General features: G+C 48.5%; 2 protein-coding genes across 2 annotated transcripts in view; one reads left to right on the top strand and one right to left on the bottom strand.

Annotated features, from left to right (window-relative positions):
* The window catches only part of RPS6KL1 (ribosomal protein S6 kinase like 1), a 152,991-nt gene extending 119,437 nt beyond the window's left edge, over positions 1 to 33,554 (bottom strand). The window contains exons 1-3 of the mRNA XM_029598423.1: positions 33,488 to 33,554; positions 12,807 to 13,009; positions 6,659 to 6,986 (exon numbers count right to left, since the gene is read on the bottom strand). Of these exons, the coding sequence (XP_029454283.1) occupies positions 6,659 to 6,917 (259 nt within the window). The 5' untranslated portion in view covers positions 6,918 to 6,986; positions 12,807 to 13,009; positions 33,488 to 33,554. The remainder of the gene's footprint in view (positions 1 to 6,658; positions 6,987 to 12,806; positions 13,010 to 33,487) is intronic.
* Positions 33,555 to 63,489: 29,935 nt separating this feature from the next.
* Positions 63,490 to 141,266, top strand: EIF2B2 (eukaryotic translation initiation factor 2B subunit beta). The gene is made up of 8 exons (XM_029598420.1): positions 63,490 to 63,757; positions 99,625 to 99,745; positions 99,846 to 99,994; positions 100,255 to 100,418; positions 102,582 to 102,677; positions 126,503 to 126,640; positions 127,398 to 127,464; positions 140,800 to 141,266. The coding sequence occupies exons 1-8, from the start codon at positions 63,595 to 63,597 to the stop codon at positions 140,955 to 140,957; spliced, it is 1,056 nt and encodes a 351-aa protein (XP_029454280.1). The 5' UTR covers positions 63,490 to 63,594; the 3' UTR covers positions 140,958 to 141,266.
* Positions 141,267 to 144,179: the final 2,913 nt, after the last annotated feature.

The raw sequence follows: 144,179 nt of genomic DNA, 5'->3' as shown, positions 1-144,179 counted from the left end.
GAGGTTTTAATGTGCCGGCTCACGATTTAACGATTTTTCACGATATTTTACCCCCCCAAACGGCAACAATACAATTCCCTCCCCCTCCCAGCCGAAATCGATCGTTAAGACGATCGAGGACACGATTCACATCTCTAATATGCATCACCTTGCACATATCCACATTAAATTTCATCTACCATTTGGATGCCCAATCCTCCAGTCTCACAAGGTCCTCCTGCAATTTATCACAATCTGCTTGTGATTTAACTACTCTGAACAATTTTGTGTCATCTGTAAATTTGATTATCGCACTCGTTGTATTTCTTTCCAGATCATTTATAAATATATTGAAAAGTAAGGGTCCCAATACAGATCCCTGAGGCACTCCACTGTCCACTCCCTTCCACTGAGAAAATTGCCCATTTAATCCTACTCTCTGTTTCCTGTCTTTAGCCAGTTTGTAATCCACGAAAGGACATCGCCACCTATCCCATGACTTTTTACTTTTCCTAGAAGCCTCTCATGAGGAACTTTGTCAAACGCCTTCTGAAAATCCAAGTATACTACATCTACTGTTTCACCTTTATCCACATGTTTATTAACTCCTTCAAAAAAGTGAAGCAGATTTGTGAGGCAAGACTTGCCCTGGGTAAAGCCATGCTGACTTTGTTCCATTAAACCATGTCTTTCTATATGTTCATGTTTTGATGTTTAGAACACTTTCCACTATTTTTCCTGGCACTGAAGTCAGGCTAACCAGTCTGTAGTTTCCCGGATCGCCCCTGGAGCCCTTTTTAAATATCGGGGTTACATTTGCTATCCTCCAGTCTTCAGGTACAATGGATGATTTTAATGATAAGTTACAAATTTTTACTAATAGGTCTGAAATTTCATATTTTCTAGTTCCTTCAGAACTCTGGGGTGTATACCATCCAGTCCAGGTGATTTCCTACTCTTCAGTTTGTCAATCAGTCCTACCACATCTTCTAGGTTCACCGTGATTTGATTCAGTCCATCTGAATCATTACCCATGAAAACCTTCTCCATTACGGGTACCTCCCCAACATCCTCTTCAGTAAACACCGAAGCAAAGAAATCATTTAATCTTTCTGCGATGGCCTTATCTTCTCTAAGTGCCCCTTTAACCCCTCGATCATCTAACGGTCCAACTGATTCCCTCACAGGCTTTCTGCTTCGGATATATTTTAAAAAGGTGTTACTGTGAGTTTTTGCCTCTACAGCCAACTTCTTTTCAAATTCTCTCTTAGCCTGTCTTATCAATATCTTACATTTAACTTGCCAACGTTTATGCATTATCCTATTTTCTTCTGTTGGATCCTTCTTCCAATTTTTGAATGAAGATCTTTTGGCTAAAATAACTTCTTTCACCTCCCCTTTTAACCATGCCGGTAACCGTTTTGCCTTCTTTCCACTTTTCTTAATGACCACGCCTCTTGGACATTTTTTACTTTTGTAGCTGCTCCTTTCAGTTTTTTTTCTAACAATTTTTCTCATTTATCAAAGTTTCCCTTTTGAAAGTTTAGCATGAGAGCCTTGGATTTGCACACTGTTCCTCTTCCAGTCATTAAATCAAATTTGATCATATTATGATCACTGTTACCTCTCTCACCAAGTCCTGTGCTCCACTGAGAATTAGATCTAAAATTGCTCCCTCTCTTGTTGGTTCCTGAACCAATTGCTCCATAAAGTTATCATTTATTCCATCCAGGAACGTTATCTCTCTAGCGTGTCCCGATGATACATTTACCCAGTCAATATTGGGGTAATTGAAGTCTCCCATTATTACTGCACTACCAATTTGGTTAGCTTCCCTAATTTCTCTTAGCATTTCTCTGTCCGTCTCATCATCTTGGCCAGGTGGACGGTAGTATACCCCTATCACTATAGTCATCCCTTTCCTATAGGGGGGAAGCCCAGACCAATATGGTGCCACTCAGCAAGGAAAGAATGTAGGTTACCTTGATTCAGTCTGTCGAAAATAATAATGCCTGCAGTTTGAATTGCATCTGACACTGGTTAAGAAAGCCTCTACAGCTTCTGGGATCTCTATCGTACCTCAAAGGAGGAGGCAAGTGGAGCATGGAAGTAATAGGCTGGATCAGAGAGGTTGGAGCTGGAATCACTGGAAGCAGAGGGGCAACCATGCCCTGCAGGACACTGGTGATCTGGTCCAATTGACCTTGCTGCTGCAACTGGTGGTCTATCCTGGCTATGACAGCAGCCAAGGCTGAGTTCACCAAGCACATATCCTCAGCAATCTGTAATAGATGGTGGGGATGTGAGTCCTTGGTGCTCAGCGTAGTTGGTTCTTACCTGCTAATTTTCGTTTCTGTAGTACCATGGATCAGTCCAGACTGTGGCAAACGTTTCTTCGTTTCATGGTCCTGGGAATGCATTTCCAATTCTGCGCTCTACCCCCCCACACGCTCACCAAGGTCATGGTGGTAGTAGCAGCGGCCCTGCGGAGACAAGGCCTCCTCATTCATCCCTATTTGGACGACTGGCTCATCAGGATCAAGTCGAGGGATCACTGTGTAGAAGCTATTAACAAGGTGGTCAGTTTCCTGGAATTGCTGGGCTGGGTGATCAATCAGGCCAAAAGCAATTTTGTCTCTTCTCAGATGATGGACTTCCTGGGAGCCTGGTTTGATACCAGTGTCGGGAATGTTTTTCTTCTGCCGGACCGAATGACCAAATTGATGGAGCAGGTTCCTCACTTGTTGTCGCTCCCACTGCCCAAAGCCTGGGACTACCTTCAGGTCCTCTGCTCCATGGATCTACTCTGGAGGTGGTTCCCTGGGCCTTTGCTCATATGAGACCATTACAACAAGCGCTGCTTTCCCAGTGGGCTCCCAAGTCGGAGGAGTTCCAGTTCCCTCTATCACTCACCGATAACACCAGGTCCAGTCTTGGGTGGTGGCGTTGCCCACACAACTTATCTCAAGGGGTGGATCTGGAAGTTCCGAGCTGGATAGTGGTGACCACGGATGCCAGTCTCTCCAGCTGGGGAGCTGTCTGCCAGTCTCATTCAGTTCAGGGCAGCTGATCCCCAGAGGAATCCAGCTGGTCGATCAATCGTCTGGAAAACAAAGCAGTTCGACTGGCTTTGCAACACTTTCTCCCATGCCTACGCAATCAGGCGGTCTGCGTTCTGTCCGACAATGCGACAATGGTGGCCTACATCAACCATCAAGGAGGCACCAGAAGTCAAGCCGTAGCTGACGAGGCGAAGCAGTTCATGGCTTAGGTGGAAGAAAATCTTGCACTGCTAGCGGCATCTCATATCGCCGGGAAGGACAACATACAAGTGGACTTCCTAAGTCGGAAGCGCATAGATCCAGGAGAGTGGGAGCTTTCCGACCAAGCAATGGATCTAATTTCCTGCAGATGGGGGGACTCCCCACATGGACTTCATGGTGACGCGGGACAATGCCGACCAAGCAATGGATCTAATTTCCCGCAGATGGGGGGACTCCCCACACGGACTTGATGGTGACGCGGGACAATGCCAAGGCTCCTCGCTTCTTCAGTTGCAGAAGAGATCCGGCGCAGAGGGGGTCGATGCGCTAATACTTCCCTGGCCAACCTCAGTTCTCCTGTACTTGTTCCCTCCTTGGCCGCTGGTGGGCAGAGTTCTTCGCAAGATAGAAGTTCACCCAGGGAGCATGGTTCCAGAATGGCCCCAGCATCCGTGGTTCGCGGATCTAGTCAATCTGGCGGTGGACGGGCCTTTACGTCTCGGAAATCTTCCACATCTTCTTCGTGAAGGTCCTATATTTTTCGACTAGGCAGATCGCTTTTGTCTAGCGGCCTGGCTTTTCAAAGGAGGAGATTGAGGAAGAAAGGGTATTCGGAGGAGGTTATTACTACATTGCTGCAAGCCAGAAAAAAGTCTACCTCTCTCTCATTTGTCAGGTTGTGGAGAGTTTTTTTGAGACATGGTGTCGTGAATGAGAGATTCTTCCCAGACACGCTTCTATTGCTTAGATGTTAAGTTTTTTGCAAAATGGCTTAGCCAAGGGCTAAGAAAGAATGCTACAGGTTGCTTTCCATGTTATGCGTTTATTATTGCAGTTCTGTTATTGCTTGATTCGTTGCTATTACAGTTAACTATTATTCTGCTTGGTTAATCTATATACTGAAGGGTTGCAGAGCACACCAGGTTAAGTGAGGGTGCCCTTCAAGTTTTTCTCTGTCTCCATCTGCTGGAAGGGAGGCATAACTCTTCAAAAACTTGGCAGAACTCATGCAAGAAGTGTGCCAGATCCCCCAGAAGTGGATCATCCCTTTCCTATAGGGGGAAGCCTTGAGAGTGAATCCCTAAGGCCTATACCGGTAGCTACAAACAGATCTGATAACAAGCCAAACTGGAGCTTCACCTATACCAGCTACCTCCCCCTTGTGTTCTGGCGGCCGGCAGGACTTAGGCAAGGACTTAGGCAAGTCAGAGTAGGTGGCAAACTTTAACAGAGTCCGAGACGGACTGAGGTCGGAGCAGGTAGTGAGCAAGAGTAGTCAGTTCCAGGCTAGAGGTCAGATCTGGCTGACAGGCAATAGTAGTCAGGTGGTCAAGATTTGGAGCAGCAATCCAAGGAAGAACAAGGAAGGCAGGCTAGACAGGCTAGGCTAGAGGTCAAGGCTGGACAAGACTGGGCTGGAAGCTGAGATGAGGCTGGGCTGGAAGACGAAGCAAGGCAGGGCTGGACAAGGATGGGCTGGAAGATGAGGCAAGGCAAGGCAAGGCTGGATGTGGCTGGACTGAAAGATAAGATAAGGCAAGGCTGGACAAGGCACAGACCTGTTGGTGAGGTGAGGGAGTTCAGAGAGCTCTTATATAGGGTTAAGACCACTGATGTCATCCATGGGCACCTCAGCCTTTTAAAGGAGATGATGTTGGGTGTGTGCGCACCTATGGGGCTCAGCCAGAGGCAGCTGTTATGGTGGCATTCTGCTGTGAGAGTGAGGCCCAGCTGCTGCGGTGTCGAGGGTGAGTGCAGCAAACTAGAGGATGTCCCGCAGGCTGCCAAATGTAACAGATACCTCCCCCTCTTATGCACCTCTTCCTCCAGCTGATGCCCTGTGTATGCACCCTCCCTCCCTCTGTGAATGCCCTGTATACCCACTATCTGCCATGGATATCCTGTATAGGCACCTCAAGCAAGGGTTGCTTTGGGTATCCCCTTCCATTCCAGGGTTGCAAACTCACAGAAGGGGTGTAGCATCCCTCCAGCTTGGCACTCAAGGCAGTTGTAATTCTTGTCCATAAATGAGCCATTGAGCCCAGCATCCTGTCTCTGACAGTGGCCAGTCCCTAAAAGCAGATCCAGTTCCTAAGGTTCTTGGAGAACAACCAAGGATAACTCTGAAGAAATATATGACAGAGATATTAAAGATTGCACCTGAAAATATACCAATATTTAATAAAGTATATTTTCTTCCTCATGCAAGAGTAAGAGAAGTAGTGACATCTATGATTGATATGGCAAATTTAACTGCCTTTCTAGAGACTGCTACGTCTGAAATTATAGAGAGGGCAACCCTCCTAGTGCCTTTTATATACTCACAGGATCTTAGTTTAATTATGAGAAATTATTTTCAAAATATGAGAGAGTGGAGTTTCTGGGTAAGGTAGTACAAGTGTTCCCCGATCTGGCCAAGGTAACCCAGGAGAGGGTTCCTTGCCATGCGGCAAGAGGCTCGCTCCATGGGCGCTGTATTTATTCTAAGATACCCGTGCCGCTGTATTTTAAAAATGGATAATATCACCTATGTGTTTTTTGTTCCCGAGCAATTGAAGGCACTGTTGGAAAATAAGAAAAAAGTGTTACCTAGCCCCAATATCCAGAGTGTCAATGAGTCATAGAGATAAATAAAGAAATAGCCTAACCGCTAAGCTTATACTTTATCATAAATATTTGCTCCTGTTTAATCTCCTCATAATCCAGGCATAAGCCCCCTCCCAGTTTATATTTGAGGTCAATGCAAGTGAAATCTTTTTGTTAAATGGTATTTTACTGTGTATTAATATATGTTTTGTTTCTTTGTTTCTGTGCAAGGAGGATATTCTTTGTATAATTTGAAATGATTAAAAAAAAAAAAAAAAAATTGATCCAGTTTCTTGGTGCTCACTCCCGATGAGAAGCGGTGGGTCTCCGAGTCACCTGGCTAATAACTGTTTATGGATTTTTCTTCCGGGAACTTGTCCACACCCTTTTTAAACTTAGCTGTGCTAGATGTCCTCATCACATCCTCTGTCAATGAATTCCAAAGCTTCTTTGTGCATTGAGTGAAAAAAAGACTTTCTCTAATTTGTTTTACATCTCTTACCTGCTGGTTTCATGGTCCTTGTGTTACTTGAAAGGCTAAATAACCGTTCTGTTTGCTTATTTCACCCAAGCTGAAGAGCCCTTAGCTGCTTAGCTTTTCCTCATAGGGGAGCTGTTCCAATCCCTTTACCATTTTTATTGCTGCTCTCTGTCCTTTCCTAACTCTGCTACACCCTTTTTGAGATGGGGTGACCAGAATTGCACACCCTTGCAATGGCCCTGTACACGCCATCCTTCCATGCAGTATACACCTCCCCTCCATGAATACCTGTACAGGGGCCTCCTGCCCCCGGGGATTCTCTGTGTCTGTCCCCTCTCCCCCTGGATACCTTGTATGCCACTCAGCAGCAGGTCCACGCCGTTCTTGTAGAAGTTGAAGGCCTCCTCATAATCCTCACTGACATCTCGTTCCAGAGCCAGCCGGATCTGCTTAGCTGCATCCAGCAGGTAATCCCACTTGTGGGCTTCAGAGATACTGACCGCCACCCGGCTGCGGATCTGTTCCAGATAGACCCGTGCTTGCGAGAGGGCTCTGGAGCAAGGCTCCGCTTCCGTGCCCTGGCAATGCTCCCTCGGGCCCCAGCTCATGGCTTCTGCAGCTCTGTCAGGACAATGCGCCCTCTTCAGCCACCTGAGCTGGGCTGGATGGAGTCAGCCCTGAGACACGGAAAAAGAGAGGCAGAGAGAGAAATGGTCAGAATGGTGAATCCAAGTAATTATGCAGGCATCTGTCTTCACAGTAACATTATTAAATGTTCTGTAGTGTTCTCAACACAAAAGTACAACAACTCCTAAGGAAGTGAGACTGGGCTCCTCCCCACACCCTCTACCACTGACCCCCTCTTTATCCTACGGACAAAAGCACCACCTGGGGGGCATTATCTGCATGCTTTATTGACTGGACAAAAGCTTTTGATTCCGTCTCGCATCCTGGCCTCAAACTTAAACTACTGCAATGTAGAAATGGGAGAAAACCTTTTGATATAATTAAATCTAAACAGTCATCCGTCAGCTGTAAGGTAAGGAGTGAGGAGTGAGAGAGATGTAACCTGAGCCCCGCCCTCATCAACATCTACATCAAAAGGACTGAATCGAAATACCATTTTGGCCTGAAGATATGACCAGGAAGCCACTGAGCTGCTGGTGGGGAAGAAATGTGTTCAGCTTGGGAGCCACATTGTTTTTGGTTGAAGAGCCCAGGCAGGGAGGTGCACTATGTCAGCAAGTTTACAAGCTGTGAGCCTGGTGGGAAGCCACATGGCTGTGGGCCAGGAGCTTGGCAAAGAGTCACAGTCTTTGAGTCATAAGCCCAGCAAAGAGCTTCAAGTCTGGAAGGGAGCCATAAGCCTTCGTCTGGCAGGGAGACAATGCAGCCCTGTAAGCTGGCAGATCTTAACCAGCTGTACAGATGGAAACTCACTTAGGACCAATTCTCCAGCTCTCCCTTTGAACCAGCTCACTATAGGACCAGCTTTTCCACTTGGCTGCATTCTAAGATGAGGAAGGTTTTTGGAAAGGCAAACTTAAAAAACAAATCCTTGTGTGCCTATGGAAACTGAAAAATCAATCAAATGCTAGCTATATTTCTTTCAACCAGTACAAGGACTAGGGTGGAATCCATGAAGTTAGCAAGTAGCACATTTAAAACAAATCAGAGAACATTCTTTTTCACTCCAAGCACAATTAAGCTCTGGAATTCATTGCCAGAGGATGTGGTTAAGGCAGTTATTTATTTATTTATTTATTTTTAATTTTTTTTTTATATACCGATGTTCCTGTATACAATATATATCGCACCAGTTTACATGGAACTGAACTGTCGCCTCTAGGGCGGAATACATTGGAACAAGTTGAAAAGAACTTACAGGGAGACAAATGGACTACTTAGCTGGGTTTTAAAAAGTTAGCTTAGCTGGGTTTTAAAAAGTTTGGATAAGTTCCTGGAGGAGAAGTCCATAAAAGGAAAATTGTTTCTTACCTGCTAATTTCCGTTCCTATAGTACCACGGAGCAGTCCAGACTCCTGGGTTTATGCATTCCTGCCAGCAGATGGAGACAGAGAAAGTTTCACTGATACTGCTTCATAAATCCCAGTGCCACCTGCAGTTCCTCAGTATTGATCAGTACCCAAGCCAAAAGAAGAAAATTCAATTGTAAAACCAACGCAACAAACAACTAGAACCAATAAACTGTGGCAATCCAAGACTGTATCTATAATAAACACTTCAGCTAAGTGGGCAACTCCCCGACTCTCCCAAACCTGGTGGGTTCTGGACTGATCTGTGGTACTACAGGAATGGAAATTAGCAGGTAAGAACTAATTTTCCTTTCCCTGTATGTATCCTGATAAGTCCAGACTCCTGGGATATACCAGAGCCCCCTACGCTGGGTGGGACCTGGAGAGTCCCGCTCGCAGAACACTTTTGTCAAAGGAAGAGGAGCCTGAATCTCCTATATCCAAACAATAGTGTCTCGCAAAGGTATGTAGCAACTTCCAAGTCGCCGCTTTGCAAAACTCCTGGGGATAAATCAGTTGAGCCTCTGCCCAGGAGGCTGCCTGAGAATGAACAGAATGAGCTCTCAAGCCTTCAGGGATTGCATGACCGCAGTAATGTACGTAGAGCCAATTGCCTCTTTCAACCTTTGCGAGATTGTAGCTTTAGAGGCTTTGAAACCTCATTTCTCGCCGCTCCACAACAAAAAAAGGTGGACGGATCTCCTGAAATCATTCATGACCTCCAGATAGCATAAGAGAGCCCGTCGTACATCTAACCGCTTGAGCTCTTTCTCTTGAGGTTCGGATACATCAACCATAGGGAAGGCTGGAAGTTCCCCCATCTGGTTCACATGGAATGCCGAAACCACCTTCGGCAGGAAAGAAGGAACCGTCCGCAACGATACCGATGCAAGTTCTTAGTGCCTCTAAGGAACCGAATAACATCCGGATGCGCTGAAATAGTGGAACCGTCAATCTTGCCACAGAGCAACCCAAGGCTGCCACCTGAACTTTAAGCGAACTAGGAGATAAACCTTTAGCAAAGCCTTCGTGTAGAAAGGACAAAATGTCCGTAACAGAGGACAGAAGATAGCGGTGGTGCGCCCTGTGAATCGGGATATGCAGGTAAGCTTCCGTTATATCCAAGGATGCGAGGAATTCCCCTGGGTGGATCGCCGCCAGCACTGAGCGTAGAGTTTCCATACGGAAACGTGGGACCCGGAGGTACTGGTTGACAGTCTTGAGGTCCAGGATGGGCCGAAAATTGCCCTTTTTCTTGGGCACCACAAAATAAATGGAATAATGACCCCGACCCAGTTCGGCAGCAGATACTGGGGTAATTGCCCCCAAAGAGAGAAGACAGTCGAGAGTTTGCCGGACTGCTTGTCTCTTGAGAAAAGAGCCGCAGGGGGAGAAAAGAAACCTGTCTCTGGGCGGGCGGACAAAATCCAAGGCGTAGCCGTGTCTTAAGATATCCAGGACCCACTGATCCGACGTGATTCGGGCCCATTCCCCGTAGAAGCGGGCAATGCGACCCCCCAGTCTGGGAATCGGATCGCAGGTCAGCCGGGCCTGCGGCCCCGAAAGGACCGGTTCCAGGTCTGCGAACGAAAAGGAGAAGTCCGAGACTGTTGATGCTGCTGTTGCTGCTGACTGGGAGGACGGTATCGTCGTTGAGTACGGGAGCGATACCTGGTGGAGCTGAAGGACCTAGATGTCCGCAGCCTGTCCTCCGGAAGCTTGTAAATCGCATTCTCGTTGAGGGACTTGATGATCTGGTCCAAGTCCTCTCCAAAGAGAAACTTACCTTTAAAAGGAAGCGAGCCTAAGCGTGTTTTGGAAGAGGCATCCGCTGACCAGTTTCGCAACCACAGAAGCCGACGGGCCGAGACCGCAGTGACCATCGATCGGGCCTGGACCCAAAGGAGGTCATAGAAGGCATCTGCTCCATAGGCAAGCACGGATTCTAAACGATCCGCCTGCTGAGCTTCAGCATCCGGAAGAACCTGGGAGGTAAGCAATTGTTGAACCCATCGGAGTCCCGCTCTTTGTGCAAGAGAACTGCAGATGGTCGCTCGGAGGCCCAATGCTGAAACCTCAAAGATTCTTTTGAGATAAACTTCCAACTTCCTGGCCTGGAGATCCTTGAGCGCTGTACCGCCCGTGACCGGGATGGTAGTGCTCTTAGTTACAGCCGAAACTGCGGAATCCACAGCAGGAACTTTGAGGAGCTCCAAAAAATCTTCTGGCAGAGGATAAAGTTTGTTCATTGCTCTACTGACCTTGAGAGAGGCCTCCGGTGAATCCCATTCTCTAGATATCAGTTGCAAAAAGGTGGGATGAGTTGAAAACGCCTTCGACAGAGGACGAAGGCCTGCCAGCAAAGGGTCCCCCTTTCTGTCCTGACAAGAGGCTGCTACTGGTTCTGGGGGAGCATCAATATCCATTTCCTGGAGAATATGAGGAATTAGATCATCCAGCTCATCATACTGAAAAATTCGTAGGACCCTTGGGTCATCCCCTTCCACCTGAGAAGTGAACATGGGGTCATCCTCTGCATCCGGGAACGGGTCCCCTGTCGGGGAGTTGCTGGGGCCACCCACTGGGGCCTGCGGGACCGGGGAGGATCCTGGGTCTCCTGCGTGAGGTAACGCCCTATCCTGGGAAGAAGACCCCTCCAGGGACAATCCCAGACACGCCCGTTTGGGAGGAGGGAGTCCCTCAGGAGTCTCCAAGGGCTGAGACTTGCACTGTAAGAAAGCCCGGTGCATAAGAAGCACGAACTTGGGCGAAAACTCCAGAGGTCCCTGAGGAAAACTATCCTGGTGCTCCCCTCCATGACCGCCAGGTTCCGGGCCAGGGAGTGGCGCAGAGCCAGAGGGCAAAACCGGAGTCGGGCCTTCAGTATCTTCCTCCCCTTCCGAAAACAAAATGGCTGCCATTCCCGCGCTCAGAGGGAACGGGGCCTGCCGCTTTCGAGACGCGCGGTCCTCACAGCGAGGACCCGCGGACTCATCCTCCTGTCCTTCGGTGACTTCACCCTCAAAAATGCAGGAGTCACAGAGGCTCTCCCGTGAGAGCCGACCAGCCTGCCTGCCGCAGGCAGAACACTCAGAGGAGCGTGGCATGGTCTGTTCGGCTTTTTTTTTTTTTTTTAAAGGACTGACAGGAAAAAGAGCGCGCGATTCGCACTGCAGAAACGACGCGGGCACACAGACCACCCCTCCGCCACCGACCCAGAGAGAGCGCCGAAGGACTAAACCTCCCGGGGTCCGACGGTCCCGGGAGAAGGATTCGCGAACTGTGGGTCGGTAGCGGCTGAAACTAATTTAAAATAACGGGGGAGGGAGGGGGAGTGACTAGCACCACTAGTATGCACCCCGGGTCCGGCCCGAATACTGAGAGTACAACAAGAAAGCCTGAGGAAAAAATTTCTTTTTTTTTTTTTAACACAAGAAAATTCCCCAACACTCCCCCAATACCCAAAGCAAGGTGCCCTGAAAAAACGGAGGGAGGGGGGGGAATGAAAGAAACGAGGTACAGACCTGGCAGCAAGCACCTCACGACTCAAAAGGCAGAAACCTGCTGAGTCACCTCAGAAAACTAAATTGTTTCAAAATTATACCTTATACTTATTTACTTGATCCCTTTATGAGAAAAAGGCAAAAGAAAACAGAAAACCTAATCTCCTGCACTGGGGAGCGCAGAGTCCCCTGCTCACATCTGCTGGAGTCAGAAGAATACTGAAGACTGAGGAAAGGGGAGGGGCTTATATAGTGCCCCCTCTCGAGTTTTTATTCTGACTCCATCTGCTGGACGGGGAACATAACCCCACCGTCTGGACTGATCCTGGTACGTACAGGGAACAATCAGATAAGTAAAATGGTAAAAGTAAACTTAACCATAAGCTAAATTAGATAAAAAGGTCTTGTAATTTATCACCTCACTTGTTCTTCCTATTTCCAGGTCATTTATAAAGATATTAGAAAGCATCAGTGCCAGAACAGATCCCTGGGACACTCCACTATTCACCTTTCTCCATTGGGAACATTTACCATTCAGCCTACTCTCTGTTTCCTGTCTTTTAACCGGTTGGCGATCCACAGTAGGACGCTGCCCCCATCCCATGATTTTCTGATTTTCCCAAGAGTCTGTCATGAGGAAGTTTGAGGAAATCCAGATACAGGCCCATACCCCGCATACGCACAACCACTTCTCACCCACACAACGTCCACCCACAAACCCCACACTCCCTTCAGCTGCACTTCCTACAAAAAAATCCCCCAAAAGTTCAGCCCCACAACTTCCATAGACACATACAACTCCTGCACAATACCCCTCCCGCCTCTCTCCCCACCCTCAGGGCTGGGTTCCAGGTTTCGGAGAGTGGGAGGGGGAGACTGGAGAGCCTTGGGCCACCCCCAGAGATCAGGGGTGGGGGGTCACAGTCTCACCGCAGCCCCGGGTGCCCGGGGCAGTTACCTGTGTGTAAATGTGAGCGGGGCCCAGCCACAAATCCATCTCAGAAAGCAGTCCTGGCCCCATACCTTTCCCGGCCTCCTATTCTGCTCCGCACAGCCGACTCTCGCTGGGCCTGACGGACACGGCTCCATTTCTTCCCCCACCACTCATCCTGGAGCCAGTCATCGAGTCCGCTGGTCTCTCCGAACTCCCCTCAGACCAAACTATTAAAAAGAAAAAAACGTCACTGGCAGGCCAGGCCCTGGATCACTTACTCCCTGCTGCCAGAAGTGGGAAGGACTCGGTGGCCCAGATGAGAGGCAGGATGGGGGGAGAGCAGCAGGGTCAGGGAAGGAAGGGGGGTGTTCATCTCTCCTCCTCCCCACTTAGTGCCCAGCCTGAATACCAGCACCTTCTGTCTGGAAAAAAGACTCACGGCGCATAATTTCTATTTATCTGTGGCCATTTATAACCCAACAATTAAAAGAAATCAGCTCTGCCTGGGTGTGTAGATTTCAAGAAGTAAATCTACACACCCAGGCAGAGCGAGTAATAAACTCTGCCATCTTGAGCTGAACTGGAAAATGATAGCTTACAGTGCAAGGACTACTTAACTTCGCCCTGCTAAATATTTTGAATAATCAAGGCCAGGAATTAAATGCAATAATAATATTCATGTTACCGGAAAAGCAAGTTTGCTTACCGTAAACGATGTTTTCCGTACATAGCAGATGAATTAGCCATGCTGTCTGGGTAAGTCCTCCGTGCCACTAGGTGGCGGAGCTCTCTAAGATAACCAAAGTCTTTCAGTGAGGCGCTCCCTCTTACATTTTCCCGCATTCGCCTGAGGCTCCTCAGTCCATATCAAAGCAAATTAGAATGCCATGTCCTGGGGAGGCAGGTGGGTCAGCATGATTAATTCATCTGCTATCTACGGAAAACACTGTTTACAGTAAGCAAACTTGCTCTTTTCCCATAGATAAGCAGCTGAATTAGCCATGCTGTCTGGGAGTCCCCAGCTGTTGTATTGAGCTCATGGTTATGAGTATAATTTTTTTTTTTTTGCTCAATACCGAGAAGTAGAGGCGGACAGTTTTATGAAGGTGTTTTATTTGTTGAATTAGTGCTTTTTTGCAGTATAGTCCGCCCCATGCATGCATAATCTACAGCCTGTTTGTCCAAACAGTAATGGGATGTGAAGATATATAGTGATGACCAAGTGGCTGCTTTACAGATGTCTATGAGAGGCAACTGAAGCAGCCATTGCACGAACTTGATGGGCTTTTGGTGTCGCAGATAGTTGCTCCGAATGCTTTTGATAGCAAAATTGTATACAGTTGGATATCCAGGAGGATAATGTTCTTTTTGATACTGGACATCTTGGTGCATTTGGGTTGAAGGAGAGGAAGAGTTGTCAGGCTCTGTTGGGCGAATGGGTGCGTTTTTTGTAATAGGCAAGTGCACGTTTACAATCCAGGGTGTGAAGTTTTCGCACATTGTCATTGGTGTGAGGTTTTGGATGAAAAGTGGGTAAAGTAATGGTTTGGTTAATGTGAAAAACCGAAACCACCTTCGGCAGAAAATTGGGGTGTATGCATAGTGTTACTTTGTCATGGTAAAATTGTAGATAAGGAGGGTAGTGAACCAAAGCTTGTAGCTCACTAACCTGCCTTGCTGATGTGAGAGCAGTTAAGAAGAGTACTTTCCAAGAAAGGTATCATAGATGACAAGTGTCCAATGGTTCGAAAAGCGGTAGCATGAGTTGCTCGAGGACTATATTGATATCCCACAGCACTGGCGGCTTCCTTGTTGGGGGACGTAAGCGCAAGACTCCCTTCATGAATCTGGAAATGAGAGAATGACATGATATGGGTTCTCCATTTAGGGGATTATGGTAAGCTGCTATAGCACTTAAATGTACTCGGAGTGAGGCAGTAGCTAGACCTTCGCTGTAGAGTAGATGGAGGTAGGTGAGAAAGCGTTCTGGTGGGCAGGTGAGTGGATCCATACCCGCAGCTGAGCACCAGGAAGCGTAGCACGACCACTTTTGTTGGTAGTTGAGTCTAGTTGATGGTTTTCTGGAGGAGACTAGTATGTCCTGAAGAGGAGGAGCGATGTTCAAGTTTTGGAAAATGAGCCTTTCAATCTCCATGCCGTGAGATGTTGAATTGAATGAAGTGGATGAAGTAATGATCTGTTCTCCTGGGTAAGCAACTGAGGGTTGTTGCCTAGGGGATTGTGTATTGACAGTTGTATCAGGTAACTGTACCTTGGTTGTCTTAGCCATACTGGCGCGATGAGAATCAAATCTGCTTGGTCCTTGATGCATCTTTGGACTGTGCGAAAGATGAGTGGTATCGAAGGGAATGCATACAGAAGACCCAGGGACCAGTTTATGAGGAACGCATCTTGAGACAGTGCTGGGGAGGAGCCGGCTGTCATGATACATGTGGGCATCAATGACATAGGAAAATGTGGGAGAGAGGTTCTGGAAACCAAATTTAGGATTTTAGGTATGAAGCTGAAATCCAGAACCTCCAGGGTGGCATTCTCTGAAATGCTTCCTGTTCCACGTGCAGATTCCCAGAGGCAGGCAGAGCTCCAGAGTTTCAATGTGTGGATGAGAAAATGGTGCAGGGAAGAGGGATTCAGCTTTGTAAGGAACTGGGGAAACTTTTGGGGAAAGGGGAGACTTTTCCGAAAGGATGGACTCCACCTTAACCAGAGTGGAACCAAGCTGCTGGCACTAACTTTCAAAAAGGAGATAGAGCAGCTTTTAAACTAGAACAAGGGAGAAAGCCGACAGTCATTCAGCAGTGCATGGTTCGGAGAAATGTATCCTTGAAGGATACTAATGAAACAGGAGAATTAGGGCATCCCAACAGAGAGGTTCCATTAAAAGCAAACATGGTCCATATGCCTATATGTAAAAAATCACTGAAGCTAATGATAACCGAATTATCCCAAACAACTGAAAAGCAGGTTGTTAATACAAACAAAAAACACACTTTGAAATGTCTGTATGCCAATGCCAGAAGTCTAAGAAATAAGATGGGAAAGTTAGAGTGTATAGCAGCAAATGATGAGATTGACATAATTGGCATCACAGAGAGTTGGTGGAAGGAGGATAACCAATGGGACAGTGCTATATCAGGGTACAAATTATATCGCAATGATAGGGAGGATCAACTTGGTGGGGGTGTGGCACTTTATGTCTGGGAGGGTATAGAGTCCAACAGGATAAAGATCATACAATAGACTAAATGCTCAGTAGAATCTATATGGGTAGAAATCCCATGTGTGTTGGGTAAGAGTATAGTGATAGGAGTATACTACCGTCCACCTGGACAAAATGGTCAGACAGATGAAATGCTAAGAGAAATCAGGGAAGCAAACCAATTTGGCAGTACAATAATAATGGGAGATTTCAATTACCCCATAGTTAGAAAAAATAGTTAGAAAAAACTGAAAGGTGCAGCTGCAAAGGTTAAAAGTGTTCAACAGGCTTGGACATTGTTTAAAAATACAATATTAGAGGCGCAGTCCATATGTATTCCACATATTAAGAAAGGTGGAAAGAAGGTAAAACGATTACCGTCATGGTTAAAAGGTGAAGTGAAAGAGGCTATTTTAGTCAAAAAACATCCTTCAAAAATTGGAAGAAGGATCCATCCAAGTTCACAGTCCTCGTTTTAATGTAACTTTGTTTTTTCCTTTATCTAGTTATTTTACCCCTGTTCGATGTAAACCGTCCTGATATGGTATTTTAACCATGAAGGTCGGTATAGAAAAATGTTAAATAAATAAATAAATAAATAAATAAATCTGAAGAAAATAGGATAAAACATAAGCATTGTCAAGTTAAGTGTAAAACATTGATAAGACAGGTGAAGAGAGAATTTGAAATGAAGTTGGCCATAGAGGCAAAAACTCATAATAAACACTTTTTTAAATATATCCGAAGCAAGAAACCTGTGAGGGAGTCGGTTGGACCATTAGATGACGGAGGGGTTAAAGGGGCTCTTAGGGAAGATAAAGCCATTGCAGAAAGACTAAATTAATTCTTTGCTTCCGTGTTTACTAATGAGGATGTTGGGGAGATACCAGTTCCAGAATGGTTTTCAGGGCTGATAAGTCAGACGAACTGAACGAAATCACTGTGAACCTGGAAGATGTAGTAGGCCAGATTGACAAACTAAAGCGTAGCAAATCACCTGGACCGGATGGTATGCATCCTAGGGTACTGAAGGAACTAAAAAATGAAATTTCTGATTTATTAGTTAAAATTTGTAACCCATCATTAAAATCATCCATTGTACCTGAAGACTGGAGGGTGGCCAATGTAACCCCAATATTTAAAAAAGGCTCCAGGGGCGATCCGGGTAACTATAGATCAGTGAGCCTGACTTCAGTGCCGGGAAAAGTAGTGGAAACTATTCTCAAGATCAAAATCGTAGAGCATATAGAAAGACGTGGTTTAATGGAACACAGTCAACATGGATTTACCAAGGGAAGTCTTGCCTAACAAATCTGCTTCATTTCTTGAAGGGGTTAATAAACATGTGGATAAAGGTGAACCGGTAGATGTAGTGTATTTGGATTTTCAGAAGCTGTTTGACAAAGTCCCTCATGAGAGGCTTCTAGGAAAACTAAAAAGTCATGGATAGGAGGTGATGTCCTTTCGTGGATTACAAACTGGTTAAAAGACAGGAAACAGAGAGTAGGATTAAATGGTCAATTTTCTCAGTGGGAAAGGGTAAACAATGGAGTGCCTCAGGGATCTGTACTTGGACCAGTGCTTTTCAACATATATATAAATGATCTGGAAAGGAATACGATGAGTGAGGTTATCAAATTTGCGGATGATACATTACAGGAGGACCTTGCAAGACTGGAAGATAGGGCATCCAAATGGCAGATGAAATTTAATGTGGACAAGTGCAAGGTGTTGCATATAGGGAAAAATAACCCTTGCTGTAGTTACACGATGTTAGGTTACGTATTAGGAGCTACCACCCAGGAAAAAGATCAAGGCTTCATAGTGGATAATACTTTAAAATCGTCGGCTCAGTGTGCTGCAGCTGTCAAAAAAGCAAACAGAATGTTAGGAATTATTAGGAAGGGAATGGTTAATAAAACGGAAAATGTAATAATACCTCTATATCACTCCATGGTGAGACCGCACCTTGAATACTGTGTACAATTCTGGATGCTGCATCTCAAAAAAGATATAATTGTGATGGAGAAGGTACAGGGAAGGGCAACCAAAATGATAAAGGGGATGGAACAGCTTCCCTATGAGGAAAGGCTGAAGAGGTTAGGGCTGTTCAGCTTGGAGAAGAGACGGCTGAGGGGGGATATGATAGAGGTCTTTAAGATCATGAGAGGTCTTGAATGAGTAGATGTGAATCGGTTATTTACACTTTCGAATAATAGAAGGACTAGGGGGCATTCCATGAAGTTAGCAAGTAGCACATTTAAGACTAATCGGAGAAAATTCTTTTTCACTCAACACACAATAAAGCTCTGGAATTTGTTGCCAGAGGATGTGGTTAGCGCAGTTAGTGTAGCTGGGTTCAAACAAGGTTTGGATTAGTTCTTGGAGAAGTCCATTAACAGCTATTAATCAAGTTTACTTACGGAATAGCCACTGCTATTAATTGCATCAGTAGCATGGGATCTTCTTAGTGTTTGGGTAATTGCCAGGTTCTTGTGGCCTGGATTGGCCTCTGTTGGAAACAGGATGCTGGGCTTGATGCACCCTTGGTCTGACCCAGCATGGCAATTTCTTATGTTCTTATGTTCTCATGAGCTAGCCGGTGTGGGCTTGGATACACTGAGCAAAACTTCCTCACTTTCCTGTTGCGCTCTGTCATGAATAGATCGATGCAAGGAAGGCCCCAAGTGGAGAAAATGCAATGCGTTACCTCCTGATGTAGTTCCCATTTGTGGGGGTGAAATATTCTGCTCAGTTTGTCTGCTCTGGAATTGCTGATTCTGGGTAAGTAAGTCGCTTGTAGGGAGAAAGACCTGTTGTGAGCCCATTCCAGGATCTGGACTGTTTCCCTGCAGAGGTTCCAGGAACCTGATCTTCTTCCTTGTTTATGTAAAACATTATCACTTGGTTGTCTGTGTGAATCATCACCATTTTCCCTTGCAGGGATTCTTCGAAGGCTCGAAGGGTGTTCCGTACAGCTCGAAGTTCCAGAAGGTTTATGTGTTGATTGGTTCCGTAGTGGACCATAGCCCCTGAGTTTAAAGGTTGGCTAGGCGAGCCCCCCATCCTTTGGGAGAGGCATCTGTGGTGAATATTATTTGATGTTGAGGGGGTCGCAGAGATGATCCCGTCGTTAATGTTGATTGGAGTAGCCACCACTGCAGATCTGTTTTCATGCTGATGGTTAGGGTGATGGGAGTCGACAGTGGATAAAGGAACTGGTTCCATTGATTCTTCAGACCCCACTGTAAGCGATGCATGTGTAGTCGTGTGTGTGGGACTATATAGATAGATGCTGCCATGTGTCCTAGAATAGTTAGGATCTGGTGAGCCGGAACAGTTTTACTGTGTAGTAGAACTGAAGAGAGCTAGTGCTCGCAGGCGTGGCAGGAATGCCTTGCCTTGAATGGTATTGATATAGGCCCCAATGAACTGTAAGGTTTGTGTTGGCTGTAGATTTGACTTCCTCGTAGTTGATTAATAGACCCAGTTTGTCTAGGCAAGAAATCGTGTGACTTAGGTTGCCCGTAGGAGAGATTGGTTGAGTGCTACTAGAAGCCAGTCGTCCAGATAGGGAAATATTTGAACCCCCTGTCGATGGAGGTGTGCCACCGCTACTGCTAGACATTTGGTGAAGACTCTGGGGGCAGAGGAGGACCAAATGGAAGAACTTTGTACTGGAAGTGTTGGCTGTCCATCTGGAAACAGAGATAACACCAGGAGTTGGGATGCATTGGTATGTGGGCATATGCATCCTTCAAGTCCAGTGAATACATCCAATCGTTGGGTCGAAGGAAAGGCAGAATTGTTGCGGTTCCGACCGCCTCCACCCCTGTCGGGCTCGGGGCCTCTTACCTTCCTGAGGACCGCGGAGGGGGACACCCTGCTTCCAGACTACCGGAGCGCATGGCTCCTGTGTTTCCCCGTGAGGACTCCCCGCGCGCCTCTGGCCTCGCTCCACTCAAGCCTGGGCTCTCCTGCCTCCTTCCTGTCCACGGAGAAGGACGCCATGGCCCGCTCGGGTCCAGCCACATGGCTCCGGCCTTGCCTCACGAAAACGCCGCCGAAGCCTCTCCAGACTCCGCCCACCTCGATGGCCTCGCGCGAGGGCTGGGTACTTCAGCCCCAGTACCCGGAAGTGCTGCTCCGCCCCCAAGGTGAGGTCACTCATCAGCTAGAGTATATAAGCATACGCCAGACTTCCTCACTTTGCCTTGCAACGAGGTTCACACAGTTCCTCTGTGCCTTGAGTTGCTGCTTGTACTCCAGTCTCGCTCTTGATCCCTGGTTCTTGACTCCGGCTTGTTCCAGACGCTCCTGCTTGCTGCCTGCCCCGACCTCGGTTTGGCTACCGACTTTGGACTCCAGTTCTGCTGCGGACTCTTGGCTTTGACCCCGGCTTGTTCCAGACGCTCCTGCTTGCCGCCTGCCCCGACCTCGGTTTGGCTACCGACTTTGGACTCCAGTTTTGTCACTGACTCTTGCCCTTTTGACTCCAGCTTTTTCCTGACGCTCCTGGTTTCTGCCTGCTTCGACCCCAGTCTGTCTTCTGACCTTGGACTCCTGTCTTGCTGCTGACCCCTGGGGTTCGACCTCGATTGCTCTTGATTCTCCTGCTGGCCTTCGGCCCCTACCCTGGCCCTGCTTGGACCTTGACCGCTAGGCTTGGCACGCCTACCTATCTCTGTTGCCAGCCATGGCCCGACTCTCCATCCGGCCTCTTACCCTTCCCAGGGATTATCATAGACTCTGAACTCCTGTTGCTGGTTCTCCTTTGCTCTTGTTCCAGTTTATACCAGCTACCTCCGAACGTCTCTCGCCTGAGTCCCCGCGGTCGGTCCCTACGGGCGCCTCCTGGGGGTACCGCACCGCGCGGGTGAAGACTTCTGCTATTCCGCACCAACTCCGCCTACCAGCCTTCCTTATACCAACCTCCGGGCCGGCCCAAGGGTCCACGCTCCGCCTGAGCGTAACAAGAATGGACTTGAGAGAAGTCATTTTGAATTTCTCTTTGTGAAGGTACTTGTTGAGTGAGCGTAGGTCCAAGATTGGACGTAGCCCTCCTGACTTCTTGGGAATAATAAAGGAAGTATTGTGACTAGAACCCTTGATGAAGTTGTAGAGAAGTTAGTTCCTGAATGCACTTGTGTTGGAGGAGTATTTTGATTTCCCGAAGGAGAGGTTCTCGATGTGCAGTTTTGTGATTTTGAGGAACTAAGTGTGGGATGTCGGAAAGAATTTGAAATTATTATACTTGAACTTGGTTTGTGGGCCCTTGGGTAATGGAGAGAGCTGACTCCACCCAAAGGGAGGAGCCCTGTGGGGACTCTCCACAACAGGCGGGGTCTCAGCAGTGATGGACACAGGAGTCAGAGATATATTTATTATACAGCAAAGAGAAACCAGAGGAGTGGGTTTGTAAACTCAGTCCTTGAGTAGGAAGACTTGAGATGGATTCTCCGGTAGTGGTCCGCAGCGCAGAGTAGGCAAGAGATAGATGTTGGCAGCAGGCACAAGACAGCGTGCATCCGGTAGTGGTCCACAGAATTGGGTAACCCGATGATCCACACAGCAAGAGAGAAGCAGAGTTGCAGTAGAGATATCGTGGTAACAGCAGCGGAGACCCGGAGCAGGAACACAGAAGGGTCATCTGTAGAAGTAGCAAGAGGTACTCACTAAGCTGGTGAAGATGAGACTCGCAGAGAAGGCTCTCCGAGGAGTGGATAGCCCTGAGTACAGCAAGGCCCCCGAGGAGCGGGTACCTGAGTCACTCAGTCTGGAACGCAGGAACAGCGAGGCGAAGCGTCTCAGAGAAAAGGAATTGAGCAAGATGGAATCCTTGCTAACTCGTTGGTAGGAAGGTCCGGTAGGCTAAAGTACATGTAGGCAGTGACGTCATGCGGAGGGGGATGCCCCCGAGGTTCCCGCCATGTCATGGATAAGACGAGGCAGGCGCGCGCACGCGTGCCCTAAATTACACCAGATTCAAGATGGCGACTGGGATTGCCCACGCCATCCCAGGAACGCCAGGGAGGTTGGCGTGCAGAGGCAGTGGTGGCCATCTTAGCCAGAATCAGAGCTATAGGGCAAAATGAGGTGAGCAGCAAAGGTCACAGCTGTGTGCGACTGACGGGCACAACAGAAATTGAGGGAGTAACCTTCCTTTATTATAGTAAGGACCTGGTCTGATGTAATGTTGTCCCAGGCTGGGAGGAACCTGGACAACCTGCCCCCTACCAAAGATGCCTGAGCTGATAGCGAGAGTACTTCTAAAAACCCTGCTGGGTCTTTGAGGGTTGAGGTTCAGTTTGTTGACGGGACTGGCAAGGGGTTCTGGGGCGCTGTTGTGGTCCCTGTGGTTGGTAAGGCTGTTGTCTGGTAGGTTATGTTGGAGGCCTGTATAATGAGTAAGGCTTGTACGTTCTGTAGCTGGTTTTTCTGTAAGAAGAATATTGTCGCCTAGATGACGAAGGCTGGTGAGGAGATGTCAGTGATAGCACTGCTGTCTTTTGTTCTTTAAGCTTTGTTACCGTTTTGGTGAACTTATCCCCAAACAAATTTTCAGGACGGCATGGAAGATTGGCTAACTTGTCATGCACGTCGTCCCTAATGGCACTGGATCGGAGCCATGCAAGCCTCCTTGCTGCTATAGCGTTCGCCAAAGTTTTTGAGGAAATCTCAAATAACTCATAAACTGAACGCAGGAGGTGTCTGAGACCTTCTTCCATATTATGATATTCTGCAGGTAAATTGGTCTCTGAGGATCCCTGTTGCAAATAAGGCTTTAGAGCTTGTAGATTTTTTCAAATAGATATTGTGCTATGAAAAATTGATGGTTTTGAGTCTTAGCATTTAGCTTGCTGGATTGAAACACTTTCTTTGCAAAGTCATTCAGAGATCTTGTATCTCGAGCTGGTGGTGTGTCTGAGTGTAGCCATGACTTCCTTGCTTTCTGCATTGCAGAGTCATCTACTATAGAGTTATGTGGGAGTTGAACTGCTGAGTAAAAGGGGGAGTCCCTCATGCGATATTTGAGGTATAGTTTTCTTGATGTCAGTGGAGTAGAGAGAGGGGTATCCCATGTTTTTTCCATCACTGCATTTAGCACCAAGTGTTGTGGAAGTGCTATCGGCTCAATGGGATTGTCAAAAATGTTAAGGATCCCTAACATTTCTTGACGAGGGTCTGGTATTTTCCTTGTTTCTATATTTAGCATTAAGCCTACCTTTTCCAAGAATTGGGAATAGGTAAGGTCTTCTGGTGGAGAGGCGGGTTCAGGCGGGACCTCAGCTGGGTCTGACGGATAGCCTGTTGATGAGTTTGTTGAGGAAGCTGTGTCTAGGAGACCTTCCACTGGCGATGAAGGCCTTTGTGGTTGGTCCTTTGGAGCTGGACCCGGGATAGAGGGGTCTTCTGGAACCGCTGGTGTTATGGCTGGAATATGCCGTGGTGGCTGGTTTTGTGTGCTCCGCTGATTGTAAGAATTGAGATAATATTGTGGTGATTTGGGAAATAGCTTGTGAAGCTAACCCCGAAGTAGAAGGAGTAAGCGTTGGGGCTTCTACGGGCGGTAGGGTTGCCATGAGTATATTTGTATTTGGGCCTCTGGGACGCGTTACCATTTCTGGAGGTTGGATGACATTTCTTATGTTGGATAACATTTCTTATGTTCCGAGTAAGAGGGTTTTGGAGACCAGAGTCTGTACGGTGCAGAGACTGTAGAAAGTCTGGAAAGCATGTCTGAGGAAGATGACGTGCTGCCTGAGAACCTTGGCGGAGAGATATCCTGGTCAGAATCTACTATTAGTAGAAGTGATGGATCTCTAGGCCTCTTATGACCAGTTGTATGTTTTTTAGGCTTCGGCTGCGTCGGCAGTGTTGGTAGAGCCGGTAGCATCTGGGCAATAAGACTTGCACCGATGCAAGTCAATGGCGTCGGTGGTGCGTTGGCAGGATGTGGATGCAACGCACTTTTTTCTTTGCTTCGGTGCGCCAATGCTCCGTCTCTCTGGAGGTGTGTCGATGCTTCGGATGCGAGTCGGAACGATGGGCCTCGGTGCGCCGGTGGCATCAACGCAGCATGCAGGCGCGGTGCTACCAACGCATCCCCAGCACCCTGCTTGGATTTTTGTCAGGGCATCGGTGGTGGGTGTTTTGCCCTGGAGGGGGTCAACAGAAGAAGTCCGTCTATGAGAGGGGGACTTCTTTCTTCTCTTCGGGCCTGGAGAGGATCTTGTTGAGGCCTCAGAAGGGGAATAAGAGCCTGATGGTCCTGCTTTTAACTGCTGAATCCTGGCAGCTCGCTGACATTGCACTCTAGGGGACATACGGCCGCAGTCCTCACAGTTTGCCTGGTCATTATCCAGACCTAGGCAGAGATAACAAGATTTGTGGCCATCAGTGACCGACATAATCTTGCCACAGGCACAGAATTTAAATCCTGTGGTATATGTTTTACCTCACAACTAAAAATTCTCTCAGGAGAGGAGAGCTCCGCGTGCGATCAGTTGTGCGGAAAAAAACGGACTGAGGAGCCTCAGGCGAATGCAGGAAGATACAAGAGGGAGGGAGCGCCTCACTGAAAGACTTTGGTTATTTTAGAGAGCTCTGCCAGCTAGTGGCACGGAGGACATACCCAGAAGCATGGCTAATTCAGCTGCTTATCTACATGAAAAAAATTCATATAGAAAATGTGAACGTGATGTGATGAGCCGGGGAAGAGGGGAATTCCTAGGCTCCGGGTGTCTGAACTCCATCACCGCGAATCCCAACCGCTACTGTGGCCCACATTCATCAAAACTCAGCACAAGTAAGTGCATATGTCAATCGTCCGCTTTATGCGAAAGACACCCTCCCCGATGGCAGCAAGAAGTGGAAAAAAAGAGAGAGAAAAAGCTCGCATCCCCGAACCCAAAATGGCCGCCGCTAGTGATAACGCCGGAAACCCGCTGCGGCAGGGCTCACACTCCCCGCGATTGAGCAAGTTATACGAAATGCCCTGGACGAGAAATTAGCGGGGTTAGTAGCACAAATAGGGGAAGTGCAAACAGCCCTCACAGAATTAGCGCCACGAATAGATCAAGCTGAGGGCCGGATATTCGTTTTAGAAGATGATGCCCTGCGTGCAGAAACCAAAGCAGTGGCCCAGGAGAAAACGATTGTGCAGCTTGTTAAAAAAATAGATGATCTTGAAAACCGGAAGTGCCAGGCAAATCTTCGTTTCCTGGGGTTTCCAGAGTCCGTGGAGGAGCGGGGCCTAAGCATGCGGCTAGAAAGTTGGCTACCGGAGGTATTGGGATTACCGGGCCTGAAGGGGACTTTAAAAATTGAACGCGCACACAGGCTGGGAGCCAAAAAAGATGGAACCACTAGGCCACGTCCGGTGATAGCGAAACTGCTTAACTTCGCTCATAAAACTGAAATTTGGCAAGCATATCGGAGCAAACAGGGGATCTGCTATGACAATCATACAATCCGCATATTTCAGGATTACTCGGCTCGGGTGTCAGAACTGCGCAGGGGGTTCTCCCCAGTGTGCTCCCAGATTTACCAAAAGCACATACAATACCCAGCCAAGCTCTGTGTATGGCACAAAGATAAACACCGGAGAAAGCCACTGACTACCTAAATACCACTGTCGAGGACTGACGCATAGGCACAGGTTATATAGGCAGTGACGGATGTCCTTCCATGCACTCGACGGGCCTCTTTCTTTTATCACACCATCTGTAGTGCACCCAAGTGTCCATACGAGATAGACGCTACTAGTATTAAATGATGCAAGGCACACAGCTCACAACTACTCTGACCCCTACAGTATAAATCATATGGTCTTTACCCTGTCAATATGAGTAATGTTCACATCATTTAGGTGGAAGTTCCACAGCAAGCCCCATCTGAGGGGTGAGCAGTGCATCCTAATGTAATGGCCCGCCCGTACCCCACTGGCGAGTTACCACCACCTTTGTTTCAACGGATCCACGACCTAATAGGCACTATTGAAATTGCACAATGAGTAATAATACCTCATGGGAGATACCCGCTAAAGCCACGGAAACCCCAGAAGCCCTACAGCTGGGCCAGGAAGTCTGAACATGGAGGTACAGCACTCGTTCACACCAAATATGACCTCGCAGCCTCAGACAAGGAGGCTTATTCAGAACTGGATTAATGGGAATGGGAGAACACAGGGGGGAAGGGATTTTTTTCTACATCGCACACTACTAAGTGTAATAAACTGTGGGGGAGATTTTATAAATTTGCGCGAGGGTGTACGTTTGTTCGCACGCCAGGCGTGAACAAACGTAGGCTGGATTTTATAAGATACACGCGTAGCCGCGCGTATCTTATAAAATCCGGGGTCGGCGCGCGTAAGGGGGTGCACATTTATGCAACCTGCGCGCGCCAAGCCCAGCGCGCACTGCCTGTTCCCTCCAAGGCCGCTCCGAAATCGGAGCGGCCTTGGAGGGAACTTTCCTTCGCCCTCCCCCCACCTTCCCCTCCCTTCCCCTACCTAACCCACCTCCCCGGCCCTATCTAAAACCCCCCCTACCTTTGTTGCCAGATTTACGCAGCAGGCGTAAATCTGCGCACGCCATCACCCAACCTGGGGGCTGGTCCGGAGGCCTCGACCACGCCCCCGGTCCCGCCCCGAACCGCCCCCGACCCCCGTTCCTGCCCCAGACATGCCCCCTCCCCTTTTACGAAGCCACGGGACTTGCGCGCGCCGGCGGCCTATGCAAAATAGGCACGCGAGGGCCCTGCGCGCGTAAATCCAGCCGGATTTACGCGCGCAGGGCATTTAAAATCCGGCCCTGTATGTAGTATTATGCACTGACTTTCTGAGGCACCTCTTTCTGCTGTATTCCTGAATACTAGTTTTAGACAAAGAAAGCAGAGGACCCTGACTACGTGCTGGAATGCAATGAGCCAACACCCCAGACCCATTAGCTGATTAGTCTAATACATACTCAAATCAAATGTACCTCACTTATCTAAAAACAACACTCTGAATACGCTCTGATTGGTCAGTATGAAGGGTATATAACGCTATGCACACTGCTGTAAAAGTTGAGTGACTGGGTGTTATTACAATTGTATAGATCTGTGTTACTTCCCGGAACAAATTATTTCCTCATGCTTTGTTCCGGTCCCTGTCCCTTTGTCTCTGTCTTTCTCTAATAAAGTTCGGTTTCAGATTGCACACTGCTGCAGTAGTTTCTCTAGAATCAACATTTTGGTAGCCGAGGATGGGTTTTCGTCTGCAGCTGTAATTTGAATCTCCCTGACTGAACAGACCAGACTATAGAACACTTCACGGCTCTTCAGCTTGGAGAAGAGACGGCTGAGGGAGGATATGATAGAGGTGTTTAAAATCATGAGAGGTCTAGAACGGGTAGATGTGAATCGGTTATTTACTCTTTCGGATAATAGAAGGACTAGGGGGCACTCCATGAAGTTAGCGTGGTCAGCTGCCACAGTGTCCAAGGATCCACCCAAACACCAATAACCATAACACCTATCTACAGGAGAAACCCAGAACTTACACATCCTGCCAGGCAACAAGGGCAAGAAACAACAATCCAGGGCAGAGATCACTGAGACCCAGCAAAAAGACTGTGCCAAGGAGAAGACAATCCGTGACTCAATCAGAGAGCAGGGACCCTATCTACAGGGAGAAACCCAGAACTTACACACCCTGCCAGCCATCAAGGGCAAGAAACAACAATCCAGGGCAGAGATCACTGAGACCCAGCAAAAAGACTGTGCCAAGGAGAAGACAATCCGTGACTCAATCAGAGAGCAGGGACCCTATCTACAGGGAGAAACCCAGAACTTACACACCCTGCCAGCCATCAAGGGCAGGAAACAACAATCCAGGGCAGAGATCACTGAGACCCAGCAAAAAGACTGTGCCAAGGAGAAGACAATCCGTGACTCAATCAGAGAGCAGGGACCCTATCTACAGAGAGAAACCCAGAACTTACACACCCTGCCAGCCAACAAGGGCAAGAAACAACAATCCAGGGCAGAGATCACTGAGACCCAGCAAAAAGACTGTGCCAAGGAGAAGACAATCCGTGACTCAATCAGAGAGCAGGGACCCTATCTACAGGGAGAAACCCAGAACTTACACACCCTGCCAGCCAACAAGGGCAGGAAACAACAATCCAGGGCAGAGATCACTGAGACCCAGCAAAAAGACTGTGCCAAGGAGAAGACAATCCGTGACTCAATCAGAGAGCAGGGACCCTATCTACAGGGAGAAACCCAGAACTTACACACCCTGCCAGCCATCAAGGGCAAGAAACAACAATCCAGGGCAGAGATCACTGAGACCCAGCAAAAAGACTGTGCCAAGGAGAAGACAATCCGTGACTCAGAGAGCAGGGACCCTATCTACAGAGAGAAACCCAGAACTTACACACCCTGCCAGCCAACAAGGGCAAGAAACAACAATCCAGGGCAGAGATCACTGAGACCCAGCAAAAAGACTGTGCCAAGGAGAAGACAATCCGTGACTCAATCAGAGAGCAGGGACCCTATCTACAGGGAGAAACCCAGAACTTACACACCCTGCCAGCCATCAAGGGCAAGAAACAACAATCCAGGGCAGAGATCACCTGAGAATCCAATCTCAGAGTGCACAAACAGAGAAAGAGCAAAGCAAGTTGTACTAAATCCCAGATTCAACACTAAATACATTATCATCCATCCAGGAACAAATTATTTAAACCAACCAGAGCTATGCTTCAAAGCAATGAAAGATCTGGTGTCCTTTAGAAACTGATCCGGGTACGTACAGGGAACAGATTCCCATCAGCCAAACTAATGCTCTGCGTCCTGTTACCAGGAAGAGCAGCGTCATTCACACATCAACGCTCAACTGCTAAAGCATGCTCAGACACCCAAGTCTACATCGTCCATCTCCAGCAGATCAAAGGCCGTGACCGCTCCATCACCAAGAGCACATAGGAGGGACCTTCAGTTTTATTTTACTTTCCCTGGGAATTTCAATGCTGTAACAAAGAAAGTCAGTGGAAAAATGACTTTGTTATATCACAGGAGAAAGAGCAGTGGAAAAATCATTTCTAACATTGAAATTACCTGGAAAAATACAATGAAACCTGAAAACGAAGGTCCCTAAATATTTGTCAAATCCCTCAAAGCTACAACTCTAGATTGCAATCCTTCCGCTATTCATACAGGAGGAGGGAAGGAGGAATGAAAACAGCAGCAGAGTCTCCCCTAATACAGCTCAGAGCCTGCACTATCACAAGAGCACGGAAACACTTCCCCATACACCAGGAGAACTTCCAGTGAAACACCAAATACAGGAAAAGGGAGCACAGAGAAAAAAATAGAAATAATACAGCTCAGAGCCTGCACTACCACAAGAGCAGGGAAACACTTCCCCATATACCAGGAGAACCTCCAGTGAAACACCAAATACAGGAAAAGGGAGCACAGAGAAAAAAATAGAAATAATACAGCTCAGAGCCTGCACTACCACAAGAGCACGGAAACACTTCCCCGTACACCAGGAGAACCTGCAGTGAAACACCAAATACAGGAAAAGGGAGCACAGAGAAAAAATAGAAATAATACAGCTCAGAGCCTGCACTACCACAAGAGCACAGAAACACTTCCCCGTACACCAGGAGAACCTCCAGTGAAACACCAAATACAGGAAAAGGGCGCACAGAGAAAAAATAGAAATAATACAGCTCAGAGCCTGCACTACCACAAGAGCAGGGAAACACTTCCCCATACACCAGGAGAACCTGCAGTGAAACACCAAATACAGGAAAAGGGAGCACAGAGAAAAAAATAGAAATAATACAGCTCAGAGCCTGCACTACCACAAGAGCAGGGAAACACTTCCCCATACACCAGGAGAACCTCCAGTGAAACACCAAATACAGGAAAAGGGAGCACAGAGAAAAAATAGAAATAATACAGCTCAGAGCCTGCACTACCACAAGAGCATGGAAACACTTCCCCATACACCAGAACCTCCAGTGAAACACCAAATACAGGAAAAGGGAGCACAGAGAAAAAAATAGAAATAATACAGCTCAGAGCCTGCACTACCACAAGAGCAGGGAAACACTTCCCCATACACCAGGAGAACCTCCAGTGAAACACCAAATACAGGAAAAGGGAGCACAGAGAAAAAAATAGAAATAATACAGCTCAGAGCCTGCACTACCACAAGAGCAGGGAAACACTTCCCCATACACCAGGAGAACCTGCAGTGAAACACCAAATACAGGAAAAGGGAGCACAGAGAAAAAAATAGAAATAATACAGCTCAGAGCCTGCACTACCAGAAGAGCAGGGAAACACTTCCCCATACACCAGGAGAACCTCCAGTGAAACACCAAATACAGGAAAAGGGAGCACAGAGAAAAAAATAGAAATAATACAGCTCAGAGCCTGCACTACCACAAGAGCAGGGAAACACTTCCCCATACACCAGGAGAACCTGCAGTGAAACACCAAATACAGGAAAAGGGAGCACAGAGAAAAAAATAGAAATAATACAGCTCAGAGCCTGCACTACCAGAAGAGCAGGGAAACACTTCCCCATACACCAGGAGAACCTCCAGTGAAACACCAAATACAGGAAAAGGGAGCACAGAGAAAAAATAGAAATAATACAGCTCAGAGCCTGCACTATCACAAGAGCACGGAAACACTTCCCCATACACCAGGAGAACCTGCAGTGAAACACCAAATACAGGAAAAGGGAGCACAGAGAAAAAAATAGAAATAATACAGCTCAGAGCCTGCACTACCACAAGAGCAGGGAAACACTTCCCCATACACCAGGAGAACCTCCAGTGAAACACCAAATACAGGAAAAGGGAGCACAGAGAAAAAAATAGAAATAATACAGCTCAGAGCCTGCACTACCACAAGAGCACGGAAACACTTCCCCGTACACCAGGAGAACCTGCAGTGAAACACCAAATACAGGAAAAGGGAGCACAGAGAAAAAAATAGAAAGCTGCAGCCAAAAATGAAACCCGAAACCTCAAAAAGCCAGACTCTGCATGCGCTGCAACACTGGATGGATAGAAAGAATCGCACTCCCTCCTGTGCTGTGCAAAACACAAAGAGCTCTGAGCTGCTCAGATCCCAAAGCTGAGAGGGAAAATCCACGCAAAACCTCGGGATAAGCCCAGGGAAAGAGGAGCCGCAGCGGCGAGAACAGCAGAAGCTGTGGGATTCTGCCAGCAGGCCTGGGCATGGACAGCACGGACCAGCAGCAGAACCTGGGCCCGGTCCCAGATGCTGTACTTCCTGTACTGTGTAATACATCAGTCAGTATGCAACACATGGGAAACTGTCCTGCTAATGAGGGGGTGGGAATCTGATGTTCTGGTGGTGAGGGGGGGGGGGCTCTTCCCCCTCCCTCATGCACAGGTGCAGGCAGCACGCTCTGGTGGTGGTGGTGGGGGGGGAGTCCTCTTCCCCCTCCCTCATGCACAGTTACAGGCAGCACGCTCAGGTGGTGGGTCCTCTTCCCCCTCCCTCATGCACAGTTGCAGGCAGCGCGCTCTGGTGGTGGGGGGTCCTCTTCCCCCTCCCTCATGCACAGTTGCAGGCAGCACGCTCTGGTGGTGGGGGGGTCCTCTTCCCCCTCCCTCATGCACAGTTGCAGGCAGCACACTCTGGTGGGGGGGGGTCCTCTTCCCCCTCCCTCATGCACAGTTGCAGGCAGCACGCTCTGGTGGGGGGGTCCTCTTCCCCCTCCCTCATGCACAGTTGCAGGCAGCACGCTCTGGTGGTGGTGGTGGGGGGGGTCCTCTTCCCCCCTCCCTCATGCACAGTTGCAGGCAGCGCGCTCTGGTGGTGGGTGGGGGGTCCTCTTCCCCCTCCCTCATGCACAGTTGCAGGCAGCGCGCTCTGGTGGTGGGTGGGGGGTCCTCTTCCCCCTCCCTCATGCACAGTTGCAGGCAGCACGCTCTGGTGGTGGGGGGGGTCCTCTTCCCCCTCCCTCATGCACAGTTGCAGGCAGCGCGCTCTGGTGGTGGGGGGGTCCTCTTCCCCCTCCCTCATGCACCGTTGCAGGCAGCACGCTCTGGTGGGGGGGGGGTCCTTTTCCCCCTCCCTCATGCACAGTTGCAGGCAGCACGCTCTGGTGGTGGGTGGGGGGTCCTCTTCCACCTCCCTCATGCACAGTTGCAGGCAGCACGCTCTGGTAGTGGGGGGGGGGTCCTCTTCCCCCTCCCTCATGCACAGTTGCAGGCAGCACGCTCTGGTGGTGGGTGGGGGGTCCTCTTCCCCCTCCCTCATGCACAGTTGCAGGCAGCACGCTCTGGTGGTGGGTGGGGGGTCCTTTTCCCCCTCCCTCATGCACAGTTGCAGGCAGCACGCTCTGGTGGGGGGGGTCCTCTTCCCCCTCCCTCATGCACAGTTGCAGGCAGCACGCTCTGGTGGTGGTGGGGGGGTCCTCTTCCCCCTCCCTCATGCACAGGTGCAGGCAGCACGCTCTGGTGGTGGTGGGGGGTCCTCTTCCCCCTCCCTCATGCACAGTTGCAGGCAGCACGCTCTGGTGGTGGTGGGGGGTCCTTTTCCCCCTCCCTCATGCACAGTTGCAGGCAGCACGCTCGGGGGGGGTCCTCTTCCCCCTCCCTCATGCACAGTTGCAGGCAGCGCGCTCTGGTGGTGGGGGGGGTCCTTTTCCCCCTCCCTCATGCACAGGTGCAGGCAGCACGCTCTGGTGGTGGTGGGGGGTCCTCTTCCCCCTCCCTCATGCACAGTTGCAGGCAGCACGCTCTGGTGGTGGTGGGGGGTCCTTTTCCCCCTCCCTCATGCACAGTTGCTGGCAGCACACTCTGGTGGGGGGGGGTCCTTTTCCCCCTCCCTCATGCACAGTTGCAGGCAGCACGCTCGGGGGGGGGTCCTCTTCCCCCTCCCTCATGCACAGTTGCAGGCAGCGCGCTCTGGTGGTGGTGGTGGTGGGGGGGGGGTCCTTTTCCCCCTCCCTCATGCACAGTTGCAGGCAGCACGCTCTGGTGGTGGGGGGGGGTCCTTTTCCCCCTCCCTCATGCACAGTTGCAGGCAGCACACTCGGGGGGGGGTCCTCTTCCCCCTCCCTCATGCACAGTTGCAGGCAGCACGCTCTGGTGGTGGTGGGGGGGTCCTTTTCCCCCTCCCTCATGCACAGGTGCAGGCAGCACACTCGGGGGGGGGTCCTCTTCCCCCTCCCTCATGCACAGTTGCAGGCAGCACGCTCTGGTGGTGGGGGGGGTCCTCTCCCCCCTCCCTCATGCACAGGTGCAGGCAGCACACTCTGGTGGGGGGGTCCTCTTCCCCCTCCCTCATGCACAGCTGGTGGGGGGGGTCCTTTCCCCCTCCCTCATGCACAGTTGCAGGCAGCACGCTCTGGTGGTGGTGGGGGGGTCCTTTTCCCCCTCCCTCATGCACAGGTGCAGGCAGCGCGCTCTGAGGGGCTGGAAGGATGCGAAAGTACCTGAGAGCTGCTGATGCCGCGGCTTCTCCTCAGGTGCACTTCCTCTGCCTGGCTACCAATGATATCCTCATCCTGTCCTGACAGGGCTGGCTCACAGCACCGCCTTCTTAAGGGGCCAGCTGCACCGCGGAGCCGGATTCAGCCCTGGCACAGTCGCTCGGCTCTTCTTCTTTGCATGGCCGTGCATCCCTGCTCTCCTTCTCGCTGCTTTCATGTGCACAGCGCTGGGCTGGGACCTCCTGGGACCCCTGGCGAGAAAAGAAGCCTCTTGTCTGATCATGATGATCTTTGAAGGAAAGAGTCCCTATCCCGTGGAGCTTACTCCTTATCCTTCAAGCCCCTGGAGCAAAGGTTATTCCATGGGCATTACGGCCCTCGATGAGCCTCATCGCACCCCTCCTCTCTCAAATCTTCCTAACCTGTCCTGACGCTGGACGAGGACCTGAAATCCCGCAGAGAGAGGAAGGAAAGGAAATCTCCATGATTGCAGCGTCTCCCCCGATACACAGACAGAGACTGCAGGAAGAAGCTCAGAACAGGGCCAGAGATAGAGAGAGACACACTGCAGCCATGAGCTCTGCAGAGAGTCAAAGACAGGGAGAGACAGCCAGACACACTGCAGCCATAAGCTCTGCAGAGAGTCAAAGACAGGGAGAGACAGCCAGACACACTGCAGCCATGAGCTCTGCAGAGAGTCAAAGACAGGGAGAGATAGCCAGACACACTGCAGCAATGAGCTCAGTGCACAGCCAGAGACAGCCAGACACAATGCAGCAATGAGCTCTGCAGAGAGTCAAAGATAGGGAGAGACACCCAGACACACTGCAGCAATGAGCTCAGCGCACAGTCAGAGACAGGGAGAGACAGCCAGACACACTGCAGCAATGAACTCAGTGCACAGCCAGAGAGAGACAGCCAGATACACTGCAGCAATGAGCTCTGCAGAGAGTCAAAGACAGGGGGAGACAGCCAGACACACTGCAGCAATGAGCTCTGCAGAGAGTCAAAGACAGGGGGAGACAGCCAGACACACTGCAGCAATGAGCTCTGCAGAGAGTCAAAGACAGGGAGAGACAGCCAGACACACTGCAGCAATGAGCTCAGTGCACAGCCAGAGACAGAAATACCCAGACACACTGCAGCAATGAACACAGTGCACAGCCAGAGACACCCAGACACACTGCAGCGATGAGTTCAGCGCACAGCCAGAGACAGGGTGAGAAAGACAGATACACTGCAGCAATGACTTCAGCAGAGTGCCAAAGAGAGGGAGAGACAGCCAGACACACTGCAGCAATAACCTCAGCAGAGAGCCAAATACAGGAAGAGACAGCTAGACACACTGCAGCAATGAGTTCAGTGCACAGCAAGAGAGAGAGACACCCAGACACACTGCAGCAATGAGTTCAGCGCACAGACAGAGACAGGTGAGAAAGACAGATACACTGCAGCAATGAGCTCTGCAGAGAACCAAAGACAGGGAGAGACGTCCAGACACACTGCAGCAATGAGCTCTGCAGAGAGCCAAAGACAGGGAGAGACATCCATACACACGGCAGCAATGAGCTCAGTGCACAGCCAGAGACAGGAAGAGACAGCAAGACACACTGCAGCAATTATCTCAGCGTACAGCCAGAGACAGGGAGAGACAGCCAGATACTATGCAGCAATGAGCTATGCAGAGAGCCAAAGACAGGGAGAGACACCCAGCACACTGCAGCAGTGAGCTCAGTGCACAGCCAGATACAGGGAGAGACAGCCAGACACACTGCAGCAATGAGCTCTGCAGAGAACCAAAGACAGGGAGAGACATCCAGACACACTGCAGCAATGAGCTCTGCAGAGAGCCAAAGACAGGGAGAGACATCCATACACATGGCAGCAATGAGCTCAGTGCACAGCCAGAGACAGGGAGAGACAGCAAGACACACTGCAGCAATTATCTCAACGTACAGCCAGAGACAGGGAGAGACAGATAGACACTATGCAGCAATGAGCTATGCAGAGAGCCAGAGACAGGGAGAGACAGCCAGACACACTGCAACAATGAGCTCAGCGCACAGCCAGATACAGGGAGAGACAGCCAGACACACTGCAGCAATGAGCTCTTCAGAGAGCCAAAGACAGGGAGAGACATCCAGACACACTGCAGGAATGAGCTCTTCAGAGAGCCAAAGACAGGGAGAGACATCCAGACACACTGCAGCAATGAGCTGTGCAAAGAGCCAAAGACAGGAAGAGACATCCAGACACACTACAGTAATGAGCTCTGCAGAGAGCCAGAGACAGGGAGAGAAAGCCAGACGCACTGCAGTAATGAGCTCAGCAGAGAGCCAAAGAGAGCGAGAGACAGCCAGACACACTGCAGCAATGAGCTCTGCAGAGAGCCAAAGACAGGGACAGACATCCATACACACTGCAGCAATGAGCTCAACGCACAGCCAGAGACAGGGAGAGACAGCAAGACACAATGCAGAAATGATCTCTGCAGAGAGTGAAAGACAGGGAGAGACACCCAGACACACTGCAACAATGAGCTCAGCGCACAGCCAGAGACAGGGATAGACAGCCAGACACACTGCAGCAATGAGCTTTGCAGAGAGCCAAAGACTGATAGAGACAGCCAGACGCACTGCAGCAATGAGCTCTTCAGAGAGCCAAAGACAGGGAGAGACATCCAGACACACTGTAGCAATGAGCTATGCAGAGAGCCAAAGACAGGAGGAGACATCCAGACACACTGCAGTAATGAGCTCTGCAGAGAGCCAGAGACAGGGAGAGACAGCCAGACACACTGTAGTAACGAGCTCAGCAGAGAGCCAAAGAGAGGGAGAGACAGCCAGACACACTGCAGCAATGAGCTCTGCAGAGAACCAAAGACAGGGAGAGACATGCAGACACACTGCAGCAATGAGCTCTGCAGCAAGCCAGACAGGGAGAGACATCCAGACACACTGCAAAATTGAGCTCTGCAGAGATCCAAAGACAGGGAGAGACATCCATACACACTGCAGCAATGAGCTCTGCAGAGAGCCAAAGACTGAGAGACACCCAGACACACTGCAGCAATGAGCTCAGCGCACAGCCAGAGACAGGGAGAGACATCCAGATACACTGGAGCAATAACCTCAGTAGAGAGCCAAAGACAGAGAGAGACAGCCAGACACACTGCATCAATGAGCTCAGTGCACAGCCAGAGACAGGGAGAGACAGCCAGACACACTACAGCAATGAGCTCAGCAGAGAGTCAAAGACAGGGAGAGACAGCCAGACACACTGCAGCAATGAACTTAACGCACAGCCAGAGACAGGGAGAGAACGCCAGACACACTGAAGTAATGAGCTCAGCAGAGAGCCAAAGTGAGGGAGAGACACCCAGACACACTGCAGTAATGAGCTCTCCAGAGAGTCAAAGACAGGGAGAGACACCCAGACACACTGCAGCAATAAACTCAGCAGAGAGCCAAATACAGGGAGAGACAGCCAGACACACTGCAGCAATGAGCTCAGTGCACAGCCAGAGACAGAGACACCCAGACACACTGCAGCAATAACCTCAGTAGAGAGCTAAATACTGGGAGAGACATCCAGACACACTGCAGCAATGAGTTCAGCGCAAAGCCAGAGACAGGGAGAGACACCCAGACACACTGCAGCAATGAGCTCAGCGCACAGCCAGAGACAGGGCGAGAAAGCTAGACACACTGCAGCAATGAGCTCTCCAGAGAGTCAAAGACAGGGAGAGACAGCCAGACATGCTGCAGCAATAAACTCAGCAGAGAGCCAAATACAGGGAGAGACAGCCAGAAATACTGCAGCAATGAGCTCAGCGCACAGCCAGAGACAGGGCGAGAAAGCTAGACACACTGCAGCAATGAGCTCAGCAGAGAACCAAAGAGAGGGAGAGACAGCCACACACTGCAGTAATGAGCTCTCCAGAGAGTCAAAGACAGGGAGAGACAGCCAGATACACTGCAGCAATAACCTCAGCAGAGAGCCAAATACAGAGAGAGACAGCCACACTGCATCAATGAGCTCAGTGCACATCCAGAGACAGAGAGACACCCAGACACACTGCAGCAATGAGCTCAGCAGAGAGCCAAAGACAGGGAGAAACACCCAGACACACTGCAGCAATGAGCTCAGCACACAGCCAGAGACAAGGAGAGACAGCCAGACATACTGCAGCATTGAGCTCAGTAGGGAGCCAAAGACAGGGGGAGACAGCCAGACACACTGCAGCAATGAGCTCTGCAGAGAGCCAAAGACAGGGAGAGACACCAAGATACACTGCAGCAATGAGCTCAGCACACAGCCAGAGACAGGGAGAGACAGCTAGACACACTGTAGCAATGAGCTCAGCAGAGAGCCAGAGAAAGTGTTATGGTTTTGATGAATTTCTGAACCCCAGGACGGATGAGGAGAGAGATGACTCCGCCCACAGGGAGGAGCCCCGTGGGGTAGGATACAGCTGTGAGAGAGACTTTATTAAAGAGAAATACCTGAGGAGCGGGAAATGTAATAAACACAGTCCTTGAGCAAATACAGTAGTCAAGATGATGATGTAGATACAAGAGTCCGGTAGTGGTCCACAGTGCGGGGTACACCTGGGAATTCATGCAGGCTGATGTAAATACCTCTGAGTGCAGATCCGCTAGTGGACCACAGCACGGGGTATGCCGAGGAAGCTGTACGATAGATGCCAAGGAGTCAGTGGTCGGTGATACAGGAACCAGGCCGTAGACCTTGTAAAGGTGGTGTAATATCCTGAGGCACAGATAGAGTAGCATAGACAGATTGAAGAACGGTAGTGGCCCGAGGAATGGGGTACGCCGTGGAATCTTCAGTAAAGTTGATAGAATTTGGAGAATGTACTCACACAAGGAAGTCCCAGCAGATATACCCGAGGAGCAGGTCAGAAAGTCCCAGGCAGGAGGGCCCTCTGAGGAGCGAATAGCCAAGACGCGGAAGAGCCCCCGAGGAGTGGGTACTTAGAGCATCCGAATGCCAGGAGAGTCTGGAACAGAAGATCCAAGTTAGAGATGATTTAACAAGCGAGGGAACTCCTTGCTAACTCGTCTTAGCAATGGGCCAGTCAGTATAAGTACACTAGCGGTGTTGATGTCATCGGGAGGGGACGCCCCCGAGGGTCCCGCCATGATGTATTCATAAAGAGGCCCTGTGCACGCGCCTAGGTGATGCCAGAAGTAAGATGGCAGTTGGCAGTGCCCTCGCTGTTCTGGGGACGCCGGGGAAGTTGGCGTTGGTTGGTGGAGGCCGCCATTCTCCCAATGATTGACGGTGCAGGGAAAAAAGAGGTGAGCATGAGAGGTTGCAGGCTTCTGCGACCGACGGGCACAACAGTACTCCCCTTCTTAGGGCTCCTCCCTAGGGGTTTCGGCTTCCTGGGGTGAGCCAGATGGAATTGCCTGATTAGTTCTTTGTCCAGAATATTACTTGCGGGTTCCCAGCTGTTTTCCTCTGGTCTGAAACCTTCCCAGGAAATTACATATTCTCATTGTTTCTCATGACTCCGCACATCTAAGATGTCATCTACGTGGTAGGTTATGTCTTCCTCCGCAGAGTGGGGCTGCGGCTTAGGTGTCTTCTTAGAAAACTTGAACAAGATGAGTCGTTTCAGCAGGGAGATGTGGAAGGCATTGTGGATCTTTAGTGATGATGGTAACTGCAAGCTGTATGTGACTGGACCCAGGCGACGTAGTATAGGAAATGATCCTAAATACCGAGGTGCAAATCAAACTGAAGGCAATTTGAGACGAATGAAACGGATACTTAACCATACCTTATCTCCGGGCTGAAGTTGTGGAGCTGCTCTGTGTTGGGCATCATAAAACTTCTTCGCTTGTTGCCCAGCCTTTTGAAGCAGAGCTTTTGTGTTTTCCCACAAGCTGATGTAGCTCCTGTGCTGAAGCTTGAGCGGCCGGAGAGGTCACCGATAAAGGTATCGGTAATAGAAGTAAGGGCTGGTGACCATAGACTAGTTGAAAGGGCGAAGAGCCTGTGGAAGCTGAAGGATGTGAATTCAGCACAAATTCTGCCCAGGGGAGCAGCTCAGCCCAATCGTTCTGTCTTGAGTTGATTTAGGCCTGGAGGAACTGCTTTAAAGTGCGGTACATCCTTTCGGTTTGTCTGTTGGCTTGCGGGTGATAACCGGAAGTCACATCCAGAGGAATATCAAATTTCTTACTAAGAGATATCCAGAACTTGGCTGTGAATTGTACTCCTTGGTCTGAGAGTATATGTTTTGGCATGCCATGTAAACGGAACATGTTTGTGGCATTGTGGACCCTTGGTCGCAATGGAGATGGCGCCGCCCATGGGGAGGGGCCCCGTGGGGAAACACTGCGATAGGCTGAACTCAGATAACAGACACAGGCTTTATTGTACTGCTGTAGATAGATGGTGATAACAGGAAGGTAAGGCACTGATACAAGAAATGCCAGTATGTTCAACAGGCTCAGATATGAAGTCTCACCCAGATGTTACGATAGGCGGAAGCCCGCAGTGCGGGTAACGTCACGCCTGGTGGGTGGAGCTGGAGTACCGGATCGTAGAGGTACTTACAGGAATGATGGCATCTTGCTGATGGTGGAAAGTTGGGACCGAAGGTCCGTGGTGCAGGATATAATGGCTGGTAGGCCCTCGAGGAGCGAGTACCCGATGGTCCGATATCCTGAAATGTAGAAGAGAGAGAAAGACCCCCGAGGAGCGGTTGTCTTAGTTAAAGAGGACCCCGAAGGGTAGTTGGAAGCGAGAGACCCTCGAGTAGCGGGTATCTGGAGCTTCTACAGGAGCGAGGCCCTTGGAGTGGAAGCAGTGTCTAAGCGTGCAGCTTAGAGCGGTCAGAGTAGCTAAAGCTGAAGTCCTTGCTAACTCAAGGTGGTAGCGGAGGCTAGATATACCTGGAGGTACTGATGTCATGCGGTGGGGCTGCCCCTGAGGTTCCCGCCATGACGTGTATTTGAGCGTAGGAGATGTGCGCGCTCGCACCCTAGGAGGCCACGGGAGTGAACATGGCGGATGGGGACGCCCATGCTGGTTTGGAAATGCCGAGACCCACCGGAGGCAGCCATCTCGCCCAAAGAAAGTGAAAGAGGAGAAAAAGAGGTAAGGCAGAGCGGTCACAGGCATCTGCGACCGACAGGCGCAACAGTACCCCCCCTTCAAAAGGCCCCTTCCAAGACCTCTTCCAGGTGGTCTGGGCTTGCGTGGGTGTGCCAGGTGGAATTGACATACCATCTCCTTGTCTGTAATATTGGCCAGTGGTTCCCAGGAGTTTTCCTCTGGGCCGTAGTTCTCCCATGAGATGAGATACTCCCATGTCTTATTTATTTATTTATTTATAGTTTTTATATACCAGGAGTTCCTGTATACAATACATATCACTCCGGTTCACAATTAACAGAAGAACTACTGCCGGGGGGCAGTTTACATGGAACAGTAAACTGCCTCTTTTACGTATATCAAGGATGTCGTCTACGGCATATTCAATGTCCTCTTCTGTATCCAGGCTGGTAGGCTCTGGGTCTTTCCTGGAGAACTCGGAGAGTATCACTGGCTTTAGTAGGGATACATGAAATGCATTGTGTATCTTCATTGATGGAGGCAGTTTTAAACTGTATGTTAGATTTCCTAATCGAAGAATGGGGAAAGGTCCCTCAAAGCGAGGTGCAAATCTTGCAGAAGGAAGCTTAAGTCGAAGGTACTTGGTGCTTAACCAAACCTTGTCTCCAGGCTTAAACTGGGGTGCCTTTTGATGATCAGTATCATAGGTTCTCTTTGCCTTTTGTCCTGCTTTGAGGAGAAGCTCCTTCGTCTGTCTCCAAAGTTGGGATAATTCTGCTGTGGTAGCCTGGGCAGCAGCAGAGGCTACAGACAATGGAATTGGCAGCGGAGGTAATGGTTGTCTCCTGTAGACAAGCTGGATAAAGGAAGACCCCGTTGAAGAAGCAGGATATGAATTGATGGCAAATTCTGCCCAAGGCAGTAATTCAGTCCAGTCATTCTGTCTGGAGTTGACATAAGATTGCAGAAATTGTTTCAGCGTCCTATACATCCTCGCAGTCTGACCATTAGACTGAGGATGGTAGGCAGAGGTTAAATCCAAGGCAATGTCAAATTTTTGACATAATGCTCTCCAAAACTTTGCAGTAAATTGCACTCCCCTGTTGGAAAGGATATGTTTAGGCATCCCATGAAGACGGAAGATGTGTGTTTAATGAAGAGGTTTGCTAACTCAGTAGCAGAGGGCAATCCTGGTAATGCTACAAAGTGTTGCACAACAAAGTGTGAAACACTAAAGAGAGGAAAATAGTTTCTTAACTATTTACCACCATCACATATTCAAAAAACTAGACTAGAGACAATATCATAGGCAATTGCTCACGGTGAATTTTCGATCTGCTGTCTCTCGCCCGCAATGGGCCGCAGGCAATGGGCCGCAGGCAGTGATCCGCAGGCAGTGATCAATCAAATATCTAGAATACTTAAGTATTCTAGATATTTGATTGACCACTTTTGTAGCTGTGCATTTCCAGGTGGACAAATATATGGGTTACTAGCCGGTTGAAAGTTACACAATTAGTTTTAAAGAATTTTGCACTTTAATGGTTGAGTTAGTAATTTATTTAAAATAAAAAATGCTTTTTGGAGTGAGTGGTGGGGAGACATGAGACAATAAATGATTAAAAAATTTGTTTGAGCTCACAGGCTGATCACTGCCTGCGGCCCATTACGGGCGAGAGACAGCAGATCGAAAATTCACAGTGAGCAATTGCCTATGATATTGTCTCTAGTCTAGTTTTTTGAATATGTGATGGTGGTAAATAGTTAAGAAACTATTTTCCTCTCTTTAGTGTTTCACACTTTGTTGTGCAAGATATTAATTGAGAGGTGTTGCTTCTGTTTAGTGATTATACATCAATGCTACAAAGTGTGCCATTTTAGAGGAACGGTCGACTGTAACCCATATGGTATTATTGCCGTTGGATGATCGCAGATTCACTATGAAATCGGTAGCGATATGGGTCCATGGTTCATCCGGTGATGGTAGAGACTGTAATAGGCCCCAAGGATGCCCGGGTGGTGGCTTTTGCTTGGCACAGACAGCGCAGGAACCCACGTACGCTTGTACGTCCTTCTTCATGGTTGGCCACCAATAATATCTTTGCAACATAGCTAGAGTACGACTCTGTCCTGGATGGCCTGCCAGATGGGAATCGTGTGCCCATCTCAACAGTTTCTTTCTTAAACATCTGGCCACCACCGTCTTCCCGGTAGGTACTGTGTGGGTGGCTGCGAGGGCCACTCTTTCGGGATCGATGATATGACTGGGTTCATCCGGCACATCCTGAGGTGAGAAGGATCATGATAGGGCATCAGCCCGAGTGTTCTTCTCTCCCAGTCGGTACTTCAGAAGGAAGTCAAATCTGTTGAAAAACAGAGGCCATTTTGCTTGATGGTGGTTGAGTCGTTGAGCATGTCAAAGGTACTCTAGATTCTTATGATCGGTGTATACTACTAATTGGTGTTATGCACCTTCTAGCCAGGGATGCCGCTCTTCAAAAGCTAGCTTGATGGCGAGGAGCTGTTAGAATCTGCTCCTCCAGAGGGGAGGAGTTAGCAATCTGTTGTGATCTGCTCCTCCAGAGGGGAGGAGTTAGTAATCTGTTAGAGAACTGCTATGCTGATAGGAGTAGCAATCTGTAGTGAGTCACCGTGCGGTGTTAGCAATCAGTTAGGGACTGGCTCCCATAGAAGGAGGAGTTTAGCAATCTGATATGCTCTGTTGGTGGAACTAGCAATCTTGTTATGATATAGACTGCTGAGTTGGCAATCTGTACCAGCAGAATGCTAGAAGGGGTACTCAGCTGGAAAGGAATGTAAATAGGTGAATCCTTGGGCCAATGGCAGATGACAGAGCCCCCAGGAGGATATCCTGAGAGGGACCACCGGCTAGGCTTGGGTATGGAGACAGACACAGATAGTTCTTTTATTAGACAGGTTAGTAGAACCACCAGAGGTGGCAGTAGTGAGCTGATATGCCCGGCAGGGCTGAAGTCCCTCAGATACTGGAACTGCGATCCCAGGGTTGCTGAGCTGTAGAGAGACTATAGATAGTGAGTAGGCAGGGTATACTGTATACATAGCCAGTAGTAGATGACAATCTCAGATAGATTCTTAAGGAGGCTCAGTAGCTGGAAAGAGTTAGGCCCTAGAGGAGCAAGTACCTGGTTCCAGGGAAAGCTCTGAGAGAGTGGTGGTAACTCACGAATGTCTGTATCAACTATAGCTTCCAGGCAGTAGAGAATCTTCAGAGTATTCAGGAACATGGGCCCTCGAGGAGCGAGTACCTGTTCCTATATGCCATTTGAAATAGTAACTCACAAATGTCTGTACCTGCGATAGATTCTAGACAGTAGAGAATCTTCAGAGTGTTTAGGAACATGGGTCCTCGAGGAGCGAGTACCGGTTCCTTATCTGTAATCTGAAATAGTAACTCAAACAATGTCGGTATCTGCGATCGCTTCCAGGCAATAGAGAATCTTCAGAGGGTTTAGGAACACGGGCCCTCGAGGAGCGAGTACCGGTTCCTATCTGCAATCTGAAATAGAGAAAAAAGAGCGAGGCCCCCGAGGAGCGGGTACCCCTGGTAAGTCCGAGGAGGCAGAGTAGCTTGGACGAATCCGTAGCGAGTCCAAATCAAAGTCCGAATTCATGTCCTGATTTGTAATCCTTGTCCGAATCTTTGCTAACTCAACTGTTAGTGAAAGTGAAGACCTTTTATGTTGGAAGTGGATGACGTCAATACAGGGGGATGCCCCTGAGGTTCGCGCCCTTGCTGGTACATACTTCGGAGCGTGCGCATGCCCTACGTCATCAGGAACATGGCGGATCCGCAGCATCGAGCCGGCACAGGGACACTGGGGAGAAGCGGCATGGAGACGCTGCGGCAGCAAGCCATCCATCAGGCCCGGAGGGAGTCGCCACAGAGATAGAGAGGGTGGAGCGAGAGCGAAGAGCAGCCACGAACTCAACAGGAGCTCCTTGTCTCCTATCCCATAATTTCTCTCAGCAGGCGAGAATCGCCTAGAAAAGAAGGAGCAAGGATGGAGCATATTGGATTCGCTGTACTGACTTAGAACCGCCCCCATGCCAACGTCGGATGCGTCGATCTCCACGATGAAAGGATGGTGTGGGTCAGGGTGGCAGAGACATGGCTTCTGAAGACCAATTGGCAGGGTTGGCTCCCTTCTTGGTCATAGCAGTTAGAGGGACTGTCAATGATGAGTAGCTTTTAATAAAGGATCGGTAGTAATTAGTGAATCCCAAGAAGCGACGCAATGCCTTCAGGCCTGTGGGTTGAGGCCAGTCCCAGATACTCTCAAGTTTCTTGGGGTCCATTTGAAAACCATTCTCAGAAACAATGTATCCCAGGAAGGGTACAGCCTCTTTGTGGAATTCACACTTCTCAAGCTTTGCGTAAAGATGGTACTTGTTGCGACCGTCGCTGCCCGACGTCTCCACTCCGCCCACCTTACCTCTTTGGTGACTCCCTCTTTGGTCGATGGAAGTTTGGCTGCCGTGGTGTCATTTTGCGGCGTCCCCGGACCGGCTAGACGCTGCCTTCCGCCATGTTCTCTTGAGGCCTAAGGGCATGCGCGCGGCGCAGCCCCAACTCAAGTACCAGCTGTGGCGTGAACCTCAGGGGCGTCCCCCCTGAGATGACATCATCACTGCCAGATATTTAAGGTCTCTTGTTAAGAACATAAGAAAATGCCATACTGGGTCAGACCAAGGGTCCATCAAGCCCAGCATCCTGTTTCCAACAGTGGCCAATCCAGGCCATAAGAACCTGGCAAGTACCCAAAAACTAAGTCTATTCCATGAAACCATTGCTAATGGCAGTGGCTATTCTCTAAGTGAACTTAATAGCAGGTGATGGACTTCTCCTCCAAGAACTTATCCAATCCTTTTTTAAACACAGCTATACTAACTGCACTAACCACAGAGTTTAATTGTGCGTTGAGTAAAAAAGAACTTTCTCCGATTAGTTTTAAATGTGCCCCATGCTAACTTCATGGAGTGCCCCCTAGTCTTTCTACTATCCGAAAGAGTAAATAACCGATTCACATCTACCTGTTCTAGACCTCTCATGATTTTAAACACCTCTATCATATCCCCCCTCAGTCGTCTTTTCTCCAAGCTGAAAAGTCCTAACCTCTTTAGTCTTTCCTCATAGGGGAGTTGTTCCATTCCCCTTATCATTTTGGTAGCCCTTCTCTGTACCTTCTCCATCACAATTATATCTTTTTTGAGATGCGGCGACCAGAATTGTACACAGTATTCAAGGTGCGGTCTCACCATGGAGCGATACAGAGGCATTATGACATTTTCCGTTTTATTCACCATTCCCTTTCTAATAATTCCCAACATTCTGTTTGCTTTTTTGACTGCCGCAGCACACTGTACCGACGATTTCAATGTGTTATCCACTATGACACCTAGATCTCTTTCTTGGGTTGTAGCACCTAATATGGAACCCAACATTGTGTAATTATAGCATGGGTTATTTTTCCCTATATGCATCACCTTGCACTTATCCACATTAAATTTCATCTGCCATTTGGATGCCCAATTTTCCAGTTTCACAAGGTCTTCCTGTAATTTATCACAATCTGCTTGTGATTTAACTACTCTGAACAATTTTGTGTCATCTGCAAATTTGATTATCTCACTCGTCGTATTTCTTTCCAGATCATTTATAAATATATTGAAAAGTAAGGGTCCCATTACAGATCCCTGAGGCACTCCACTGTCCACTTCCTTCCACTGAGAAAATTGCCCATTTAATCCTACTCTCTGTTTCCTGTCTTTTAGCCAGTTTGCAATCCACGAAAGGACATTGCCACCTATCCCATGACTTTTTACTTTTCCTAGAAGCCTCTCATGAGGAACTTTGTCAAATGCCTTCTGAAAATCCAAGTATACTATATCTACCAGTTCACCTTTATCCACATGTTTATTAACTCCTTCAAAAAAGTGAAGCAGATATGTGAGGCAAGACTTGCCCTGGGTAAAGTCATGCTGACTTTGTTCCATTAAACCATGTCTTTCTATATGTTCTGTGATTTTGATGTTTAGAACACTTTCCACTATTTTTCCTGGCATTGAAGTCAGGCTAACCGGTCTGTAGTTTCCCGGATCGCCCCTGGAGCCCTTTTTAAATATTGGGGTTACATTTGCTATCCTCCAGTCTTCAGGTACAATGGATGATTTTAATGATAAGTTACAAATTTTTACTAATAGGTCTGAAATTTCATTTTTTAGTTCCTTCAGAACTCTGGAGTGTATACCATTCGGTCCAGGTGATTTACTACTTTTCAGTTTGTCAATCAGGCCTACCACATCTTCTAGGTTCACCGTGATTTGATTCAGTCCATCTGAATCATTACCCATGAAAACCTTCTCCATTACGGGTACCTCCCCAACATCCTCTTCAGTAAACACGGAAGCAAAGAAATCATTTAATCTTTCCGCGATGGCCTTATCTTCTCTAAGTGCCCCTTTAACCCCTCGATCATCTAACAGTCCAACTGACTCCCTCACAGGCTTTCTGCTTCGGATATATTTTAAAAAGTTTTTACTGTGAGTTTTTGCCTCTACAGCCAACTTCTTTTCAAATTCTCTCTTAGACTGTCTTATCAATGTCTTACATTTAACTTGCCAATGTTTATGCTTTATCCTATTTTCTTCTGTTGGATCCTTCTTCCAATTTTTTAATGAAGATCTTTTGGCTAAAATAGCTTCTTTCACCTCCCCTTTTAACCATGCCGGTAATCGTTTTGCCTTCTTTCCACCTTTCTTAATGTGTGGAATACATCTGGACTGTGCTTCTAGAATGGTATTTTTTAACAATGACCACGCCTCTTGGATAGTTTTTACTTTTGTAGCTGCTCCTTTCAGTTTTTTTCTAACAATTTTTCTCATTTTATCAAAGTTTCCCTTTTGAAAGTTTAGCACGAGAGCCTTGGATTTGCACACTGTTCCTTTTCCAGTCATTAAATCAAATTTGATCATATTATGATCACTATTGCCAAACGGCCCCACCACCGTTACCCTCTCTCACCAAGTCCTGTGCTCCACTGAGAATTAGATCTAAAATTGCTCCCTCTCTCGTCAGTTCCTGAACCAATTGCTCCATAAAGCTATCATTTATTCCATCCGGGAACGTTATCTCTCTAGCGTGACCCGATGATACATTTACCCAGTCAATATTGGGGTAATTGAAGTCTCCCATTATTACTGCACTACCAATTTGGTTAGCTTCCCTAATTTCTCTTAGCATTTCACTGTCCGTCTCACCATCTTGACCAGGTGGACGGTAGTATACCCCTATCACTATACTCTTCCCTGACACACAAGGGATTTCTACCCATAAAGATTCAATTTTGTATTTAGTCTCATGCAGGATGTTTATCCTGTTGGACTCTATGCCACCCGGACATAAAGTGCCACACCTCCTCTCGAGTGCTCCTCTCTGTCATTGCGATATAATTTGTACCCCGGTATAGCACTGTCCCATTGGTTATCCTCTTTCCACCATGTCTCTGAGATGCCAATTAACGGCTCGATACAGTAAGGCCGCGGTAAAAACAGTGCGGCAGTGTCAGGCGCACCCTTCCTCCCCGCACGCACAGTTCTCCTGACCTAACGCCTGATTCTGTCTTCTAATCGCATGCAAATGCATGCCGCAGCTGTGAAGCGTTAGGGAAGGGTTATGCCCGCGCAACCCATTTTACTGTATAGGCGCTGTAACAGCGCCTATACAGTAACCTGGGTGCGCTGGTACCTGTCATTTCAAATGACATTTGAAATGACAGGCACCAGGAAGTGTAAAAAGTGTAAAAAACAAAAAACCTGTGTGTTATATAAAAAAATAAAAAAATTTTAAATACCCGTCGGAGGGCCGTGGGTCCAGGCGGCCGGTGAGCGGCGGGCAGCCATCAGCGGCATCCGGTAGTCCCTTCTCCCGATTTTGCACGGGCATTCATCCAGGCAGAGGGAGCCGACGGCGAACGACCTCCGGCTCCCCCTGCCTGGATGAGCGCCAAAATCGCACGGGCGGGTCGGCAGCGGGGGGGGGGGGGGGGGCGGCAGCGGCAGCGGGGGGCGGCAGCAGGATCCGGGAGCGGCGGGTAGGCAGCAGCGGGGTCCGGGGGGCAGCGGCAGCAGGATCCAGGGGCGGCAGTGGCAGCGAGATCCGGGGGGCGAGTAGCGGCAGCTTGTTCGATCGGGCAGGTAGGTGGGAAAAAAAGATGGCCGCCTGCACGGGGGAAAGCTGCAATTGGCCGCTGAAGACGTGACGTCACACCCCGTGACGCCAAATGTCGTGACGTCACGTCTTCAGCGGCCAATTGCAGCTTTCCCCCGTGCAGGCGGCCATCTTTTTTTCCCACCTACCTGCCTGCCCGATCGAACACGCTGCCGCTACTCGCTCCCCGGATCTCGCTGCCGCCCCTGGATCCTGCTGCCGCTGCCCCCCTGGATCCTGCTGCCGCTGCCCCCCCGGACCCCGCTGCCGCTGCCCCCCCCAGACCCCGCTGCTGCCTACCCACCGCTCCCGGATCCTGCTGCCGCCCCCCCCGCTGCCGACCCGCCCGTGCGATTTTGGCGCTCATCCAGGCAGGGGAGGGAGGGAGGAAGGGAGAAGGGACTACCGGATGCCGCTGATGGCTGCCCGCCGCCCACCGGCCGCCTGGACTCACGGCCCTCCGACAGGTATTTAAAATTGTTTTATTTTTTTATATAACACACAGGTTTTTTGTTTTTTACACTTTTTACACTTTTTACACTTACCATAGCAGGCCCGAGCCTTGCTACTTTTTCGTTTGTTTTTTTTTTGCTTCGGGAGGAGGGGACCGGACGGGGCTGCAGGAGACCGGATGGGACCAGGGCGGGTAAGCAATGTTTTTCCCTACACTACACTACACTAACTCCTACTAGGGGGAGGCGGTAAACTAGCAGGTTAAGGCCGCGGCAGAACAGCGGGTTACGGAGGAGATAATATCAGCGCCCGTTACAGTATCGCAGGGGAATAGCTAATTCCTTCATTATACAGCTTTTTCGTTCATTTACATGCTGGGTGCGGAAAGGGTTTAGGAAAGGGATTAGGAAGCGCTAAGGACGCGTGAAACTGGAGACTGTATCGCTGGATGGCCTTACTCGTCTGTATTGTGCGCTCCCAGCACGTTACAGACCGGGAATCTTTAACTCAACGTTACTGTATCAACCTGTAAGTCTATGTCATCATTCACTGCTATAGATTCTAATTCTCCCATCTTACTTCTTAGACTTCTGGCATTAGCATACAAACATTTCAAAGTTTGTTTTTTGTTTGTATTTTCATTCTGCTTTTTAATTGATAGGGATAAGTTAGAATTTTTTAGCTCAGGTGAGTTTTTAGTTACAGGCACTTGGAGTACTTTTCTAATTATTGGAACCTCACTGTCAGGATGCCCTAATTCTAATGCATCATTAGTATCCTTTAAAGATACCTCTCTCCCAACCATGCGCTGCTGAGCGACTGTCGGCTTTCCCCTTTGTTCTAGTTTAAAAGCTGCTCTCTCTCCTTTTTAAAGGTTAGAGCCAGCAGTCTGGTTCCACCCTGGTTAAGGTGGAGCCCATCCCTTCGGAAGAGACTCCCCCTTGTTTCGCTAGCTATTCGAGTTAGCAAAGGGTTTCCTACCAAGGTGCCTCCAGGTATCGCTGCAGATGGGATTCGCTCTCCACTTACCTTGCTACTCTGCCTCCTCGGACTTTACCAGGGGTACCCACTCCTTGGGGGCCTCGCTCTCTCTTTTGCTTTTCAGGTCACAGTCTGGAACCGGTACTCGTTCCTCGAGGGCCCACGTTCCCGGACCTGCTACCGCTGCCTACAACACCAATGAGTTACCATCTCTCTCTCAGAGCTTTCCCTGGAACCAGGTACTCACTCCTCGAGGGCCTACTTCATTCCAGCTCCTGGGCTGTTCCAAGCGACTATTGTGAGTGTTACCATCAAGGTTCTGTTCCTATACTCTGCCTTCTCACTATCTCAGTTTCTCTACAGCTCAGCCATCCTGGGATCGCTGTTCCAGTGCCTGAGGGACTACAGCCCAGCTCGGCTCTTCCAGCTCACTACTGCCACCTCTGGTGGTTCTCCAAAACAGTTTAATAAAAGAACTAGTGTGTGTCTGTCTCCCAACTCTGAGCCTGACCGGTGGTCCCTCTCGGGATCTTTCCCCGTGGGCGTGGTCATCTGCCACCGGCCCAAGGATCCACCCACAATTATCAAAAATAATAACAGTACTCACGCAGGCATCTTAGGACTTTCTTAACATCCTCCTGATGACTTTGCAGATCCTGGGAAAAGATCAGTATATCATCGAGATATACTACTTCGCATTGATACAGTAAGTCCTATAAGATGTCGTTCATCATATTTTGAAAGACTGTGGGTGCGTTACTTAAACCGAAGGGCATGACAAGATATTCAAAGTGTCCTTCACAAGTGTTACAAGCAGTCTTCCATTTGTCTCCTTCTCGAATACGCACCAAGTTGTAAGCTCCTTTTAGATCTAATTTAGAGAATATTTTGGCCCCTTGGAGACTATCAAACAGTTCAGATATTAAGGGCAGGGGGTACCTGTCCTTGATGGTAATCTCATTCAGACCCCTGTAGTCGATGCAGGGGTGTAAGGTGCCATCCTTTTTCCCCATGAAAAAGAAGCCTGCACCAGCAGGTGATTTGGAAGGTCTGATAAATCCCTTCTACAGATTTCCTTGTATGTACGTAGACATAGCTTTAGTCTCAGCTACTGAAAGAGGGTAAACTCTTCCTTTGGGTGGTTCTCAGTTTGGCTTCAGATTTAAGGCACAATCGAACTCTGTGTGGCGGAAGAACATCAGCAGCTTGCATGCAGATGAGCAGTGAAACTTCCACAAGACACCGACCATGACAGTCTGCTCCCCACCGGGACAGTTTCAAGGTAGCCCAATTAAATTGTGACGTATAAGAGCATAAGAGCATAAGAAATTGCCATGCTGGGTCAGACCAAGGGTCCATCAAGCCCAGCATCCTGTTTCCAACAGAGGCCAAACCAGGCCACAAGAACCTGGCAAGTACCCAAAAACTAAGAAGATCTCATGCTACTGATGCAATTAATACAGTTCTGCTATACACTTCTTTTTGTATTTGTGCTCCTCATTGTAATCATTTACATGAGGAAATTTAACTTGCATGTTTTCCTTAGCACTTGTCGACTATGACGCATATAAATTTTCAAATTTGATTACATGTGCATGTGAAGGAAATTCCCAGTTTCATCAAGGAATCCACCACTTTGTCTGGTCTATCTCTGGGTCATCAAGACCACCCTGGTTCTTTAGCCTAAATTCCCCTCAGTTTAACCAGACCCCTCACCCAGTCATTATTTGGCTGTAAAGAATTCTATTCTGATTTACACCAGATAATTAGCAGAGGTAAATATATGCAACTAATAGCCATAAGCATGTTACCTTATATGTGTAAATGTTGGTCCTGCTCTGGAATGCCCCTGGCCTGCCCTTAGCCCATTCCTTTTTAATATGAACAAATTTATTCATGTACCATTACTTGTGTGCATGTTTTTTGGTTTATAAAACAGCATTTACATAGAATATGTGCTATTTGTGCACACATGTCCTCACAAGTTATCCACCTAACTCCATGTTATCCAAGTTATACATCTAAGCCCAATTTATCCATCTAACTGCAAATTATCCATCTACTTCAAAGTTAGTCATTTAAATATTTAGTTTTGAATATCAACCTCAAAGAGTTTAAAAAATACTGCATATTTCTGCTCTGTAATTATGTATATGTGTGTCAATAGGCACATATATTTCCAATGCATAAAATGCATACTTACTCTAACCATTTTATAAACATATATACATATATATTATTTGCAAAATAATTGTGACACTGCATAAATAAATACCCAGAACTAAACGAGGAAGTGGGTATTTTATAAAATATGTATGTATTGTATACTGTTTTCAGAATACTTGTGCTAGTACTTAGAATCACCAGCTCGCCAATACCTCCATTCAGCTAGTCCTTGAAGCCACGGCAGCCCCAATACCACCGGATGCATGGCTTTTTCCAGCACTAGAAAAGAAATTGATTCTGAGTGTAGAGCTCCAGTGTGCAGGCCGATGGCCTGGGTGGTCAATAAAACTTCTCCAGGATGTGGTTCTCCATGGATAGATGACAATAGCAGATGCTTAGCTATTGGTGTGGTAGGAATCCGTAGATGTTCAACCAAGCGCTTCAGAATAAAATTACCTCCGGCACTGGAGTCAATGAGAGCGAGAGTCTGAAATTCGAGGCCTCCGCAAAGCAGAGATACGGGTAATGGTAATGGAGGAGTAGGAGAGGTGAGGCACAGGAGAAGTCCTCCTGCAGATCACAGGCCCATCAGTTTCCCGGACAAATGGGACAAGTTTGGACTGCATGGCCCGATTGGCTACAGTACATGCACAACCCCATGCTCTTGCGATAATGTCTCTCCTTAGAGGTCAAATGGCTTCGGCCTAGTTGCATAGACTCTTCCTCCTCTAGGGGTACAGGCGGTAAGCTGGAAGTAATAGGCACAAGTTTAGGATGGTTAGCCACCACTGTAGACTTTCGTGGACTTCTAGCCTCCTGAGTACGATCGCGGATTCGGCAGTCAATTCTCCCTGCTAGTTCCATCAGGGACTCAAGGGTATCAGGCAAGTGACAAGCCACTAATTCATCTTTTACGCGAGAGTTGAGACCCTCCATGAATATGGCACATAAGCATCCAGTGTCCCAATGTAGTTCGGATGCTAGAGTCTTAAATTCAATAGCAAAGTCTGTAAGAGGCTTGTTACCTTGCTGAAGGTTGAGCAAGGCGGATCCAGCGATGGTCTGGCGAGTTGGGTCATCAAACACAGACTTAAAAAGTTTTAGAAATCCTGGTAGGTCATTCAGGATAGGATCTTCACATTCCCACAACGGTGAAGCCCAGGCCAGGGTTTGTCCTTCAAGGAACGACAGGATGTAGGTGGTCTTTGAAGCTTCAGTGGGAAAGAGGGTAGGCTGTAATGAAAAATGCAAGCTGCATTGATTAACAAGCCCTCTGCACATCTTGGCTTCACCCGTAAAGTGGGTAGGTGTGGATAAAGGTACAGTGGTCTTAAGGGTTACTACTGGTGACAGCAATTCCTTCACAAGAGGAGCTCAAGAGTTCAGTTGAGCGTGTAACTGATTGAAGGCAGTAGCTAGGCTCTCCAAAGACTTTTGTTGTTCTGTGATCCACTGGGCTAGACCAGGGCTGCGAGCTGAGCCGAGTCCATGGAGTTAGCAAACTGTTGTGTTTGTGGCATTGTGGACCCTTGGTCACAATGGAGATGGCTCCGCCCACAGGGAGGGGCCCCATGGGGAATCACTGCAATAGGCTGAACTCAGATAGCAGACACAGTATGGATAGAAGCTTTATTGTACTGCTGTAGATAGATGGTGATATCAGGAAGGTAAGGCATTGATCGAAGAAGTGCCAGTACGTTCAACAGGCTCAGATGTGAACTCTCACCCAGATGTTATGATAGGCGGAAGCCCGCAGTGCGGGTAACGTCGCGGCTGGTGGGTGGAGCTGGAGCACCGGATCATAGAGGTACTCACAGGAATAATGGCGTCTTCCTGATGGTGGAAAATTGGCTGGTAGGCCCTTGAGGAGCGAGTACCCGATGGTCCGATATCCTGAAATGTAGAAGAGAGAGAGAGAGACTCCCGAGGAAGAAGGCTCCATCAGAAGATTGATAAGACAGGCTAAGAGAGAATTTGAAAAGAAGTTGGCTGTAGAGGCAAAAAACTCACAGTAAAAACTTGTGTGTCTAGGTGGTCTAGATGAGCGCCCCAACCCTTGTGTGAAGCGTCTGTTGTCAGTACCGCATTGTGAGGAGGTTTGGTGAACAATGCTCCCTTGATGTGGGTACTCTTTTGAAGTCACTATTCCAAATCCTTCTTCATTTCCTGTGTTAAGTATAGGAGATGGGATAGAGGTTGGCGATGCTGCGACCATTGGGATTTCAGCCCCCACTGAAGTCTGCGCATAAGGAGGCGGGTATTGGAAACCGTATGAATGGCAGCCGCCATGTGTCCCAGAATTGTGAGCACTAAACGAGCTGACGGTTGTGGTGTAGAATGAAGTCTGAGTAGAAACGTTCAAAAAAGAAGTTTTCTTTCCTGTGGAAGGAAAGCTCTGGTCTTTGTTGTAACCAGTTGTGCTCCTATAAATTGAAGAGTTTGAGAGGGACTGAATTTGGATTTTTCGTAATTTACTGCGAGGCCCAGTTGTTGAAGGCATTCGAGTGTTTGTTGGAGATGAAGTCAAAGTGTCTGTGGGTTTGAGGCGACGATGAGCCAGTCGTCCAGATAAGGAAATAATTTGATTCCACTTTTTCTTAAATGGGCCACCATCACTGCCATGCATTTTGTGAAGACCCTGGGGGCTGACGAGAGTCCGAACGGCAGGACTGTGTATTGGTAGTGTTTGCCATTGCATTGGAAGCAGAGGTATCACCAGGATTCTGGATGCATCGGGATATGAGTTTAAGCATCTTTCAAGTCTAGGGAGCACAGCCAGTCGCTGCGCTGCAGAAGTGGAAGAAGCGATTTAAGAGATACCATCTTGAACTTTTCCTTTACCAGGTGTTTGTTTAAGCTTCTGAGATCTAGTATGGGTCGTAATCCCCCCGATATCTTGGGAATGAGGAAATAAGGGGAGTAGAAACCCAGATTGCGCTGGGATGAAGGTATGGATGTTATTGCCCTCTGGGCACGAAGGTGTGATAGTTCTGCTTTCAGTTGTGACTGGTTGCTTTGATTTCCTCTGAGATGGTACAGTTGAGGGAGAGATGGCTTGGTATAGAAATTCAGTTGATATCCTTCCCTGATGATTTTCAACACCCATAGATATGTAGTGATCTCCGAACAAGCTGGTAGAAAGCTGGTTAATCTGCCTCCAATGAAAGTAGGGGGCGGTGGTGGCCCAATCGCCTTTAAAAAGACAATGCAGGTTTTGGGATATTGTTTTGTGATTGCGTTTGAGGACGCTGGTTCCTAGGACGACCTCTACGTTGTTGGATTTGTTGACCTTGAGGTCACTGAACTGGTGGATATGTAGATTTCCTGTAAGATTGATATGGTTTGAATGGATGTCTCTGAAATGTGGGTTGTCTATATTGAGGTAGATAGCGGCGAGAGAACAAGGTGTATGGTGTAGGGTTGGTTAAGGACTGCACTGCTACCAATTGTTCTTTGAGCTGCGTTACAGTCTCTTGTAGCCGGTCTCCGAAGAAGTTGTCCCCTGTACAAGGGAGGTTTGCCAACTTTTCGTGTACGTCTTCATGAATAGTAGCCAATGCCCAACTTCAGACTGGCAGCCCTGGTGCTGCCTTGGAGGAAGAAGGTCTCATGATTGGACAGCATCAACCTGATGCAGCAGGAAGGGATCCTGTAGCAAGGACCTGCTCTCCAGGTGATGCATTGTCCTTTCACACCGAAGATATCTCCCCAAGGCCTACTGCCCAGTAGGGAAAGGTTAGTTCGGCTGTCATAGTTGGTGATTTGATTATTAGTAATGTAGACAGCTGGGTGGCGGGTGGACATGAGGATCGCCTGGAAACATGCCTACCTGGTGCGAAGGTGGCGGACCTCATGCGTCACCTAGATAGGATTTTAGACAGTGCTGGGGAGGAGCCGGTTGTCATGGTACATGTGGGCACCAACGACATAGGAAAATGTGGGAGGGAGGTTCTGGAAGCCAAATTTAGACTCTTAGGTAGAAAGCTTAAATCCAGAACCTCCAGGGTAGCATTCTCTGAAATGCTCCCTGTTCCACGCGCAGGTCACCAGAGGCAGGCAGAGCTCCGGAGTCTCAATGCGTGGATGAGACGATGGTACAAAGAAGAGGGATTCAGTTTTGTTAGGAATTGGAGAACCTTTTGGGGAAGGGAGAGTCTCTTCCGAAGGGATGGGCTCCACCCGGAGATAGAGCAGCTTTTAAACTAGAACAAAGGGGAAAGCCGACAGTCGTTCAGCAGCGCATGGTTCGGAGAGAGGTATCTTCAAAGGCTACTAATGATGCATTAGAATTAGGGCATCCTGACAGTGAGGTTCCAATTATAAGAAAAGTAGTCCAAGTGCCTGTAACTAAAAACTCAGCTGAGCTAAAAAATTCTAACTTATCCCTATCAATTAAAAAGCAGAATGAAAATACAAACAAAAAACAAACTTTGAAATGTTTGTCTTACAGAGGGGTTTTTCGTGTGCCCTTGGGCCTCGGCCCGACCCCAGACAGATCCAGGACCGAACCGAGGGTTGGCGGCGTGTCCCAGCCTGGCGAAGACACGGACTTACCCCCTGCCAGGCCTGCAAGCTCCCAGGGACAACAAGATGACTATTCCAAGCCCTTTCGGACCTGCCGCTTAGGATCGGCATGGAGCAGCAGGCCGGCCTGAGGATGAGGACAGACGGAGGCCTTGTGACACGAAGACTTGACACTATGACTGAGGTGAAGACATCACAGACGAAGGACTGATGCGACGGCATCACAGATGAGACAAGGAACTTGGCAGAGTCAAGACAAGAAGCTGGGGAGGTCAGACATTGGCACTGTCTCTCAGGGCGCCCTACGCAGCCCACCTTCATAGGCGGACCCAAGGGGCTGGTTGCGGACCACCCTGTCCCACTGCGCATCCTACACAGCCTGAGGAGGCTGGTCACGGACCATGAGAAGAGCGGGACGAGCGCAGGAAGGAATCCAGCCGAAGTGGGACCCTGACGACGGAGCCGGTGTTATCCGGAGAACCACAAGGGCTGGCAGGAAAGGAAGGCTCAGAAGCGCAGGACAAAGTCCACTGCAGGCAACTCCAAAGACGAAGGCACGTCACTCAGAGAACCAAAGCGCCGGCAGAACAGAAGGCTCAAGAGCACCGGAGAAGGACATCAGGGAACCTGAAACATAAGGAAGCGAGACATCGGATGACGAAACATCAGGAGACCTGGACAAGTACTTCAGGTGACGAAGACATGGCACAAGAAGCAGACGAGACTTGGGGCTCCAACGAGGAAACATGAAGGACCTGACGGAGCGCTGGAGGGCTGGAACCTCCAGGAGTGAAGTAACTCCGATGCAAGGCGAAGAAGAAATGCAGGAGCAGCCCTTTTATAGGGATGACACAGGAAACAGTCTCTAGGTGGGGCCCAGGGCATATCCGGCCGTGGACCCTTTAAATCTTGCAGAGAGGCGCGGCCGTGCGCCTAGAGAGAGGAAGCAGGAAGCTGTGCAGGTCCGTGGACAGCGGCCCTGCACTGACGTCAGCGTAACTGAGGCAGAGCTGGGCCGAGGAGCAGGCCCCGACATCAGCAGCGGCTCCTGCTGCTGTAGGAGGATCCAGGGGTGGCTCCGGCCACCAGGCGAGACCGAGGACTGCGGCCTCCAGTCCTGAAGATGAACGGAACGTCGGCGGCGGCTCCATGCCGCATTGAAGGCAGAGAAGTCCGCGGCTCCGGCCGCGGTGAAGAAGGCATGATGGGCAGCCTCTGGGCTTCTTTTTTGTTTTTTTGTAAGGTTCAAACTATGATGTCTCCCGATTGTTCTCTGATTTTGTTTAATATTCTTTCTTCTAGCGGATAAAATTTTTTCTTTATCCATAATTACATATGTCAAACTGGATGAATCCTTATTTTTCTAGAAACTTTATATCTGCGTCAATTTGTTAGAACTAAATGAATCTTCGTTTAATCTGAAGACATTATTTATGCATCATTCTCAGATAAGCTTTTGCCGCCGCCTAAAGATGTTTGAAATGTGTGCGGATCCTATATCGCATTAACGTAACAGGGTTATATCTCTCCTATTCAGTTACTGACGCCAAACAAATTTTACGTGTCGCAAACACATCTCTCTTGTTCACCCAACATGGCCATGTTTCGAAAAGTCCACCTTTTCTTCGTCAGGGAAGTACGCGTTTGTCCTTCACTCCTCACTCTCAGATAACTAAACTCTGAGTGATGGCGTTCTTCTACCCACTCGCTTCAGAGTCATTCTTTTTAAATTGGTCAGCAGATCGACTATCAACCAATGGGAAGTTATATGTCTTACGTCCTTTCTTTCAAACGCCATTGGCTCAGAGGTTGCCTCAGTATTTCAGAAGTATTAGATTAATGTCGCCCACTCTATTTCCTCGTTCAACCCAACCGGAACTACCGTATTGAGTTTGAAAATCCAGTGCTGTTCACTATAATTTAAACTTCTTTTCTCATCTCCGCCTCGTGGGTTAATCTCCACTGTGTCTATGATTGTCCATCTCTGTTGTTCAAACTGATGTTCATATTTGACATAATGATCAACTATTGCGGCTTCCAAAGTTTTTGTTTTCAATTTCAACCTATGCTCGATCAACCTGGTCCTAATAGTTCTTGATGTTCTACCGACATAATTTTTTGGACAAGGACATTGGATTAAGCAAATAATGTTTTTTGAGGTGCAATTAGAGTCTCTCCTTATATATCTATATCAATATATATATCTATGTATCAGGTATACTCGGACGAGGAGGATGATGCAGAGGATAGGGACACCTCATCGCTCCATCTTTCACGTGATGTTGTTCGAGAATGTCTTCTCTGTTTAGCACTTTTATCCTGCAGGGGAATGGAAAATCCTTGAGAATTAGAAGGGCTATCATCGTTGATGTGGCGTTGTTTGGACTTTCTCTTATAGGGTTCACTGTGCATTCCCTGAGAGTGAATTGATGATGGTGAAGATGAAGATGCAGGTTGTGGTCGTGGTGATTGCACTACTTGCTTTCTTTGTGGTTGAAGTCTCTGCGGTAGTACAGATACTTTTGGTGCTGGAGAAGATCTGTGCAGTGATTTATTTATTTAAATCTTTTTCTATACCGTCGTTTGGAGGAGACCGTCACAACTGTTTACATTTAGGTACATAAAATTAATGATACTGTAATTTGCACATTTACAAGAGTGCCATAAGGTTCGGTAACATAGTTAGTGATCAATAATGTTAAATGTAATTAATCATGTCCATGTCTCCATCTCGGTTTTTATTACAGAATTAACTTTAAAACTGTGACTTGTCCTTTAAAGACTACACATTTAGTGAATTCAGCAGTGTGTGTGGATGTTCTATTGTTCGTGCTTTGCCTGTCCCTGGTTTCTATTCTCCCTAGTGTTTGTGCCGACTCTTGCGTTGGATGCGTCGAGCCCGACACACGGTGTGCTTTCATCTTGTGGGAAGACATATGCGTCGAAGGTGATTGCTTCGGCGTCGGTTGCGCCGGCGTCGTATGCATTGGCGTCGAACAAATCTGCTTTGGTGTTGGATGCGCCGGCGTCGGGAGCGTGTGCCTTGGAGCCGGCGGCGTCGGCGCCGAATGCGTCGAGGCCGTATGAGAATGCTTTGATGCTATTGCTATCGACATGGAGTGCGTCGGCATTCGAGATGTATGTTTCGACGCTGGTTGCGACTGCATCGGAGGCTGAGGCTGAGGTTTTAGCGGCTCTGAGAGCGATTTTGATGAAGGCCTGTGCTCCGAGTGGCCTGTACTCCTACCCGGAGACGAGAGTTGGTGAGATCGGTGGTGTTTTTCAGTATGCTTAGGCCTACCTTCAAGGGATGGGCCTACCAAGGCTGTCCGTTTGGTCTGGGCGGCCTGCCTCGACGCCGGTTCTGGCGACGAATGGGCCTCTGAAGAGGGCGCATGCGACCCGCTGGACCTCCGGAGTCTCTTCATCTGCTCTGCCCATTGACTTCGGGCTCTGGGCGACATTTTGCCGCAATGGGAACAGGTTTTCTGCTTGTGGTCTGGGCCCAGACACACATAGCATTGGGCATGTCTGTCTATCACGGATATAATTTTACCACATGAACAGGGTTTGAACCCTGATGGTCGTGGCATGTTCCCTTCTACTTCTTCTTTTTGTAGAGATATATATATATTTTTTTTTTTGTCTGACGAGATGAGGTGCTCCACGTGCGATCCCGCACGCAGAAAAGACAGACTGAGGAGAATCTGTCTTCCTGTGCGGGAACACACGCGCAGCCGCAGAGCAAAGCTCTGCAAACAGCTTTGGTAAAGCTCTGCCTCCTGGGCCTTGATAGACAGTCCCATCAACAGCATGGCTAATTCAGCCTGCTATCAACGGGAAAACACCCAAACACACTTCAGTAACGAGTTCAGCAGAGACCCAGAGATAGAGACACCAAACACACTGTAGCTATGTCCTCAGCAGAGAGCCAGAGACAGGGTGAGACTCCCAGATACACTGCAGCAATTAGATAAGCAGAGAAACAGAGACAGATAGAGACACCCAGGCACACCGCAGCAATGAACTCAGCAGGCAGCTGGAGATAGGAAGCGACACCCAGGCACACTGCAGCAATGAGGATAGAAGAGTGCCAAGACAGGTATAGACACCCAGACACACTGCAGCAATGAACTCAGCAGAGAACCAGAGACAGAAAGAGACATCCAGACGCACTGCAGCAACAAGCTCAGCACAGAGCCAGAAACAGGGAGGGACACCCAGACACACTGCAGCAACGAACTCATCTGAGAACCTAAGACAAGGAGAGTCACAGACACACTACAGCAACAAGCTCAGCACTGAGCCAGAGAAAGAGAGAAACTCCCACACTGCAGGAACAAACTCTGCAGAGAACCAGAGACAGAACGAGACACCCTGACACACTACACCAATGAAATCAGCACTGAACCAGAGCAGAGGGGGAGACACCTGGACTCACTTGCAGCAATGATCTCAGCTGAGAGCCAGAAACAGGGAGAGACATCCATACACACTGCAACAACGAGCTCAGTGTCCAGCCAGAGAGAGAGCAAGAGGCACCTAGACACATTGCACAAATGAACTGAGCACAGAGCCAGAGACAGTGAGAGACACCCAGACATGTTGCAGCAATGATCTCAACAGACAGCACAAACTCTCCATTTATAAGTCTGCATGCAACCCCCACCACCCAGAAGCGTGGCTGTTATTGTTTACAACAGGCTGTCTCTCCCCAGTATAGAGACAGGTGGTGAGAGAAAGGGAGCGAGGGAGAAAGGCAGCTGTTATTGTTTATAGCAGGGTGGGTGTCTCTCCCGGGTAAAGAGACAGGTGGTGAGATGGAGATAGGGAGGCTGAGAGTAGTCTGTTTTGTTTATAGTAGGCTGTCTATTTCAGGTAAAAAGACAGGTGGTATGAGGGAGGGAGACAGACAGGAGACTGTTATTGTTTATAGTAGACTGTCTCTCCCGGGTAAAGAGGCAGATGGTGGGAGGCAGGGGGAGGAGAGACTCAAGAGTCCTTTCGCGACCTGGGAGGGAGGGGGAAGGAGACAGACAGGAGGCCGTTATTGTTTATAGCAGGCTGTCTCTCCCAGGTAAAGAGGCAGGTGGGGGGAGGGAGAGAGACAGGAGGCTGTTATTGTTTATAGGAGGGTGTCTCTCTCGGGTAAAGAGACAGGTGGGGGGAGGGAGAGAGACAGGAGGCTGTTATTGTTTATAGGAGGGTGTGTGTCTCTCTCGGGTAAAGAGACAGGTGGGGGGAGGGAGAGAGACAGGAGGCTGTTATTGTTTATAGGAGGGTGTCTCTCGGGTAAAGAGACAGGTGGGGGAGGGAGACAGACAGACAGGAGGCTGTTATTGTTTATAGGAGGGTGTCTCTCAGGTAAAGAGACAGGTGGGGGGAGGGACAGAGACAGGAGGTTGTTATTGTTTATAGGAGGGTGTCTCTCTCGGGTAAAGAGACAGGTGGGGGGAGGGAGAGAGACAGGAGGCTGTTATTGTTTATAGGAGGGTGTCTCTCCTGGGTAAAGAGACAGGTGGGGGGAGGGAGAGAGACAGGAGGTTGTTACTGTTTATAGGAGGGTGGGTGTCTCTCTCGGGAAAAGAGACAGGTGGGGGGAGGGAGAGAGACAGGAGGCTGTTACTGTTTATAGGAGGGTGTCTCTCCCGGGTAAAGAGACAGGTGGGGGGAGGGAGAGAGACAGGAGGCTGTTACTGTTTATAGGAGGCTGTCTCTCCCGGGTAAAGAGACAGGTGGGGGGAGGGAGAGAGACAGGAGGCTGTTACTGTTTATAGGAGGGTGGGTGTCTCTCCCGGGTAAAGAGACAGGTGGGGGGAGGGAGAGTGACAGGCGGCTGTTACTGTTTATAGGAGGGTGGGTGTCTCTCTCAGGAAAAGAGACAGGTGGGGGGAGGGAGAGAGACAGGAGGCTGTTATTGTTTATAGGAGGGTGGGTGTCTCTCTCGGGAAAAGAGACAGGTGGGGGGAGGGAGAGTGACAGGCGGCTGTTACTGTTTATAGGAGGGTGGGTGTCTCTCCCGGGTAAAGAGACAGGTGGGGGGAGGGAGAGTGACAGGTGGCTGTTACTGTTTATAGGAGGGTGGGTGTCTCTCCCGGGTAAAGAGACAGGTGGGGGGGAGGGAGAGTGACAGGCGGCTGTTACTGTTTATAGGAGGGTGGGTGTCTCTCCCGGGTAAAGAGACAGGTGGGGGGAGGGAGAGAGACAGGAGGCTGTTATTGTTTATAGGAGGGTGGGGTGTCTCTCTCGGGTAAAGAGACAGGTGGGGGGAGGGAGAGTGACAGGCGGCTGTTACTGTTTATAGGAGGGTGGGTGTCTCTCCCGGGTAAAGAGACAGGTGGGGGGAGGGAGAGAGACAGGAGGCTGTTATTGTTTATAGGAGGGTGGGTGTCTCTCTCGGGTAAAGAGACAGGTGGGGGGAGGGAGAGTGACAGGCGGCTGTTACTGTTTATAGGAGGGTGGGTGTCTCTCTCGGGTAAAGAGACAGGTGGGGGGAGGGAGACAGGTGTCCGTTGCTCTGCCGTTAGCCGTTGAGCCGCCTCCCCTCCTTTCCCGCGCGCGTCTCTCGCGTGCGCCGGAAGTGCGTCAGAGCGCGCAGGAAGTAGAGTGGCAGGGAAACCGTCCCTTGTGGTCGGCCGTGCAGGAGGCGATGCCGGGTACCGGGGAGCGAGAAGCGGAGCTTTCCGAGCGCATTGACGCCTTCGTGGCGCGGCTGAAACAGGGGGGCGGGCGGCCCAGTTCGGAGGAGACGGCCCGGCAGACGGTAGCGCTTCTCCGCGGGATCTGCGCCCAGAGCCGCTGGAGCAATGCCGGTGAGAGAGAGGGCGGAGGAGGAGAAAGCGATGCCGAGGGGGGAGAATCCCTGCAGGCGGTAAAGAAGGGGAGCGGAACCTGGTGCGAGCCCCGCATTGCAGGGTAGAATAAGGTTCTGTGCCGGGGACGCTCCGTGCCTGAGCATTTATGTAGCCCAATGCTTGCTGCTGTCTGAGCTCAGGAGATGCCGCCGCCGCTCTGGAAATAACGATCACCTCGCAAGGGTGATCGGAAGGGACTGGAGAGGCTACCAGGAGAGGGACAGGATAGAGAGGCTCATAGGGGGGTCAGAACAAAAAATGACCTTAATAAGAGGCTCAGGGGTGAGGCTGTGTTGGATCCCCCGGAAATCACTGGCCATTTCCTTCCATTCCCTGTGGGGCTTTATAGTAACATGTGGGCTTGCTTGTTCTGTTTGCTTAGCTGCAGTGGATGCTATTTCTAAAAGGCTGGCGTTTCTGATCATGGAAGTAAGTGGCAGGATTTCCACGTTAGAACAGGATGGTACATCTTTGAAATCCATGCAGGCCGCTCTTACTCTCAAGAGCGTGGATTCTTAAAGAGTGGAATGTATTGAGAAGAACAGACTGAAGCGCATACATCTCCAGCTGCCAGCTTTCCCCATGCGGGTGAACCACCACCAGTTACTTTCAGAAGATATCTTCTAGAAACTTCTGTCAGTCTCCTCGGACTCCTTGAACAGGGTCTACCTTTGGCCTTCTGGTGTAGACAACCTCCTAGAGTCCTTACACCTGTCGGCCTTTTTTGGAAACCTCTACTTATGACATTTCAGGAAGGGTGACATGTCAGTGTCTGTCCTCTCTGAATATGAATTAAGCTTTATTATGAAGAGTTAGTTTAGGAATTTCAGTAATCACTTTGTGGATTAGGATTTTTTTCTGATTTTTCTAGAGCAGTTTCTGACTTTGTGCCAAGAAGCCCAGGCTTTGGGAGCTACTGTTGATATCCTTGTAAGTGCTTAATTAATTACAATAATGAAAGTTACTACTTTATTTCACCAGAAAAAAATTTTTAGATTCTAAGAGAGAAATTTTGTTTTCAAGTGTCCATGTTTTGTCTCCTGATCAGGTGTCATACGAATGTAAGCAGGTTTTTGTTGGTTTTTTTTTCCCCCATGCTATTGCAGTTTGTTTCTAGTGGACTGATGAGATGACTGTTTTGTTTCCTTAGATGTTCAGGTATGAATTAAATTTCAAAAGGAAATATACAAACCTTCAGATACCTGAAAAGTTTTAATGATATATGGACTTTGAATCTTTTCCGTAGGAAAGGACACAGTAGAACTAGAGGTCACCAATTGAAACCCCAGGGAGGACAATTCGGCAGCAATGTCAGGAAAATCTTCCTGGGGAGGTTGCTGTATGCATGGAATACCCTTCCAGAGGAGGTGGTGAAGACGAAAATGGTCAAATTGTTCAAAGGGGTAGGGGGAAGTGACGTCACCTGGCTAATATGGAAGCTTGAGTCCCTAGCTCCGATCCCGCCACTGTTGCAGTCGCAGCGCTCCGAACCCTTGTTCGTGGTTCTGATTCCCCATCGTTGCTGCTAATCTGCTCAACGATGGCTACAAGCAAGAAGAAGCCAGATCTGAAGCACTTCTCTTTTGTGAGTCGGGAGGTAGGCTATGCTCTGGGCCTTGAGGGAGAGGAGGAGCCTGACCGCATGGCTGAGGTCGCGCCCCGTGAGCTTGGGTGTGTGGAGGGGAAGGATGTCAATAGAGGCCTGCTGACTCGGGGTGAATTTTGCCAGTAGTTCGCAGACCTGTGCAGCGACATGACATCTCTCAGAGCAGAGTTGGGGTTACTGATAGCAGAGGTGCGGTTGGATGGCTCTTCTTTCGGCCAGCCTGTTGAGCAGGCTGAAATCTGACTGGATGAGCAGGCCATGGACCTCGTTTCCCGAAAGGAGAGACAGGAGATGGAGGAGAAACTTGAAGACCACGAGAACAGGACCTGGTGTGCTAATCTGCGCTTCAGAGGGGTGCAGGAGCTCCCTGAGTTTACTGACTGTTTTCACATGGTTGAGAGTATTTGCTCAGCTATCCTGGAGTCTGAGGAGGAAGCTGGGCAGACACCTGCTATTATTTATTTATTTAAAAAATTTTGTGTGCCGTCATTCGTAAAATATATCATAACGGTTAACAGAAAGTAACCTAGAACACAAGGTATACATCAAATATTATAAATACAATAAAATTCTTACATTAAGGGGAAAGGGAGACAATTTTTTAAAAGACAGTATAGGCATAAAAATAAGATTTTAGATCTTAGTATCTTATTAGTCTTTTCCTAGATTGGCTGAGTAAGCTTGTTCAGAAAGCCAGGTCTTCAAAGCTTTTTTACATTTTTTAAACTCGTTTTCGAGTCTTACCATAGTTTGGCTGGCAAGGTGTTCCAGAGTGTGGGTCCTGCAATAGAGATAATTCTCTCACGTACTAATGTAAGATGGGCAGTATTTACGGATGGAACCTGGAGTAATCCTTTATTAGCAGAACTTAAAGTTCTGTGAGGGGTATGTAATCGAATGGTAAAATTCAGCCAGTCATTTTTCTACCGTAAATTGCTTTATGGAGCAAACAGCAAGTTTTGTAAAATATTCTTTGTGTGATTGGAAGCCAATGCAAATTTATTAAAATGGGCATAATATGGTCGCAATTTCTGCAGTTTGTCAGGACTCTGGCCGCGGAGTTCTGAAGTACCTATAACAGACGTAAAGTGGTTTGTGGGAGACCCAGCAGTAAGGAATTGCAGTAATCCAAAGAGGAAAAAATTAAGGCCTATAATACAGAACGAAAGTCATTCATCTCAAGTAGTGGTTTTAATCTTCTAAGAACCAGCAATTTATAGTAGCGTTCTCGTAGTTTTGTGGAAATGTGTTTTTTGAAATTTAACTGACAGTCAATGATTGTCCCTAAATCTCTGACTGACTTCTCAAGAGTTAACTTAATATCACCTGGCAAGTTAAGTGGGCTATTAACAGTATAGTTGGGTTTTCTGTTCAATAATATGATTTCTGGTTTTTCCATGTTTAGTGCAAGCTTCATGTGACAAAGCAATTGCTTAATAGTAGTCAGGTAAATGGTAATTAATTTGAAAGTTTGATCTAGAGTATCTGAAAGTGGAATAAGTAGCTGAATGTCGTCAGCGTAAATGTAGAAATTCAGACTGAGACTGGCTAAGAGATGAGAGTGGGAGTAAATAAATATTAAATAAGGTTGCCGACAAAGCAGAAACTCGGGGCTGGAGCGGGCTTTGGGGAGTTTGAGGGGTAATCTTCCCAGAGATATTGTGGCCTGCTTCCACAGCTATGTTCTCAAAGAAAAGATAGCTCAGCTGGCAAGAAAGAAAGGTCACATTTTATGGAAGGGCCAGAAAGTAGAAGTATTCCAAGATATTTCTGCTATCACTATCAAGAAGAGGAGTTTCTTAATGGTCTCATGGCTCTGAAGAAAGCGGATATTAAATATCATTGGTTGTTTCCCTTTGGCTTGCAAGGCAAATCTGCCAAGGTCAAGCTGGTGGCTATGGCTAGAATGTTCCCAGAGGAGATGGGCATCAGTGTGGTCGAGGAACTGTTAGCTGGTCGTCCGTCTACCCAGGCGAGGAGGAGGGAGGAACAGGCCTGTTGGAAGAGGGTACCAGGCTCACGTCGCAGACTGCAGAGGAATTCAGATAACCCCTCGTCACCTGGAACGGCAAGTGGGTGAGGAGTCAGCTCACCGTTTCTGTTTAGGGCATTATCTAGGGGTTTTCTTGGTTAAGTCACTGCTGGTGAGTGGGGTGAGGGCCAGTGTATTTGCATAGATGGATTGTTCTGTGTGTTGGAGCAGGCAGGAGAGTTGCCATACCTGGATGAGGTCATTCCTTTGTGGGGAGGCGTCTACCCGAGTGGGGGGGGGGGGTTGGGTTGGAAGGGGGAACTGGGAGGGGGAGAGATATTTTCTGGCTCTCTTGGAGGTGGAATATTAACTTTCTGCGAGTGTGACACAGTGCTGGGGTATATTTGATTACTGCGGGTCATCATGGGGATTATCAGTATTGTCTCTATTAATACAAAGGACCTGAACTCAGTGGGGAAAAGAAAAATGCTGTTAAAGGAAGCTGCTGTATTAAAGACCAACATAATCTTCTGCCAGGAATTGCATCTTAGAGCTAGATATAATACCCTTCCCTGTACGTACCAGGATCAGTCCAGACCGCTGGGTTGTGTCTCCCTTCCAGCAGATGGAGTCAGAGCAAAAAACTGAAAGGCACCCCCTGCGATCCTTTAGTATTTCTCTGACTCCAGCAGATGAGGTTGGCAGAACCTGCGGTCCTGATCCTATCATATTATTTCTTTTTTAGTATTTCCCAGAGTTGTTTCAACTCTTCTTTCTTTTTACATTACAGCTTTGGCTACATCAAGTTTGTTTAAAAAAAAAACAGTTTTAGTTTCATTTTTAATTAGTGAAGACAGTGTTATCCTCTCAAGGCAGCCACAGCCTTGCTAGAGGTATGGCTGGGGCTGGACGTCCCGATAGCCAAATACCCGGAGGCACAGTTTACTCTGAGTGGGGGATTAACCGGTGGGCCAGTCCCTCCCCCCTGCATCCTGAGATGTTACATACTACCCCTAACTAATTAAGCTAGATATTTCACTTAGAGGCAGTTCCAACACTGCTCTCTGCATTAATGGTGGAGGTGGAAGGGAAATAGAACCAAAAGGTTACTAAGAGCCAAGAGTAACAGATAAGGTCCATCAGGTCTAGAGGACGTGTATAAAGAGGAGGCAGCAAAACACTGCACGGAGCGGCAGTAGCCACAGAGGCATTCACGGAGCGGGATGCCAGTGGCCAGTGGTTGGTGTTCCACCTTCATGGAGCGGAAGGATGGAGGGCTGCCATCTCCCAATTAAAAAAAAAACAAAACCCAGGGGAGGGTAAGAGTATGTAAAATTAATGGAGAGTTCAAAGGCTATAGGTATTACCAGTTATTAGGCTTATTCAATATTTGTTGATAGTTAATGTGGCTTTCAATGCATACTTCACTTTCAATGCATATCCAGCATAGCTCTCTGCTTCAACAGCAGGGGAGAAGAAAAACTAATACTTCACGCATATCCAGCATTGCTCTCTGCTTCAACGGCAGGGGAGAAGAAAAACTGATACTTCACGCATATCCAGCATAGCTCTCTGCTTCAACGGCAGGGGAGAAGAAAAACTGATACTTCACGCATATCCAGCATAGCTCTCTGCTTCAACGGCAGAGGAGAAAAAAAACTGATACTTCACGCATATCCAGCATTGCTCTCTGCTTCAACGGCAGGGGAGAAGAAAAACTGATACTTCACGCATATCCAGCATAGCTCTCTGCTTCAACGGCAGGGGAGAAGTAAAACTGATACTTCACGCATATCCAGCATAGCTCTCTGCTTCAACGGGAGGGGAGAAGTAAAACTAATACTTCACGCATATCCAGCATAGCTCTCTGCTTCAACGGCAGGGGAGAAGAAAACTAATACTTCACGCATATCCAGCATAGCTCTCTGCTTCAACGGCAGGGGAGAAGAAAAACTGATACTTCACGCATATCCAGCATAGCTCTCTGCTTCAACGGCAGGGGAGAAGTAAAACTGATACTTCACGCATATCCAGCATAGCTCTCTGCTTCAACGGCAGGGGAGAAGAAAAACAACCAATAAGGGCTGAATAACATAGTCTGGATAAAACAAATAAGCATGGGTGTAGCTTGCTTATTGCGGCAGTTACTACCCCTAACTAATCGGGCTTGATATTTCACTTGGATGCAGCTCCATGACTGCTCTCTGCATTGGTGGTGGAGGTGAAGGGGAGAGAGAACCAGGGGTTGCTAGGAGCCAAGAGAAACAGATAAGTGTGAGAGGGGGGAGGTGTGAGGCTTGCTGGGCGGACTGGATGGGCCGATTGGTCGTCTTCTGCCGTCATTTCTATTCCTCGGGTGACTGTACTGAGCTTGAGCTCTCTCAGGTTCCCAGAGTTCCGGAATGCCGAATTTTCGGCGGATCTTACTGTCTCTAGATAAACGTTTTTACTTCTCCTTCGCTATCTGGAGGTGACCAATTCTTTTCGCTTGTCTTATTTGCCTTATGGAGTGGCCCTAAGAAGGGTCAGAAGGCATCCAAAGCTACGGTTGCTAGGTGGTTGAAGGAGGCCATTACCTCCACTTATATCTGTCTCAGCCACGCAATATCAGGAGGTTTGAAGGCGCATTCCACCAGATCTCAGGTGGCTTCTTGGGCGGAGAGCTAGTTTCTCGCCGCAAGAGATTTGTAGAGCAACCACTTGGAAATCGTTGCATACCTTTGCTAAGCATTACCGTGTGGACGTTCAGGATCTGGATGTCGACTGTTTTGGTAGCAGGGTTCTTCGCGTGGGACTCTCCAGGTCCCACTCCAATTAGGGCAGCTTGGGTACATCCCAGCGGTCTGGACTGATTCTGGTACGTACAGGGAAAATTGGTTCTTAACTGCTAATTTTCGTTCCTGTAGTACCAAGGATCAGTCCAGATGCCCGCCCTTGGAGCTTGGATAGTCCAGTACATGTAGTGATTTTTTACTCTGCAGAATTCTTTCCCGTAATGGCCATTTGCGTGGCATAGGAAGGTGTCTTCCTTGTACATATGTTCTGCATTTTACGGTTTTGTTCGGTTGGCCGAGCAATTTGATGTAGCCATTGGTTATTACGTTTGGGATTCTTATTCGTTTGATATTCTGCTATGGTATGGATAATACTGAAGGATCGCAGGTGGTACACCAAGTTAAGAGAAGGGTGCCTTTCAGTTTTTTGCTCTGACTCCATCTGTTGGAAGGGAGACACAACCCAGCGGTCTGGACTGATCCTGGTACTGCAGGAACGAAAATTAGCAGGTAAGAACCAATTTTCCTTTGTCTTCTAGGAAATTTCTGATACAGTATTTTTCTGCTACCTCTAAAGAGTATAAGTATGGGGGTGGGTGGGTATTTTGTTTGCTAACAACTTGTTGGTAGATGTAAAGGCTGTCCTTTGGGATCAGTTGGGGAGACTTCTACTTTTGAAGGCTGTAATACATGGGGAACTGATTATATTACTTAATGTATATGCTCCAAATTCTGGACAGGGCTTGTTTCGAAGCACTTTCCTCTCTGTTGGCTAGCTGGGCTGAAGGGCATATTATAATGTGTTGAGATTTCAATTTGACGAGATATCCATATCTGGATAATTTGGCTGGGGGTCATGACCATACTAGACTACCACAGCAGAAATTAAAGGCCCCAGTGTCTGACTGGGACATTTGGTGCCTGTGTAATTCCACTGTGAGAGATTACACTTTCTATTCCAAGCCTCACCAGTCGTATTCCAGAATAGATTATTTTCCATTGGATAAAGGCCTAGTGGAGAGGGTTACACTATCATCTATTGGAAATATAACTTGGTCTGACCATGCTCCAGTGTCTCTTGGTTTGAGGGTGGACAAGGAGCTGCCTAGAAGGACATATTGGCGGCTTAATGAGAGTCTGCTCACAGATAAAATTTTCACCACTGAGCTTATTGAGGCAATAGATGACTACTTAAACCTCAATGAGATGGATGATGTTAATCCCGCAGTAGTCTGGGAGAAGCAATTGCCTAATCAGATTCTTAAAATTTAAGAATAGGGAGGGGTCCTTTCTCTATGACAGCACACAAATTTCTAACAGGTTTGCCAATTTTATGCGGAGTACTATTTGGGGGACACCACCGTTAATGAAGAAGATGTCTCTCCTTTGATTGTCGAGGCCAGGGTGAATCTGAATGCTCCGGGAGGAGGAGGTCTTTGCTGTAATAATAGAGTTGAAAGTGGGGAAAGCCCCGGAGCTTGATGGGTACATGGCCCGTTTTTACAAATCTTGCAAACAAGCTTTGGTAAGGTCCCTTACGACTATGTGTGAGAGGGGTCAGCTCCTACAGGCTTCAAATGTGGCAGGGGATTACTGTTATTGCAAAGGCGGGACATGATCCTACCTTGTGTGGATCCTATAGACCCATATCTCTTATTAACCTCGATTTAAATCTCCTAGCCAAGGTGGTGTTGCAAAGTTGTTCCGGGTAGGCTAGGGGCTGACTATGTGCTTAGGGTCCTTAATATTATGTGGTGGGTCGGAAAGAACGGCTGCATGCCGTGTTGCTGGCAGTGGACACTGAGAAAGCGTTCGATAGGGTACATTGGCCCTATCTTTTTCAAGTTCTCCATAGGTTGGGTTTAGGGTCCTCGTTTTTGTCCTGGGTAAAAGCGCATTATTATCATCCCAAAGCACGTACATGGGTGAATGGTGGGCAATCCAACTCTTTTGAAGCGGAGCAAGGTACCAGGCAAGGATGCCCACTTTCTCTATTGTTTGCCCTATCACTCGAACCCTTCGTATCTAGGATTGGGTCCCTTGATAAGGTGAGGCCATTTTTATGGGGACATGTTCTTATAAGATGTCCCTATTTGCCAATGACTTGCTATTTACTGACTCTAACCCTGAGGTGGCCTTCCAGGTACTCCTGGATGAAATGTGGAAATATGGCAGGGTTTCAGGTTTCAAAGTAAACGAGGACAAGTCAGAAATTTTGACTTTAACTCTGAGAGATAAGTGCAACCTGAAGCGAACCCCTCCATTCAAATGGGAGTTCCCTGTACGTACCCGGATCAGTCCAGACCATGGGTTGAGCCTCCTGTCCAGCAGGTGGAGACCAAAACTGTGAGGGTATCCTATATCAGGACAGAGCCTACCCTGCAGCCCTTCAGTATTTGTCTGTCTCCAGCAGGTGCATCAGCTCACCCTGCGGTCTCCTGATTTGGGCTAGTCAGCCTGTTTTCCTTTTCTTCCTTTCGGATCAAGCAAGTACTTATTTCCTTCGGGATTGTCTTAGGATTTTCCCAAGAAAAAAAAAGAAAAAGATCTTTTTAAGTTTAATTGCTTTTTGCAGGAGACGGTCCTGGCTCTTGCTGGACTTAGGGGAGCTTTGCCCCTTGTGCTGGGCATAGCCTAAGTCCGTGATTGCTTCTCTGGTGTGGGGACCGAGGCTGGTGGTCCAGTCATTCGTCTCCCCCCTCTGGCTGCCTAGGGAGCTCAGTGCTCCATTGCCTTCTTCTTTTTCCCTCAGTTTGGCTCCATTCTTAAGAAAAAAAAAAATTAATAAACTTCAGCTTTTTTTTCTATTAGGCAGCCAGACACAGAGGAGAGTGCAGGCTTCACTCCCCTGCCTCCGCTCCTGCCGACAGCGCTGTCAATTAGTTATTTTTAGATACCAGCTGTTTTTTTTTCTTCAGCTCGCGGCTCCTCTTCGCTGGGGATGCCGCGGCCAAACGCCTGCCTAGCCTGTGGGGAGCCCTCCTTGCGTGAGGGGCTCTGCCTGCCTGCCGGGTGAGGAAGGTCCCTCCTCGGCAGGGCAGGCAAATTTATCTCGGGGACGAAATCCCCCGCGCATGGCCAGGCCGTTCCTGGGTCGGCAAACCGTGGCCATCTTGGGGATTTCGGCAGCTCCCGATTCAGAGCTGCCAGGGGCTGAGCCGCAGAATTTACCGGATTTCCCCCCCCCCGGTAAGTCCAGGTCCCAGTTTTCTTTGGATTTTGTTCTCCTCCTGCGTAAATCCTATTTTGCCAGCTTGCAGGAGGGTCCCCAGGCCCCCTCCCTCCGAAAATTCCGCGTCCGACCCCACTGCCCGTTCCCCCTGTCCCGGAGCCCCAGGGGTCTGTTAGGGTGCGGGTGTTCCCGGGGGTGGCCCCTACTCCTGATCCCCCGTGCCCCTAGTTTCTCCGGATCCGGATCCCGCTGCAGATTTGGCGAGCGCACTCCCACCCCTGGAAGGGGATGATCCCAGAGTCCTCCGCATGTTTCAAAGGGAGGAGTTGGAGCCCCTCATCCCCTTTGTCTTTTAGGAGCTGGGGTTGGAGGGGGCCCCCTGCGGATACGCTTACAGCCTCTTTACCCAAGGATATGGACCCGGTCCTGGCGGGACTCTGTGCTCCGGCAAGCGCCTTCCCCTTTCACCCCATGCATAAGTTGCTGCTTCTACGGGAATGGGAGGCTTCTGAGGCAGGACTCCGGGTGAGGAGAGCTGTGGACAAGCTCTATCCCCTCCCGGAGGAGTGCTTGGACATGCTGAAGGTTCCCATCGTTGATTCTTCCATTTTGGCAGTCACCAAGCACACCACTATCCCTGTGGTGGGAGCGACGGCTCTGAAGGACGGACAGGATCGTAAGCTTGAAGCCCATCTGAAGCGGATCTTTGAGTTCCTGGCCCTGGGAGTCCGGGCGACTATCTGCAACAGTCTCATGCAGCGGGCAGGTCTCAGGTGGGTTCAACAATTACTCGGCACCCAGGACCTCCCGTCTGCAGAGGCGGAGCAGGATGAACATTTGGAAGGCTTCATAGCATATGGGGCTGATGCGCTCTACAACCTCCTCCGCGTCCAGGCGAAGGCGATGGTCTCGGCGGTCTCCGCTAGAAGACTCCTCTGGCTGTGCAATTGGGCCGCCGACCTGTCCTCCAAGGCATGGCTGGGCACGTTGCCCTTCAAAGGAAAGTTGCTCTTTGGAGAGGACCTTGAGCAGCTTATTAATTCCTTGGGGGAAAACAAGGTTCATAAGCTACCGGAGGACCTTCCGAAACAATCTCGGTCCTTTACGCCCTCCCGGCCTCGCTTCCGGGGTCAGCGGAGATATTCACCCTGCAGACGAGGTGGCTCCTCCAGAGGTTATTCTTCCCCAAAGCTCGCCACCGAATGAAGTTCGGTTGACCCATTCCTCTCTCCCTTTTCTGGGCGGTCGTCTCTCCCTGTTCTTTGAGGAATGGGTCAAAATTACGTTGGACCAGTGGGTCCTTGACATTGTCCGAGACAGTTACGCCTTAGAATTTGTTTGAGATCTAACGGATTTCTTTGTATTATCCCCATGCGGCCTTCTCAAGCGGGAGGCGGTGGATCAAACCCTCACCCGGCTTCTGAGTCTGGGCGAGGTGGTCCCAGTTCCGAAGGAGGAGCTCGGCGCAGGCCAGTATTCTATTTACTTCATGGTTCCCAAGAAGGGTGGTGCCTTTCGGCTGATCTTAGACCTCAAGAGGGTCAACCGGGCCCTCAAGATCCAACATTTTCGCATGGAAACCTTGAGAGTGGTCATAGTGGCGGTTCACCCCGGAGAGTTCCTCGCCTTTCTCGACCTGACAGGGGCCTACTTCCACATTCCGATTCACTGCGATTACCAGAAGTATCTTCGCTTCCACATCCTCAACCGGGATTTTCAGTTTCAGGCGCTGCCCTTTGGCCTCGCTACCGCACCACGCACCTTCACCAAGGTCATGGTGGTGGTGGCGGCGGCGGCCCTCAACCACGAAGGAGTCCTAGTCCACCCCTATCTGGATGACTGGCTCAGGAGGGCGAACTCGGAGACTCTGTGCAGTCAGGCGGTGGATCGGGTTCTAGCTCTCCTCGTGTCTCTCGGCTGGATAGTGAATTTTCCCAAAAGCAAACTTCAGCCTTCCCAGGTGTTAGAGTTCCTGGGGGCCCACTTCGATACTCGGATCGGCAAGGTGTTCCTACCTCGTGCGCAGGCTCTTAAGTTGATCGACCAGGTTCGGAATCTGCTCTCGCTGCCTCTTCCGACGGCCTGGGGCTACCTACAGGTCTTGGGTTCGATGGCTTCCACCATCGACCTCGTCCCCTGGGCATTTGCTCATATGCGACCGTTACAGAGAGCTTTGCTATCCCGTTGGCAGCCGGTGTTGGAACAGTTTCACATAGTTCTCCCGCTTACGGTCTCTACCGCTGCCGCCTTGCAATGGTGGCTTTTGCTTCCTCATCTTCTCCGGGGAATGCCTCTTCAATCGCCACAGTGGACGATAGTAACCACGGACGCCAGTCTCTCAGGCTGGGGCGCAGTCTGCCAGTCCCAGTCCACTCAGGGGATCTGGCCTCTGGTTCAGTCTCGTTGGCACATCAATCGGTTGGAGGCCCGGGCGGTGCGTCTGGCTCTGCAGGAGTTTCTGTCCTTGATACGCAGCAAAGCGGTGAGGGTTCTTTCCAACAACTCCACCACCGTGGCTTATATCAACCGTCAGAGAGGCAGTCGCTTGGTAGCTCTAGAAGCCAGCCGTCTCTTCGAATGGGCGGAGCGGCATCTGGAATGCCTGGCAGCCTCCCACATACCAGGCAGGGAGAACGTACAGGCCGATTTCCTCAGTCGTCAGTCTCTCGATCCGGGAGAGTGGGAACTCTTGGAAGAAGCCGTGGATCTGATCGACAGGTGGGGTCCCCCTCACCTGGACCTCATGGCGACCTTGCGCAATACCAAGGCCAACCGCTTTTTCAGCCGCTGGAGGGAGCACGGCTCAGAGGGAGTGGATGCTCTGGCTCTTCCTTGGCCTGCGGACGTCCTTCTGTACGTGTTCCCTCCGTGGCCTCTGGTGGGGAAGGTTTTCCGAAAAATAGAACTCCACCGAGGGCCAGTGATTCTGGTAGCACCCGAATGGCCTCGCAGACCATGGTTCGCGGATCTTGTCAAACTGGGGACAGACGGATTTCTCCGGCTAGGCCATCTTCCTTGTCTGCTCCAGCAGAGGCCCGTAGTTTTCGACCAGGCCGATCGCTTTTGTCTAGCGGCCTGGCTTTTGAATGGAGACGCCTGAGGCGTAAAGGCTATAAGGACGAGGTTATCTCCACTTTGCTGCGAGCTCGGAAGCAGTCGACTTCTCTAGCTTATGTGCGAGTTTGTAAGGTCTTTGAGACTGTTTGTGCGGAGTCGGGTGTCTCAGCACGCTCTGCTCTGGTCTCGTTGGTCCTTTCTTTTCTACAGAAGGGTCTCTCCAAGGGCCTTTCCTTCAGTTCCATGCGCATGCAAGTTTCCGCTCTCGGCTCTCTCCTTGGATGGGTCTATGGTCATCCGTTAGCGGGCCACCCGGACGTGGTTCGGTTCTTGAAGGGAGTCAAGCACCTGCGACCGCCCGCTCGCTCTACTTGCCCATCGTGGAGTCTTAATCTCGTCCTCTGGGCTCTCTGTGGGGTCCCATTCGAGCCTCTCTGTTGGGCTACGGTAAAGGACCTCACGCTCAAGGCAGTCATTCTAGTCTCTATTTCTTCCGCTCGGCGTGTTTCCGAGATTCAAGCATTGTCCTGTTGGGAACCTTTTTTGTTTTTCCGATTCAGGAGTTACTCTTAAGACGGTGCCTTCTTTCTTGCCGAAGGTTGTCTCCACTTTCCATGTCAACCAGTTGGTGGAGCTTCCAGCATTCTCTCCAGAGGAGATTGCGGGTACTGCTGGGGGCGATCTTCGTAGACTTGATGTCAGACTAGTTCTACTCGGGTATCTCCAAGTCACCAATGACTTTCGGGTCTCTGATCATCTTTTTGTCTTCTGGAGTGGTCCCAATCGGGACAAACTGGCTTCTAAGACTACTATTGCGCGGTGGTTGAATGAGGTGATTTCTTTGGCCTATCTTTGCCAAGGTCGGGCGGTTCCTGAGGGCTTAAAGGCTCATTCGTTGCGTTCTCAAGCTACTCCCTGGGCGGAGAGCCAATCTGTTTCTCCGCAAGAGATTTGCAGGGCCGCCACATGGACGTCCCTGCATACTTTTGCTCGACACTACCGTCTGGATGTGCAAGCTCCAGTTTTGGGTTCCTTTGGGCTGCAAGTGCTTCGAGCGGGACTGTCTCGGTCCCACCCGGTTTAGGGAAGCTTTGGTACATCCCATGGTCTGGACTGATCCGGGTACTTACAGGGAAAGGAAAATTAGTTCTTGCCTGTTAATTTTCTTTCCTGTAGTACCACGGATCAGTCCAGACGCCCTTGCTCAATTGAGCTTTTTGGTTACTTGCTTGATCCTACTTACGTTTGTTGTTTTCTGCTTTGACAAATGTTATACTGAAGGGCTGCAGGGTAGGCTGTGTCCTGATATAGGATACCCTTTCAGTTTTGGTCAGTCTCCATCTGCTGGACAGAAGGCTCAACCAATGGTCTGGACTGATCCGTCGTACTACAGGAACGAAAATTAACAGGCAAGAACTAATTTTCCTTTCGGCAGTGTTAAATACTTAGGTGTGAGATTAAATGCAATTTTGGGAATTTGTATGCCTTCAATTATGACCCTTTGTGGAAGAGTATTCTTACTGACCTGGATAAATGGGAGCAATTACAACTTTCTTGGCTGGGAAGGATTCATGCCATAAAGATGCAAGATTCTGCTATCCCACCCTGACTCCTTAACAGTTGGCAGCAGAAACTCTTCCACTTCATATGGAGGTGAAGGCCACCTAGGATCAGGAGGCTTGGGAGACCCTAATCTTGCCGTTTATGATGCCGCCTCCCAGTTGCGTGTTATGTTTGAGTGGTATTCTCTGTCCCAATGCAAATTGTGGGTTACGATGGAGCAGGACTTAGTGGGATTGCATTGCTTGGAACATTTTGGTATAGTCCTATGGCAGCACATCTACACTCTTGCAAAGGGCTTCTCCCTTCACACAGCTCACATGTTCTATTTGGGGGAAGTATAGGAATAAATTAGTGGGGGACTAGTCACAGTTTTCTCGTTCTTCTTAATAGCTTGTTTCCCCCTGGTTCGAAGAAATCAGCTATTCTTTTTTGGCACCGGGTGGAGATTGTTAGATTGGGCCAAGTCTGGGATGGGAGCTCTGTTTACTCTTTTGAAGCAGTCTCTCAGAAATACCCATTGACAGAGTGCAACCGATTTCTATTTTTGCAGCTGTCCTCCTTTGTTCATTCTCAACGAGTTCTGACAGTTCTGTGGAGACCTAAATCATGTTTTGAAGAGTTTTGTTCAAAAATATCTGTGGTATCTAAGACCATCTCTAAAATGTATGCATTATTGTTAGGTGAGGCAGTTGCAAAACCCAAACATGTCCTAGATTGGGAAAGGGTGATGCTGGAACTTTGACTGGGACCTGTGCTGTCCAATGATGGGCAGGAGTTTGCTCTCCTTCAGAGTTTTTGAGAATGAGTATAAATTATGCCATTGATATCTCAGCCCGGTCAGGATATCTCAGCCCGGCCAGGATATCTTGTTTTACTCTTCTCGTTATTTGTAATTTCCTCTGGTTAAGTTAGATGTAAACTGGCTTGATAAGACTGTGGTCTTGAACGTCGGTATATTAAAGTATAAATAAATAAAATTAAATAATAAAATGTTTTTGGGGCATCCGACAGGTGCTGGTGGGAATGCTGGGACCTAGGTCATTTCTTTCACATCTGGTAGGAATGCCCTAAAGTGGTTGACTATTGGCGAATGGTCATGGATGCCAACTTTCAGATGACGGGATGTAAGCTTGAACATAATCCAGGATTATTCCTACTTTTTATAGATCTGTGTGCTTCCAGATCGGTGTTGCCGATTTGATTCAGTTTACAATTGTGGCAGCAAGATGTGAATTGGCTGCTTGGTGGTGTAAACCGGGAACTCCCCTCAAATCTAAGAACATAAGAACATAAGAAAATGCCATACTGGGTCAGACCAAGGGTCCATCAAGCCCAGCATCCTGTTTCCAACAGTGGCCAATCCAGGCCATAAGAACCTGGCAAGTACCCAAAAACTAAGTGAACTTAATAGCAGGTAATGGACTTCTCCTCCAAGAACTTATCCAATCCTTTTTTAAACACAGCTATACTAACTGCACGAACCACATTCTCTGGCAACAAATTCCAGAGTTTAATTGTGCATTGAGTAAAAAAGAACTTTCTCCGATTAGTTTTAAATGTGCCCCATGCTAACTTCATGGAGTGTCCCCTAGTCTTTCTACTATCCGAAAGAGTAAATAACCGATTCACATCTACCCGTTCTAGACCTCTCATGATTTTAAACACCTCTATCATATCCCCCCTCAGTCGTCTCTTCTCCAAGCTGAAAAGTCCTAACCTCTTTAGTCTTTCCTCATAGGGGAGTTGTTCCATTCCCCTTATCATTTTGGTAGCCCTTCTCTGTACCTTCTCCATCGCAATTGTATCTTTTTTGAGATGCGGCGACCAGAATTGTACACAGTATTCAAGGTGCGGTCTCACCATGGAGCGATATAGAGGCATTATGACATTTTCCGTTTTATTCATCATTCCTTTTCTAATAATTCCCAACATTCTGTTTGCTTTTTTGACTGCCGCAGCACACTGAACCGACGATTTCAATGTGTTATCCACTATGACACCTAGATCTCTTTCTTGGGTTGTAGCACCTAATATGGAACCCAACATTGTGTAATTATAGCATGGGTTATTTTTCCCTATATGCATCACCTTGCACTTATCCACATTAAATTTCATCTGCCATTTGGATGCCCAATTTTCCAGTCTCACAAGGTCTTCCTGCAATTTATCACAATCTGCTTGTGATTTAACTACTCTGAACAATTTTGTGTCATCTGCAAATTTGATTATCTCACTCGTCGTATTTATTTCCAGATCATTTATAAATATATTGAACAGTAAGGGTCCCAATACGGATCCCTGAGGCACTCCACTGTCCACTCCCTTCCACTGAGAAAATTGCCCATTTAATCCTACACTCTGTTTCCTGTCTTTTAGCCAGTTTGTAATCCACAAAATGACATCGCTACCTATCCCTTGACTTTTTACTTTTCCTAGAAGCCTCTCATGAGGAACTTTGTCAAATGCCTTCTGAAAATCCAAGTATACTATATCTACCGGTTCACCTTTATCCACATGTTTATTAACTCCTTCAAAAAAGTGAAGCAGATTTGTGAGGCAAGACTTGCCTTGGGTAAAGCCATGCTGACTTTGTTCCATTAAACCATGTCTTTCTATATGTTCTGTGATTTTGATGTTTAGAACACTTTCCACTATTTTTCCTGGCACTGAAGTCAGGCTAACCGGTCTGTAGTTTCCCGGATCGCCCCTGGAGCCCTTTTTAAATATTGGGGTTACATTTGCTATCCTCCAGTCTTCAGGTACAATGGATGATTTTAATGATAAGTTACAAATTTTTACTAATAGGTCTGAAATTTCATTATTTAGTTCCTTCAGAACTCTGGGGTGTATACCATCCGGTCCAATTTAGGCTCACCGCTTTGTTCACTATGAATAAATTAATGGCTATAATTCATGATTGCCTGCCTCTGTTTCATAGGACATATTGGGGGGGGGGGCGCATTTATAAGCTGGCAGGAAACACAGGGCTTTTGTTAATGTAGGTCTGGGAGTCTGTATTTTTATGTAATTCTTTTCTATATTAGTTATTGATATTTCTATGTCTGAGAGACCGGCGGGGAAGGGAGAAGTTAGGAGGGAGGAAAACAAAGGACAAACTACGCATTGCTGTTGCATAGTCATACATCTTTATTTGTGTTTGTCACGCTCTCGTTCAGATATATAGCATTGTATTGACGGTTATTGTTACTCATTGTGTAGCTGCTGGTTATGCATTGACTTTAATAAATATTAAATCACAAAAAAAAAGTATTCAAAGAGGCATGGGATAAACACTATATCTCTAAAGCTAGATGACAGAACTGAAGAAATGCATACAGGGAGGTAACTTACTGGTGCAGAGGTTAACAGAAGGCATGGAGATCACTATCCTTAACCAATATGCCTTGATGTTTCTAATGGAACTGCAGCATTGCTCCCTGCTTCAATAGCAGGGGAAAAGGGGCATAGGATACAGACAACAACCAAGAGGGCCCAACTTCTATGGTCTAGGTACTGATATGCAGACATAAGGGAAAAAGCACAGGACTGCTTCTATGGCCAAGTCCATAAGAAAAGCACATTCAAGCAACATTTCAGAATTTTCAAGAAAGCTCATCACCCAGTAAAAAATGTTGCTAGCTGAAATTTTTATGGGTATCATAAGACTTGAGAATAACTGTACAGAGCACCAGAGAAACTTGGGAGAGTGGCAGTTATTACCTTAAGCTTGCTGGGCAGACTGGATGAATGGTCCTTTTCTACCAGCATTTCTATGTGTTTCTGTGCAAAGTTGATCTTTGCAGAATAATTATATAAAATCTATTCCTTTTCCTTCTGCTCCACCAGCCAGGATCACATGCATTTGGTTATAAGAACATAACGTGCCATACTGAGTCAGACAAAGACTTGATCAAGCCCAGCATCCTGTTTCCAACAGACGCCAATACAGGCCACAAGAACCTGGCAATTACCCAAACACTAAGAAGATCCCATGCTACTGATGCAATTAATAGCAGTGGCTATTCCTTAAGTAAACTTGATTAATAGCCATTAATGGACTTCTCCTCCAAGAACTTATCCAAACCTGGTCTGACCCAGTATGGCATGTTATGTTCTTATGGTCAGGTCAGCAGCAGTCCTTTTGGAGTCTATGCAATTCCACCTGGGCTAACTCCGGTTTAGGAGCTGGAGACAGCAAGGCCACACAATGAAGGGAGGCTGGTCCAATCTTTAAAAAAAAAAGAGGGGGGTTGGAGGGAGATTGGCCCTTTATTAGAGGAGTGGACCAAGGTCTTTGGACCTATGGGTACTGGACATAATAAGAGGCAGCTTCACCTAAGATTTTGCTAGTCTGGTCTGAAGACTCCTGCGTTCCCCCTTGCATGTCGCGAGTAAAGAGAGACGCTGTGCACACCACGCTAGAAGCGTTTACAGCATCTGGAGAGGATGGTGATTGTGCCTCCGGAGGAATGGGGGAAAAGCAGATATTTAATCTATTTCAGAGTGACTTCCTGGAGTACCACAGATCAGTCTAGACCAGAGCTTTCCAAACTTTTCATGTTGGTGACACACTTTTTAGACAAACATAATTTCGGGACACAGTAATTAGTCTACTAGCAAACCGGAGGTTAAAGGTTAAACGAACGAAATGTATTTCGACAATTTACGTATGTTTTCTTAAATATATACATAATAAAATGTTTCACGACACAACCTATCTTGTGAAAACCTTTCATTTATATTAAAAATATATAATATTCCAAGATTAATGTTATTGTTCTAATTTATGAGTAACAATAATAAAACAAAGTTATTGTGTTATTCAGTTTACCTCTTTAATGAGATATATGAGCTTGATGGGATGAGCACAGCTTTTGAATATTTGGTGTTAATAAATAAGTCCAAAGGGTCTTCTGCATAATTTTAAAAAGCTGGCCAGTTTCACACTATATAATTATTTGATAGACTCATTCAACTAATTCTACTAATTCTGTATGGCTATGAGAGTGAAGACTGGAATTTATAGGAAGGGACAGAATGTCAATATAAATCCTGCACCTCCAGTTCTGTAACTCTGTGCATCCACTGAATTCCCCCAAACAATGGAGCTTGGATGTTTCCCTTACAGCTCATCATACTAAAAGATATTTTCAAATGCTGGTGTCACCTCACAGTAACAGCAGCACAAACACCTTCCACTGCCAGGCACATTGTGAACTAACACAAAACCCTGCAAAAAAGACACTCAAAATCTGTACTGCAATCCCATCGTAACATAACAGTAATAACACCAAGGACTCAAACAACAATAACCCTACCTGTGAAAAAGCAAGGGTAAATATTACACTGGGTCCTAGAATACCAATACACCACCTACTGAGGAAACAAAACAAACCTGATTGCTATAGATCCCTGTGCTAGCAGAATCTCTCATGGTCACACACACAGAGCAGAGACAGACCCTCACCAAATACAGAATACAAAATAAAGGAGCACAAATTAAAGAAAAACTGAAATGGAAACCCCCAAGAAGCCAGACTCTGTGTATTAACAATGGAAAAACAGAACCACCATTCCTCATAAAACAAATAAAATCAAAAAACATAAAGCATCAGTTATAATAGTAAAACCATACTAATAAAAGAATATTTTAAAAGTACTGATAAATAGAATTTCTATTAATTAAAATCATATACATTTTTTACAATTTCCCAAACACCAATAAAATATTTCAAAACAGCACATATATCAAATAACACCCAATAATTAAAACTAATAAGGATTTTAAAAAGCCCCTGCTGTCCATACGTGGGAGCTCTTGATTTCCAGTCACCCTGATATTGTCCAGGATTAGGAGGTTATCCTCTCTCACACAGACTCACATGTCCATTCTCTCTCACACATACACTGTCACATACATACACATTCATGCTCTTATACCCACCATAACCTCTCGCTCTCAAGCTCTAAGACACTCTCCCCCCCCTCCACACACAAACTCTTACTCCCCTGGATTTTCACATACACACACACACCCAGGCAAGTTCCCAATCATTCTCACACACTGAAACTGACCCCCAGGCAGGCTCCCATTCATTTTCACACCACTCCCTCACCATCCCGCAGGCATGCACACATTCATTCTCACACACACACACACACACGCCGGCATCTATTCTCACACATACAAACCCCAGGAAGACACCCATACATTCTCATGCACTGACACACCCTCAGACAGGCACCCATGCATACCCTCAGGCAGACTCCCATTCATACACATGCACACACGAAAGGCAGACCCCCTCTCTTTCTTTTGCCAGCAACCTCGGAGCCTCTCTCATTCCTCTGCTGCCACTGTCACTGCTGCCACATGGCTATTTGGGAGGCGCTGATTGCTGCTATTGGCACTGAAGCCCATTCTGCTGCCTCCTCTGTGCAGACCCCGTGGGCTTCCACTTCCTCCATGTTGATCTCGTACATTGTGAGATCCGCATGGAGAAAGTGCTACTCTTGCACATTCCCAAAGATTACATGTGCCAATCAGTAAAAAGTAATTTATTTCTTTTTTTTTTACCTTTGCTGTCTGATCTTAGTTTTCTAATTGGTTGGTCACAGGCTTTTTTTGTTCCACCTCCCCTTTCTTATTTTTTTGCCAATTCCTTTCATATTGTCTTTTTTTCTATTTCTTTTCTCTCCATCTATCTTCTTCCCTCATACATTCAGTCAGGTTCTCATTCTCACATGCTTTCTCTCTCTCACACACACACAGGCTCTCACATGCTCTCTCTCATACAATCATTCATACAGTCTCTCTCTTGCACATGCTGTCTGACTCTCACACACCCAGGCTCTCTCTCACTCCCACATGCTGTCTTGCTCAAGCACAGGCTCTCACTCCCACATGCTGTCTTGCTCAAGCACAGGCTCTCACTGTCACATGCTGTCTTTCTCACACACACAGGCTCTCACATGCTGTCTCTGCAAACATTCAGGTCCTCACTCCCACACCCAATCTCTCAACTCACCTCATACAGGCACCCAATCTCTCAACTCACCTCATACATGCACACAACTCATCAGGCCCTCAGCCTCTCTCTTACCTCTGGGCCTCCTCTTCATGGGTCGCTGCAGGATGGGCTCTGCAGCGGCCCTGATCTTCTCGGGCCGATCGCGGCGACTCTGATCTTCTCGGGCTGATCTGCGGTGGAGACCCTGCTACCGGGCCTCCTCCTCTTCTCGCCCGCTGCAACAACGCTGCTCCTCTTCTGCACGTGGCTGATGCTCCACCTCCTTCCTGCCCGTACGGCTCCGGCAACATTTTTCTTCCGGGGCCGCGCGGGCAGGAAGGAGGCGGAGCACCTGCTCTTCCTCTTTTCTGCCCGTGCGGCTCCGGCAACAATATTCTTCCGGGGCCGCGCGGGCAGAAAGGAGGCGGAGCACCTGCTCTTCCTCTTTTCTGCCCGTGCGGCTCCGGCAACATTTTTTCTTCCAGGGCCGCGTGGGCAGGAAGGAGGAGGAGCAAAAGCGTGACATTTTTCTCCGGGCCGTGGTGACGTAAGCTCCACCACGGCCATGCCGATCTTCCTGCTGTGTGTCCGCGGCACACAGCACAGCGATACTTTACTACTCAGCCGCCAGTGGGATGAGGTCCACCGGCGGCTGCATTGGCTCCCACTTGCCGGTGTGTCACGTGCACCGGGCTTGCGCGACACACCGGCACACTGCAGGCGACACACTAAAGTGTCGCGACACACACTTTGGAAAGCTCTGGTCTAGACAAATGGGCTTTGTATCCCTACCAGCAGATGGAGTCAGAGGCAAAAACTTTTCTGACACTGCTACATAACCCAGTGTGCCACCTGCAGTCCCTCAGTATTGACCTGTACCCAAGCCAAGATGTAGACAAATTCAAAAGCTAACCTAACTTCCTCCTCTACGTGAGCAGGGGAATAAAGGTAGAGCCCTTATGTCCACAGCAGGGGTTGAAACACCTGAAATTTAACCAAGAATGACTAGACTTTTCAGTCTTCTCTATGATACACATAGCTGAGATAAGAGCATAACATGCCATACTGGGTCAGACCAAGGGTCCATCAAGCCCAGCATCCTGTTTCCAACAGTGGCCAAACCAGGTCATAAGAACCTGGCAAGTACCCAAAAACTAAGTCTATTCCATGTTACCATTGCTAATGGCAGTGGCTATTCTCTAAGTGAACTTAATAGCAGGTAATGGACTTCTCCTCCAAGAACTTATCCAATCCTTTTTTAAACCCAGCTATACTAACTGCACTAACCACATCCTCTGGCAACTAATTCCAGAGTTTAATTGTGCGTTGAGTAAAAAAGAACTTTCTCCGATTAGTTTTAAATGTGCCCCATGCTAACTTCATGGAGTGCCCCCTAGTCTTTCTATTATCTGAAAGAGTAAATAACCGATTCACATTTACCCGTTCTAGACCTCTCATGATTTTAAACACCTCTATCATATCCTCCCTCAGTCGTCTCTTCTCCAAGCTGAAAAGTCCTAACCTCTTTAGTCTTTCCTTATAGGGGAGCTGTTCCATTCCCCTTATCATTTTGGTTGCCCTTCTCTTGTACCTTCTCCATCGCAACTATATCTTTTGATACAGAGGCATTATGACATTTTCTGTTTTATTCACCATTCCCTTTCTAATAATTCCCAACATTCTGTTTGCTTTCTTGACTGCTGCAGCACACTGAACCGATGATTTCAATGTGTTATCAACTATGACGCCTAGATCTCTTTCTTGGGTTGTAGCACCTAATATGGAACCTAACATTGCGTAACTATAGCATGGGTTATTTTTCCCTATATGCATCACATTGCGCTTATCCACATTAAATTTCATCGGCCATTTGGATGCCCAATTTTCCAGTCTCAGAAGGTCTTCCTGCAATTTATCACAATCTGCTTGTGATTTAACTACTCTGGACAATTTTGTATCATCTGCAAATTTGATTACCTCACTTGTCTTATTTCTTTCCAGATCATTTATATATATATTGAAAAGCACGGGACCCAATACAGCTCCATGAGGCACTTCACTGTCCACTCCCTTCCACTGAGAAAATTGTCCATTTAATCCTACTCTCTGTTTCCTGTCTTTTAGCCAGTTTGTGATCCACGAAAGGACATTGCCACCTATCCCACCTTTTTATGACTTTTTACTTTTCCTAGAAGCCTCTCATGAGGAACTTTGTCAAATGCCTTCTGAAAATCCAAATATACTACATCTACCTGTACGCCTTTATCTACATGTTTATTAACTCCTTCAAAAAAAGTGAAGCAAATTTGTGAGGCAAGACTTGCCCTGGGTAAAGCCATGCTGACTTTGTTCCATTAAACCATGTCTTTCTATGTGTTCTGTGATTTTGATATTTAGAACACTTTCCACTATTTTTCCTGGCACTGAAGTCAGGCTAACCGGTCTGTAGTTTCCTGGATCACCCTGGAGCCCTTTTTAAATATTGGGGTTACATTAGCCACCCTCCAATCTTCAGGTACAATGGATGATTTTAATGATATGTTCTTACGTTCCGAATTTTGCCTGGCCAAACAGATAGCCACTAGAAACATCACATTCAGAGAAATATCCTTCAGGGACATCCCCCATAACAGCTCAAAAGGTGAACTCCAAAAAGTCTTAAGCACCAATTTGAGGTTCCAAGAGGGGTACACCCAACTAAATGGAGGTCATAAACACTTAGTACCCATCAGAAAACCAGATCCAGATGGACCGCCAAAGAAACTCCATGCATCATGCCTAGAAAAACAGCCAAAGACTGCTACCTGAATACGAAGAGTTATATGCCAATCCCTTCACAAGCACTTTCTGCAGACAGGCCCAATTTTGAGGATCGACACCTGTGTCAGGTCAAGCCCTTCTTCAACATACAGACCTCAAATGTCTTCCATACCCTGCCATGAGCCCAGGAAGTAAACGGTCATCTGGCATGCAGTAAGATAGTAATAACTGCTTCAGTATCCCTTCAATTGCAACCACCACCTATCAAAGGACAGGCCACGAGACAAAAAATGATCTGTCCAATCTGAAAAGATTGGACCCTACTGGATCAGCCCTTGAAGATGACCTAACTTAAGAGGACTGCCGACAGAGATTTACTAAGTCTGCAAACCAGTGTCAACGTGGCCCCTCTGGTGCCACTAGTATATAACAGAACTCTCACTGGCCACAGAAGAACCAACTCGATGCCTTCCGAACTGCACTCTCGACTACTCGCCTTAGCATTCCTCCTTGTTGCCATGAGAGCCCCACCTGGCCGGAATTATTGCCAGAAGCAATGGAGCTAATTGCAATTTTCTCAGGTTCAACTGCTGCCAGCTGAGAGTGTCCGCTTGCACATTGTCCACCCCAGCTACATGGGATGCTGCGAGTGCCGTCAAATGTGTTTCTGCTCAAGCAAACAGTTGCTGAGTCTACTGTTACTGTACCTGTCTGACAAAACTCGATTGATAGACCATAATGCTTGTATAGTTTAAAACAATTTTCTTGTAGGAGGGTGGAGATAAAGCATTTATTAGCATTTCTAAATATAGCTCCCTGAACCTTTAGAATCTAGAGGTAGCCCCAAATCTTATTCCCATTTAAGGATATTCGTAAAAGTAAATTGGCCCAATGCAATTGGGCATAAGCTAGATAGTTTACATTCCCTATAGGGTAGTATTGCAATAGCAAATGTGATGAGAGGAAGTCTCCTTGCCTAAACAGGTGACCAGAATTTACAATCCCAGCAGATTTCAAAGTACCGAAAACAGAGGTCTGATAGCCTGCTGAGAAAGATGTGAAAAATGTGAGATTGATAATGATATGGGTAATCGCCAACAAGTTTTGATTTCCAAGTGGCCCAATTTCAGTGTGGTATTGGTGGTCCACAGGATACAGTGTACAAATCTCCAAGTATTCCGTGGTTGCCAAAATATAGCGCTGAGTGGCATATCGCCTATGATTCTCTGTTCAAGTATCACCCATTGTTTCTCTTCCTTTGCAATTAATGTATAGCACGGCCTGTAATTGAGGATATATAGTAAATGAATAAGCCCAGAGTGGCTTAGTGGAGACCACTAAGCCACTCTGGGCTTTCAGCAACCCGAGGAGGACGCAGACACCAGATGAACTCAAAGATCTTTTTCTGCCAGCGTCTCAGGAGGGAAGATTTAAGGAAAATAGGTAGCATTGTGAGTAAATACATAAAAACGGAGTAGAATGTTAATTTTAAAAATCGCTATGCAGTTCAGCCATGTAAAAGAGCTTCTGGTCCACTTCTCTAAATCTTTTTCTATGGCCCGCAATAGGGGAATATATTTGAGAGCAAAAAGATCAGAGACATTTGGGCTCAAATAGACTCCTAGGTATTTGATTGCTGACTTCGCCCATGGAAATAGAAAATGTTCTTTCAGATAAGTGATCTCTGCAGGTGGTAAATTGACCATTGAGGATTTCTGATTTCTCAGTATTTACTTTAAAGCCGGAGACTTTGCTAAACAGAATTATTTCAGAGACAACATCTTCTAAAGATGTAGCTGGGTCAGACAAGGTAAGCAGGATGTTGTCAGCGAATAATGAGATTTTAAAAGCTAAGTCTCCAATCTGGATCCCCTTAATGCTCATCGAGAACCGTATTTTTGCAGCCAGGGGCTCTAAAAATAGAGCAAATAGAAGGGGGGAAAGAGGGCACCCCTGCCTAGTTCCTCGACCTATACAAAATTCCTGGCTATATCCCCCATTTACTTTTATTTTAGCCCTAGGATAGTGATATAGTTGCTGTAGCCATTGTAAAAAGAGCTCTCCAAATTGGCCATTTTTGTTTGCAGTCCTAAAAAAAATTACAGTGTACTAAGTCGAAGGCCTTCTCCGCGTCAATTGAAAGGAGGACCAGAGGAATGCCAGCCCTCTTTGCCCACCAGACTAAATTGACTATTTTGCGTACGTTATCAGCTACCATACGGTGTGGAAAAACCCAACCTGGTCAGGATGAACAAGATGTGGAAAAAATCTATTCAACTGCAGGGCTAAAATTCTGGCTAAAATTTGTAGGCTCTATACGAGCTGCATAGGGAAGGGTCCTGTCCGGCTTGGCTAAGATAGTTATCCCTGCTATATTAGAATGAGGGTGGATAGCTCCCTCTTCCCAGAGGTGTTTGAAAAATGTGGCTAATGGCTCAGATAGGGTGGTGGAGAGTGTGCAGTAATATGCACTGGATAAGCCATCAAGACCTGGTGATTTGTTGGCTTTGAGCAATTTGATCATCTGCTTCACTTCAGAGATAGACATTGGGGAATCTTCACCACTTCCTCCGGAAGGGCATTCCAGGCATCCACCACCCTCTCCGTGAAGAAATACTTCCTGACGTTGGTTCTGAGTTTTCCTCCCTGGAGATTCAAATCGTGACCCCCTAGTTCTACAGATTTTTTTTTTCCAGTGGTAAAGGTTTGTTGCTGACCATGGATCATTAAAACCTTTCAAGTATCTGAAAGTCTGTATCATTTATTTATTTTATTTATTTGTTTTTATATACCGAAGTTCGTGGAAGACATCACATCGGTTTACAATAAAAAAATATAAAACATACAATTCAAAATAATATAATGAAATATAAAGTTTTGTTAAGAGAAACGGTAAAAATGCACAAATTTTTTTATAAAACACATCAAACTATATTAAAATGGCTATCAAAATGGAGATCATGGAAGATAAAAACAAAAGGATCTGTTATTAATTATGCATATGCTTGTTGAAATAGCCAGGTTGTTATTCATATCACCCCTGCTCCTCCTCTCCTCCAGGGTATACATATTTAGGTTCTTCAATCTCTCCTCATAAGTCAAGTCATTTTATGAAGACCATCCACCTTTTTGGTCGCCCTTCTCTGGACCGCCTCCATCCTGTCTCTGCCCCTTTGGAGATACGGGCTCCAGAACTGAACACAGTACTCCAGGTGAGGCCTCACCAAGGACCTGTACAAGGGGATCATCACTTCCCTTTTCTTACTCGATATTCCTCTCTCTATGCAGCCCAGCATTCTTCTGGCTTTAGCTATCGCCTTGTCACATTGTTTCGCCGACTTCAGATTGTTAGACACTATCACCCCAAGGTCTCTCTCCTGCTCTGTGCACATCAGCCCTTCAACCCCCCCCCCCCCATCAAATACAGTTCTTTTGGATTTCCACTCCCCATATGCATGACTCTGCCCTTCTTGGCATTGAATCTCAGCTGCCATATCTTCGACCACTCTTCCAGCTTCCTTAAATCCCGTCTCATTCTCTCCACTCCTTCCGGCATGTCCACTCTGTTGCAGATCTTAGTGTCATCCGCAAAAAGACAAACCTTACCTTCTATCCCATCCACAGTGTCGCTCACAAAGATATCGAACTGGTCTGGTCCCAACACTGATCCTTGTGGCACTCCATTTAACACCGCTCTCTCTTCAGAGTAAGTTCCATTTACCATCACACATTGTCTTCTGTCCATCAACCAGTTTGCAATCCAGGCCACCACCTTGGCACTCGCTCCTAAGCTTCTCATTTTATTCACAAGCCTCCTGTGCGGGACCATATCAAAAGCTTTGCTGAAATCCAGGTAGATAACATCGAGCGCTCTTCCTCGATTATATTTTGAGAATGTCTTGGAAATTATAATTTAGTATTGGCAGCAGTACAGTCACTCTACTGGTTCTGTGCCTGACCCACATACTAGTGATGTCAAACAAGAGCTCTGTCTCCAAAAGCTGGATAATGGGACTGTTGGAGCAGAAGGAAAGGAAAAGAAATTAACATGGTCCAACCGACTCCCTCACAGGAATATAAATAAAATAGTTCCTAAAAAAATTTAGAATTTAAAACAGACTTTTTCTTAAAAATAATATAAAAAGATAAAATTGGAAACAGAAAGCATTTAAAAATAATACACTGAGAAAACTATAGTTGGTTGACTGGATTAACACAGTCATGTAAAAATAACACTAAAAATAAAATGAAACTAAAAGAACATTTAAAAAGCAAAAATTAAAAAAGGTAAACATTTGGGAACGAACTATGTTTTAAACCCGGGCTATTTCTTCAGAAAAAATATTTTTGTTATTGAATACCTGGACTATCGCAGATGCTTTTTGTTAGAAGGAATATTGCAACCACTTTTATTTTTATAGCGAGTAACTTAGAGAACCTACTTATATTTACAAAAATACATTACTATGTGGAAACGAAGTATTTAATTTTAAACTTTGCCATTTTATCATGGCAACAGAGTTTAGAAAAAGGTGGCTTAATCGTTTATATGTCTACTGTCAGGAATCTATTGAAGTTTGTTTATGATGCTCTATGTGGGTTCAGGATTTTTTAATTAATCCTCCCATCCAGGCGGCAATGTTTAAATTATTTACTCCAGTGGCTGTGCAATAGTCAAAAAACAAACCATAGTAAGCTTCTCCAAAGTAATTCATGTTATATATTATATTCAGCATTATAATGATAACGTAGAGCCATAATATTAAGGCGATGTTCTTTCGTGGATTACAAACTGGTTAAAAGACAGGAAGCAGAGAGTAGGATTAAATGGTCAATTTCTCAGTGGAAAAGGGTAAACAGTGGAGTGCCTCAGGGATCTGTACTTGGACCGGTGCATTTCAATATATTTATAAATGATCTGGAAAGGAATACGATGAGTGATGTTATCAAATTTGCGGATGATACATTACAGGAGGACCTTGCAAGACTGGAAGATTAGGCATCCAAATAGATGAAATTTAATTTGGACAAGTGCAAGGTGTTGCACATAGGGAAAAATAACCCTTGCTGTAGTTACATGATGTTAGGTTCCATATTAGGAGCTACCACCCAGGAAAAAGATCTAGGCATCATAGTGGATAATACTTTAAAATCGTCGGCTCAGTGTGCTGCAGCAGTCAAAAAAGCAAACAGAATGTTAGGAATTATTAGGAAGGGAATGGTTACTAGAACCGAAAACGTCATAATGCCTCTGTATTGCTCCATGGTGAGACCGCACCTTGAATACTGTGTACAATTCTGGTCGCTGCATCTCAAAAAAGATATTGTTGCGATGGAGAAAATACAGAGAAGGCAACCAAAATGATAAAAGGGATGGAACAGCTCCCCTATGAGGAAAGGCTGAAGAGGTTAGGGCTGTTCAGCTTGGAGAAGAGACAGCTGAGGGGGGATATGATAGAGGTCTTTAAGATCATGAGAGGTCTTGAACGAGTAGATGTGACTCTGTTATTTACACTTTCGAATAATAGGACTAGGTCCATGAAGTTAGCAAGTAGCACATTTAAGACTAATCGGAGAAAATTCTTTTTTACTCAACGCACAATAAAGCTCTGGAATTTGTTGCCAGAGGATGTGGTTAGTGCAGTTAGTGTAGCTGGGTTCAAAAAAGGTTTGGATAAGTTCTTGGAGGAGAAGTCCATTAACTTCTATTAATCAAGTTTACTTAGGGAATAGCCACGGCTATTAATTGCATCAGTAGCATGGGATCTTCTTAGTGTTTGGGAAATTACCAGGTTCTTGTGGCCTGATTTGGCCTCTGTTGGAAACAGGATGCTGGGCTTGATGGACCCTTGGTTTGACCCAGCATGGCAATTTCTTATGTATTTTCAGAGCCCCTGATGCAACCATAAAAGGCGAAACTTTGGCCAGAGTCGGGTTGATTATATCCAATTGATTAAAGGAAAATTTAGTTGTTACCTGATAATTTTCGTTCCTGTAGTACCACGGATCAGTCCAGACTCCTGGGTTTTGCCCCCCTTCTAGCAGATGGAGACAGAGATGTTTTTAAAACAAACTCGCCTTACCTAGGATAGTGCCACCTACAGTATGGCAGTATTACTTAATGTCAAAGCAGTATACTTCAGAACTATGATAACTATGTACAACAACTTCATAACTAGACCCCAAATAACTCTGGTCACCAAACCCCACAAGGACCGGAACCTGTGGACACCCGGAAGCAAAGTGAAGCTCAAACCGGATAGAGTTTTCTGCAAAAAATGACAATAGAAGAAATAAGGAACGAGCGGACTCTCCCAAACAGTCATGTATCACACAGGCGGGACTCTGGACTGATCAGTGGTACTACAGAAACGAAAATGATCAGGTAAGAACTAATTTTCCTTTCTATGTACGTACCCAGATCAGTCCAAACTCCTGGAATGTACCAGAGCTACCTACTTGGGGTGGGATCTGGAGAGATCCACTCGCAGCACACCTGCTCCAAATTCCGCGGACCCCTGCGCATGCACGTCCACCCGGTAATGCCACGCAAAGGTATGAATAGACTTCCACGTAGCTGCCCGACAAATCTTCTGTGGCGACACCAAGTGACATTCCGCCCAGGAAGCCGCCTGAGAACGAGTAGAGTGAGCCCTAAGGGCCAGAGGAAGAGGTTTACCACGCAGTAAATAGGCCGAGTTAATGGCCTCCTTAAACCAGCGAGCGATGGTAGTCTTAGAGGCCATCTTACCGCACTTGGGACCACTCCACAGGACAAAGAAATGATCCATCATCCGAAACTCATTGGTGACCTCCAAATACCATAATAAGGCTCTGTGAACGTCCAGCCTACGTAAATCACCAGACAACTGATCCGACCGATCAATGCCTGAGAAAGCCGGCAGCTCCACAGCTTGGTTAACATGAAAAGCCGAAACCACCTTCGGTAGAAAGGAAGGCACCATTCGTAATGAAACCCCCGAATCCGAAATCCGCAAAAATGGCTCCCGACAAGAAAGAGCTTGGAGCTCTGAGACTCTACGAGCCAACGTAATGGCAACCAGAAAGATAACTTTCAAAGTAAGGTCCTTCAAGATTATCCTTTTCAGAGGCTCAAAGGGAGCTGAAACTAGAGCTTTGAGCACCAAGTTCAAATTCCAAGACGGACAAGCAGGTCGCTCTGGAGGTCGCAAATGCCTGGTGCCCCCTAGAAAACAAACCACATCCGGATGGGCTGCCAGAGCCACACCATGAATGGTACCATGTAAACAGCCAAGTGCCGTGACTTGAACCCCCAGGGAGCTACATGACAAGTCCTTAGCGAGCACAGCCTAAAGAAAACAGAGGACATCGGACACTGACGCCCTGGTGGGAACGATGTCCCGCTTGAGACACCACGATTCAAAAATCCTCCAGACTCGAACATACGCCAGGTTGGCAGACATCTTTCGAATTCAGAAGCGTTGTGATCACAGCCGGAGAATAACCTTTACGACTCAAGCGACGCCTTTCAAAAGCCATGCCGCGAGACAAAAGCGCTCCACTTCTCCAAACAGACAGGGCCCTGATGCAACAGATCGGGAAGGTGGGGAAACCGCAGAGGTCTCTCACACGCCAGGTTGAGGAGATCGCAAACCAAGGACGTCTTGACCATTCTGGAGCTACCAAAATCACCTCCGTAGGATGGAGCGCTATACGCCGAAGCACCTTTCCCATCAGCGGCCATGGTGGAAAAACGTAGATCCAGGATCCCTGTGGACCAGGAAAGCATGAGTCCATCCACTCCTTCGGCCCCCGTCTCTCTGCGTCGTCCGTAGAACTGCGGGGCCTTAGCATTCCGAAAAGTCGCCATGAGATCCATGCTGGGCTGGCCCCATGTCCTGCAGATAATCCGAAAAGCCGCGTTGGACAGCTCCCACTCCCCGGGATTGAGGTGGTGTTGGCTGAGAAAATCTGCCTGTACGTTGTCTATGCCGGCTATGAGGGACGCTGCGAGGCTGACCAGATGCTGCTCCACCCAGATGATTAGCTGATGAGCCTCTATCGCCACCGGTCGACTTTTGGTTCCTCCCTGGCGATTGATATATGTGACCGAACTCTGACTGCCCTTCCTTGGATGAGAGGGCAAAATGCCTGAAGATCTAACCGTACTGCCCGAGTCTCCAGCCGGTTGATCGACCATCGGGACTCCTCGGGCGACCAGCATCCCTCACCGACTTTCCTCTGCAAACTGCTCCCCAACCAGAGAGGCTGGCATCCGTTGTAAGTACGATCCAGTCTGGAACTTCCAGGGGAACTCCCCAAGAGAGATTGTCCACGACTAGCCACCACCGGGAGTGGGAGAGGAAGGTGAAAGAGCTCAGAGACTGGGTTCCAACGGGAGAGCAATGCAGACTGTAAGGGCCGCAAATGATCAAATGCCCAAAGCACCAGGTCCAAGGTGGAAGCCATCGAGCCGAGCACCTGCAAGTAATCTCGAACTGTGGGAGGACTCTTGAGTAAAAATCCCCGGACTTGGGTTTGCAGCTTGACAATGCGGTCTGCAGAGAGAAATACCCTGCCTTGCTGCATGTCGAATAATGCCCCCAAATATTCCAGGGTCTGCGAGGCACGAGTCTGCTCTTGGAGAAGTTGATCACCCAGCCCAAAGACTGCAGTAGCTGGAGAACCCTGTGAATTGCTCTCTGTGCAAGGTCGGCCGACTTCGCCCGAATCAACCAGTCATCCAGATAGGGATGCACCAAAAGTCCTTCTCGCCGAAGCTGCGCTGCTACCACAACCATCACTTTGGTGAACGTCCGAGGTGCTGTAGCGAGACCGAAGGGAAGAGCTTGGAACTGAAAGTGCTGATCCAGGATTGCGAAACGAAGGAACCTCTGGTGATCTGGTCTTATGCCAATTGTGCAGATACACCTCTGTGAGATCTAGGGATGCCAGGAACTCCCCCGTCCTGACTGAGGCGATGACCGAGCGAAGGGTTTTCATTCAAAACCGTGGAACCCGAAGGCACCTGTTGACCGACTTGAGATCCAGAATGGGCTTGAACGTTCCTTCCTTTTTTGGAACTATGAAGTAAATGGAGTATCGACCCGTCTGCCTGGCCTCTGCTGGTACGGGAATGATTGCTTCGAGCTGTAGCAGACGCTGCAAGGTATCCTGAACCGCCCAGCGTTTGGTCGCATATTTGCAAGGGGAGACCAGAAACTGGTCCCAAGGTCGCCATGCAAAATCTAACGTGTAGCCTTGTTTTATCACAGTGAGTACCCATTGATCCGTTGTGATCTTGGCCCATTCCTCGAAATATAGGAACAGTCTGCCCCCCACTGCTGGTATGGAATGGACCGGCGCCCCTTCATTGAGAGGATTTGGACCACAGAGCGGATTGAGACGCTCCTCCTCGTCCGAATCTGCGGCCATGAAAGGGCGGGGACCAGGCCTGCTGCTTTGGTTGTGCTGGCCGAAATGAAGAAGTAGCTTCTGGTTGGACGATATCGACGATTTCCGCGAAATCTGGCTCTAGTGGAGAAGGACCCCCGAGACCGAGGCCTGTTCTCTGGCAACTTATGGATCTTGTTTTCACCCAAAGACTGAATCATATCCTCCAATACCTTGCCAAAGAGCAATTTTCCTTTAAATGGCATAGAACCCAGCTGTGCTTTGGAGGACACATCCGCTGACCAATGTCATAACCACAACAGTCATCGAGCCGCTACTGCCAACACCATGGATCTTGCCGACGTCCTTAACAAGTCATGAAAGGCATCAGCACAGTAGGCCACGGAGGATTGTAACCGACTTGCTTGAGTGGCCTCCTCCTGCGAAACCTGGCATTGGCCTGCAACTGCTGTACCCAACGGAGTCTTGCTCTCATGGCAAAATTGCTGCACATAGCCGCCCTGACTCCCAGAGCGGAGACTTCAAAAATTCTTTTAAGCTATATCCCCAATTTCTGGTCCTGTAGGTCCTTAAGTGCAGTGACCCCCGTAACAGGAATCGTGGTCTTCTTGGTAACCGCAGAAACCGCTGTGTCAACCTTGGGCACCCGCAGCATCTCTAAGGCATCCTCTGGCAGAACTTATCCATGGCCTTTCCCACTTTCAACCCCAGTTCCAGTGTATCCCATTCCCGGAAGAGTAAATCTGTAGCTGAAAAATGAAAGGGAAAAGCGGTTGCCGGCCCTCGCAGGCCCAACAAAACAGGATCCATTTTACCTAACTTAACCTCTTCAAGAGGACTCTCAATGCCCAGCTCCATCAGTATAGCCGGATAAGAGGAGCAAGCTCAACCTTGCGAAAAAGGCGAACCACCTTGGGATCATCACCCTCCGCCGCCTGCAAGTCTCTTATCGGTCCCTGCGGCTGCAATTCGAGATCCGCATCCACCCCCAGCGGAGAAGAAGGCTGCGGATCTGGGTCCCCAGGATTGGTATCCTGACCCGAAGTATCCGAATCCGGCTGAGGAAGACCGGGACGGAGCGAGCGCTTAGGCTGAGATGGACCCCTCTCGCCTCGAGGGTGAGCGTGCTTCCTGGCACGAGATTCCCACCCCCCCAGCGAATACTTTATCCGTTGTGCGCCTCTTGTGTGATTTCCGTGCCCTAAAAGCCTTATGCAGCAGTAAGGCAAACTCTGACAAGAAGGAAGAAGAGGAGTCTGAGTCCGAGACCCCCTCAGAATCCTCCTCCGTAGCAGGGGAATCAGGCTGCAATGGCCTCCTGCCAGCGGAAAAACTTCACTGTCAGCCTGAGTTGCAGCCCTGAAGGACTGCAAGATGGCCTCCGTTCCTGTGCTAAGTGAAAACGGATCAATTCCAGCCTGCACTGGATCAGCCATGGTCGTTGAAGAGCGGGCAGACCTTGCCTTTGCCAGATTGCTAGATTTTGAAGTGCTGGAGGAACCTTCCCCACCGCCCCCCTCCGCAAGCATGCAGAACACAGCCCCTCCCGCGAGAGACGAGCGCGGCACGAGGCAGCCCATGGCATTGGGAGAGAGAAGAGAAACCAGCGGCTCAAAAACGACACCCCCCCCCCCCCCCCTGGCTTCGAAATACGGCGAAATTACCCCGGAGGGGAGAGAGAGCCTGCCCGCTGCTGAAAGCGAAAAGAAGATAAATTGTATTTATTTATTTATTTATTTATTTTTGTCAAACCTTGCCCTGGCTGAGGTCCACGGTGCTGATCCTCAGGGTGGAGTGAGCTGGGCTCCCCGGTATCGCACCCTAGCTGCCTCAGAGAAATGTGAGAGTCCTCAACCCTGGCTTGCAGCTGCCTCAACCAGCCGGGGATGGCCCTTGCAGGGCCTACCTACCCCCTGGGAGGCTGTCCTAACGTAGAAGACCCGAAGTTTCAGTTTTCCTCCTTTTTTTTTTTCAGTTATCAGAATAAAGAGAGCCACTAACAGAGAGAGAAACAAAATTCCCCTAACTCTGACTAACTTTCCTAAGCCAAACTATTTCCACAAAGCAGACTGTAGGCTTTGCACCCCCACCATCTGCTGGAGACAGAAGAATACTGCCGGACTGTAGGTGGCACCATCCAAGGTAAGGCGGAGTTTGTTTTAAAAACATCTCTGTCTCCATCTGCTGGAAGGGGGGGCAAAACCCAGGAGTCTGGACTGATCCGGATACGTACAGGGAAAATCTCTTTCCAAGGCTCCGGTCTTGCTTTGTTTTTTTCACATCCAAAGAAATTAACAGGAAAGTAAAGTTTTAAGAAAATGCCTCACGCAAAAGATTCAGAAGAAAACATGAGTCCATAAGGCAAAAAAATACATAAAAAGGTTGCAAGGTAAAACAGGTTTTTATGTTTGCTCCTGAAAGATGAGAGGGGAGGAGGAAGAGAGTCCCTGGGATATGGAGGCTTTGCTAAGACTGTGTTCTGCATTTTTCCCTCTTGCTTATTACCGTGTTTCAGAGGAGCTGATGGAGATTATTCGGAAGGAGGGTCGCAGGATGACATCCGCGCAGCCATCAGAGACCACGGTGGGAAACATGGTGCGCCGAGTGCTGAAAATCATCCGGGAGGAGTATAGCAGGTCAGCTGATTTTGTGTACTCTTGTGTGATTAGGCTTAAGCCTCCTTTGTTGGTCCGTGTTCCACATCTCCTGCTGTAACCATGATCTGTGTCTCTGCAGGCTTTGTGGGTGCAGTGAGGAGAATGACCAGCAGGAGTCACTGCATAAACTGCTCACAGCTGGAGGGCTCAGCGAAGACTTTAATAAACACTTTGCTCCTTTGAAAGGGAATGTGATGGAAGCTATCAATGAATTGCTGACAGAGCTGGGTAAGAGATGTAATGCCCCTCACCTGCAGCTCATTGAGCCAGGTTACAGATGGCATCTAATTCGCCTGCTGCTGACTGAGCTGGGTAAGATGTGCCATCCCATCAGGCCCCTCGCTGGGTAAGAGATGTAATGCCCCTCACCTGCAGCTCATTGAGCCAGGATAGAGGTGGCATCTCCCTCACTCACTGCTGACTGAGCTGGGTAAGAGGTCCCATCCCCACGACTGATTGAGCTGATGTGATTCTTCCTGATCTTGCAGAAGGAACACTGGATAATATTGCGATGCAGGCCTTGGAACATATCCACTCGAATGAGGTGATTATGACCATTGGTCGTTCCCGTACTGTTCGGGCATTCCTGGAGGAGGCAGCCCGCAGACGCAAATTCCACGTCATTGTAGCAGAGTGTGCTCCTTTTTGCCAGGTGAGGCCCATGTGATAGAGCAAAAATTGAAACCTTAACGATGGTGGCAGGAAAGGAGCCCTTGGTCTACCCAGTCTCCCTATTTTTTCCTATCAACTGTTCTGTCGCAGATCTTCTTCAATCTGGTCTTCTCCCTCCCTCCCTCCCTATCAAAGGTCCCTTTGTTCCTGTTTATTTTTTCAATTTAAGTCCACAAACCTGATTACATAGCTAAAATACAAAACAACAAAATACATCATAAATCATATGACAATGCATCACCTGGAGAGCAGGCCCTTGCTACAGGATCCTTTCCTGCTGTACCAGGTTGATGCTCTCCCATCATGAGACCTTCTTCCTCCAAGGCAGCACCAGGGCTGCCAGTCTGAAGTTGGGACTTGACTACTATGTCCCTGAAGGTCTCATCTATATATCTCTCTGTCTGCCTCAGCTCCTCCAGGTCTGCCACTCTAGCCTCCAGAGATCGGACTCGTTCTCTGAGAGCCAGGAGCTCTTTGCATCTCATGCACATGTACAACTTCTCACCGGTGGGTAAAAAATCATACATGTGACACTCGATGCAAAAGACTGGGAAGCCCCCCTCTTGCTGCTGGACTGCTGCCTTCATCTCAGATTTGTTCAGTTCCTAGTTAAGTTTTAGGTTGCTATGGGAGTGGGAATGTGTCTAATTAACGTCCTTTAAATGTATTAGTGTATTCACTATATATCTGGTACTGACCTACAAGGGAATGATGAAACTCTTGATAAGGCATGGGGAATATCTGAATTTAAGTTAAAAGGCCTTTTTTTTTTTTTTTAGTGTGAAAGTGTCACCTACCTATAAATTAAAGGATGAGCTAGGGGTGGATGGGAGAGAGACAAACACACAAACCTGCTGGTTTTTGCCTGCCCTTTGATCAGCTATTTAATACAAATACAAACAAATCCTGGTTGTTTTGCCTGCCTTCTGACTATCTATTTAATACAGACACACAAACACACTAAAGAATATGCCCCAATAGTTTACTTCTCCCCAAAACTAGCAGTACTTACCGCTCCTTTTCAGCCATCAGCAAGGCGATCCTCTCCTCTCTGTGCTCCCACTGGATTGTGGGTTACTGAGCTCTTCTCTTGCAGTGTATTTTTTGGCTGCATGTTCCTGGGTTGAATAGGCTAAGATATTGAGGCTTCATGTATTACAGTCAATGCCTTTTTTTTTTAAATATCATTCAGCACCTCCATGTTTAAAGTTTGTACATTAATTAGCATTTACTGCGACTGCTCCCCTTTGTTTAATCACTTAGTGTCCCCTTAGTAAGTAATGAACAGTTGTCTGTATTTATTGGCTTTATGTGACCCGGGTGAAGAGGCTCGGTTACTGGGAGTTTATGTATTTATTTATTTACTATTGCCAGTGTCTTCATAAATTTGGCTCCTAGCCTCAAATGTATTCAGTTTGCACATTAATTTACATTCCTGCAGCTGCCCCTGCTGGTTATTCCCTGAATATGCAATCAATATTTGCCTCCGTTGCTGTTATTTCCATCTTTATCCTAGAATCACTTGTGGGTCCCTCCTGACGCAACCCCATGTCGGGCCACTGTATTGATCTGAATGCTTTTTATATTAAATTAGTTCAGCCACCATTTTAAAATGTTCAATCATTTCCTTTGCTACATTTACTGTTTCATGTGTGCTTTGTGCAAGTTTAAAAACAGCCAGTTCACAGCACTTGTCTGTTGGGTTTGCAGGGAACCTGTTCACAATCATGGCTCTGCTTGTTAACAGGAAGAGAATGCAGGGGGCAAAAGTAAAAATGCTACAAGAATACCTGAAAAAACATAAGACCCCTGAAAAAAGCACCAAAAGCCAAACTAAAAAGGCTGTCAGGATGCAGGCAGAAAGTGCCTAAGCTTTTTTTGCAAGAGGTGGTGTCACTGCAGTCCAGGGTCTGCAGTGTCTTCTAGCAAAAGTACAACTGGTTTGTTACAGATCACCCTGGTTGCAGTCACGTGGAGCTGGTACATGCGTCTACCTCATTCTGAAAATCACCAGCGTGAGAAGCTGTGCAGGGACAGCGGCTGCAGGGGGATTTGTAGTAATAAATGATGTCATGACTTCACACACAGTGCCTTGGTAAATCCGGAATTATGATTTTGGCATTCATTTGGCTTCTTTTTGCAGGGTCATGAAATGGCAGTCTGTTTGTCCAAAGTGGGGATAGAAACCACAGTTATCACTGATGCGGCCATCTTCGCAGTCATGTCCCGTGTGAATAAGGTTAGTTGCAGGGCTGCTTGCTGCAGAGCTGTCTTTGTGAAGAATATTTCTCAGGCACCATGGATCCCATTAGTATATTACAAAAAGATGCATCAGCTTAGTCAGTCTGGAATCTCTAAAGAGCTTCCAATGTCCAGTGTGTATTTGTTTGTTTTTACTGAATGTTTGCCCTAGGACCGGCATCCCCAAACTTCTAAAGAGAAGGGCCAGATAAATTTCAGATCATCAAAAAGGGGAGAGAAGCATCCAGATCTGGTCCATTGGTCGATTTAAAATCCTGGGAAAAGCAAGTTTTCCAGAGCCAGCAGGATAAATTAGCCACACTGTTTGGGTGATGTCATCCGACAGCGCACCAGGTGGAGCTCCCCAAGACTACAGAGCACATGCATGACAGGTCCTGTGCAATTGTGTGCTGTGACGCTTCATAATTAAGCTTCACCATTAAGGAATGGCTGTCCACAGAGGAGGGTGTGTTTGCATGGCTAATTCATCCTACGTAAGCAAACTTGTGTTCCCTGTACGTACCCGGATCAGTCCAGACCGTAGGACAGAGCCTACCCTGCATCCCTTCAGTATTTGTCTGTCTTTAGCAGATGCAGGCAGCTGAACCTGCTGCTCCCTTCCTTCTCTCAATTTCTTTTTACCTGTGAGATTTTTCCTTCTCCTGTGTTGTTCTCTATCAGATCAAGCAAGTATTACCTTATTTATATTAAAAAAAAAAAAAAGTGAACAATCTGAGGCAAGAGACAAGCAAATTCGGCACCTTTTGTGCACGGATAGCAGCACAGCAGGGTTCGTTTGCCTGCCTCTACTGCTCGGGCAGCACAGCTCAGCTGATTCTTCCTCCGCTTCTCTGACCTGACTTCATGCCGCGATCCAGTGGCTGTCTAGCCTGCAATTCAGCTCTCCCGCGATGGGCTCTGCTCTCACTGTTTGCCCAGAGGGGAGGGTCCCTCCGCGGCTGCAACAAAATCAACGGCCCGGGCTTGTCCCCCCAAACGCGTGACTAGGCGGTCTTCTAAGAAAACCCTGGGAACAGCGGCCAATTTGGGGGCAGGTTTTTCTCTAGACTCCAGTCTGCAGGGCTCAGGAGAGCCAGATTTAAGCCCAGTTAGAGCCCCGGAGGGGGATTTTGATCCTTCTCCCTCCCCCCTTGAAATCCAGACCTCGTTTTTCCACAGAATTTGTGCTTTTAATGCACAAATCATATCTAGCTAGTTTGCAGGAACAGGATGACCCTTCGCCAGGTCCCTCCCCAGCAAAGATCCCTTAGGTGCCCGCTCCGCAGCCCCCTCCCATACTGGATATGCAGGGCTTGGTCAGAGTGGTGCTGCGCCCTTCGGCCCCCCGCCAGACCCCCCACAACCGGCTGCGGTCCTTGATCCCCAATCAGGACTCTGACTTACTCCCGGGTCCTCCGCTGGAGGGTGACGACCCTCGTGTCCTCCTTTTGTTCCAAAGGGAAGAGTTGGATCCCCTCATTCCCTTTATTTTACAGGAACTGGGAATTGATGTGCCACTTGACGATACTGTTTCAGCCGCTATGCCAGCTAACGTGGACCCAGTCCTGGTGGGACTTAGGGCTCCTCCATGTACGTTCCCGTTCCATCCTATGCACAAGCTGCTGCTCCTTTGGGAATGGGAGTCCCCCAAGGCGGGGCTCCGAGTAGGGAGGGCAATGGACAAGCTCTATCCCCTCCCTGACGAATGCCTGGACATGTTTAAAGTTCCCAAGGTGGATTCCTCAGGCTCCACTGTCACCAAGCACACCACCATCCCAGTGGTGGGAGCCACGGCGTTGAAGGATGTTCAGGCCCGCAAACTCGAGCTTTATCTCAAGCACATTTATTTATTTATGAACTTTTAATATACCGATATTCGTAGGTCACATCATACCGGTTTACAATAAACTCATGGAGAAAAGGAAATAGAAATTACAAATAACCGGGAAGGGGAGCAGAAGAGGAAAAGGGAGAGAGTGGGGGTAGGGAGAAAGCCAGAGCATGAGGAGCGTGAAAAGCAAGAGTAGGAAAGAAAGAGATAAAAGTAGATAGGAACTGGAATAACAGTATTAACATAATCCTTACGTTTCAATAAATTACATAATTAACATTTTCTTATGATAATTGTTGGAGGGTGGTGTGGCAAGACGTGGTGTGGCGGGAGCAGGTGAGTTTAGGTTTGGTTGGTATCAGGGTAGGCCTGCAGGAAGAGCCATGTTTTGATGCCTTTTTTGAAGTTGAGTAGGGAGGGTTCAAGGCGGAGAGAGGTGGGGAGTGAGTTCCACAGGGTGAGTCCTGCAATGGTAAATGCTCTATCTCTGGTGGTGGAGAGATGAGCAGTTTTGAGCGGTGGGGTGTGGAGGGTGCCAGCTAAGGTGGCTCTGGAAGGACGATTGGAGGCACGGAAACGTGGCATTTCCTTGAGCCATGCAGGGTTGTTGCTATAGAGTGCATTGTGAAGAACGGTGAGGGTTTTGTATTTTATTATTATTATTATTATTTTATTATTATTATTATTATTATTATTAAGATAAATGTTAGTTTTTACCTTTTTGTTACCTATCCACTTGTTAATTGTAAACCGACATGATGCGATATCTATTGCGAATGCCGGTATAGAAAAACTTTAAATAAATAAATAAAATAAATTTTATACGGAAGGGGATGGGGAGCCAATGCAGATCCTTTAGGACTGGGGAGATGTGTTCTCTTTTCCGGGTGTCAGTGATGATTCTTGCCATGGAGTTTTGCAGGATTTGTAAGGGTTTGATAGTAGAGTGTGGGAGGCCTAGGAGGAGGGAGTTGCAGTAGTCCAATTTCGATAGAATGGTAGACTGCAAAACTAGACGGAAATCTTGGGCGTGGAGGAGGGGTTTTATTTTTTTGAGAATGTGTAGTTTAAAGAAACCCCCTTTTAGTAGGGATTTGATATGGGGTTTAAAATTGAGGTGTTGGTCTAATACAACACCTAGGTCTCTTACAGAGGGCAAGAGGGGGAGGCAGAGTGGCAAGTGGGGGTGGGGACATTGGCTGAGGCCTGAGATGTGAGTTCAGGATTGTTAGATATGAGGAGAATTTCTGTTTTGGTTGTGTTGAGTGCAAGCTTGGAGGTTGGTTAAGAGAGTGTTGATGGAGGCTAAGCAGGAGTCCCAGAATTGCAGAGTGTCTTTGATAGTTTTTTGGATGGGGATGAGGATCTGCACATCATCCGCATACAGGAAGAAGTTGAGCCCGAGGTCAGAAAGTAGGTAGCAGAGAGGGAGGAGATAGATATTAAAAAGGGTGGAGGATAGGGAGGAACCTTGTGGAACACCTTGCATGAGGGGGATGCGTGGGGATTGAGAATGGTCAATTTTAACTAGGTATTCTCTGTGGGTGAGGAATGATGTGAACCAAGAGAGTACTGTGCCGGATATGCCAATCTCTGACAACCGGGATAGAAGGATTTGGTGGTTGACAGTATCGAAGGCCGCAGAGATATCTAGGAGGGCGAGTAGATAAGAGTTTCCTTGGTCTAGGCCTATGTGAACTGTATTAGTGATTGCTAGAAGGAGGTTTTCAGTATTACGAACTTTCCGGAAGCCAAATTGGGAAGGATGCAGGATGTTATGGTCTTCAAGATAGTCAGAGAGTTGAGTATTGACTACTTTTTCAAGGATTTTGGATACAAAAGGCAAGTTGGATATTGGCCGGTAGTTGGAGGGGTCATTAGCATCTAAGGTAGGTTTTTTTAAGGAGGGGCTTGACAATAGCAAGTTTAAGAGGGTCTGGGACTTTGCCAGATGTAAGTGAGCAGTTGATTAGGTCTACAAGGAGTTTGGTTATGGAAGTGGGAATGGAGAGGAGGGTTTTTGAGGGGATGATGTCAGCAGTGTGGGAGGCAGGTTTCATCTTTTTTAGTATAGTTTCTATTTCCAGTGTGGAGGTGTTGTCAAAGGTGTGAAAAGTGATTCCATTGGTTTTGGTAGGTAGGGGAGGGGTGGAGGAGGGTTTGGTGGTGAATCGAAGGAGAATATTATGAATTTTGTTTTGGAAATATTTAGCCAATTCAACACATTTTTCATTGGAGTTTTCTTCTTGGGAGTTGGGGATTGGGGGCTTAGTGAGCTCTGCAACATATGAGAAGAGGACATTAGAGTTGAATTGATAGTTGTGGATTTTAGTTGCGTAGAAATCGTTTTTTGCTTGTATGGTGGCCTGTCGGTAATTGTGTAGCGTGTGTTTGTATGTTGACTTGTGTGTGGGAGAGGGTTGTTTGCGCCAGGTGCGCTCTTTTGCTCTAAGGTCTTGTTTGATCAGTCTGAGTTCGTTAGTGTACCATGGTTTTTTTGTCGGTGGTTGATAGAGGTATTTTTTTTGTGTATCAAGGGGCAGAATTCGTCGGCTATCCTGGTGTTGATGTTGTTCCAGGATTGCAGGGCTGTGTCTGGGCTAGTGAGGTCCAGGTTTTTATCTGTTTTGTCAAAGGCAATGGTGAGGTCCTCCGAAGAGCAGAATTTACGGAAAGCGATGGTCTTGCTGGAAGTATTGGTCTTACTCTGTGAATGGGGGATTGTGGAGAGGGGGGTGTTGATGATAATGAAGTGATCGGACCATGGTATGGGGGTGGCAGAGGGGGTGGTTGGTGAAGTGATGTGAGTGTTGATGAAGAGGAGGTCAAGGGTGTGACCAGCTTTGTGTGTGGGTGAGTTGATGAGCTGTCGGAAGCCTAAGGCCTGGAGACTGATCAGGAGGGTTTCACAGGTTTGTGTAATGGGGTTGACATCCACATGGAGGTTGAAGTCTCTGAGGATGATTGCAGGTGTGTCAGGTTTAATGTTGTCTGTTATGTATTCTATAATGGGGGATGGGTCGTGTTCAATTAGATGAGGCAAATCTGCAGGGTCTTAGATTTGAAGAGCCCAATTTCTAATCTAGGGGGTGGGTGTGAGGGATAGAGTTTGAGGTTGAGGTGTTTTTTAGCAGCTAAAAGTAACCCTCCACCTTTTTTCGTGGGATATTAAAGATGTCGTAGGTCTGTAAGGGTAGTTGATTAATGAAGACATGATCTGTGTCTTTTAGCCATGATTCAGTAATGGCACATATGTCAGGGTTGTCATCTGTGAGGAGATCGTGGAGGATGGGAGCTTTTTTAAGGATAGATTGTGCATTAAATAGAGATATGGCTAGAGATGCTAGGCCTAGGATTTGGGAGAGGGGCGTGATCAAGATGGGTACAAGCGATTTGCGAGAGGTAGAGGGATGGGTGCAAGTAGCTTTGAATGTGGGCCGGCAGGTGTGTGGTAGGGTAGGGATGGTCAGGTAGCACATTTCGGTGAAGGGGGTTCCTGGTCGTAGGAGGGGGAGGAGAATGAATTGAGGAGAGGGGGGGCTGACTGTAGGGAGGTGGGCGGAAATCACAGGTTAAGGATTGCGGGGAAAGGGGGGGCAGGTTTGCGGTTATACGGTTCCAGGGGTTGTACCTGGTAAGCGGCAGTCTGTGATGTTTCGTGAGGGCACTGAGGGAGATGGGGTGGAGGAAAGGAATGGTGGAGTGCGAGGGTGGAATAGGTAGGAGGGGGATCGTACTAACCTCGTAAGGTTGGTACTAGGCAGGAAAATATGTTACAATGCAGTGGTATTAGGTACAGCAGTTAAAATAGTAATACAGTGCTTTACTGAGAAATATAGAGGCCGTACTAGCCCGCAGGTATTTACGGTGAAGTCCTGAAAATGCTTAAGCGTACACAAGTCTTTACAATGGGGAGCAATAGAGTCTAGAGTTGGCTCTGCGGGTTGCAGCGATGGGCTGGGGTGCGGAGAATGGGGGTGGGGGTCGTGTTGAAGGGGAGCACGAAGGGGCGCACTAAGGGGCAGGCCCCTTAGGTTGCGCTCCTTCGTGCGCGCGACACCCGGTGCGCGGCGCCGTTGAAGAGCGCCCTGATTTAAAGGGCTTTTCGGCCTGCCCCCCTAGGCGCTGACGTCAGCGCAGCTCCCTCTTACTGATTGGATGATCCGGGAGCTCAAAGGAGGGTTTGTGAAGGGCGATCTGGGGCATCGGCGGCAGCGGCGTGGGCTCCGGGTCGGCGGTCGCGGTGAAGGATGGAGCGAGGAGGCCGAGGAAAGGACGCACCGTTGAAGAGCGCCCTGATTTAAAGGGCTTTTCGGCCTGCCCCCCTAGGCGCTGACGTCAGCGCAGCTCCCTCTTACTGATTGGATGATCCGGGAGCTCAAGGGAGGGTTTGTGAAGGGCGTCTGCGGCGGCGTGGTCTCCGGATTGGCGGCAGCGACGTGGTCAGCGGCAGTGGCGTGGTCTCCGGGTCGGCAGCAGCGGCGTGGGCTCCGGGTCGGCGGTCGCGGTGAAGGACGGAGCGAGGAGGCCGAGGAAGTCTTGGCCTTAGGAGTCAGGGCGACAATTACCTGCTATTAAGTTCACTTAGAGAATAGCCACTGCCATTAGCAATGGTAACATGGAATAGACTTAGTTTTTGGGTAATTGCCAGGTTCTTATGGCCTGGATTGGCCACTGTTGGAAACAGGATGCTGGGCTTGATGGACCCTTGGTCTGACCTAGTATGGCATGTTCTTATGCAGCAGTCTCATGCAACGGGCAAGCCTCAGGTGAGTTCAACAATTGCTCAGCACCCAGGACCTCCTGTCTGCAGAGGCAGAGCAGGCAGAAAGGCTAGAGGCGGCAGTGGCGTATGGGGCTGATGCCCTTTTACAATTTGCTCCGAGTGCAGACCAAGGCTATGGTTTCTGCAGTGTCAGCCAGACCCCTCCTCTGGCTCCGGAATTGGGCGGCAGATTCCTCTTCCAAGTTGCAGTTGGGCATGCTTCCTTTCAAGGGTAAGTTGCTTTTTGGTGAGGACCTTGAACAGCTTATCAAATCCTTGGGAGAAAACAAGGTTCATAAGCTGCCAGAGGCCTGCCCGAAGCAGGCTAGATCTTTCTTTCCTTCGCGCTCTTGCTTTAGAGGTCAGCGTCGGTATAATAGCAGAGCGCGGGGATATTTTCCAAGAGGTTCCTTCTCCAGATCCCAGTCCTGGTCTCGTTCCTTTCGTGGCCGCCGTTCCTTCTGGGATGGCAACCAACAGCACTCCACCACCAAGTCCTCACCCCAATGAAATGCGGCTGGCCCATCCTCCGTTCCAAACTTAGGTGGACGGCTGTCCCTGTTTCTCAAGGAATGGGTCAAGATTACTACGGATCAGTGTGTCCTAGAGGTAATAGAGAGAGGTTACGCATTAGAATTTGCTCGGGACCTTCACGTAATTTCTCCCAGCGGCCGCTGGAAGCGGCCAGCAGTCGACCAGACTCTTGGCAGGCTACAAGCGCTCGGTGCCATAGTTCCAGTCCTGGTGGAGGAACAAGGGTTCGGCCAGTTTTCCATTTACTTCGTCGTTCCCAAAAAGGACGGGTCTTTCCAGCCGATCTTGGCTCTCAAGAGAGTCAACCAGGCTCTCAGGGTTCCCCATTTTCGAATGGAGACCCTGAGGGTTGTGATAGCGGCGGTTCACGCAGGCAAATTTCTGGTCTCGCTCGACTTAACGGAGGCTTATCTGCACATACCGATATGCCACGACCATCAGAAGTATCTCAGGTTCAATATTCTGGGACAACACTTCCAGTTCCGGGTGCTCCTGTTCGGCCTCGCCACAGCGCCACACACTTTTACCCAGGTTAAGGAGGTAGTGGCAGCCGCTCTCCGTTGGGAAGGAGTTCTTGTCCACCCTTACTTGGACGATTGGCTCATCCGGGCCAAGTCAGAGACTCTGCAGGGTGGCGGTTGACAGGAGTCTTGGCCTTCCTGACCTCCCTCGGGTGGATAATCAACTTCTCCAAGAGCAATCTACAGCCATCCCATATCCTGGAATTTCTGGGAGCACGATTCGACACCCGAGTCGGCAAGGTGTTTCTTCCAGATGCTCGGGCACTCAAACTCATGGAGCAAGTGCAAAATGTTCTCTTGCTTTCGCTACCCACCGCCTGGGAATAACTTCAGGTCCTGGGGTCCATGGCTTCCACTATCGATCTAGTTCTTTGGGCTTTTGCGCATATGCGTCCGATACAGAAAGCTTTGCTGTCCCACTGGAAGCCGGTGTCGAGCAGTTTCAGACTATCCTTCTGCTTTCAGACTCTACTATCGCAGACATGCAATGGTGGCTCTCGCTCGCTCACCTGCTGAAGGGGATGCGCTTACAGACTCCACAATGGGTCATCGTGACGACTGACGCCAGCCTATCCGGCTGGGGAGCAGTTGGTCAAACTCAGGCCAAGCAGGGATGCTGGTCCCCAGCTCAATCCCGCTGGCACATCAATCGCCTGGAGGCCCGAGTGGTTCACCTGGCACTCAAGGTCTTTCTCCCTCTGATCCGTCACAAGGCAGTGCAGGTGCTCTCGGACAATGCCACCATGGTAGCCTATATCAATCAGCAGGGGGGCACCAGAAGTCGCCAGGAGCTCTGGAAGCCAGCAAGCTCCTCGCCTGGATGGAACAGCACCTGGATCGTTTGGCAGCTTCTTACATTGCAAGGAAGGACAATGTTCAAGCCGACTTCCTCAGTCATCAGCGTCTAGATCCCGGAGAGTGGGAATTGTCCGGAGCGATGGATCTCATCGTCCGCAGATGGGGTTCTCCCCACGTCGACCTGATGGCTGCTCTGGACAAGGCAAAATCTCACAGATTCTTCAGCCGCAGACAGGAGCACTGCTCAGAAGGAGTGGATTCCCTGGTTCTTCCCTGGCCTCAACACGTTCTCCTGTACGTGTTTCCCCCTTGGCTTCTGGTGGGAAAAGTACTCAGAAGAATAGAACTTCATCAGGGACCCGTCATTCTCGTGGCACCCGACTGGCCCCGCAGACCGTGGTACGCGGATCTGGTGAACCTCACGTCGGATGGTCCTCATCGCCTTGGCCGCCTTCCGCGTCTTCTCTGGCAGGGTCCTGTATTTTTCGACCAGGCGGATCGCTTCTGTCTAGCGGCCTGGCTTTTGAACGGAGGCAACTAAGAAAGAAAGGATATAAAGAAGAAGTTATATCCACCCTGTTGTGGGCCCGTAAGCCTTTCACCTTCCTCGCTTACGTTCGGGTTTGGAGAGTTTTTGAAAATGTGTGTGCCGAGTCCTTAGTGCTGGCGCGCAAGGCTTCGGTATCCCAGGTTCTCTCCTTTCTCCAGAATAGCCTTTTCAGGGGTTTGTCTTTAAACTCCTTAAGGGTGCAGGTTTCCGCCCTCGGGTCCCTCTTAGGTAGCATCGATGGTTGCACTTTGGCAGCTCATCCGGATATCGTTCGTTTCCTTAAGGGTGCCAAGCATTTGAATCCTCCCGTCCGGGCGACCTGTTCCTCATGGAGTCTTAACCTGGTGCTTAGGGTCCTTTGTGTGGCTCCCTTTGAAACCCCTCAGGCGGGCCACGCTTAAGGATCTAACTCTTAAGGCAGTTTTCCTCGTCTCTATTTGCTCCACCAGGAGGGTTTCGGAGCGCCAAGCGTTGTCCTGTAGGGAACCTTTTCTCGTTTTTCGGATTCCGGGGTCTCCCTCAAGATGGTTCCGTCATTCTTGCCGAAGGTTGTGTCTTCCTTTCACCTCAATCAGTCTGTGGAGCTCCCGGCTTTTTCTTCCGAGGAAATTGCGGACAGCTCTGGTGGCGACCTTCGGCGCCTGGATGTCAAACGAGTTTTACTGTGTTATCTCCAGGTTACAAATTAGTTTCGAGTCTCGGATTATCTATTTGTCTTATGGAGTGGCCCAAATAGGGGAAACAAGGCTTCTAAGGCTATGATTGCTCGCTGGTTAAAGGAGGTGATTGCCTTGACGTATATCTGTCGGGGTCAGATGGTTCCGGAAGGCTTAAAGGCCCACTCATTGCGTTCTCAGGCTGCTACTTGGGCAGAGAGTCAGTTGGTCTCTCTGCAGGATATATGCAGAGCAGCTACTTGGAAGTCTCTGCATACTTTTGCTCGTCATTATCGCCTCGATGTGCAGGCACCAGTTTTTGTCTCCTTCGGAAGGCAGGTGCTTCGAGCGGGACTGTCTCTGTCCCACCCTGTTTAGTGAAGCTTTGGTACCTCCCACGGTCTGGACTGATCCGAGTACGTGCAGGGAAAGGAAAATTGGTTCTTACCTGCTAATTTTCGTTCCTGTAGTACCACTGATCAGTCCAGACTCCCTCCTGTGCACTATCTGCGACGTCCGCTCGAAGTTCTTTTCTTTACAGTTTCTTGGATACTTTGGCTTCCTCTCATAACTTTGAGGCACCGGAAGCATCTACTAAATAACTGTGGATATATATGTAAGAGCAATTATATACAGAGTTTTGAATTGTTCAATTTATCAGTTATTTGTTGCTTGATCTTATACTTATACTTTATCTTTATCTGCTTTGACAATGGTTATACTGAAGGGATGCATGGTAGGCTCTGTCCTGATATAGGATACCCTTCAGTTTTTGTCTGTCTCCATCTGCTGGACAGGAGGCTCAACCCCATGGTCTGGACTGATCCGTAGTACCACAGGAGCGAAAATTAGCAGGTAAGAACCAATTTTCCTTTTTTCCCTTGATAAGCAGGCTGAATTAGCCATGCTGTTTGGGGAGTCCCAAGCTCAGGGTTGTCACGAACTTCTTGATTCAACCCCTGTAGCTTTATGCTATGTTAATTATAATTATTTTTTTTTAAACAACTCTGCCTCATCAGTGGACAGTCTTCACTTGCTGATAAAAATTCCTGTTTGTACCCTGGATCAGTCCAGACCAGTGGGTTTATCATCCCTACCAGCAGATGGAGGCAGAGAACAAAACTTTGAGGCACTGCTACATAACCAAGAGTGCCACCTGCAGTCCCTCAGTATTTCTGTCTCCAGCAGATGGTAGAGGTGCAAACCTGCAGACTGAAGTTAGGGAAAAAAAAAAAGAGTAATGAGTTTTGGCTCCCCGAGGTGTTAGCTTCCTTCGAGGGCCATCCCTCGGGTGGAGCAGGGCGAGCGGGGATTTGGTGACCCCTGTCCTGACTCAGCCCTTCTTGGCAGGGGGGTGAGAGCCAGGGGTCCTGAGCTCTTCACTCCCTCTGTGTCCCTGGCTCCTTCAGCGCTCAGCCTCCAGTAGCAGGGAAGTATTTCTATTTCTTTTTGTGCTTTAGCTGGGCCTGTGTCTTTTAGAAATAAAAATGAGGAGAGAGGCACAGAGAGAGTGCGGTAAGCAGGGCTGAGGCAGCAGGTTGTCACTGGTTTTTCTGCCAGATGGGAGCGGGCCAAATTTCCATGGTTGGTCAGGGTCGGGTGTTTGATATTTCAGCATGGGACAACTTTTGGGGAGCACTTCTGTCGAGAGGGGCTATTTTTAGGTCCGACTGTATGTGCAGCCCCTACCGCGCCAGCATGCTGACTCCCACGCAGCATGGCAAAGTTTGTCACAGCAGTGGTTTAAGGTGGGCTCGATTCAATTCAGCTTCATTTTGCAGGAGTGTGCCTTGGGGGGGCCCCCAGGACCGCTGGGGGACCCCTGGGGGGCGGCAAGATCCCTATGTGGAGATACACCTCCGTCAGGTCTGAAGAAGCCAAATATTCACTGGAGTGGACGGCCGCAGTGACTGAGAGGAGAGTTTCCATGCGAAAATGAGGTACCCAAAGTGCCCTGTTCACCTTTTTCAGGTCCAAAATCGGATGGAAGGAACCCTTCTTCTTGGGAACCACGAAATATATGGAGTATCTGCCCGTCCTGTACTCCTCTGGAGGGACCAGGACAATGGCTCCTAGAGCTTTTAACCGACCCAGGGTTTGACTTGACTGCTGACCGTTCCGCGTGCGACCCACAGGGCGACATCAAAAACAGATCCTGCAATGGGCGAGCAAAATCCAAAGCGTAACCGTGTACGATGATGCTTAGAACCCACTTGTCCGACGTAATCTTGACCCATTCCTCGAAGAACCGAGAAAGCCAGCCACCTATCACCAGACCAGAGGAGTGGGCCAGCATACCTTCATTGGGCAGACTGGCCCCCGGAAGATCCCTGAGGGCCCCCGTTGCGGAGAGGCCTGTGGCCACGAAAGGAATTAAGCCAAGACTTAGACCTCGGAGACGACTGACGGGGCGTAAAGGAAGGAGCCCTGCCTTGCCGGAACCTGCGCTGGCCCCGGAACCCAGGGCGAGTCAGACCAAAAGCCCTAAAGGTTCTAGGCTTATCCTCCGGTAACTTGTATACGTTGTTGTCCCCTAAGGATTTGATAAGGGCTTCCAGATCATTCCTGAACAAGAATTTTCCTATAAAGGGACGATTACCCAATTGGGCTTTGGAGGAAGCATCAGCCAACCAGTTACGTAGCCACAGAAGTCTCCTGGCCGAGACTGCCGAAGCCATTGTGCATGAGGAGGCACGAAGAAGGTCGTATAAGCCACAGCCGACTTTACTTGATTTGCCTGCTCTGCTTCTGCCGGAGGCAACTCCTGTGCTGTAACTGTTGCACCCGAAGGATCGCCCGCTGCATGAGGCTACTGCACACCGCCACTCGAACGCAAAGCGCCGATACCTCAAAGATCCGTTTAAGAAGGACCTCAAGCCTCCTATCCTGCAGGTCCTTAAGGGCGGCAGCCCCTGCCACCGAAATGGTTGTCCACTTAGTGATGGCTGAGACAGCCGCATCTACCTTGGGGACCTTCAGGACTTGTCTGGGAGCGGGTAGAGCTTCTCCAGAGCCCGCCCCACCCGAAGACTGGCCTCGGGAGCCTCCCACTCCTGGGTCATGAGCTGCAGTAGCATCAGGTGAAAGGGAAAGATCCTGGTGGGGGGCCCGAAGCCCCGAGAGGACGGGGTCCACCGTGGTAGGTCCGACAGAACATGAGGAATCAAGGGGTAAAGCTCTTCCCTCCGAAATAGTCTGAGGACCCGCGGATCGTCCCCCTCCACCGGGGTGGACCCATCAACATCCCCGTCTAAATTTCCTAGCAGTAAACCCAATGTAATCGAGTAAAACAAGTAATTATGTAATATTTGTATATATCTATACCATGTTCCACCTCTTTGTGTTCACTCCTTAATTTTAGTTTGTCAGGCTCGTTGTTACTGAGCCTCTTACTTACCTCTTGTCTATCGGTTGTCCGCTCCCCCCTCCCCTGTTCTTTGTACTTTCCACCTTTTGTTAAAATGTAAACCGATATGAGGTGTATTTTAATGTCGGTATAAAAAAGCTGTTAAATAAATAAATAAAATGGAAGCTGGGGCCCCTGACTGATCCAAAGGTGTACGGCCCATCCTCCCTCTGGAGTCATCGGGCCTCTCCCAGAGGCGCCTTAGCCTTCAAGAAAGCCTTGGGCATTAAAAGCACAAATCTGGAAGAAAAAGGAGGCTGTCCCTTTGGCTGCCCGGCCTTAAATTCGGAGGGGAAAGCAGAGGACATAGTGACCATGAGGGTCTGGATCTTGAAAAAGCAGCTCAAAGGTTACATGGGAGGAGATAATAATACCCATTCCGGAGTATCTCGAGCCTTTTGAGCAAGTGGATAAGAATTTGTGTGGGAAATCGTTGAATGACAGTAGATTCTCATAACGTTTCCAAAGATATATCATCGGGACACGCTAGAGAGATAACGTTCCTGGATGGAATAAATGACAGCTTTATGGAGCAATTGGTTCAGGAACCGACGAGAGAGGGAGCAATTTTAGATCTAATTCTCAGTGGAGCACAGGACTTGGTGAGAGAGGTAACGGTGGTGGGGCCGCTTGGCAATACTGATCATAATAGGATCAAATTTGATTTAATGACTGGAAAAGGAACAGTGTGCAAATCCAAGGCTCTCGTGCTAAACTTTCAAAAGGGAAAGTTTGATAAAATGAGAAAAATTGTTAGAAAAAAACTGAAAGGAGCAGCTACAAAAGTAAAAACTATCCAAGAGGCGTGGTCATTGTTAAAAAATACCATTCTAGAAGCACAGTCCAGATGTATTCCACACATTAAGAAAGGTGGAAAGAAGGCAAAACGATTACCGGCATGGATAAAAGGGGAGATGAAAGAAGCTATTTTAGCCAAAAGATCTTCAATCAAAAATTGGAAGAAGGATCCAACAGAAGAAAATAGGATAAAGCATAAACATTGGCAAGTTAAATGTAAGACATTGATAAGACAGGCTAAGAGAGAATTTGAAAAGAAGTTGGCTGTAGAGGCAAAAACTCACAGTAAAGCCTGTGAGGGAGTCAGTTGGACCATTAGATGATCGAAGGGTTAAAGGGGCACTTAGAGAAGATAAGGCCATCGCGGAAAGATTAAATGATTTCTTTGCTTCGGTGTTTACTGAAGAGGATGTTGGGGAGGTACCCGTAATGGAGAAGGTTTTCATGGGTAATGATTCAGATGGACTGAATCAAATCACGGTGAACCTAGAAGATGTGGTAGGCCTGATTGACAAACTGAAGAGTAGTAAATCACCTGGACCGGATGGTATACACCCCAGAGTTCTGAAGGAACCAAAAAATGAAATTTCAGACCTATTAGGAAAAATTTGTAACTTATCATTAAAATCATCCATTGTACCTGAAGACTGGAGGATAGCAAATGTAACCCCAATATTTAAAAAGGGCTCCAGTGGCGATCCGGGAAACTACAGACCGGTTAGCCTGACTTCAGTGCCAGGAAAAATAGTGGAAAGTGTTCTAAACATCAAAATCACAGAACATATAGAAAGACATGGTTTAATGGAACAAAGTCAGCATGGCTTTACCCAGGGCAAGTCTTTCCTCACAAATCTGCTTCACTTTTTTGAAAGAGTTAATAAACATGTGGATAAAGGTGAACTGGTAGATATAGTAGACTTGGATTTTCAGAAGGCGTTTGACAAAGTTCCTCATGAGAGGCTTCTAGGAAAAGTAAAAAGTCATGGGATAGGTGGCGATGTCCTTTCGTGGATTGCAAACTGGCTAAAAGACAGGAAACAGAGAGTAGGATTAAATGGACAATTTTCTCAGTGGAAGGGAGTGGACAGTGGAGTGCCTCAGGGATCTGTATTGGGACCCTTACTTTTCAATATATTTATAAATGATCTGGAAAGAAATACGACGAGTAAGGTAATCAAATTTGCAGATGACACAAAATTGTTCAGAGTAGTTAATTCACAAGCAGATTGTGTTAAATTGCAGGAAGACCTTGTGAGACTGGAAAATTGAGCATCCAAATGGCAGATGAAATTTAATGTGGATAAGTGCAAGGTGATGCATATAGGGAAAAATAACCCATGCTATAATTACACAATGTTGGGTTCCATATTAGGTGCTACAACCCAAGAAAGATCTAGGTGTCCTAGTGGATAACACATTGAAATCGTCGGTTCAGTGTGCTGCGGCAGTCAAAAAAGCAAACAGAATGTTGGGAATTATTAGAAAGGGAATGGTGAATAAAACGGAAAATGTCATAATGCTTCTGTATCGCTCCATGGTGAGTCCGCACCTTGAATACTGTGTACCATTCTGGTCGCCGCATCTCAAAAAAGATATAATTGCGATGGAGAAGGTAGAGAGAAGGGCTAACAAAATAAGGGGAATGGAACAGCTCCCCTATGAGGAAAGACTAAAGAGGTTAGGACTTTTCAGCTTGGAGAAGAGATGGCTAAGGGGGGATATGATAGAGGTGTTTAAAATCATGAGAGGTCTAGAACGGGTAGATGTGAATCGGTTATTTACTCTTTCGGATAATAGAAAGACTAGGGGGCACTCCATGAAGTTAGCATGGGGCACATTTAAAACTAATCGGAGAAAGTTCTTTTTTACTCAACGCACAATTAAACTCTGGAATTTGTTGCCAGAGGATGTGGTTAGTGCAGTTAGTATAGCTGTGTTTAAAAAAGGATTGGATAGGTTCTTGGAGGAGAAGTCCATTACCTGCTATTAAGTTCACTTAGAGAATAGCCACTGCCATTAGCAATGGTTACATGGAATAGACTTAGTTTTTGGGTACTTGCCAGGTTCTTATGGCCTGGATTGGCCACTGTTGGAAACAGGATGCTGGGCTTGATGGACCCTTGTTCTGACCCAGTATGGCATTTTCTTATGTTCTTATGTTCTCCTGTAGGAAAGCAATCATAACTTCCTGTGAGACTAGTTCTTAAAAGAGAAGTTGACGCTTTCGTGGGGAATTAAGTTCCTTAACATTAAGGGAGAGTACTTTCAGCACCATTATTGTTCAGAGATGTATAGCCCACGTTTATAAACGAAAAGGACCCAGAAAAACAAAGCACAAAAGTTGAGGAAAATGCTATGCGGCCATGAAAATGAGTAACTCCAAATCCCAGAAAATCCCTGATAACATCCTAAACACCAACAGATCCACCTATTTCAAGCAGCGGATCTCTTCCTCTGAGGCTGGCGCACTGACCAATGGGAGCACCCAACCAGACACACCCCCCCCCTTTTACCCATGTAAGAGGCAAATATTAAAGACAGAAACAACCAACAACCTTGTCACACTTTGCAACTGTAGATTTGTAAACAGAGAAAGCTAATGTAACATGAGAAACATGTACAAAGTGAAAGCATGAGAAAGCCCTTAGCAATAAGATACCAGCTAAGTAGTAGGCTTTTGTAGCCCCCTGAAGGACCTCCTAGCAAACCTGAGTTAAAAGATATAAAAAAAGTCAAAACGTGCTTATAAGTCCTCAGCCTTGATCCGATAGGATGCCGTGTGTCTCAATCGCTTCCCTCCTTGTCCTGCATGATACCATCTTGGATGCGTGTCTTTCGCCGCCGGGGTTGTATTTGGTTGGGGAATAGAAAAGGCCACTGTCAGACCTGCTTCATGAAAAACTGCTGTGGCTTCGGAGAAGAATCTAAGCCGGTGAGAGATCCCTTTATGTTGAAATTGTAGAGTGAATGGGAACGCCCAGCATAGCGGATTCCTTCTTGGTGTAGGGCACTGGTAAACTCTTTCAGTTTGTAATGCCGATGTAGCATGGCTGGTGCCTAATCATTGAATATAGATATCTTCTGACCGTCCCATCTCCAGTCCGCCTCTTTCCGGGCTACTGCCTCAATGTCTTCCTTCTGGGAGAAACTATGTAGGCAGAGAACTATGTCCCTGGTGCAGTTATCGTGCCAGGGGTGTAAGGCCCTGTGGGCCCGTTCTATTTTGACAGAAGGTGCAGGATCAGGAGGGTCACCTGAGGCATCTGGTTTGTAGCAAGAATGAAAACGCACAATCCGCGTAGTTTTCCGTTTCAGGTAGGCCCTGGATGCGAATATGATTTTGCCTCGAGTGATTCTAGAAGTCTTCCAATTTATCTGTTAGGGCTGCGACCTCGGCGGCAAGGGATTTATTTTGTGCATTTAGAGAGTGTCAAGTGCAGCAGCATGGTTCTCAACACGCGCATTGATATCATCTACTCTGTGCCCCCATCGCCATTAAAACCTCTCTGATCTCTGTGATGGAGGCTAGGAGATCCGATTTATGGTGGCGCATGTCAGCCCTCAGTTCTAAAAACCATTCTCGTAACTCCGATCAAGAGGGAAGTTCGGTGTGATCGCCTTCATGCACCGGAGGAGTTCGACTCCAGTTCTGTGCTGCCGCAGTCTGCCACCCACTTTGCATCTTGATCACAGGCCTCACCGCTCAGCTCCAAAGCATGTTTGCTAAAAGAAAATTGTTTAAGATCCATCATTCTTTTCCAGGTAGTCATGCTAATAAATGGTATCAAAGCACATCACAACAGAAAATTAGCAATTCAGGGCTAAAAAAAAGAGGGAGGGGCTCAGAGATCAAGCATCCATCCTCGAGCATGCTGCTATCACACTCCCAGGTGTAATGTTCATTCCCTGTACGTACCAGGATCAGTCCAGGACACCTGGGTTGTGACTCCGCACCAGTAGGTGGAGACAGAGCAAAACTTGTGGGCGGAGCCATATATGCCCCTGTGCCAGTCACAGCCCCTCAGTCTTACTCTGTCTCCAGTAGGTGGTGCAGGTGCGGTCACAGCCTCGGCCTGCACTGATTCTGGTAGTTAGTCAGGTTTTTTGGAATTTTTTTCTTTAAATTTGGTTTTGGAAACTTTTCATCTAGATAAAGAAGATTTTGGTTTTGGAAATGTTTTCTTCTAAAGAAAGAAGACTCCCTCGTCCTGAGAGCCTCCCAGGGGGGTTGGGAGGTTCTGAGGGGACCATCCCCCCCTGGTAGAGGCCGCTGCTGAGGGTCGAGGACCCGGCCCTTGCTGGCAGCAGCGTCGGGGGTGACACCGGGGAGCCCGATTCACTCACCCCCGCTGGAGCAGGAGAGTCAGGACCAGGGACAGCATCCAAGCGGCAAGCGCAAGTACAAAAAAAAAAAAAAAAAAATCTGTTTTGTTTTTACTTTGCGGCTTCCTCGACTCGCCGGCTCTCCGTCCTTCGCGGCTTCGTTCCGGGGGGGGTTGATTTTTACTGTAGATCCCTTCTGGGCACTGGCCGCTCGTGTGGGGGATGCCGGTTCTCCGTCCTTCGTGGCTTCCTTCCGTGGGGGAGGTGAATTTTTTGATACTGCAGATCCCTTCTGGGCACGTGCCGGTCGCGTGGGGGATGCCGCGTGGAGCCTCCTGCCGCGTGTGCGGCCCGGCGCGCACACCTGTATAGGGACGGCGTGTGTTTTTTCACGGGTCTCGGGCGGCGGGGGCCGTCCGAGACAGGTCGGTGAGCGCGGATTCGACCAGCGTCGGGGCTGCCGTGTGATGAGCAGGCAGGGGATAGCTCAGCTGTTTCGTCCCGCTGAGCGCCGTTCCCGCTAAGCGCGGGAACGGCGGCCATTTTAGGTGCAGTTAGTCAGGCCGCGCTGAAGGCCTTAGAAAATGGAGGTCTCCCTCCGGATCTTCCCCGCAGCAGCGAGCCCCCGGGAAGCCCTCCCCGGGGAGGGGGGGGGCTGCTTCTCCGGTTTAGATGGAAGGGGCCTCCTCTGTTTCGGAGGCCTCCCCTTTTCTTCGGATTTCCTGAAGTGCAAAAGATCAAGGCAGCAGAGGAGGAAAGCGGGGAAAGGATCTGAAAAGCCCTACGATCCTCCAAAGCGGAAGTGCCCGGTGCGGGCAGACCGCAGGAGACGGACTCCGGAGCCCTCCGGTCCTCCAAGGCAGAAGTGCCCGGTGCCGGGCAGCCCGCAGGAGACGGACTCCGGCTCCTCCTGTTCGGAGGACGCAGCCCCGGCTGGGGGGGCGCTGAGGAGCCGGAGGAAGAGGGGTCAGACCTGCCAGGTACCAGCACAGGTACAGCAGTGGATGGAGTTGACCCCAGAGTAGTCCGCTTGTTCCCATGGGAGGAGTTGGCCCCTTTTTCCCGGCCATCCTGCAGTAATTTGGGGTGGAGGCCCACAGATGGAGTCTTGACCGGGGGCCAAGATGGATCCGGTCTTTTCCAGCTCACCGGTCCAGCAGTGGCCTTCCCGTTCCCCTTTTTCGGCTGCGGACATTTTATTCCGGGAATGGGATACCCCGGAGCGGGGCCTGAAAGTGAGTAGAGCCATGGTCAAGTTGTATCCATTACCAGCAGATACTCTGGAGCTTCTTCGGGTTCCCAGAGTGGACGCAGCGGTGTCGGCGGTAACTACGAGGTCAACGATCCCGGTTACAGGAGCAGCCGTTTTCAAGGATATCCAGGATAGGACAATGGAACTCCAGCTTATGCAAGGGTTTTTTCAGGTGTCGGCCTTGGGGGGCGCGCGGCGATTTGTAGTAACTTTGCGCTGTGTGCTGGGTTCCGGTGGACCCAGGTTCTCCAGGCCCACGCGGATCTGTCGGAAGAGGAGGCGCCGCATGCGGATCACTGCTGATTCTCTGTATGACTTGCTCCGGACGGCCGCCAGAGCTATGGTCTCGCCCGGATCAGCGAGGCGCCTCCTCTGGTTTCGGAACTGCGATCCCAGGTAGTCGCGTCCTCCACGTTCGTCGGGACCCTCGTATGGGTATTCTTCCCCCCGGACCCCTCAGTGACAACAGTCCTTTCGGGGGCAGCGGTTCGGTATGCCCTCGCCGCAGCCTCTGTAAGTGGTCCAAATTGTTGGGGTGCGGTTAATGTTGGTTTTCGAGGACGGGGCCAGCGTTACGGCGGACCAGTGGGTCTTCGGTGTGTTAAGTCGCGGCTACGCGTCAGATTTGTTCGAACCCCAGCGGACAAGTTTCTCGTCGCTCCTTGCAAAGCTCCGGAGTAGGAGGCGGCAACGCTAGGCACCATCCGGCGCTTGGAAGTTCAGGAGCTGTGGTTCCGGTCCCGATCCATCAGCATGGCGACGGCCGTTGCTCCATTCGCTTCATCGTTCCAAAGAAAGACGGCACGTCAAGACCGATCCTGGATCTCAAAGGCGTGATCAGATGCCTGCGTGGGAGAAGATTCGTTCGGGGATTGCTTCGGTGTGCCCGGGCACATTCTTGGCTTCCCTAGATCTTACGGAAGCGTCCCTTCACGTGGGACTTCGACCGGAGTCCCAGAAATTCCTGAGGTTCTGCATGCTGGGACGTCCCTATTGTTTCCAGGCGCTGCCGTTTGCTCGCGCAACAGCTCCCTGCACATTCACGAAAGTGATGATGGTGGGGGCGGCGCAGCTACGCTGGGAAGGCTTCCTGGTTCATCCTTGCCGGGACGACTGGCTGATTCGCGCAAAGTCCGAGGGTCAGTGTCGACGGGCGGTGGCCCGGGTCCTACAGATCTTGCAGTCTCTAGGCTGGGTAATCAATTTCGGCAAGAGTCAACGGGTACCGACCCAGACCCTAGAATTCCTCGGAGCGGTCTTCAACAAGAGACAGGGCAAACTGTTCCTACCCCAGGAACGCAGGTGCAAGCTACTGTTTCAGGTGAGGCGGTTGCTGTCTCTTCCCGGTCCTTGGGTCTGCGATTGTCTGACGGTCCTGGTTTCGATGACTTCAACACTCGCCATGGTTCCCTGGGTGCTCGTTCATCGGCGGCCGTTGCAGTCGTCCTTTTCTATCCCGATGGTAGCCGGTCTCGAAGGAGTTCTTCCTGCCTCTTCCACTCGAGGGCCAAGCGAGATCCAGCCTGCGTGGGTGGCACAATTCCAAGCTTGTGGTGTGTCCCTGCTGGTACCCGATTGGGCGGTGGTGACCACGGATGCCAGTCTCTCCGGCTGGGGAGCAGTTTGCCTAGGGAGGTCGGTCCCGGGGCTATGGTCAGCGTCTCAAGCCCAGTGGTCTATCAGCCGACTAGAGACCAGAGTGGTCCGTCTGGCTCTACAAGCCTTCTTACCGTTAGTACGGGGAATGGCGGTCCGAGTATTATCGGACAACGCAACCACCGTGACCTACATCAAGGAGGGACAAGGAGTCCACAGGTGGCTGTAGAGGCGCAGCTCTTGATGTCAGGGTCAGAGCTAATCTCGGCAGCATCGCAGCCTCCCACGTTGCCAGGGTCGACAATGTCCAGGCGGTTTTTTTTTTCTCAACCGTCACCTCCTCAATCCCAGAGAGTGGGAATTGGGAAGAGCCGTTCCTCTTCATTTGCAAGTCCTGGGGAATGCCCCACATGGGCCTGATGGCCACGTGGCACAACGCAATCGCCCCGAGGTTTACAGTCGGAGTCGAGAAGGGGAGCAGAAGGGGTCGACGTGTTGGTGATTCCCTGGCCGACGGATGTGCGTCTGTACGTGTTCCCGCCGTGGCCCATGCTCGGCAAGATTCTGCGGCGCATAGGATTGCTCCCGTCCAACGTGATCTTGGTAGCACTGGAGTGGCCGCGCCGTCTGTGGTTCGCAGACCTCGTCCAGTTGTCGGTTGCGGCACCCCTTCGTCTCCGGGGGTTCGCGGGGCTCCTTCATCAGGGCCCCGCCTGTTTGGAGGATGCGGATCCCCTCTGTCTTGCGGCCTGACTTTTGAGAGGAGTCTGTGGCAGAGAAAAGGTTACTCGGACGCGGTAGTTGCTACGCTGCTGAGGTTCAGGAAGCAGTTCTACGTCCCTGGCTTATGTCCGGGTCGGGGTAGTCTTTGCGGAATGGTGCGTGGAGCGGAGTCTGGATCCCACTTCCGCTGCTATGTCCGATATTCTGGCTTTTCTCCAGGCGGGGCTGGCTAAAGGTTTAGCGTGCCGTTCTCTACGGGTCCAAGTGGCGGCGCTTGGTTGTTTACGAGGTAAGGTCCAGGGAACCTCCCTGGCTCTTCACCCGGATATTTCTCATTTCCTTAGGGGGGCTACACTCCTCCGTCCTCCTTTGTGGCCCCTTGGTCCTTCTTGGAATCTCAACTGGGTGCTTACCGCCTTCGGCTCAGCGCTGTTTGAGCCCCTGAAGCGTTCTACGATCAGGGATCTCATGTTGAAGACCGTATTCCTGGTGGCGATTACGTCGGCTCACCGTATCTCGGAATCGTAGGCTCTGTCCTATCGGGAGCCCCTCTAGCGCTTTCCGATTCGGGAGTTTCGTTGCGGACGATTCCTTCCTTCCTGCCCAAAGTCGTCTCTGTTTTCCGTTTTGCATCATTCGGTAGAGCTTGCCGTTTTCGCGGTTGGGGAGTCTTCGGACACGAAAACGAAGACCTTAAGAAACCTGGATGTGCGAATCTCTCTTCTTCGCTATCTAAAGGTCACTTATCCTTCTCGGGTGACGGATCATCTGTTTGTGCTGACTTCGGGTCCACAGGAAGGTTCTGCGGCGTCCTGCACGAAGATCGCCCGTTGGTCTAAGGAGGCTGTTGGCTCCGCGTACTTAGTGCGGGGCAATTCACCGCCTGTGGGTCTTCGGGCTCATTCGTCGCGGTCTCATGCTGCGGCTTGAGCGGAATCTTCCCGGGTGTAGCCTCAAGAGATTTGCAGGGCGGCTACCTGGAACTCGTGGCATACCTTCATTACACATTGCCGGTGGGATGTTCAGGCTGCTGAAACTGGGGGGTTTGGAGTGAGGGTTCTCTGAGCGGAACTCTCTGCTTCCCACCCTCGGTAAGTTAGCTCTGGTACATCCCAGGTGTCCTGGACTGATCCTGGTACGTACAGGGAAAGGAAAATTAGTTTCTTACCTGATAATTTTCGTTCCTGTAGTACCAAGGATCAGTCCAGGATCCCGCCCGCAGTGCTACGCTAGTGTAACGGAGAGTCCGCTCATCGATGTGTTTAGGTCAGCTGACCCCTTGTTTCTTCGCTCTCCCGGTTGGGGAGTCCGGTTCCTGTAGGGGTGTTGGAATTTTTCAATTGCAAGTTGGTAAAGTTTGCTCTGGTTACCTTATGGAGTTTTCTACTTTGACATTACGTATGACTGAGGGGCTGTGACTGGCACAGGGGCATATATGGCTCTGCCCACAAGTTTTGCTCTGTCTCCACCTACTGGTGCGGAGTCACAACCCAGGTGTCCTGGACTGATCCTTGGTACTACAGGAACGAAAATTATCAGGTAAGAAACTGATTTTCCTTTTTATACCATAGGAGGAAGAGCTTCTTAAAGCAGTGGTCTCCAGGCTACAGCTCAACATCTTTTTCCTTTCTGCCCATGGAGGTTGTGTTTTTTGGTTTTTTTTTAAATTCTGGTGGGGCAAAGAGGCCCCAGAACCCTGCTAGATGAAGGTTGCAACGGATGGGGAGCCCTGCCAGTGTGAGGGAGGGAGAGCACCATACACATCGCTGCTGCAGAGGAAGGGGAAACCATGGAGCAAGAAATATTTATTTAGACTTCACAAAGTTCACAGTTGGGGGACTTTGTGTTTGATGTGCCCTGGTGTAAGTTTATTTTTGAAGCAATTTTTAAAAAACGTTTTGTGGGGGGTGTTCTGTTTTTTTGTGCGTTTGTATGTGGGTCCTTTTCTCCGTGAAGTTTGATTTTTGGATTAAAATGGAATGTGAAATAAATTTGCATCTTCTTTTAATGTCTGTAAGATTTCTGCCATTCCGTCTCTGGTTCTTCTCTATCTTTCCATTTGTTTTGCAGGTGATCATCGGGACAAAGACCATTTTAGCCAATGGGGCATTGAGAGCAGTGACTGGGACGCACACACTAGCACTGGCAGCCAAGCACCATTCCACCCCACTGATTGTCTGTGCGCCTATGTACAAGTTGTCGCCTCAGGTGAATCGTTTGCAAAGTAGGGACAGGGAGGGGAGCTCTGCTGTAACTATGAGGATTATTTAGAATAGAGTCTGAGCTTAGCAGACAGGCCCCATAAAGCTGTCCGTTTTTTAATTTCTATCATTTGATCTTCTTGCCAGACAAATTCCTAGAAGTCTATAAACTGTTATGTAGGTGGACTTGGAAAGCATGAACTTTTGACCTTTTGTGATCTGGATTGGCCACTCTTGGAAACAGGATACTGGACTTGCTGGACCTTTGGTCTGACCTAACGTGGCAAGTCAAATATTGTTGCTTGACTGAGACAGTAACATTTATTTATTATTTTTATTTATTTAATGTCTCTTATATACCGATGTCCGTTCGCACATCGCATCGGTTCACAGTAAAACATGAACTTTATGGGCGAAGCCCTTACAAAGAACAGATAAATACAGTTAACTTTAGGGCATAGCCCTTAACAAAACCAGGGAAGCAATACACTGGAGGGGGGTATTGATTTACATACTATAACCTATATATATATATATATATATATAAATAACTATAAACATAAAATTATAACAGTTCAAAGTACCAAAATCAGAGGCATATCGTAATCCATATTCAGGCATTGTAACATGTACAATGCGGCCTATGTGGAGGTGATCTGAGGGGTTATGAGAGGCTTAATTTAAAGAGTGAATAGAAAGCTTGATGTAGGTGACGTAGCTGAGCACTCATACACTGCATATTCAATTTTCTTTCTCCTTTGCAGTTTCCCAATGAGGAGGATTCTTTCCACAAGTTTGTTTCACCACAGGAGGTTTTGCCTTTCTCAGAAGGTAGGCATTGCCCAGTCCAGTCAAAATCTAAGGTGATAGCAGTGGAGGGATTTGGTCGCAGCAGACCTAGCCCCCAAGTGAGAAGGAGAGCGAGAATGGGATATTTGCTGGCGTGTAGCAGATGGACTCAGGACCAGTGGGTATAGTGTACTCCTGATAGCAGATGGGAGACTGAGTCGGCCTACATATACCCGTGCAGCATGCTTAGCTCTTCAGTATTTCTCTGTCTCCTAAAGCAGATAGGACACTTTCACACACTAAAATAGTGTTAGCAATTTTAAAACAAAGAAGAAAGAAAATTTACCTCAAGAAGACGAGCCCTGCTCTCCTGCAGTGATACCTAAGGGTCCCTCTTCCAGTCGAATTTCTGAGGTGATTTCCGAGATCCCACAGAGGTAAGCCTTGGTCCGGTTAGCCGGCTCCCGGTGTGGACTTAGCCCCCAGAATGGCTGAGAGGAAGCAAGTGCAGAATCGAGCACGGCGGTGAAGATAATTCCCTCTCCCCCTCACAGCCGGAGACTGCCCAGCCCGAGACCAGGTAAGGTAGAAACCTCTTCTAAGTCTCCGGTCTCCAAGGCTCGAATAGCCACACAGATCGTCCTTTCCGGCGTCTGTTAAATCCATCTGAGCTAGATCCCAGTCCGATGCAAGGTTTCACACATGTGGAGACCCTCCGAGGGGGGGTTGGGGGGGTGGTCGTCGCCATCTTGCCTGCATGGTCATCGGCGCCATTCCCCCCCTTGACCGCCATATTGTCCGCACAACTGAGCCGTGCACACTGCAGCACGCACATCTGTGTCGTGCGCAGAGCGACACGCTTAACGGTACTGGGCGCATAGCAGCCCACACAAATACCACCAGGCGCACAAAGTTGTTGACTGCGCGCACATCGTCGGCGCACCTGGAGCACACAACTAAGCCTCCCGCGTGCATACCATCGCTCACAGACTAGTTTTGAGTCACTCTGTGCGCACAAATCATGGCACCGCCGGCCAAGGGACAAGCCCTCTGCCCAGCCTGCCACCTGAGAGCTGTGCAACCTGAAGTGGCCTCCGCCCAATGCCAGCAGTGCGAAGAGGCTCAGGGGGAACCTAAGCAAGGCCCCCCACGGCCAGTAGAGAGATCAGGTTCCACTAATGATAGCACCCCGGATCTCTGCATATCCGACTCGGCGCCTACTCAGGAAGGCACCTCGGGGGCCTCCACCATAACCCCACCTGGATTCAATATGGACCCAGGGGCCTTTTCCTGGGTGGAATTTTTCAAAGGGCTGCAAACCTTTGTTCAAGAGCAATCGGTACCACCTGCGACACAGCCCCAGTCTCCACCAGAAGCTCAAGACCTTCCAAGCACTTCTCGAGATGTGCCCCACCTACGCAAGAGCCTCCCTACAGGGGATACAGACACTTCGGGGGATGAGACTGACTCCCTGGAGGAAGGGGAAATCCCTCCAGGGATGGAACCATACCGAACCATGCTACGATTCTTCTCCAAAGATGAGTTACCAGCTCTCGTGTCCCTGACCCTGAAGACACTGGCCATTCCAGGCATTGGTACCACAACGGAACCAAAGACTAACCCCGTCTTGGTGTCCCTCTGTCAGGCCTCATGCTATTTCCCAATGTTGCAGGCCGTACAACAACTGATTGACCTGGAATTGGAATGCCCCGGAGGCCAGCTTCAAAGGAGGTCGGGCCTTAGAAGCTCTATACCCTCTGAAACCCACGGCCAAGGAACTCCTACGATTCCCAAAAGTGGATGCCATGGCCTGCGCAATCTCTAAGCGCACAACCATCCCGGTCGAAGGAGGAGCAGCACTCAAGGATACCCAGGACAGACATCAGGAAGCCATCCTTAAACAGTCCTTTGATGTAGCAGCAATGACCCTGCAAATCGCTTCCTGCTGTGCCGTAGTAACAAGTGCCCTCTTGTTTCTCTCCAGAGATGCAACCACATTCACTGAAACATTAGAACCAGTGATATCCTTCTTCACGGGTGCGCACCTCAGCCAGGGGCATCTCCTCCATAGTGGCAGCCAAAAGACAACTGTGGCTCCGAAATTTGTCAGCCGACGCTACCTCCAAAGCGAACCTCACGAGAATGCCCTTTAAAGGATCCCTCTTGTTCTGAAGTGAACTGGAGAAGTTAGCCAACAAATGGGGCGAATCTCTAGTACCTCGTCTACCGGAGGACAGGAACAAAAGAAACCAGCGCTCCTCCCCCCGAAGAACCAAGGGCAGAGGAGCCCAGCGCTTCAGAACATAAGAAAATGCCATACTGGGTCAGACCAAGGGTCCATCAAGCCCAGCATCCTGTTCCCTGTACGTACCTGGATCAGTCCAGACAGTGGCCAATCCAGGCCATAAGAACCTGGCAAGTACCCAAAAACTAAGTCTATTCCATGTTACCATTGGTAATGGCAGTGGCTATTCTCTAAGTGAACTTAATAGCAGGTAATGGACTTCTCCTCCAAGAACTTATCCAATCCTTTTTTAAACACAGCTATACTAACTGCACTAACCACATCCTCTGGCAACAAATTCCAGAGTTTAATTGTGCGTTGAGTAAAAAAGAATTTTCTCCGATTAGTTTTAAATGTGCCCCATGCTAACTTCATGGAGTGCCCCCTAGTCTTTCTACTATCCGAAAGAGTAAATAACCGATTCACATCTACCCGTTCTAGACCTCTCATGATTTTAAACACCTCTATCATATCCCCCCTCAGTCGTCTCTTCTCCAAGCTGAAAAGTCCTAACCTCTTTAGTCTTTCCTCATAGGGGAGTTGTTCCATTCCCCTTATCATTTTGGTAGCCCTTCTCTGTACCTTCTCCATCGCAATTATATCTTTTTTGAGATGCGGCGACCAGAATTGTACACAGTATTCAAGGTGCGGTCTCACCATGGAGCGATACAGAGGCATTATGACATTTTCCGTTTTATTCACCATTCCCTTTCTAATAATTCCCAACATTCTGTTTGCTTTTTTGACTGCCGCAGCACACTGTACCGACGATTTCAATGTGTTATCCACTATGACACCTAGATCTCTTTCTTGGGTTGTAGCACCTAATATGGAACCCAACATTGTGTAATCATAGCATGGGTTATTTTTCCCTATATGCATCACCTTGCACTTATCCACATTAAATTTCATCTGCCATTTGGATGCCCAATTTTCCAGTCTCACAAGGTCTTCCTGCAATTTATCACAATCTGCTTGTGATTTAACTACTCTGAACAATTTTGTGTCATCTGCAAATTTGACCGTACAAGAACACATACTACCAAGCACCTCAACCCACAGGCAGGGCCCAGTCCTTGGGGAGCAGGCTCAGGCACAGGCTCCGGCCGCACCCCACAATGAGAATCAGCAGACCCATCCACAGGAAGAAGTCATAGGGAGGAGACTTACCCTCTTCTATCAAAGATGGGTTAATAACGTCTGACAAGTAGGTCCTAACCATCATTCGAGAGGGATACTATCTGGACTTCCACAGCATCCCTCCAGACAAATTTGTGAGATCACTGTGCCACTCCCTCTCTAAGAGGACAGCAGTGGAAACCACACTGACAAAACTACTCAGCTTAAAGTCGATAACCCCGGTGCCACGCACCAACAAAATACTGGTCACTATTCCATCTATTTTATCCTTCCCAAGAAGGAAGGAATGTTCCAGCCCATCCTGGACCTCAAGCCCGTCAGTTGTTACCTGAGGGTACCACGCTTCCACATGGAAACCCTACGCTCAGTCATAAGGGCAGTACAGCTGGGAGAATTCCTGACTTCACTGGATCTATCCGAAGCCTATTTCCACATTCCGGTCCATCACGACCATCAGCGCTTCCTACGCTTCGCGGTACTGGACCATCATTACCAGTTCCGGGCACTACCCTTAGGACTAGCCTACCGCCCCTCGGACGTTCACCAAAATCATGGTGGCAGCAATACTGAGGAAAGTAGGAATCCTCGTTCACCCTTACCTGGACGATTAGCTGATCAGGGCAAAATCTCCAGAGGAAAGTCACTACATAAGAACATAAGAAAATGCCATACTGGGTCAGACCAAGGGTCCATCAAGCCCAGCATCCTGTTTCCAACAGTGGCCAATCCAGGCCATAAGAACCTGGCAAGTACCCAAAAACTAAGTCTATTCCATGTAACCATTGCTAATGGCAGTGGCTATTCTCTAAGTGAACTTAATAGCAGGTAATGGACTTCTCCTCCAAGAACTTATCCAATCCTTTTTTAAACACAGCTATACTAACTGTACGAACCACATTCTCTGGCAACAAATTCCAGAGTTTAATTGTGCGTTGAGTAAAAAAGAACTTTCTCCGATTAGTTTTAAATGTGCCCCATGCTAACTTCATGGAGTGTCCCCTAGTCTTTCTACTATCCGAAAGAGTAAATAACCGATTCACATCTACCCGTTCTAGACCTCTCATGATTTTAAACACCTCTATCATATCCCCCCTCAGTCGTCTCTTCTCCAAGCTGAAAAGTCCTAACCTCTTTAGTCTTTCCTCATAGGGGAGTTGTTCCATTCCCCTTATCGTTTTGGTAGCCCTTCTCTGTACCACCTCTGGTGGTCGCCACTAGGCGACCACCAGAGTCAAGAATCTACTGCAGAATCTCGAGTAGGTTGTCAACACAGCCAAGAGCTGCTTGCAGCCCTCCCAATCGCTAGAGTACCTAGGAGTCTGGTTTGACACCAAACAAGACAAGGTTGTCCTTCCCCCTCCAAGTAGAAGGAAACTGATGGGCCATCTACGAAAACTGTTGAACTATGCTCGCCCCAAGGTATGGGACTACCTCCAAGTCCTCTGTCTCATGACATCAATCCTGCAAGTCGTTCCATGGGCAAGGGCCCACATGCGCTCACTACAACGTTCCCTACTCTCACGATGGAACCCAACGGCCCAGAACTACTCCGTTCACCTCCAGCTACCAGCAGAGGTTTGGACCCAGCTCCTATGGTGGCTATAGGAGGACCATCTGAGCAAAGGAGTAAAACTGTCCCCACTGAACTGGATCTTGCTCACCATGGATGCAGGCCTGTGAGGGTGGGGAGCCCACTGTCAGGAACTGATGGCCCTGGGACAATGGGTCAAGGAAGAGGCAGGGTGGAATATAAACCAGCTGGAAGGCCGAGCAGTCAGACTAGCCTGTCTACGATTCAGCTACAGACTAGAGGGCGAGTCTGTCAGTCATGTCAGACAACGCCACTACATCAGCCGCCAGGGAGGAACCAGAAGCCAACAGGTGTCCCTGGAGATAGACCCCCTCATGGCATGGGCGAAAACAAACCTGCACGGCGCCTCACACATCGTGGGAAAAGACAACGTCTCTGCGGACTACCTCAGCAGAGAGAGTCTAGACCCAGGGGAATGGACGCTGTCGACCACAGCCTTCCAGTTGGTAGTAAACTGCTGGGGAACCCCAGCTATGGATCTACTAGCAACCCGGTCCAAATCCCAAGTTCTTCAGCTGCAGACAAGAACCGCAATCCCAGAGAATCGACCCCCTCGTCCAGACCTGGCCACAGGAAGACCTGCCTGTATGCCTTTCCCCCATGGCCACTACTGGGCAGGATCATCCGCGAGATAGAACACCATAGGGGACTAGTACTTCTAGTGGTCCCGGACTGGCCAAGAAGGCCATGGTACGCAGATATGCGAAGACTTCTTGCGGGGAACCTTCTGTGTCTACCTCAGGCAATAACCGATCCTCCCAGAAGACCCGACTCGATTCTTTATTACGGTCTGGTCCTTGATGGAGTATCTGCATTTTTTCAGGTGAGTCCTAAGGCAGTGATTGACACCTTACTTCAAGCACGCAAGTTCTCCACATCGCTAGCTTACATACGAATATGGAGAGTATTTAAAGCCTGGTGTGAGGACCGTGAGATCTTTCCGCGGACAGTCAAAATTCCCAAGATCCTGGAATTTCTGCAGGACGGTTTGAACAAGGGGTTGTCCCTCAACTCCCTCAAGGTTCAGGTGGCCGTGCTGGCCTGCTTCAGAGCCAAGGTGGACAGTATCAGCCTATCAACCCATCTAGGTGTTTCCCGCTTCCTGAGAGGGGTCAAACAAATCCGACCACCCTTAAAGTGGCTGGTGCCCCTATGGAATCTCAATCTAGTACTAGACTTCCTAGTGGGAACTTCCTTCAGACCAACGCACGGTCTGTCACTATGGCTCCTGACCCTCAAGACTGCATTCCTAGTGGAAATATGTTCAGCCTGTTGCATCTCCGAGCTTCAAGCACTATCCTGTTGGGAACTGTTCCTCAGGTTTACACCGGGATCCATACAGCTACGCACTGTCCCTCCTTTCTACTGAAAGTGGTTTCTTAGTTTCATCTAAACTAAACATCTCTCTGCCATCTCCAGACGAACACAAGGTTTCGGAAGACACACTATCTTCGCCATCTAAATGTCGGCAGACTCCTAGTTCGATACCTGGAAAGATCGGAATCTGTGCGAAAGACCTATTTGTCCTTCACAGTGGAAAGAAACAGGGGGAAGCGGCCTCGTGGGCAACTATAGCCCGCTGGATCAAAGAAGTAATCAAGGTGGCCTACGTAGAGGCAGGGAAGCCTCCACCTCTACAAGTCAAGGCCCATTCTACAAGGGCCCAGGCAGTGTCCTGGGCGGAAACCAAGATGCTGTCGCCTGCCGAGATCTGTTGGGCGGCGACGTGGTCCTCAATACACACCTTCTCCAGGTTCTACCGCCTGGATGTCCAGGCCCGGGAGGACACAACCTTTCCAAGGGCAGTACTAAATGGGCCAAGGGCAGCCTCCTGCCTGATCGGGAGTAGCTTTTGTACATCCCACTGGTCCTGAGTCCATCTGCTAGATGCTAGGAAATGGAGAAATTACTTACCTGATAATTTCGTTTTCCTTAGTGTAGACAGATGGACTCAGCATACCGCCCACGGCTGCCCCGGAATCTGGAAACCTCGGGTGAAAAAAAAAAAAATCCCGAGAACAAGACAAGCACAGGTAAGCCAGGTATTACAACTAGTTCAAGACATCCATAGTTTCTGGGTGTCAGCGTTATCTGGTTGAGTGCACTGGCGGTCTCCAGTTTGGAAATCAGTTGAACCAGTCCTAGTTAAAGTTAATCAAGTTATTAAAGCACACATATATCCACAATTACTTTGAGGAGAATACAGAAGAGCTAAGCATGTTGCACGGGTATATGTAGGCTGACGTCAGCTTTGAAATCTGACTCTGTCTCCCATCTGCTATCAGTACACTATACCCATTGGTCCTGAGTCCATCTGTCTACACTAAGGAAAACTAAATTATCAGGTAAGTAATTTCTCCAACATGTTAAATCCACCTAGTTTTATTCCTAGAACTGCAACACAGAATAGTTTGTTTCTGCTGGTTTTAGACTAGTGTGGTAATACGGGGGAGGGCTATAGCCCCAGATGCCAGCTGGTGTTTTGGCTATTGGGTGGGGGACGGACTATGCAACCTGCATTGTATATCTCCATGTGCATTAATAGCGCTTGGCTCTTAAAAGCAGCTCTCTTCCTCACCTTGGCTCCTCCTGAAAGCAGGATCTGTACTTGTGTTGGGTTTACATTCAGATTTACCTGTTAATTTTCGTTCCTGTAGTACCAAGGATCAGTCCAGACTGCTGGGTTATGCCTCCCTTCCAGCAGGTGGAGTCAGAGAAAAGCTGAAAAGCACCCCCCATATAACTTTGTATGCCACCTGCAATCCCTCAGTATAATCAATATCAAAGCAGAATGAATGTAAAATTTTTTTTTTTTTTTTTAATAACCAATGACTAGATCAAGTCAAATATTAACCTCTCAAAAACTATAACTTGTGACAAAAGGAACTATTTCGCGTAGGTGTGTAGTCTTCGAAAAATCTGCCAAGAGAAAATACAAGTAGCTGAGCGAACTCTCCTGCCTATGGGCAGGCATCTGGACTGATCCTTGGTACTACAGGAACGAAAATTAACAGGTAAGAACTAATTTTCCTTTCCCTGTATGTACCAGGATCAGTCCAGGCTGCTGGGATGTACCCAAGTTGCCCTAAAAGGGGTGGGACCTGAAGAGTCCCGCTCGAAGCACACTGCTGCCAAAAGAATCCACCTTTGGATCCCACACAACTAAACAGTAGTGTTTCGCAAACGTGTGCAAAGATTTCCAAGTGGCCGCCTGGCAAATCTCTTGTGGCGAGATACATTGGCTTTCTGCCCAGGACGCTGCTTTTGACCTAAGAGAATGCGCCTTAAGCCCATCCGGTACTGGTCGCCCATGACATATATAAGTCGAAGCAATAGCATCTTTCAACCAGCGGGCAATAGTCTTTAGAAGCCTTAGTCCCTTTCCTAGGACCGCTCCATAAGACAAAAAGATGATCAGACAATCGAAAAGGATTAGTTAATTCCAAGTACCGCAAGAGGACTCTGCGGACATTCAATCTCTTCAGATCCCGAGCCTGAGGAGAATTCCTGTCCTCATCTGAGAATGCCAGTAACTCAACTGACTGGTTGACATGAAAAGTCGATACTACCTTCAGCAGGAAGGAAGGCACTGTCTGAAGAGAAACCCCAGAATCAGAGATACGCAGAAAAGCTCTCTACAGGACAACGCTTGAAGCTCTGAAACCTGTCTAGCCAAACAGATAGCCACGAGAAACACCATTTTAAAGCGATAAATCCATCAACGTAGCCCGCTTCAAAGGCTCAAAAGGAGAACCGCAAAGGCTACGAAGAACCAAATTTAAACTCCAGGACGGACAGATCGCGTGTACTGGCGGCTTTAAGAATCTTGCCACATCCGGGTGAGCAGCAATGGAAGTACCATCAACCTTACCTCGAAAACAGCCCAAGGCTGCTACCTGCACCCGGAGCGAGCTGTACGCCAAACCTTTCTTTAAGCCATCCTGCAAGAAGGCAAGAATGTGAACAATAGTGGCCTGCTGTGGGGACACACTCAACCTACGGCACCAAGAATCACTTCCATACCCGAAAGTAGGTGATAGATGTATACGTTTTTCGAGCATGGATAAGAGTGGTAATAACTGCCTCTGAGAAGCCCTTCCTTCTTAATGGTCTCCTCTCATAAGCCAAGCTGCTACAGAAGTGATTGGCCTGATCGAAAAATACTGGGCCCTGCCGGAGTAGGTTCAGCAGATGACTGAGGCGCAATGGACCGTCCACTGCCAGATTGATCAGATCTGCGAATCAAGGGCTTTGTGGCCTCTCCGGGGCCACCAGAACAACTGGCCTCTGGTGGAATTCTATTCGCCTTAAAACCTTTCCCACCAACGGCCAAGGAGGAAACAGGTAAAGGGGAATGTCTGGAGGCCATGGAAGAACCAGGGCATCCACCCCTTCCAATCCGTGTTCCCTTCTGCGACTGAAGAAACGAGATGCTTTCCCGTTCAAACGCGTCGCCATTAAGTCTAGTCGGGGGGATCCCCCACCGGCTCGTTACGAGCCGCATTGCCTCCTCTGACAACTCCCGCTCTCCGGGATCTAGCCTCTGGCGGCTGAGGAAGTCTGCCTGAACGTTGTCGACCCCAGCTATGTGAGATGCCGCTATGCGGGTCAGATTGCGTTCTGCCCAGGCCATTAACATGTCCGCTTCGAAGGCTACTGGTCGACTCTTCATACCCCCCTTGCTGGTTTATGTAAGTCACGGTGGTCGCATTGTCTGATAGTATCCGTACCGCCCGGTGGCGGACAAGCAGAAGAAATTGGCGCAACGCTAGGCGAACTGCCCTGGTCTCCAAGCGATTGATGGACCATTTGGTCTGCGGCGGTGCCCAAAGGCCCTGCGCTGATCGTGACTGACAGACCGCCCCCCCAACCGGTCAGGCTGGCATCAGTCATCACTATTATCCATTGAGGATTCTCGAGCAAGTGAACCGGGATCAACCACCAATCCAGACTGGTCCTGGCCCGTTCCGGCAGCGGTAAGGGCAGGTGGAACTTTCCGACTTAGGGTTCCATCAAGAAAGCAGCGCCCTCTGCAAAGGTCTCATATGCGCAAAAGCCCAAGGAACCAACTCCAGGGTAGATGCCATAAAACCAAGAACCTGCAAATAGTCCCACACCTCGGGTGAGGGAAGAGCCAACAGGCGCCTCACCTGAGACATTAGCCGCTCCATCCTCACCAGAGGCAGTGAAACCTTGCCCACGCCGGTGTCGAAACGTGCTCTTAGAAATTCCAACACCTGGGATGGAACCAGCTGGCTCTTAGCATGATTGACGACCCAGCCTAGGGAATGTAGTCGACGCAAAACCGATTGTACCGCCTCCTTGCAAAGGTCTTCTGATTTCGCTCGTATGAGCTAGTCATCCAGGTAGGGATGTACCAATATCCCTTCCTGCCGAAGGCTCGCTGCCACTACCACCATCACCTTGGTGAAAACCTGGGGAGCCGTTGCCAACCCGAAAGGTAGGGTGTGAAACTGGTAATGCTGTCCCATGAGCATGAACCGTAGGAGCCTCTGATGGTGTTTTTGGATTCCTAGGTGGAGGTAAGCTTCTGTCAGATCCAAAGAAGTCAAAAATTCGCCTTTGTGGACTGCTGCAATGACGGATCGCAATGTCTCCATGCGAAACCGAGGGACACACAACGCCCTGTTGACCTGTTTCAGATCCAAGATTGGCCGGAACGAGTCCTCCTTCTTGGGAACCACGAAGTAAATGGAGTAGCGACCGGTCCGACATTTGGCTGCGGGCACTGAGACAATGGGTCCCAGAGCCTTCAACCAAGACAGCATTTGAAGAGCCATTTGTTGCTTCGTTTGAGAGCCGCAGGGAGATACTAGGAACAGATCACGAAGGGGTCGGGCAAAATCCAAAGCGTAACTGTGATTTATAATATCTAGAACCCACTGGTCTGAGGTAATCTTGACCCATTCCTCGCGAAACCGGGAGAGCCACCCCCCCGATCACCGGAACTGAGGAATGAGCTGGCAGCCCCTTCATTGGGGAGCTTTGTTGGGGGTGAAGGCATGAGAGGCTCCAGTGTGCTGAGGCCGCCTGCCACGAAAGGAATGCGCCCATGTTTGTGACCTTGTTGATGTCTGCCGAGGGGGGGGGGGGGGCATAAGAAGAAGAACCCCTGCCGGATTGAAAACTGCGCTGCCCTGAAACGGCCCCTAAAGGTGCTGGGTGAGCGAACTGAACTGATCTGGGCTTGTCTTCCGGGAGCTTATAAGCCCTTTTGTCTCCCAAGGCCCTAATGAGCTGCTCGAGCTTGTCTCCAAATAAAAGTTTGCCCCGGAAAGGAACCCAGCTGAGACTTAGAAGAGGCATCCGCCGACCAGTTACAGAGCCACAGCAGCTGCCTTGTGGAAACCGCCGAAGACATAGTGCGGGCAGAGGTATGGAGGAGATCATACAAAGCATCTGCCGAATAGGCCACCACTGATTCCATGCGGTTAGCCTGCTCAGCCTCCCCCGGGGAAGGTCCTGGGCTGTAAGCATCTGTTGAACCCAACGGAGAGTAGCCCGCTACATACGGCGGCCCGCACTAGCAAAGCAGACACTTCAAAAATCCGCTTAAGCAAAACTTCCAGCTTCCTATCGTGGAGGTCCTTGAGCACTGTTCTTCCCGTCACAGGAATAGTTGTATGTTTGGCTATGGCTGTGACTGCCGAGTCTACTTTAGGAATTTTAAGAAAGTCCAGAGACTCAGTAGGGAGCAGATAAAGTTTTTTTGCATAGCTCTACTAACCCTCAAGGAGGCTTCAGGTGAATCCCATTCCCGGGACACAAGCTGGAAAAGTTTTGGATGGAAAGGAAAGGTTTGAGGCGGAGCTCGAAGCCCTGATAAGACCGAATCCCCTGATGAAAAATCCATCATAGTTTGCGGGACTGGAATCTCCAGTTCCTGAAGCACATGTGAAATCAACGGATCCAGTTCCTCCTTGCGGAACAAACTGAGTACCTGTGGCGCATCCCCCTCCACCGGAGCGGCACTGTCTACATCATCGCTCACATCTAGGGTGGAGGGGTCCTGAGGCACCGGATCCGCAGGTGGAAGAGGAGCGGGTAGCCCATCCCGGGGATGGGGAGGGCAAGGTCCAGACCTCCCCTGGTCCACAGAAGCCTTAAAAAGCTTAGCCTGGATTTGAGACTGGGATTCCCAGTCAGCTTCAGCTTCTACATAAGCCTTATGTAGAAGTAAAACAAATTGTGAGGAAAATGGATGTTGCCTCTTTAAGGCCCCCCCCCCCCCCCCCCGGGGGGCAAATTCGGCGGAGGAGCCGAGTCTGGTTGCAATTTGCGCGGTCATTGTGGGCTTAATGCTGGCGGGGAGAGAGGAGGGAGATTCTCTCCCTCCTCAGCTAAATCAGCATTGACATCTGATGGAGGCAAGATGGCTGCCGCTCCCGCGCCGATCGGGGGTGGGCCAGGCCTCTTTCGAGCTGACTGCTTGCCTCGAGATCTGCGTACTTGAAATCGGTCGCTGCGTAGGCCCCTCGCCCCCGGGGATACACCGGGAGCAGAGGCCTTTGTGGGAGAGCTGAGTCCCCGGCTCTCCACAAGCTCCACAAACAGACGCACGCAGCATGAGAAAAGTGCGCGAAGCAGCTGGGTGAACACTCCACCCCCTCCGGAGATCTGGGAGATTGTGGCAGGCTAGGGCTGAGAGAAACAGGTGCGCATCTAAAATAAACCTTTTATTATTATTATTTTTTTGTTTGATCAGCCCACAAAACGGGAACAATCCTCCCTGAGCAACCAGGCTAAACACTTACCAGAGCAATGTTACTTCTCTGAGTTGTCAAAGAAGGGGGAGAGTGACCGGCCCACCGGTAAGCTCACCGGCTCAGGGTACATGTCTCCGGGTAAACGGCTACAGGGCAATGCCCTGCCTTGCCTGCCTGCAGCTAGCTGCTTTTCTGACAAGCTTGAAAAGATTTACAGAGCTCAACTACCAAATCAATATTTTATCTTTTCTTCCTGTTTTTTTTTAAGTTGATCTAGTCAAAGGATTTTCCCTTAAATCAAACCTGTCAGAAGAAACATCCCAGGAAATTAGATAAGATCAGGACTGCAGGTTATGCTCGCAATCTGCTGGAGTCAGAAATACTGAGGGATCGCAGGTGCCACACCAGGTTATCTAGGGGGTGCTTTTCAGCTTTTCTCTGACCGCACCTGCTGGAAGGGAGGCATAACCCAGCAGTCTGGAGTGCTACGTTACAGGGAATAGCGCTTGCCTCTTAGGTGAGGAAAAGACCTGTATAAGCTGATTGGCTCCTCCTGAAAGCAGGGTTTAGTTATTCAGATAACTGCTAGAATCACTCTGTGATGCAGGGGTGTAACCCTTTTTCTCTCATTTCAGGGGAGATACTTTCCAGGGTCAGTGTGCAGTGCCCTGTCTTTGACTATGTCCCACCTGAACTCATCACCCTCTTCATCTTCAACAGTGGGGGCAATGCACCATCTTATATCTACCGCCTGATGAGTGAGCTCTACCACCCTGACGACCATGACTTGTGACAGGGCCCAGGAAATACAAGGAAAACCTTGTATTCAATGACGGGGGAACAGCGCACCGCAGTAGGAAAGGATTGTTTGACTTGAAATAAAATCACAAGCTCGCTGGGGACAGCTGTCAGTGCAGTCCCGGCCTCCTTTTGGCCACAACACTCATGATACGAAAGTGGGACTTGTTTAAGGAGCAGGACTAAGTTATCTATAATTAATAGCATGCAAAGCTGTACCTAAAATGAACCAATTATGGGATGGAAAATGATTAGATTTTGGAGTTTGCCTAAGGCTGTTTTCTAATAAACAGAGCAGTGCTGATCAAGGCTTCATTGAACATATTAGGGAACGGGGGTGGAGATTTAATAAAAGTACTGCAGCAAGGGCCTAGGGTAAAGAGCGGGCACCGACAGCATGGAACCTGCCACCTCTAGTGCCCCCGTTCTCTGCTCCACTCACCAGTTCTAGCCAGCCCTTGCACAGAGGTAGTTTTCTAGCAAAATTGATAGCATCCTTAGTGCTGCAACTGGATGTTGCAGTTCTGCTTGAACATTATCTTAAAAAAAAAAAGAAGCAACTTCAGATCTTCAGTCCAGCTGATCTCTCATTAATCAGCTCTGTCTTCCTTCCAAGCAAAGTTCAATTCATAGATTGAGAACTACTTAAAAGATAAACAGAGCTGGGCTAAACTGAAAAAATTGTCCATGGAGGAAGGTAAATAGTGGCATGCCCCAGCCATCTGTTCTGGGACAGCTCCTTTTCAGCACTTATAAATGACCTAGTTATGGGAACGAGTAAGGTGACCAAAGTTGCTGATGATACAAAACTATTCAAAGTTGTCAAATCACAAGAGGATTGTGAGAAATTGCCAGAGGAATTTGCAAAACTGGGCATGTAAATGGCAGTTGACATTTAATATGCACAGTACAAAATGATATAGAAACATAGAAATGACGGCAGAAGAAGACCAAACGGCCCATCCAGTCTGCCCAGCAAGCTACGCACTTTATCCATTTTTCCCCCCTTTTTTTTTCTCTCTCCCACCTGTTACTATTGGCTTCCAGTACCCTCCAGCCCTAATTCCCCTCCACCCCACCACCAATTTAGAGAGCAGCGCCGGATCTGCATCCAAGTGAACGTCCAGCTCAATTAGGGGTAGCAACTGCTGTAACAAGTAGGCCACCCCCTTACCCCATACTCTTACCTACCCCTGTTTTTATTTTTTATTTTTTGGAAATAGCAGCCCTCCATCCTTCCGCTCCGTGAAGGTGGAACACCAACTACTGGCCACTGGCATCCCGCTCCGTGAATGCCTCTGTGGCTACTGCCGCTCCGTGCAGTGTTTGAATGCCTCTGTGGCTACTGCCGCTCCGTGCAGTGTTTTGCTGCCTCCACTTTATTCACTGGCCACTGGCATCCCGCTCCGTGAATGCCTCTGTGGCTACTGCCGCTCCGTGCAGTGTTTTGCTGCCTCCTCTTTATTCACGCCCTCTAGACTTGATGGATCCATTGTATATGTATGTATATGTATAGGGAAGAGCAACTCAGTGCACAATTAAGCTCTGGAATTTTACCAGAGGATGTAGTTATGGCAGCTAGAGTAGCTGGGTTTAAAAAAAGGCTGGAGAAGTCCATAAAGTGCTATTAATCAATAGGGAATAGCCACTGATTGTTGCCATTAGTAGCATGGGATCTATTTAATGTTTGGGTTCTTGCCAGGTACTTGTGAGTTGGATTGGCCATGGTTGGAGACACGATACTGGGCATGATGAACCCTTGGTTCCACTCGGTATAGCATATCTTAGGTTCTTATGTAACCCAAATTATAGCTACATAATGCAAGGTTCCACTTTGAGTTACCACACCAATAAAGGATCTATCATTAATGATCCAAAGACAATGACAAACCTTTTCCGTAGGAAAAAAATCAGCAGAACCAGGGGTCACGATTTGAAGCTCCAGGGAGAAAGATTCAGAACCAATGTTAGGAAGTATTTCTTCACGGAGAGGATGGTGGATGCCTGGAATGCCCTTCCGGAGGATGTGGTGAAGACCAGAACTGTGAAGGACTTCAAAGGGGCGTGGGATAAACACTGTGGATCCATAAAGTCAAGAGGCCGCCAATGAAGAGTGGGTGACTCGCCAGAATGTCAAGAGGCCGCCAATGAAGAGTGGGTGACTCGCCAGAATGATGGCTACTGCCTGGAGACAATACCCTTATTCAATAAACATACACATGCTTACTGTGACTCCAACATCATTCTAGCTTCAACAGCAAGAGGAAATGTGGAATAAAGGATCTGCACTCACAAAGGGGGGAGTAGCTGGCTTGTTACAGCGGTTACTACCCCGAACCAAATAAGCCTGTTACTTCAATTTCTATGCAAATACAGCAGAGCTCTCTGCTTCAACGGCAGGGGAGAAGAAAAAAGGGTGATCGTCTGTCCTCTCCATCATCTGGGCTCTCCACAAAGTCGACAGAGCATCCAAAAACTAAACATCGCCATCGACATCGATGTCCATCATTGTCCACATCGGTGTCCCAGGACGAATCGATGCTGAAGCGGCCTAAAAATCAGGAAACGCCGGTGACTGGGCCTTCGCCATCACCAGTACCAACAACATCATCGATAGACGTCATAGCACCGCCACCGCGTACACCATCGGTGTACGCGGTGGCGGTGCTATGACGTCTATCGATGATGTTGCTATATCACAGCCAGAATTGTCTACACTTATTAGACAGGCTGTTTTACAATCTCTTCAAGAGCAGCAGATCCCGACAATTCCGTCGATGCCGACCTCCGGGTCGATGCCGATGCCTCCAGCATTGATGCCGGTGCCTCTAGCATTGATGCCGATGACTAACATCGATGCCGATACCTTCACCATCACTATTGATGCCTCCAGTATCGATGCCGATGACTAATCTTCCCACATCGATGCCGGTGATAGCACAGATGACACCACCTTTTTTCCCTCCAAAATTCGACTGGTTTTATAAACCCCACACCGAGGCTAGAAACACAACCTACATCGATGTTATCTCAAATTCCACCGTTGATTCCAACGACAGCATCCCTGCCACCACCTGATCAACCACCAGAAATACAGGATGAGGCATTTTATCGGCGCCTCTTACAAAGGTACCAGAATGTCAGACAACTTGCCACCTATTACACCAAGAACAACATCTACAGATGTTTTCATCGATGACCCACAGCCTGGACCTTC

The sequence above is a fragment of the Rhinatrema bivittatum genome, chromosome 4 (assembly GCF_901001135.1).
Source record: "Rhinatrema bivittatum chromosome 4, aRhiBiv1.1, whole genome shotgun sequence".
Taxonomy (NCBI): Eukaryota; Metazoa; Chordata; class Amphibia; order Gymnophiona; family Rhinatrematidae; genus Rhinatrema; species Rhinatrema bivittatum.
The sequence above is the reverse complement of the archived record's forward strand: the minus strand, read 5'-3'. Positions and strand labels throughout refer to the sequence as shown.

Bases quoted from the DNA above. Each gene is read 5' to 3' on its own strand.
- EIF2B2 (XM_029598420.1), top strand. From the start codon at position 63,595: ATGCCGGGTACCGGGGAGCGAGAAGCGGAGCTTTCCGAGCGCATTGAC. The intron at 99,746-99,845 runs GTCAGCTGATTT...GTGTCTCTGCAG, and splicing joins ATCCGGGAGGAGTATAGCAG to GCTTTGTGGGTGCAGTGAGG. The intron at 100,419-102,581 runs GTGAGGCCCATG...TTCTTTTTGCAG, and splicing joins AGTGTGCTCCTTTTTGCCAG to GGTCATGAAATGGCAGTCTG.